Genomic DNA, 144,179 nt, shown 5'->3' with positions numbered 1-144,179 from the left:
TTCAAAAGTTATTGGCCAAAAGGTAAAGTGGGCTGTTATAGCGCCACCATGAGGCCGACTGGTGTGATTCTTTTTTAAATATTTTTGCAATAAACTATTAACCTCCCCTCCAAGTCTTGTAACTCTAGCCCTTACGGTTTCCGAGAAAAAAATACTTGAATGGGAGTTTTTGCAATTCCCATTATAAGTCAATGGGGAAATTTAATGCACTAATAAATCAATATAAATTAAACTATACAACCTATCAGTCAGCAAAATGATAGCCATCGATTCCCGATGAGGCCGGTCAATTTGACATATGGCACAGGTGTGGGAAAACTGTGGGAGGAGTAGCGCGGCAAAATAAAGTTTATCTAGAAACATGATATAAAGTAGGAAGAGTACTCTGGTTGCCCTGTTAGGGCAACCACACTAACTAGTAATCTCAGTGAATTTGTAATTTGTGTCCATAGTTAAAAAGTCAAAAGTGCGGTTATGCTACTACTTATGCTACTGCATGAAATGTTACTTTCATGCAGATACAATGTTACATTTAGTTGAAGAAAAGTAGTGGTTTGTCTTCTTAAGCTATTAAAATATCACTGATGACGTTCTGACCAATCAGGTGAATGAAAACAGAAATGTTCTCGTCTGGGGGTCCGTGACACAAAATATTTTCAGATGGGGTCCGCGGCCAAATACATGTGAATTTGGAAGTCCTTGACATGAGAATGTTTGAGAACCACTTAAACCTATAGTTAACCAGGTTACCTAGGACTCTATAATTGGTGGCCTCCTCTTTTCCCTCGACACCAAATCTCTTCAATGAAAATAGCCAATCAACAGGCTCACAATGTGGCACGTTGTGACGAGTTGTGAGCTTGTAGAGCTGCTATTTTCACAGAATGTTTGCACTAGAACAGGGACGCTAGGGGTCATGAGGTTAAAAAAGCAAACAAGAAATAGAGTTCAGATCCCACTTTTATCTAAACAACACTGACATTAAGGGTTAAAAACCTCTACTTGAATGTGGCTTTGAATGCTTTATATCTCAGAATGCCTTTCCCACTCTTACATAATAATATTTTCAACAATTTGATGATTCTCCTGTGTTGACAGACAAACCCAAGGTGGCCTTCTCTGTTGGTTTGGCTGATTCTGGAACAGTTGGACCATTTAATCCTGACACCACTCTGGTCTACAGCAAGGTCTTCACTAACATCGGCAACGCATACCATCCACTTACAGGTAGGTGGTGATTAAGTCATGGTAATGAACTTTAAAGTATGTCTATCAGGCTATCAAACAAATAAAATGTACATTTCAATAGCGATAGCAGATCTACAAGCTCACAAGCTTGTAGATCTACTATTTTTACTCTTTGGTTCTCTTTTGTGTCTCGAGCTGAAGGAGTTTGGGAACCCCTGGTGTAAAGAGATGTTGGCCCCATAATGTTGTTATTCATCCTTTTAATAAAAACATATTCAAAAGCACTAGTGTCTGCCTATTGTATGTGTAGCACTGGCCCTTTAAGGAAAGTGCATAAAGAGGGGTGGCCAGGTTTGTGGCCTCCTGTCTAGCCAGAAGCCTGGTTTGAGTGTTTGTGAGAGAGACCTGGAGGCATGAGGGGTACAGACTCATTCTCGGTAAGACAATCTGAAACAAATGACAAGGTTTTTATAACTCATTGTAACAATAGTATATGTATAAGAGTTTAGATAGGCTGACAATATTAGGCCTGTTGTTAATTATACTGATATATATCTGTACTTCCAGAAGCCTCCAGGTCCTTTGAGTAGCAGTACTCTGTGGCTGTGCAGGCCTGTATCAATTGGAGCCATGAGCATATATTGACTATTTGGGTATGTTTGTTATTTTTCTGTATTTTGTCACCTTGCTATAGGAGCCTAATGAATTGATGAATTGTTGGAGGGTTGGTGTAATGTTTTATTATTTGATTTTTTGTAGGAGCTGAACTAACATCACTGTTTTTCCCACCGTGCCATATATATATATACTATTTAGACTGAGTGCAATAGGGTTGACTGAGGACAGAGCTATACTGGGCCATTAAGGAGCATTGCATGATTTTGATTTTGGTTTTGCTTATTTGTAGTTTGTTTTGAGTTGCTTAATTGCTAATTTGCTTTTGGCTACTTATTTACTTTATTTTCTTTTGGTTTTGAATTATTTTGATTTGTTTAATTCCTGTATATTTAGTTTAGAGGCCTCGAAGCCCTTACCCTTATTGCCCCTTTGCCTCTTGAGTTTAGTCCCTTTTGCAGAACTCTAATACTAACCACTTTCTTCCCTTCTGTATTTTAACCTGACTATTTTTATACCAACTGTTGAATAAACTTGACACATTTGATACATCAGCCTCTGGTTCTGTTAATTCTGAACCCGTACCTTCCTGGGGAACCTTACCTTGTTCAGTCCTATATATCTATTAGTGATGCGTGGGTCGGGTTTTTTCATGACCCGCCCCGCCCCGTGACGGAACCCAACCCGCCTCAACCCGCCCCGCGAACCCATATATAAATCTATGGCTCAACCCGCCCCGCGACCCGCGATTTTTTTTTTATCTGTAAAATCATGGTTAGAAAATAATCCCCAAGTGTATTCAAACTGTTTTATTGTTATTATTCTTATTCATATTAGGAATAAAGACAAAACAAGAGCATGTGATTTCTTTTTTTTTTTTTGCATGTGAGAGCGGCTGACCCGCTCACCCGCAGCCCGCATAATTTCCTCTGAAATTCTGACTCGACCCACCCGCACCGCGGGTTGACCTGCGGGTCCCGCAGGTTACGGGTCAACGCGCGCATCACTAATATCTATACAGTATATGGTTAATGTGTTTAAAGGATCCCTCACTCCTATATGTGTGGGTGGCGTAGTCATTGCATAAATATCGCCCTGCTACATATGTTTTACTGATTATTTGTAGATACATTCTAGAAGGTCAATAACGTATTTTATTGTCCACAGACCTATAAATATGCAGTTTATGAGAACAGCTAACCATGTGTATCACAGAATATTCAATATGTGGATTATTGAAGAAGGATTTAGGTAATGGATAATTATATCTTCAATGAGGAGATTGTGGGCACATCTAGTGTTCCTGTATTTTGGCCAGGTGCCAGAAGGCAGGAATCAAGCAAAAACACCCGCAGACTGGGTTAAAGCTCAAGCAACTGTATCAATGGCACGACATTTTGACCATTTAGGTCTTCATCAGGCAAATGATTATAGATATTGATAATAGATATTATACAACAGGTAGTTCCGACCAAGCATTCTGATTGGCTGAAATAGCTATCTAGCCGTGCTTCAAACCAGCATCATAGCACGGGCCTAATCACATTAATAAATCACTCCGCACTGCAGTTCACACCTGATTAGACCATATATGGCACAGCTGTGCTGTGAAGTCACGCTGTCCCACGGTACACACAGAAAAATAACGGTTCGATCTGGAACCAAAAATGGTTCTTCAGAGTGATTCCATAGAAGAACCATTTTTGGTTCCAGAAAGAACCTTTTACACTAAGGTTCTTTAAAGAACCATTTATTCGAATGGTTCAATAAGGAACCATTAAAGGTGCATTAAAGAACCATCAAAAAATGGTTCTTTGAGGAACCGTTTCTGGTTCCTCAAAGAACCATGTAAAAAAAATGGTTCTCTGAAGAACCTTTTCTAAAGTGGTTCTTTGAGGATCCAATTGGTTCAATAAAGAACCGTTTTATAATGGTTCTTCAGAAAAAAAAGGTTCTTTGGATAATAAATGTTTCATTACACATTAAAATATATTAGATTTACTGGAAAAGATGGACACAAGATTTTATCATTTGAATTTATTAATAAATAAGCCCACATATCTCCATATTTGAACATTAAACATGAACTTAAGACATTTAGATTTAAATCTTTAGAAACTTTTTAGAAAAATAAATACAAATAAAAACACAATAAATTGATTTTAGTATTTAGTGAGGACATTTGGATGTAAAACTACAGTAGAAATAAATTAAATAAATATAATCACAAATACATAAATAAATAGATTCACAATAACAAGTGCAAATGAAAAGTTCAAGTAAACTTAATACTCTTTAGATACCATCAGTCCTCAAGGATATTTCTTCTTATTTTTTTGTCTGCTTTGATTCAAGCTGGGCCGGATACTCCAATTGTACATGTGATAAATGGCGACTACAGCTCCGAAGGCCAATGAAATGTCAACATTGCCGTTGTCTGTTATCATTACCAGGCCTTCCATTTTCACTGTGACCTCTGCTTTGTCGTTCAGTGGCTGGTCATCACTGCTGTTGATTGTGATGGTCGGTGTGGGGTTCTGAGGCTCCTGAAAGAACACAGTCAGATTTAGTGTGTAGTATACATTCATATTTAGTGTGTAGTGGCCTATTCTGTTACTAAAAAATGTTTCAAAAAATGTGTTTAGCAAAGGCCAACCTGCTGATGGCGCTATAGCAGGCCAATGTGAAAAGTGTGGCATTTCTTCCTTGGACTTAGTGGGAATGTGCAAAATGACACGGAGATCGCAAGCTGCGATCATGATTTGAGGCATTAAAAAAAGAAGAGACCACTCCTGTAAAATTGTCTTCATTAACCCCTAGGGAGTGCGCATACAACGTTTCGGTGGAAAATCGGTGGAGTTAAAGCTACAAACGCAAAAAGTTGCATTTCTAGAGAAAGATTGCACAGTTTGTTCATGATTTGGACCATTTTGTTGAAAACAGAGCAATCCTCCAAACTTCAAAGGCCAATCAAGATGGAATATGGAAAATCGTGATAATCAATCTCTTTTCACATAACTGTAGAGATACTGTCTAGTAGCTTTCCACACAATAATATAAGACAGAAAACACTCTAGTATGGAGCCCTGAAGGACCAACCATATGGGGTTCAAGTGGTTAAGCTAACTACTTTTTATGTTCCACTGCATTTGTTCACTTTGAGTATCCTAAAATAATAACAGGAAAAGAGTAAATTCTCCGTTACAAAACATGCATTACTGTATGTTTAGTGCTTTAGCATGTTACAATGTTACTGTATTTTGTCAGTTTAATGACATTTTTACTGACAGCACACTGTATGAAGAATCGTGAGAGAATCGTTGATCTCAATTCAGAGGGAGAAAAATCGAGATTCACATTTTAGCGATAATCGTGCAGCCCTACCTTGTCGTGTGTGACAGCGAGCGCGGGACGCGTCGTGTCTTGGCGTGCGGTGTGTTGCTGTTGGCGGGTCTGGTCCTTGGTCGACGCGCCGACGTGCGCGGTGGTGGTGTCGCGGTGGTCTTTGACGGTGGCTCTGGGGGCCGCGGCGGCTGGTGAAACGGTCACAGCGACCTCTACTACTTCTTCTTCTCCGAGAGGCGAGGAGGGGGAGTCGCCTGACGACGACACCTTGTGCTGCCCGGACGTCTCTCCTCCTTCCTCTCAGGCGGGCGGCGGTGGTCCCTCTCCGAGCCGTACGGCTGCACAAATATCGAAAAAAAGATCGCGATCGAGATTCAGACACCTATTCAATCTCATTTCTAGAAAGATCGTGATCTAGATTTTTTTCTTTTTAAATCATCCTTTTGTGGGGAAGGCTTTTGCTGAAAATCGCAGCTCGACAAGCTTAAAACGCGTTGCGACGCGCTGTAAGCTTGTCGAGCGGCTATAGGGATCTAACATATGGGGTTAAAGAAGTTAAGCTAACAACTTTTTTTTATGTTCCAATGCACTTGCTCACTTTAAGTATCCTATAAAATAATAAGAGGAAAAGAGTCAATTCTCTGTTACAAGGAACTTAGTGCATTACTGTATGTTTTAGTCAAGTGCTTTAGCATGTTACAATGTATTTTGTCAGTTTAATGACATTTTAATGACAGCACACTGTATGAAGAATCGTTGATCTCAAATCTTAGGGAGAAAAATCAAGATTCACATTGTAGTGAGAATCGTGCAGCCCTAATACAGAGATTCTCTGTGGGATACAGGTCAGGCCAATTAGCTGGCCCAGTAATGCCATGTTCAGTACACCTGTTACAAGCAGTTTTGGCTCTGTGGGAGGGGCCAAGTGCTTTTGGGAAAGGATATCATAATTTCCATTAAGCTTGTCAACGTATGGAAGCACAAAAATCTCCAGGTAGTTGGCTGAGTTGATTCTGAACTTGATAAAACAGAGTGTACCATCAACAGCAATACAATTCCATGGTAGTTTTCCATGTGTTTTATCAGAGTTGACAGAGTTTGTGTCTGTCTGTCTGTCTGTCTGTCTGTGAATGCGTGTGTGAGAGACATGACTGTTTCACTGCAGGTTAACTTACTTTGGCTTGACAGTGGCTTGACAGTGTCCTTCAAAGTCTGTTTCTGTAAGGTTTCTGTAAGGAAAAACAGAGCTCATTTGACTCAAAGTGTATCTAAAACAGTGTTCTCAAACTATTTTATGTTGTGGACACCCAAATTGACAGTTACAAGCCCACAGAACCCCATTTGAAAAGATATGCCAGAGACCCTCATAAAAGAGGACATTTTTTACAACTCTAGCACTGATTTTCAACCATTTTAATTTCAGGGACCCCCTCTCCTCCATGCATTATAGGCTACGGACCCCCCATAATGGCATTTTTGTCTCTGGGACCCAGTATCAATTTAACTCTGAGACATGTACAAATGGAACCAAATGGACCATTTGTACACTCTCAGTTACATACCCATATGGGCCCATTTGGTTCCTAACTATCATTTAGCTAGGGACCCCCTGGAACGCCCTCAAGGACCCCTAGCTAAAATGCTTTAGCTGCTCACAGACTAAACATGTAATGGTGTCTTTAGTTTATCATTGGCTGAGGCTGTTTGGCGCTATTTTTAAATACATTTCACAGCCATTGTAATTTCCATAACACATAAACATTACTAAAAATACTGTCAAAAACTTTACTGAGTTGATGCTTATTGACATAAAATCTTCAATTACACGCCTCCTAAACTTTCAGCTAACATTTGATATGTTAAATGAACAAACTAACAAAGCAATAATGGCGCAGGCCTTTCCTCTCTGCCTCCCAGCCCCTTCATGTCTCAACAAACATACGTAACATTAACAACTTGTTCTGAGTTGTGTGGAACGTTCTAACATCAACTAAAACGTGTTAAAAGTTGGAGGGGGGGTGAAACTTACCTCACTTTTAATGAATGACGAACATATTTTCGGTTAGCAAGAAGAAAACACGCCAAGAAGTGGTGACGCACTTCTGAAGATTCCGCTCGCGCTCTTTTGTTTGACTATGTGTGTGTGCGTGTAAGTGAGTGAGTGTGTGAGAGAGAGAGAGAGAGAGAGAGAGAGAGAGAGAGAGAGAGAGAGAGGGGAGATGCGCGCTTTTTCATGACTCTCTGTGTGTGTGTGTGTGTGTGTGTGTGTGTGTGTGTGTGTGTGTGTGTGTGTGTGTGTGTGTGTGTGTGTGTGTGTGTGTGTGTGTGTGTGTGTGTGTGTGTGCGCGCGCGCGAGCGAGCGAGAGAGAGAGAGAGGGGAGGGGGAGAGACAGTGATTTAAACTAAAAAAAGTTGTGGATAGTAGTGTGTGTGTGTGTGTGTGTGTGTGTGTGTGTGTGTGTGTGTGTGTGTGTGTGTGTGTGTGTGTGTGTGTGTGTGTGTGTGTGTGTGTGTGTGTGCATTATATAATAATATTAACAATAATAATAATCGTAATTATTATTATTATTTTTTTTTATTATTGATTTAATCATTATTATTATAATTTTTTTGTAGACATGGAACAACAACCTTATTCCATAAAACATTTAAATATTATTTTATAAATATATATATATATATATATATATATATATATATATATATATATATATATATATATATATATATATATATATATATAAATATAATAATTAAACCCCTACATTATGTATTTAATGAATACACATTTTGGGCATTTTTCAAAAATATTTTGTCATAATCAATACCAAGAGCCTGGAAGGCTTTGTTCCATCCTCCATGCTGCTATGCCACATATAATGAGGCTGAGAGGTTTGGGCATGTTCACACCTATGTTGCCATGCCAACTGACATGCCCATACAGAATATGGACATCTCTGTTTCTGTCAGTCCTAATCCATTTTATACCCTTGATCACTGGTCTCATCAGTAGGCCTATATCTCCATATATGTGCATGGCACCTTTTGTGCCCATGGAGCAGACATCTATTGGCGCCTGATGCGAACATATTGAGGTTAGACACTCCATATGTGGGTGTAGCTGCATGGTTAAGGCTGAATTTGACATCAGAGATAAGGCTTTTTTTTCCCTTATTATATAATATGATTAAACTGACAATAGACTCTCGGGTTACCTATCCTAAAACTAGATTACAATCTCCATGTAATGCATTTGATGTATTACCCTTGCTTTTTGTGAATAACTCTGAAATAAGAGCGTCTACTAAAATAATAATTTGTAATTGTTTTATACAGGTTATAATTTACAGTTGCAAAATCCCCTACCAATAAGAACCTTTCAAATCCCATAGAACCATATGAGGAATATGAAGAACCATATAACGTTTTAAAGAACCATTTAAGAATCTAAAGAACCATTTGCTATATAAAATGGTTCTTTAGCAGGTGATGGTTCTTCAAAGAACCATATAGGGTTTTAAAGAACCATTTAAGAACCTTTTTTTTTCTGTGTGTAGGAAAACAAACAGACAGTAGCCTGACCCACCGCCGCCACTGGAGAACAAACAGCTATGCAAAATGGACTATGTTGTTGGTGGACTTACGGTTGATCAATGGTTAGAAGGTTATAAATATCCTCCTGTGTAAAGTAAAATTACTCCCATTTCGTTAACAGTCCAGTGTATGTTATACTTTATCGAAAATAGCCGATCTACAAGTTCACAACGCGTCGCCATCGCGACGCGTTGTCAGCTTGTAGATCAGTTATTTTGGCCACGTGACACGGTCGTACGACGGAGCATATAGCCTACTGGAATTCATTCCACTGCGCAAGCATTGATAGCTCAGCTGTGTTGATGAGACGGTGCCTCAAACTCAAAGCGCTGCTACAGGGACTATTTAATGTCTCTCAGTCAAAAACTCTTCTCTTTACAGGGAAACGGACAATAGCGAAACATTTTTATTATTAATTGCCCCACAATATGAATACATTTGGATGTGTTTTGTTGGTAACTGTTGTATAATCGCAATATTACACTCGAGGGTGTGCTTTACCTTACATTATTGGCACTTCAGTGATGCGCGCGGAACTCGGCTTCGCCTCGTTCCTGACCGCATCACTGGCGTGCCAATGATGACGGTAAAGCACACCCTCTCGTGTAATATTGCTTAATTCATACCTAGCACAACAAGTCTGTTCCAGCAGAGGGCGCCACCATCACATTGTTGGTGTCTGTTTGAAACTTATTATTGCTTTTCCCAGCCAAGTGGCTGTTACAATGAGCAGTCGCTCCTCCTAAATAGATTGGCTAACATACATTAGCTGCTGTCGGCTCTCCCAAGTCCAATAAAGCAAAATGTATAAAATATCTCTTGCATTTCTACTCTTTGGCTGTATAAAAAATGAGCTGAACCATGACACCTCTGAACTGCATTGAACCATTGAATGTTATGAACCGTTATACCTATAGTAAGTAAAAGAAACTCAAAGAGGTGAAAATAGATGCTCTACAATCTCATAATGCGTCACATTTGCTTGTAGATCGGCTAAGGGACTCAGTTGTAAGTTAGCAGTAGGTAACTGATTACTATGAGTGAGGAATTACTTTCCTCCTGCTTCAGTCTGTTAATTCATCTATTCTTTTATTTAAGTTTTTATAAGTGATAATGTTGTTTTGATTTGTACTGTGTATTGTGTTAGACAGGGTGGAAACATAATCTCATGACATATTGAAATACAAAAAAATGCGCATAACACACAGTAAATGCTCACAAGATGTTAATGATCATGTTTGATTACAAGTAAACATAACATGTAATTGTACTGGAGTCACCACCATGCAGTGTTGTGGAAGCAGGTCTTTGAAGCTGACAGACACTTGTCACCCAGGCACAGGCACACTTAGCATTTCACTGTGATGTTCTGACCACTTTCAACTACAGTACAAATTCAAAATAATGCAACCCTAACCTTTATTTTATCTCGCTGCAAAATGTGCCCTGACATACCCACAGACACAGACACAGACAGAGAGAGTTGGTTGGTATCATTATAACAAAATATGCATACTGTTTGAAGACAGATGATGTCCTAAACATGTCCTGTCCTTATATCTACAGAGAGAGAGAGAGACAGAGAGAGAGAGAGAGGGGGGGGGGGGATATCATCATTATATGAAGACAAATAGCACACATTTACAGCATAAATTTACATCACATGAAAAGAAAACATCAAATAGATCTGCTATTAAAATAGCAGATCTACAAGCTCATAACACGTTGCATCGGGACGTGTTATGTATGTATGTATGTGAGCTTGTAGATGAATTATTTTCACTATTACATTTGGGCTAAGTGGTGGTGTGGCAACAATTAAAGGGACAAAGATAATAATTATGTGAAATGTAACCTAGCACAGTAAATGTATTCCAGTATACAGAATATGTATAAATGAGTATAAATGTCATTAGTAAATGTAACTAAATGATTATGTATGATGTTCCACAATATATTGGCACCAAGTTACGAAATAACAAATGGCTCCATCTCACGGAACATGTACCCAGATGTATATTGATAGATAAGCACACATCCAGGAATAAGGATAAGGATAAACAAGGTGGCATGCCAAACCAGGGTCCTGGGAGGGCATATAGCGTGACAACCAGGGAATTGCCTTTCAAAACATTATACGCCCTGAGGTCACAATGGCCTTGGTGCCCCGCCCACACACTACCCCAGCTGATTTCGCCATCATGCATCTCTGCCTCTTTCTTGTACAGTTTTGTGACACCAGTGTCTTTAATTATTGTTTCATTTATAGCCTTCTGCGCTCCTGTCATTTGGCCTTTATATCCTCAGAAAATGGACAACACCAAAGGCCAAGTGCCTCTTCCCCTAAAATGATGAAATTCCAGGCCTGGTAACTGCCAGTAAACATGCAACATACACAAAGTCCCTAAGGACCAAGATTAGGACTGATGGCCATGACATGGCAAAATCTAGTGTTAAGACATGATTAATGAATGACTGCATTGGAAAGATGAGGGAGAGGAGGACTAATAATTACAGTATTAAACCTAATGTCAAGGAGTTGAAGATCAGACCATCATCACGCTTGGTGCACTTATGTCTCTGTAGACTTAACCTCTGCCTCTGTACATTTAACCTCTGCATAGCATCAATAAAGCCACATTGAGCAATATCTACTGTCTCATGTCTCTTGATCATTTCTCTGGAAGCAAAGACCCAGCCACAGAAATCCACTATATAGTGGTTAATTCATAATGTATTTGTTGTCCCAGGGAAATAAAACAAGTGGGAATCACTGCCCTATAATGTCCAAAATAGATTTTAAAATTATTTTAATTACTTATAAAGCACTACATGGGCTGGCCCCACTTTATATTTCTGACCTACTGCCCCCTAAGGATAATGTCAGATCCATCAGGTCCTCTGACAAAGGCCTTCTTAAGATATCTCAAAACAAAGGGTGACCGGGCAGTGGTTGCAGTGGTTGCGGTGGTTGCTCCCACACTGTGGAACACCCTACTATTGGCCTTAAAAAATTCAGAGTCTTTCGAAGGTTTTAAGAGCATTTTAAAACACATTTGTTTCGTAAGCATTTTGCTCCAAGACGTTTTACCTGATTCTCATGGGCCAATGCTTTGTTTGAATCCTTGTTGTATTGTTCTATTACTCTATTTTTATACCATTATACACTGTTTGTAACTTGTTAATCAATGTTTTATATTAATTGTTTATATTGTGTTCCACTGTACAGCACTTTGTAACCTTGTTTGAAAAGGTGCTTTATAAATAAAATGTACTTACTTACTTACTTACTTACTTACTATACTGTAAGCAGGGGAGTAGGTCTAGTGCTAAAAGTGGAACTTCTTATATGTTAAAATGATAAACACATTTTCAAAGCACCATACAACATTAAGGAACAGTTAATGTGTCCTACAGACATGACATCACAAGAGATAGTAGATAAGAAAAATAACATCTGTAATTATTACAAATATCAGAGGTTCCAAGGTGCACTTATTGTAAGTCGCTTTGGATAAAAGCGTCTGCTAAATGACTGTAATGTAATGTAATGTAATGTAAGGTAATAGTCCTGTGCAGATAGGGCTTAAGCCTCACATTCTGGTCTACATGTAAGTAAAATACAAGTGGTCTCAGTGTCTTAACTGCTTCAGTATTTAAAATCCTGAAATCTGGAGAAACAGAGGAAGTATAAAGACAGGTTATGAAGCTTAATCACCAAGGACCACAGCTCACTGACTTCTCTGGTGTCTGCTTCTAGCCTGGGACCAGACGAATGATCTGCGAGTGCAAAAAAAAATTGCACTCTACGCAATGATATAGTCTGGCTACGCGAGGCTAGTCTGCTTCTCCTTTCATACAGTAGGTTACAGTCTGCCTTTCCACTGAGAGGGGGAGCCAGAGCTCTATCTCTGTTATTTACAAGAAGTGAGACCTGAGAACTGTCTCATATATATGTTATAACATAATGATCAAAAGTAAAACCCAGTGGTGGAAAGTATTTAACAATGCTGAAATAGGTGATTATTTCCCCCAATTCCCCATTGACAACCATTAGAAAAAATATATGTACAGTATGCATGTTTTCTTGTCTGATGTCCAGACAAAAGGTTCAGTACTGTCCACAATCAACCAGAAATTGAGTTGGATGCAGTACAGAGCCACTACCAACATTCTAAACATATAGGACATATAGGATATCGCTCCCAAATTGACAGCACAAGGATTACTATTCTGTAAAGTAAACGGTAAAATAGACACATATTTTCAGTTATAATTATGATGATCATAGAAACTAAATGTGTATTTTCCATCCAAAACTGGTAGTCTACTTTTCAACTACAGTATGTGAAGAGTTTCTACAATAAAATGCAGATATTTTCTAATTGGGCTCTGATGAATTGACAACCTTTGTTTCCATGCCCATAACTTTTCCTGACAACTCCACACAACATGCGTGTGATACAACAATTGCTCCATAATATTGTCATAATAGTTTGATTTCAGATGAGAGGAGAGAGACTTACCAGACCAAACTATGATGATGCTTTAGACAGAGTTTACAGTCTGAGACTTAAGCTATTAGCAGTGAACATTCGTTTCTATTTTATATGAATATGTTTTTTAAGTAAACTGATTACATATTTGAAACATCACTAAGTAACTGATTACTTGAATTGCAAAACCAAAACTTTGTAACTCGTAACACAAAAATGTAATTAGAGTACTCTAACAAAGCAACGCTTTACCCCCAACACTAGTAGAAACAAATACCAGTACAGTACTGTACATACATGCATGAGAATAAGGTTGACAAAGTCAATACAAATAATTGTATGCTTTTATTGTAGGTAGTGTAACATAGCAGGTGATTATCCAATGAATATATGGCATTATATGACAACATTAATACACGTAATAAAGAATTAAAACAAATTGTCATCTTTAGTATAGTAAAACGACATATTGCTATCATTTGGAGGGAAGCCGAGCACGAGCAGACATAGAGCATTTTATTATAATCTATCAGCTGACACACACTCTGTAGAAGTGCTATAATAGCAGTTTTGAGAGATTGCAGCCAATATCTTCAATGGATGTTGTGGCATCCTGATGAGGAATCCCCTTCTCTATTTCCCAGGGTTATTTGCCCTAAAATTCTAAGCTGTTCCAATCATTTCAATACATGTCAACTCTGGCTCCACCTTAACACCATTCTGAGTACATTTCCATCCTAATCTGGTTCCACTAATATCATTTTACAGATTACATTTTTAAAAGATTTTAAAACAACTCCCAGATTATTGATTTTCCCCTAACATTGAACTCATGACTGATTTCAGCAAAACATGATTGCCAAAACCAACATCGCCTCCCAAAAAGAACAATTAATCATTGCATCGCAATGCAAGGTGTGTGGTTACCTTGTAGATTAGTTTGTTTTGTCAAGAAAGCACCCTGACAGTTGCACATGAAGTACAGTATAAACTAGAATAAGTGCTCCTCGGAGCACAGGTCTCCGCCAGGTCAGGTATGTTATTCTGGCCTCCTGGTGGCGCTATAATAGGCCAATGTGAAAAGGGTGCCATTTATTCTTAGGTCTTTCACGGCAATCAGACACTGCATTCATGATTTGAGGCATTTTGTTCCAAAAATGTGTTTTGCTAAATTAGACCTGCTGGTGGCGCTATAACAGGCCAATGTGAAAAGGGTGCCATTTCTTCCTCGGCCTAGTGGGAATGTGCGTGTGAAATTTCACGGAAATCGCAAGCTGCGTGCATAGTTTGAGGCTTTTTGTTCAAAACGGACCAATCCTGCAAACTTTGGAAGCCACCCATAGGCAATGAGGATGGGAAATCGGACAGATCCGATGACTATAGAGATACTGTGTACCGATTTGCATGACGTTTGGATAAAATCTGTAGGAGTAATGTAAAAACAATAGGTTCTGCACAAATCGGCCTCCTGGTGGCGCTATAACAGGCCCATGTGAAAAAAATGGGCCAGAGGTTCTGAATTGGCATCCAGGGAGTGTGTGTGCACAGTTTCAGAGCGACCGGGCCAACGGTGCCGGAGATTAGCTGCTCACAGACAGAAAGACACACGGACGGACGGACGGACGGACGGACGGAGGGTAAAACATACTCTCTCGCCATGCCTTCGGCCTGGCGGAGACAATTAAGCTTAAGAATGTAATTTTGTGATTGGAATGAAAGGAAACATCTGTGAAATGAACATTTAAAGATTCATCTTAATAATGATCTTGCATACAAAAAGATAGAAGCCTCGGCATAGAGAGTGTTTTGCCGGGGGCTTATGTGACTTATTATTTTGCGCCGCTGTTTCAACTTCATCCTTAGGGGAAAACACTGAACGCTGTTTGTCCACGTGTCTCGACATGGACAAAGCTACGAGGGCCCGGTCATCCCCTGCTTGCAGCTTTAATAAATGAATACATTTTCTAATGTGATGGGGGGAAATAAGTTACCACTTTCATCCAGCAGATGTCATCCGTATGAGCCAAGTGAACAATCACAGAGAAAATGGCAGTAGGCTACTGTGGGCATACGACCAGCACCCCCAAATGTTTAATATGGAAACACTATAGGGTTTAACACATTACAAGGAAAAACTGAGCTAGATATGAGTAAAGCTGTGTGCAAGTTGTTTCCCATCGTTTGAATTGTTTATAATTATTTTTCAAATGATTAAATACGCAAAAAAAAAAAGGAAGCAGAATTTTTCACAATACTTAAGAATTGCAATATGTATCGTGACAGGATGGAATCGGGAGATAAATGAATCGTTCCACCCTTAGTGCTGAAGCTCCCAGGAGTAAACTTTAATGAGGACAAAGGACTTTAAGGCCTCCAAATGTTTCACATAACGCTCTTCCTGTGACCCAGCACAATTCAGTCAGTACATGCGAACAAGCACAACTCTCTCCTTAAGCTAGAAATCAAAGTGAGAACATACACACACCCTCCAAGTGTGTGTGTGTGTGTGTGTGTGTGTGTGTGTGTGTGTGTGTGTGTGTGTGTGTGTGTGCGTGTGCGTGTGCGTGTGCGTGCGCGTGCATGTGTGTGTGTGTGTGTGGATCAGAATAAGAATGTGTGTGTGTGCATGTGTGCGTGTGTGTGTGTGTGTGTGCGTGCGTGCGTGCGTGCGTGCGTGCGTGCGTGCGTGCGTGCGTGCGTGCACGTTTTACACCAAAACAAGGTTTTAACTAGAATATAAATTTCAATTAAGATCTCATAAACATTTTAATACTGACTGAATTGCCACATTATTGAAATACAAAAAATGATTTTAAGTGCATCTTGTTTATGAATATTGCTTTTGTTTTACTGGACTTTCTCATGTTGAATATTAAACCAATAACTCTTATTTAACTCCCCAACAATAGAGAGAGCTCAGTCACAATCCATATGACAATCCATATCCATATTTCCCTTACTCACACACCAACCATCATACAGTACATTAGCCATTCCATTAACAGCATGTTCTCCAACCTCTCCGCACAATAGAGTGATATCTTGTTAGAAAGACAGTCTACGTCAAAAATAGCCTGGTTAAAGGAATACGCCTGAACCTGGTCGAACAATGGTGTGGAACCACACAAATCTTGGTGAAATGGGTTTTTAGGTCATTTTATTTTTGAGATTTCAGTCTGAAACAGTAGCCTGTATGTTTCTGAACCAATCAGAAGGTCCCATCCCTTTGGGCTATGGGAAGGCATTAGCCAGAGAAGGTTATGTTTGTAGCCTGCAATCATAGACAGATAAAGGTAGACGCCTCCTCCGGCTCTGAGGCGTCTGTATCTCGGGCGCACACCAGCTTCCGCCCTCAGTCGCGTGCGTCACAGAAGGGGACGTTCGGTAGGCCAATCAGAGGCCTACTGAACGCCCCCTTCTGTGACGCACGCGACTGAGGGCGGAAGCAATACAAGGGTATTACGATACAGGTTGCTCCACTGAACTGCAGAGGCCAATGAGGTATCTAGGTTTCTATATCTATGCCTGCAATGCCCTGCATCTCACGCAGCCCAAGGGAGAAAGAGAGGAGCAGTGTTAAGCATGTTTATGTTACTGCATTGCTCATTTCTAACCTAAAATATTTTCAGATACATATTGTAGTGTACTGTTTAAGTTCAAAACGAGTATTGTTTCTGGGGGCGGATTGAGACCGGGTCCGATTGAATCGAACCTTTCCCGAGTACAATTGCCCTCTCCCCAATGGAGATGGCATTCACATGAGATGGCCATGATTCTTCCGTACCGGAGTACACTTCATTCAACTGTAACTGTAACTCTGGCTTTGGGAGATAGAGAATGACATGTGACAGAAGCAGAGTCACTTGTCAGAGTTTAGAGCGAATAGTGTTACTGACGTTGTCTTGAGTTGTAATAATAACAGAACAACAATACAACGTAACGTCGGCTTCAATTACCGCATGACAGTTACGTCACTGTCGCATCCTTGGTGGCATAACAGTGACATCACAGACTTATCCTTGGTATCTTTATCCTAGCAGCAGCGCTCGCTACACATGTTTTTTGTTTTATTTTGTTCACGCTTGCACTACTTAAACACTTGCGGGATTATTATTTCATGTCAACATTCAAGTAGAACTATCAGAAGGTATAACCCAGGTAAAATAATGTGTCACTAATGTGACATATAAATGGTATGATTAGCAGTCCACTTCCTTATGTTGGTACGGATGGCTTTCACATTCCAGCGTTCCATACCAGAGTACGCATCTATCGGACCACAGACTACCTCCCCTCTCCCAAGGCATTCCCGGGTACCGTTCTGCGTTCCGTTCCGTTCCGGGGAATGCATTCTTACAAATCACAACATCTGGTGGTAAGTGGTGCCGGGAATCGCCCCTGAGTCTCTCACAAGAGTAAATGGCATGAGCTGAACTTAGGCTCTGGAGGCACCGGGCCCAGGTGCCCTCCATGAGCCATCAAGGCTGATTTCAGGAATGCTGACCCCACCTTGCTCACCTAGGAAGAAGCAGAGTTAGGCAGCCCCACTAACACACCCTAGCCTAATAGCCTAGAGTGGGAAATCATAGAAAACAGAAACATAGAGGCTACTCATCCTTAATTTTAATGTGCAGTGCACATTACAATTAAGGATGTGTACATTGTGCACACATGTATGCATACACAATGCATAACAAGTGTTGTAAATTGGATTGACAACACATTAGGATTGTAAAAAAGAATAACTTGTCCTGTAGAGTAGTCAAGTCAACGCCTTGTTTTACATCCCGCATACATATCCACTATCTTCTGAGGTGATAGCTTTTGCAGTTATGTCATGTTGGAGCTTTACTTGAATTTGGACGTTTTAGAAATGGACGGGTGTCTCTAAACACACCACTTCTATCATCTGTGTACAGGGAAACCACATATGTTCCAAGTCACTGGGCCTACGTGCCTACTCTAATAAACAAAACATAATAAAATGTATTTCTTACAATCAGATTTAATAGTGTTTATATATATATATATATATATATATATATATATATATATATATATATATATATATATATATATATATATATATATATATATATATATATATATATATATATATATCGCAAGGTTCCCAGTTCGATTCCGGGCTGGGGCTCTCCCCCAGAGTTAGTGTCGAAGTGTCCTTGAGCAAGACGCTGAACGCCTAATTGCTCCCGTTGAGCAGGTTGGTGCCTTGCATGGTTTCCTCCGCCATCGGTGTATGAATGTGTGTGTGAATGGGTGAATGGCACAATCAATGTATTGCGCTTTGGATAAAAGCGCTATATAAATGCACCATTTACATGTGGGAAACCCATTTAATCCCATAATTATTAACTACGGTGACTACACTGTTGCCTACATCATGGGTTTTCAACTGGTGGTCCGTGGAGGTATTGCATGTGGTCCCTGACCATGCATTTAGTAATATAGGAAAGTGAAGATTTGTTATATTTTATATTATCGATGGTGGATACTGTTAATGTGCGTGACAACAGAAAGGAAATTCAACTCAAGGATGACAGTTTTACCCACACACTCAGCATAGTGTGTATTTAAGGGTGGTTTTAGTACATCAAGGTAAATACAGGCTTTTATTTGATGATCAATGTTGTCAGTTACTTGGAAGTCGGACATCCGACTTCCAAGTAACTGACAACATTGATGCGTCATCATACATCAAATAAAAGCCTGTATTTACCTTGATGTACTAAAACCTCCCTTAAATACACACTATAACTACTTCCACAGAAATGGGAGTTAGAATTTCAAGGGAAACTGTACCGGTTTACCTGGTTGAGTCATCATTAGTAGGAAATGTGCCCATATCAATCGCATGTGCTTGCTTGTACTTGTGCAATTTGAAAATGGCCCCTGTCTAAGTCTTAACAATTAGGCTATCAATTATGGCCTGATGATTCTGGTTTTACTTGTGGAGCTAGGCTGGCATCTATGCACAACTGTCCATATAGATCCAAATTAATCACATGCACAGAATTACTTCAAATGATTATGAATATCCAGTTATAAATTGGTCATTGTAACCTACCGGGTGTATGTAATTCTATGAGCAACAAAAACACTTAAAAGAGGATATCTCTGTGTTGGAAATTGGGATAATGCAACTCTCTAATATGCCTAACACCTGTTGAAGTGTTGCTTAATTGTTCAACCACCATCGTTAAGATGCTGAATAGATTTGACTGGGTCGTTCACACTTGCTGTGCGTTGATGGCTTGTTAACGACCGCCATTGATTCTAAATAGACCACAGTGTTACTGGATTTGAATCCTTCGTATCATTTGAAATAGAGAGGGGTCAAAGTAAAGCACTTTGAGCTGCATTTCATGTCATGAAAGGTGCTATACAAATAAAGTTTATTATTGACCACTGTTTTGCTGTACTAAAAATTCAGACCTATTCACTTCAGCCCTATTTCATACCTAGACTATTTGAAGATAGCAGATCTACAAGCCCCCAACGGGTCGCGATGCGACGCGTTCGTGCTAAATATATCGTTGTGATTCTCGCACGATTGATTGGTCGGCGGCCGGGGTTCACTGATTAAAAGATATTTCACCACCATGTGATCCCGACCCAATACATACATTTGTTTTTATTCCAAACGTCTCACGAAAACGTGAAAGGCTCCCGTGATGTATGCGCGCGACCAAGACAGGACGCTAATAATGATTGGCATGAATATTTCTCAATTTCTCTGTATTTCTCTCTGTATTTCTCTCTCTCTCTCTCTCTCTCTCTCTCTCTCTCTCTCTCTCTCTCTCTCTCTCTCTCTCTGAAACAAACGTTTCAAAAGTCAACCAGAGTCTAATTCAGATCAGAAGCTGTGTTGCCGTGTCCGCGAGTTGCTTGTAAAAAAATATTGGTGCTTGCTTTTCTTTTTAGCTCATTTCCAAAGTGTAGTTGCTTATTTGGCTTTGTTTCTTAATGTTGCTTTTTTTCTTTGAAAATACTTGCGACGCGTTGTGAGCTCGTACATCGGCTATTTTATTTGTATATAGGTTTAAAGTGCTCATGCAGCCTATAGTCGCTTTTGTTGGGCTTGTTTTCATAGACCTGGTTGCTTATTTCTCGCGCAAAACCTGCCAATACTGTTCAGAGATACGTGCGTCACACACACACACGCACACGCACACGCACACACACACACACACACACACACACACACAGCTCTCTCTTTGGCTGCAAGCCCTATTCCTCCCTAATAATAAACAGCCCCATCGTCGTGCAGGCTCGCTCACTCTATCAATTTGTTTATCATGTTTAACTAATACAGGACTGGACTGTCTGTACGGTAATATTACGGTTCTATGCGGGAGGACTAGCCACGGTGCGTCTCTGTTGTATTAGACTCAACAGTGAATCATGCTGATAATAAAATCGTTTTCCCACCAGCTACCTCGCTGGCTGGTACTGAGCTCTGATTGGCTGTAGCACGGCTCTCATCGGGTCTCGCCGAGCGCAATTTATCGGGGTGTTTCTTCTCGGAGTACCTTAAACACTGCGCGATCATCACCTCGCCGAGGAACGCCCGATCTGGACTGAGATCGGTGGTTTTGTCGGCGACCACCAAAAAATATCCCCGAGAGCCAAATCGGGTCAAATATCGTACAGTGTGTAGAGGTCTTTAATCATTTTAAAACCTCTAGGCCACACATGGGCAACATACGGCCCGGGGGCCGGACCCGGCCCTTTGACCATCTCAATCCGGCCCGCCAAATCGCGAAAGAAAAAATAAATGACCCCCCCAAAGAATCTACATTCTAAAAGGCTGCCATATCTTAATGGTTTTGGGACAAATGCATTTAACTCGACAATTAATAGTAATTAATATTTACCATTTGAGTACATATACCTACATTCTTCTATCCATATGTGTACTCAAATGTTTTATGTTTATAATGTAGCAGTGAAACATTCTGCCTTGAGTCCATAACATAATGCAATGTGTTTTATCAGTGATCGTTGGAGTGGTGCATATCAGTTAAGATAAGATAGTCTTTTATAGACTAATTTAAACGGTGATGAGGTATTGAGGTGGATTGTTTTGTGTAGGTCATCTTTTCATTGTAACCTCGCACAGAGTACACCAGAGTGATACAGTACAGTGCAGCTGTAAAATAATAATAATAATAATAATAATAATAATAATAATAATAATAATAATAATAATTTTGTAACTGAAAATTGTTGTTGTGAAAGCAAGGACATGCCAGACTTTACAAGTTTACAAGTTGTCATCCTTTATTTACCCAGGGAGGTACTATACCTGTGTAGGTAGAGTGTTTATTTTCAGCCACACCCAAGCCTGCACAGACACACAAAACAGCCGAGAGACCTAAGGTTTTATATATGATTATAATGTATAGATAGAAATGATTTGACTAACTACGTGTGTCATGAGGTTTCAGAACAGATTATAAATATTCTTAAACATGATGTAAGGGTAAATAATTACTTCTGTATTATGCTGCTTACTTCCCCAGTTCATCTATGTCATTGTGGCAACATCTAATGACAAGAGCATGCCTGCATCAGTAAGCAATGCCAATAATTCCCTTAAAATAATTCTGTGTTCATATTATATTGAATTACTGTATCTTCCATCAGAAACTCTCCACAGGCTGTGCATGTTCACCAAATCAGAGGATAAATGGGAATTGATGTGTCTGAAAGATGACTGACAAAAAAAAGTGTTAAGAAAACAGAAATGTTTTAAAAAGATAGCCAAAAGGTAAAGGCAAATAAAAGAGAACACATGTGTCCAGCTATAAAATCATCTCTTGTGATCAGCAGACAACAAAGGGTGATGAATTTATAGATAAGACTACACTGAACAATATAAATGTTAACTAGTTGTACAAGCTGTTGTTTTATTGGATCTTGTTTACTCGATACATTTATTTGTTTTAGCTCTTGCTCATTTGATTTTCCTATTTGTCTCTTCTGTTTAAGAAAGTAGGTAGCTGATATAATGCACTTTTATCTTAGCGCTAGGTATACTCTTAGTTACTTGTTTTAGAAGAGAATGCACTTAAGACTTCTGGTGATTAGTAGTTAGTAGCGTCTGCTAAATGACTGTAATGTAATGTATAAATAGGAAGGGAAAAACTTGAATTGGTGAATTGTGACATATATTTTATATTGTCATCAAAGGATGCTGAAACTGCTGCTGCTACTGCTACTGTTGTTGTTAGATAAAATAAGCTAAATATCTATTATTATTATTACCCTTAATGTTATTAATATTATTATTATTATTATTATCAGAGAGGGTTATCTTAATTAGAAATAATTGTAATTCATGTGTGAACCATTTGTAGATCGATCAATCAATCAATCAATCAATCAATCAATCAAACTTTATTAAGGACACATGGTCCATTGCAACATAAAATAACATACAAATACAAAAACAAACAAAGGCGGACACATACATTCATAGTAAGGCTTACACGCTTGTGTATGTATATATACTCTCATTGAGCTACAACAGGGGGCAGGGCCTTTTTCTGACTATAAGTAGGGCTAGTGGTAGTGGTAGTGCTGTACTCCAACTTCATATGTTGGAGTTCTCAGAGATCCATCAAAATCACAGGTAAGGGGGTCATTATTATGTTTCTTTCTGTCATCTTTTGCAAAGATTTGAAAATGACCTATTTTAGGCTATACAGTGGTGTAAAGTAACTAAGTACATTTACTCAAGTACTGTACTTAAGTACAATTTTGTGGTATTTGTACTTTACTTAAGTATTTCCAATTTCCAATACTTTTACTTCTACTCCACAACATGTCGGTTCCAAATGTTGTACTTTTACTCCACTACAGTTATTTGAAAACTTGAGTTACTAGTTACTTTGTAGATTTTGATTATTATTACAAAACATACATTAACCACTTCAGTCTTATATACAGTTTGGCCATTTGAAAATAGCCGATCTACAAGCTCACAACGCGACGCGTTGTGAGCTTGTAGATCTGCTATCTTCAAAGGTTTTTTAGACATTTGAAACTTGTGCAATGGGACATTCTGCATAATTAGTACTTTCACTTCTGGTACTTTAAGTACATTTTGATCACATTACTTTCGTATTTTGAATTCCGACTTTAACTTGTAACAGAGTATTTCTACATTGCAGTATTGATACTTTTACTTAAGTAAAGCATACTTTTTCCACCTCCACTTTATATGAAATAGACTGATATTTCTTCCCTCATCATACATTTCAGAGATGAATCCCTGTCTCTTCATCTGTTTGACACTGGGCATGTGCTTCATGCACAGCCAGTCTACTCCATCAGGTATAATGTTTTACAAAATGAAAAACTGCATCATTTCATTAAGTTATATTATATTCATTGTTTAGCTGATCAGCATGTTGGTCATTGCTTGCATGGATATCACAAACCCTGTCAATGTCCATGGTATGGATATGGAAGGACTAATTCACTTTCTGATGGTTTACAGGGGAACATTTGGGCAGCCCATACCTTCAAGATGCTTTTGAGAAGGCAAAGACGATCGTGGATGAAGCCTACAAGTACTCCAGAGAAGAGTGAGTTCATGAATTGACCTACTACATACAGTACAGTTCACTAAACAACTGAAGAATGCATACAGCCCATTTGTTCTGCTTCAACAGGAACAGTAATAATCAGTCAAAATAATTATTTTAAATGGTTTGTGTAACACCCAGGAAGGGAAACTAAAGCTAATGATCTTATCCACTAGCCTAAAAGGGAATCATCCTCGGCTGGGGGAAAATTAGGCTTTTGATCTTTAGGCAGAGGCTCTGAGCTAATCTACTACACTTGAATAACAAATGAAAACAAAAATGGAGGACAGGAGGATATTTTGATCTCTGTAGGACAGGGGTGGGCAACTTTGATGATGGAAAGGGCCACTGTATTTCCACACTCACTCCAGGGGGCCACATTGCATATTGTCGGGTAGACACCACACCTCTTATCTCCGTATTTTAACATTTGTCTTAAATTCATGCCGTACTATGTCACAAAAGTAGCAAAAATAGCCGATCTACAAGCTCAAAAAATAGCCGATCTACAAAACGCGTCGCAGTGCGACGCGTTTTGCTATTTTAGCTATTTTAGCTATTTTTTAATTGGAATTCAGAATTATTTTTTGTAATTATTCAATTGGAATCCTGAAAAGTAAAATGTTTTGTTTAATTTCAAATACATTTAGTTATACTTGTGTTAACTTTATGAACGCAAATACATTGGACATAAAAAAGACAATAGAATTGTAATACTAGTCATTAAGCTACTAATACAGACTGAAGTAATTAAAGCATGTTTGCATTCCAAACATGTTTGCATGTTTGGAATTGTAAAAGCTGAAATCAATAATCAGTATTCCGATATTAACCTGCGGGATGCATTAAGTGAAGGTGGGGGCCGCATGTGGCACCAGTTGCCCATGTGTGCTGTAGGACATGATTCTTTCATTTATCATTACTGCCTATTTTCTTTCAAGGAGCCTGCGCAGGGTGCGTAGGGATCACGTTAGCCCCTCTGACATCCTTCGGCTCATGAAGCAACCGCGTGGAGATACCCGCCAAGCGGTGCGATCTGCAGACTACATGGCCCAAACCATCAGACTGCTGCACGACAAGGTCCACCATGTGCACAAACGCTCGCTGAATGCAACAGGTCAGCCGAAATGTCAAAACAAATGCACATTCCACCCAATCTAATACCTGTGTCCCGAAAAGTGCAATCTAGCAGATCTGCAAGCTCACAATATGTAGCATTGTGAGGCGTTGTGAGCTTGTAGATCACCATTTTCGGTGCACAACTCCATGACAAAGTATAAATCAGGCTCATATAGACTACATCAGGGGTCTTCAACAGGGGGTCCGTGACCCCTAGGGGGTGCTCAGAGTAACTACAGGGGGCCGCCAAATTTTTGTGTGATATGGTCAAGTTTACAAAGTATTGACGGTTTAAGTGGTCAAATGTCTGAAAACACACATTTGACATAATATGTAGTGGGGGGGTCTCTGCTTCATCTCTCTCTCAGCTAGGGGGTCCTTGGCCTGAAAAACGTTGAAGACCCCTGGGCTGCATTATATAGAAACTCACAGACACAAACTTTTTATTGGTTCTTTTCAGATCTTCTTACTCCTGAGCAGCTGACGATCCTCGCTGAAATATCGGGATGTTCTGCTCGAGTGCGTGCCCCACTATGCAACAACATCCAAAACCTGGACAAATTTCGCACAGTCACAAGCGTCTGCAACAACTTGTGAGAGCTGCCATCTTGCATTTGTTACATTACACAGCTGAGCCTAATTAGGCTGTATGTAGCCATCAAGATGTACAACAGAATCACTTTATTTGTCACTTTCTATCATAACTTTGATAGGACTACTTTAATTATATGAAATATAATTTGATTTGATGATTGAGCACCTTGTGTTTTCAAGACATCAATTTAATTTTTGAAACTTATCGTTCAGAAAAGCAAATGTTCCAGAACAGTGTTTCTAATATTACAGCTAAATGTGTTAGAAATGTGTCTGGAATTGTCTGTGTTTCTCAATTGAATCTATGAAATGCATGACTTTCATATATGTATTTTTAGGAGGAGACCTCGTCTTGGGGCCTCCAACACCCCGTTCGCCCGCTTGCTTTCTGCTGAATACGATGATGGAATCTTCCTGACAAGAGGCTCCAGAAACAAGATCAACAATTTCATGCTCCCACTGGTATGATATAGCGTAGGCTACTTGATGTCAAATGTTTTACTTAAAGAAAAGATCCGGCCATTTTAGGTTGTGTGTTTGATGTATCGCTAATCACTCACCAACATACAAAGGAACGTTGAATTCTTCCAGATATGCCCCTGTTGTCCATTCTGCAGACCCCTTACAGCGGCATAATGGGAGACGTGTGTAAGAGTGAAAATTGTCTATTATAACCGATGCAAAGTTAGTTTTTTCACTACTACTGCTCATCGTGGAGTCTCATGATACTCAAACATGTGCTGTATGTCGCGCACAAGCTACCGTTCGTGCAGAACGAGATGACGCTGGTTGCTTGTTTCTCTCACAGACGCCAGGTTCTGTGAGAGAAACAAGCAACCAGCGTCATCTCGCATCTCGCGACGCATAGTGAGCTTGTAGATCGGCTATTTGGCCGAAATGTATATATTGCTGAAGTGGTTAATGTATATTTGTAATAATAATCAAAATCTACAAAGTAACTAGTAACTAAAGATTTCAAATAATTGTAGTGCAGTAAAAGCACAAAATCCCCATCTGAGATCTAGTGGAGTACAAGTAAAAGTATTTGAAACTGGAAATACTCAAGTAAAGTACAAATACCTCAAAATTGCACTTAAGTACAGTACTTGAGTAAATGTACTTACTTACTTTCCACCACTGTGCATGAAGCATGACATAATCAGAATAACATCTTCAATAAATGACTTTGCAAACGTAACCAATTTCTGCTCCTCTCTAAGGTGAGACAGGTCTCCAACAGCATTCTACGCACAATGGATGCCAACGTGGTCAACGACACAGTGAACACCCTCGTGACCACCTTTTTTGGCCAGTGGAACGATCACGATCTCACCTTCACGCCGTTCTCCCCCAGCATTCGTTCCTTCAGCAAAGGCGTTAACTGTGAAGAGAGCTGTGAAGAAACAGAGCCCTGCATCCCCGTTGTGGTTGGTGTCCTTCTTCCTGCCTTACTGCAATAATCTTTATGTTCATGTTATGTTATTATCCTGCAACAATTTCAACATTTCCCCAAACTGTTCCCAGTGTTGCTGTGTTTTCTTCCCATACACTTCAAGCACTTTGAATCTGGTGTCCCTATTTTCCCACTGAGCATATATCGGGCTATTAGACGTTTAAAATACGTCGAACGGCTCTGCTAAAACCGGGTTATAACTGGTCTAACAGTGAAAGTTTTTTCAACGTCTATTCTTAGCCTTGACGTTGATTAGCTGTTTTTTTAAGCATCTATATAGATGTCTATATTATAGCCGTTGAAATTACGTCTATAATATCGACGTCTATAATATATAGACGCTTAAAAAACAGCTAATCAACGTCTAGGCTAAGAGACGTCAAATAGACGTTTAAAAAACTTTCACTGTTAGACCAGTTATAACCCGGTTTTAGACGGACGTCTAATAGCCAACTATGGCTCACTGGGTTGGATATGCCATTAAACTAATAGGACAACTATTTTCACTATTTTGTCAAAGTACATACGGCTTAAGTGATTTAATCTATGCTTTCCAATGAACAGTTCCCCGAAGATGACCCTCGTCGCCCCCGCCCCCCTGAAGGTTGCCTGCCTTCCTTCAGATCGGCACCTGCTTGTGGAACAGGAACTTCTGCCTTCAATTTTGGTGGTGAACCCAACCAGAGAGAGCAGATCAACTCTCTGACATCCTTCCTTGACCTTAGCCAAGTATATGGGTCTGAGGAACAGCTAGCTATTCGCCTCCGTGACTTAACAAATGACGGGGGCCTGATGCTTGTCAATCCATCACGTCGAGACAATGGACGTGAACTGCTTCCCTTCGACCCTATGAATGCAAACATGTGTGCCACACGCAGAAGTATCACCGGTAACCTAACTGCAACAGAGGTGCCCTGTTTCCTTGCAGGTTAGTGTGAACTCAGTTTGACTCTGAGGCTGAGTATAAAATCTTTTTAAGGGATAGTTCACCCCCAAAATGACTTTTTTTCTATCGATTAGTCACCCCGTGGAAACTTGAATTCATGGATATTTTTTTTGTTTTTGGCACATTCCTAAGCCAATAATTTGATGGCCGGCAGCGGTTCCGGTAGGAGACACAAAGAGTGTCCTTTGTGTCTCCTACCGGAACCGCAGCCTACCGGTCCGCTGGTCATCAAATTATTGGCTTAGCAATGTGCCAACACAAAAAAAACATCCCTTTAATCTGATGATGAATGAAGAATGCTATTGATACACTCTTTTAAAGCCCACCCACTCAAATTAAGGCAAACATCCAATGATAGTATTTGACATGTTGACAAGAGGAAGTGATTGATATTTGGTCATTGTCTGTCTTGCTATTTTTTTTTTTCAGGTGACTCCCGTTCGAATGAGAACATATACTTGACATCTTTTCACACGCTATTCCTGCGTGAACACAACCGTCTAGCGCGTGCACTGAAGAGAATTAACCCCCATTGGGACGGTGAGAGGCTCTACCAAGAGGCTCGCAAGATCAATGGTGCCTACACACAGGTAACATGACCTTTGCAACGTATCAACTTGTGCTCATATTTCTCATATTAAAGGGATAGTTCACCCCCAAAATGACTTTTCTCCTATCGATTAGTCACCCCATGGAGACTTGAATTCATGGATATTGTTTTGTTCTGTATGACCGGCAGTGGTTCCGGTAGGAGACACAAAGAGTCTCCTTTGTGTCTCCTGCCGGAACCGCTGCCTACCGGTTGGCTGGCCATCAAAGTATTGGCTTAGGAATGCGACAAAAACGAAAAACCATGCATGAATTCAAGTCTCCATGGGGTGACTAATCGATAGATTTTTGTTTTTGTTTGGTGAACTAACCCTTTAAAACAGAGGTCTTCAACAGGGGGTCCGGGACCCCTAGGGGGTCCTCAGAGTTACGACAGGGGGTCTGCCAAATCTTTGTGTGATAGGATTTTTTTTTTTTTTTTACATTAACCACTTGAACCCTAGCATCCCTTTTCTGAGGAGAACTTTGGCCAAAAATAGCCGATCTACAAGCTCACAACGCCTCGCGCTGCGAGGCGTTGTGAGCTTGTAGATCGGCTATTTTTGGCAAAGAGTTATAGGTGTAGACAGGGAAAAAAGAGCAGCAGAAGTTTATCTGAAACACAATTTTATTCAATATAGAGGGGGTCCCTGCTTCATCTCTCTCTCAGCTAGGGGGTCCCTGGCCTGAAAACGTTGAAGACCCCTGCTTTAAAAACATGATAATAATAATAAATCTGTGTAAGACAAGATAAGTTAGGCCATAGGGAAATGCAGGTGTAGGTTGAAACACAGGAGAGGTACAGGTACATAGTAAGCAGACTAAGCACCAAAGCAAAATACATAAACATAAGCTTAGATTAGAATTAGAATACACAGTATGTACAGTCAATAGACAGCCATAATCATCTCCAGACAAAATGGAGAAACAAGTGAACGACTAAAACAGAACTGCCAGGACTACAGAAGAGACAGACTGTACATATACTCACTGTATATGTATTCATCCATTCCAGAAACTCAGGGACGTGCACAGATAGACTCTAGGTGGTGCTAGAGCAACTGCCCTTTGCCCTCTTGACCAGAAGTGCCCTTTTTTCCAGTTTACAGCAGGGGTCTTCAACAGGGGGTCCGGGACCCCTAAGGGGTCCTCAGAGTTACTACAGGGGGTCCGCCAAATCTTTATGTGATATGATTATTTTTTTTACCATAACCACTCGAAACCTAGCATCCCTTTTCCGAGGAGAACTTTATCCAAAAATAGCCGATCTACAAGCCCACAACGACTCGCGCTGCGAGGCGTTGTGGGCTTGTAGATCGGCTATTTTTGGCAAAGAGGTATAGGTGTAGAGGGAAAAAAGAGCAGACCAAGTAGACACAAATAATATAATCTTAAACACAATTTTATACAATATAGAGGGGGTCCCTGCTTCATTTCTCTCTCAGCTAGGGGGTCCTTGGCCTGAAAACGTTGAAGACCCCTGGTTTACAGTATGTAGCCCATGGTGACATCGATCAATTCTGGATTAAAAGCTTCTAATATATTAACAATTCCCCAAGATGTGCGTTGCAATTTTCTTCTATAAATCTCACACTACTAAGGCAGCCGGCGGTTCCGCGCGCTGCGCGAGGTGCCCTTTTTTTTTTTGTTACTTGAGAACCTGCCCCTCAAAATGTCTGTGCACGCCACTGCTAGACACTCACTGTTCCTGCACATGACTGACTTACACACCACAACATTCCATATCTTCTAGGTGTTCAATTTCCGAGACTACCTGCATCATATTCTTGGTCCTGCCGAAATCCGAGAGCTTGGGCCTTACCCTGGCTACGACCCTAACGTAGACCCCAGCGTCTCCAACGTGTTTGCTACGGCAGCGTACCGCTTTGCACACAACACCCTCCCGGCTGTCTTGCCCCGGCTGGATGAAAACTACAAGTCAGACCCCAGTAGACATTGCCCACACCAGACTGGTGTCGGCAATGTCCCCTTGTTCCAGGCCTTCTTTACTCCCTGGAGAATTGTTTTTGAAGGTACGGTACGTCATTCAGTGAAGACCAGTGTACTATACATGCAGTGGTGGAAAATAACTAATTACATTTACTCAAGTACTGTACTTAAGTACAATGTTGTGGTATTTGTTTTACTTTACTGGAGTATTTCCAATTTTCAGTGCTTTTACTTCTACTCCACTACATCTCAGAGGCAAATATTGTACTTTTATTCCACATTTATTTGAAAACTTTAAGTTACTAGTTACTTTGCAGATATAAAATATTATGTTATAAAACATACATTAACCACTTTAGCCCTATATTTTATACCTAGGCTATTTGAAAATAGCTGATCTACAAGAGATCTGCTATTTTCTAAAGATTTTTATACATTTTATACATTTGAAAACTTGCAAAATGGAACATTCTGCGTAATGAGTACTTTCTACTTTTGGTACTTTAAGTACATTTCGATACCAATACTTTTATAATTTTACTCAAGTAAATTCTGAATTCTGGACTTTCACTTGTAATGGAGTATTCCTACATTGCAGTATTGATACTTTTACTTAAGTAAAATACGTGAGTATTTTTTCCACCACTGTATACATGAAGGCAACACCGAGTAATGTGCAGAAAACATATCTTTCATGATTCACATTATAGGCTACTCATCACAAAAATGTGAAAATGTATTTCCTAAGTCCATAAATGATTGTGTTTTTTGAATACTATTTCTTCAATGGGTATTGTAACAATACCATTTTTACATTGGTTTTCTCAGGTGGCCTTGACCCCATATTCCGTGGCATGGTTAAAACGCCAACTAAACTGAACACTCAGGATAGCATGATGGTGGATGCTGTGAGGGACCTGCTTTTCAAATTCATGTTTGAAGTAGCTTTGGACCTTGGCGCCCTCAACATGGCTAGAGGACGTGACCATGGCCTTCGTGGTACAGTACATGTGTTAACCACCTTCAACCTGGTGTCCATATTTCATTATAGGAGAAATAAGAAAGTCCACACACTGAAAGAAGCTTTATTGAAGCCTTGACTGGGAGCTTCTTTTAACATTTTCAGTGTGCGGACTTTATTATTTCTCTTATATATATATCCACTGTTGGTCCTGCACCTGCCGTCCAGTGGATGTGCCAGTTTTATTGTTTCCATATTTCATTATAGGCCTATGCGAAGATTTCAAAATGTTCAAAATATATAAAACATTAAAAAAAAATAGCATATCTACAAGCTGGGAACGCATCTGTGTAATCACTTACATTATTATAATATTATTATTAGTGTGGTTGCCCAACAGGGCAACCAGACTATAGTACTCTATACACTTTATTTCTTTATTTCTTAATTTCTTTATAGATAAACAATACTTTACAGCGCATCTCCTCCCACAGTTTTGATCCCCTAATGTTGCCATATATCAAAATGACCGTCTAAATCGGGAATCGTGCGCGTGTATAGGGCTAAGAGATTGGTTAAATAGTTTAATTGATATTGATTTATTAGTGCATTAAATTTCCCCATCCACTTTAATGTAAAAGTGAAAAAAATCACATTCAAGTATTTTTTTCTCAGAAACCGTAAGAGCTAGAGCTACCAAATTCGGAGGGAAGGTTCATAATATTATCCGAAATTATTGAAAAAATAATTAAACCATTCGGCCTCATGGTGGCGCTATAACAGCCCACTTTACCTTTTGGCCTATAACTCTTGAACCGTAGGTCCTAAAATCAAAATTTCTTTTCACCTGGATTCCTTGGGTCACGACGCATCTTCCCATATAGGTCACGTCCATTTGCGTCAGGATAGATTTTTTGATATTGATTTATTAGTGCATTAAATTTCCCCATCCACTTTAATGGGAATTGCAAAAACTCCCATTCAAGTATTTTTTTCTCAGAAACCGTAAGAGCTAGAGTTACCACATTTGGAAGGGAGGTTCATAATTTAGTCCAAAATTATTAGAAAAATAATTACACCAATCGGCCACATGGTGGCGCTATAACAGCCCACTTTACCTTTTGGCCTATAACTCTTGAACCGTAGCTCGTAAAATCAAAATTTCTTTTCACCTGGATTCCTTGGGTCCCGACGCATCTCCCCATATAGGCCACGCCCATTTGCGTCAGGATAGATTTTCCGCCATTTTGAATTTCCTTCAAAACACACTTTTTGCTCCTTTTCCTTCAAATTTTGTCCTAATCTCACACAAATCGGTACACATGATCTATGGACCCATGCGGTAAAGATATCCAAACGGCATTTTGATTGTCCTTACCGTTCGTCCATAATTGGCTTCCAAAATTAGTGGGAGGGGCCCGTTTCACCAAAAATGCCAGAAATCACGAACGAAACGTCCGGTCAATCCCAAATTTAAATCACATGTCGAGGGTGCTTTACTCAACAAATTCCCAAAAGCATTTCCACTTTGACCCATAGGGGGACCGGCGTCGGCGCAACCACACTTTGCAATTTCCCCGGAATTGCGACGCGTCTAGTTATCATTATTTTATACTTAAACTTTTTTTTTTAAATGGCAGATATACAAGCTCATAGTGCGGCACCGAGTGCCGCGCTATGAGCTTGTAGATCTGCTATTTTAAAAGAATCGTGAAAATTTGATATATATTTTTAAAGCAAAAATGTTTCACTCAAATCTTTGCTTCTGGGGGTCCCTGGAACAAAACATTTTGCGATGGGGATCCGTGGCCAAATACATATATCATTTTGGAGGTTCTTGATGTGAAAAAAGTTTGAGAACCACTAATATAACAACATACGTTTTTCCGAAAACTGTTATAGGATCTAGAAGACATTTGTAGAATCGGAACCTTACGCCTTAGTGGGTTCATCACAATCCATAACAAATGTCTTTGTTTACCAACAAGGTTACAACGCCTGGCGCAAGCATTGCGGGCTCTCTCAACCTCAAAATGAGCATCAGCTTCATCAAGTTCTGCAGAACCGTGACCTGGCTCGCGAGCTGCTTCAGCTCTATGGCACACCTGATAACATCGATGTCTGGCTCGGTGGTGTAGCCGAGCCTTTTAGCCATGGTGCCCGCGTTGGCCCTCTGTTTGCCTGTCTCATTAGGAAACAGTTCCAGGATATCCGTCAAGGGGACAGGTGAGTGATATAGAAATACATACAGTACTCAGTATGTATTTCTGAGTACTGTGTGTGTGTGTGTGTGTGTGTGTGTGTGTGTGTGTGTGTGTGTGTGTGTGTGTGTGTGTGTGCGTGTGCGTGTGCGTGTGTGTGCGTGATACACGTGTGTGTGTGTGTGTGTGTGTGTGTGTGTGTGTGTGTGTGTGTGTGTGTGTGTGTGTGTGTATCTCACACCTTCTTTTCTAATCCCAGGTTGTGGTATGAGGCTCCAGGCGTCTTCACCCGTGAACAGAGAGCTGAACTGCACCGCGTAACCCTGGCCACGATCATCTGTGACAACACTGGAATCCTCACTGTTCCTCAGGACGTCTTCACTGTGAAATCAGGGCTCGTCAACTGCGACACCATCCCAAGGCTGAATCTGGAGAGATGGAGAGAGCCGGTCACCACACATTAAAAGGGGACAAGAGGTTGCAGTTGAAAACGCCTTCGTTAACTGCACCACCCACTTCTCTACAATTGCTCATTCCTTTCCATTCTTCTTATTGTTATTTTCAAGCTGCGTTCGCTTCCCGCGTTCGCGCGTCTTACTTGTAATATGAAGAGTATCCATAGAGGCCTAGAAGGCCTTAAATACTGTAGCAACATCTTCTACCTGTCTTGATTGCTCATACACTGTGTGCTTAATTACTTAATATATTTTTCAACAATTCATCAACCATGATATGGGTTCCATAATTGTTTTACGCTTTCTTGTAATCATTTGAACATGTATGCCAGTCAGATACAGTAGCATTTGAGCAAAATGCTGAAAATATTGAATACTGTTACTGTTGATTGGATTGTATTGATTGTTTTTGCAAAATACAGATGAATTATGATGGGAGATTATGTGTCTTCATTGTTAACAAGAGAGGGTGTTGGAGGTGACGACTAAATTGATGTTAATATTGAATACACTTATTCCACATAGTATCTGTGACAAGGTGGTGATGAGGATAATATTTACACATTGAAACTGGAAAATGGTAGGCCTCTTTCTATGGGCGTACAGTGAAACAGAGAGGTGGGAGTGTGAGAAGAGCTAGCACGGGTGGGGGATTTTTGCTCCCCCGCGTATTCAAAGTGCAGGTCGCTCTCTCATTCTCTCTCTCTCTCTCTCTTAAAGGGATATTTCACTTTCAAAAAAACTTTTGGTGATTGTATCGTCTACTCAGGCTTTTGTGAGCCCCGCAGACAGTTTTTAAGTTGCTTGATTCAATATTTAGATATTAGATATTCATTTTATCAGACACGCCCCCTTCCTATACAAACCCATTGTAACTTCAAACTCCATTTTTAACATGCTAGATTCATCAAAAACACCCGTCCTTGGTTCACCCATCTCCTACCGCCCCCCTAATACGCGAGGGGGCCGTGTTTTTTCGATAACATTTTTCATTTATTTTTAAAAAAAAATTTGGAAAATGAAAAAAGTAAAATACAATAAAAAAATAAAATAAAATAAATGAAAAACAATCTCGGAAAAACACGGCCCCCTCACGCATTAGGAGGGCAGGGTGAGTCACCAGAATCAAGGACGGGTGTTTTTGATGAATCTAACATGGTTAAAATGGAGTTTGAAGTTACAATGGGTTTGTATAGGAAGGGGGCGTGTCTGATAAAATGCAAAACAAACATCTAAATACTGAATCGAGCAACTTAAAAACTGTCTGGGGGGCTCACAAAGGCTTGAGTAGATGATAAAATCACCAAAAGTTTTTCTGAAAGTGAAATATCCCTTTAAAGCTTAAACCTAAATTATCAATCTTTTTAGGTTGTCAACCAGCTAGCTTGCAGAACTATAGCTTAGAGGGAAGCAGGCCTAGAAAAAAGGGATAGAAATATTGTTGTTATCATTATGGGTTTTAAACACTTGGGTTCACATATACATATATAACAAATATTTAATCACCTTTATATGGGATTATATTATTGTTTACCAAATTATGTATTGACTTAGTCGAGAAGTATGATTATTTAGCTGTAATCAGTGAAAAAACAATCGCCAAAATCGTCCCCCCAAAAACCTGTTAGGAGTACGTTTCAGGCAATTTAGAGTTGATTGGTAATTTTCGTTTCGGTAAAATTTATTTTACCTAAACGAAAGTTAAATCCGAAAAAATCACTAAGTGTGGAGGCCAAAATCGTCCCCCCAAAAACCTGTTAGGAGTACGTTTCAGGCAATTTAGAGTTGATTGGTAGTACTTTGTAGTGACTTTTTTTTTTTCACCATTGTGTCACTACCGAAACAAAAGTTTGTCACTACCGAAACGAAAGTTAAATCCGTAAAAATCACTAATTGTGTAGGCCAAAATTGTCCCCCCAAAAACCTGTTAGGAGTACGTTTCAGGCAATTTAGAGTTGATTGGTAAATTTATTTTACCGAAACGAAAGTTAAATCCGAAAAAATCACTAAGTGTGGAGGCCAAAATCGTCCCCCCAAAAACCTATTGGGAGTACGTTTCAGGCAATTTAGAGTTGATTGGTAATTTTCGTTTCGGTAAAATTTATTTTACCGAAACGAAAGTTAGATCCGAAAAAAATCACTAAGTGTGGAGGCCAAAATCGTCCCCCCAAAAACCTGTTAGGAGTACGTTTCAGGCAATTTAGAGTTGATTGGTAACTTTCGTTTCGGTAAAATTTATTTTACCGAAACGAAAGTTAAATCCGAAAAAATCACTAAGTGTGCAGGCCAAAATCGTCCCCCCAAAAACCTGTTAGGAGTACGTTTTAGGCAATTTAGAGTTGATTGGTAGTACTTTGTAGTGACTTTTTTTGGTCCCTAACAGTCATCGAGCTCTGGACTTACTAAATTTATTTTTTCACCATTGTGTCACTACCGAAACGAAAGTTTGTCACTACCGAAACGAAAGTTAAATCCGAAAAAAATCACTAAGTGTGGAGGCCAAAATCGTCCCCCCAAAAACCTGTTAGGAGTACGTTTCAAGCAATTTAGAGTTGATTGGTAATTTTCGTTTCGGTAAAATTTATTTTACCCAAACGAAAGTTAAATCCGAAAAAAATCACTAAGTGTGGAGGCCAAAATCGTCCCCCCAAAAAACTGTTAGGAGTACGTTTCAGGCAATTTAGAGTTCATTGGTAATTTTCGTTTCGGTAAAATTTATTTTACCGAAACGAAAGTTAAATCCGAAAAAATCACTAGTTGTGGAGGCCAAAATCGTCCCCCCAAAAACCTGTTAGGAGTACGTTTCAGGCAATTTAGAGTTGATTGGTAGTACTTTGTAGTGACTTTTTTTGGTCCCTAACATTCATCGAGCTCTGGACTTAGTAAATTTATTTTTTCACCATTGTGTCACTACCGAAACGAAAGTTTGTCACTACCGAAACGAAAGTTAAATCCGAAAAAATCACTAATTGTGGAGGCCAAAATCGTCCCCCCAAAAACCTGTTAGGAGTACGTTTCAGGAAATTTAGAGTTGATTGGTAATTTTCGTTTCGGTAAAATTTATTTTACCGAAACGAAAGTTAACTGCGAAAAAATCACTGAGTGTGGAGGCCAAAATTGTCTCCCCAAAAACCTGTTAGGAGTACGTTTCAGGCAATTTAGAGTTGATTGGTAATTTTCGTTTCGGTAAAATTTATTTTACCGAAACGAAAGTTAAATGCGAAAAAATCACTAAGTGTGGAGGCCAAAATAGTCCCCCCAAAAAACCTGTTAGGAGTACGTTTCAGGCAATTTAGAGTTGATTGGTAATTTTCGTTTCGGTAAAATTTATTTTACCGAAACGAAAGTTAAATCCGAAAAAATCACTAAGTGTGGAGGCCAAAGTCGTCCCCCCAAAAACCTGTTAGGAGTACGTTTCAGGCAATTTAGAGTTGATTGGTAGTACTTTGTAGTGACTTTTTTTGGTCCCTAACATTCATCGAGCTCTGGACTTAGTAAATTTATTTTTTCACCATTGTGTCACTACCGAAACGAAAGTTTGTCACTACCAAAATGAAAGTTAAATCCGAAAAAATCACTAATTGTGTAGGCCAAAATCGTCCCCCCAAAAACCTGTTAGGAGTACGTTTCAGGCAATTTAGAGTTGATTGGTAATTTTCGTTTCGGTAAAATTTATTTTACCGAAACGAAAGTTAAATCCGAAAAAATCACTAAGTGTGCAGGCCAAAATCGTCCCCCCAAAAACCTGTTAGGAGTACGTTTTAGGCAATTTAGAGTTGATTGGTAGTACTTTGTAGTGACTTTTTTTGGTCTCTAACAGTCATCGAGCTCTGGACTTAGTAAATTTATTTTTTCACCATTGTGTCACTACCGAAACGAAAGTTTGTCACTACCGAAACGAAAGTTAAATCCAAAAAAATCACTAAGTGTGGAGGCCAAAATCGTCCCCCCAAAAACCTGTTAGGAGTATGTTTCAGGCAACCGAAACGAAAATTACCAATCAACTCTAAATTGTCTGAAACGTACTCCTAACAGGTTTTTGGGGGGACGATTTTGGCCTCCACACTTAGTGATTTTTTCGGATTTAACTTTCGTTTCGGTAGTGACAAACTTTCGTTTCGGTAGTGACACAATGGTGAAAAAATAAATGTATTTGTCTTGTTTGTTGTTCAAGTCAAATCACCAGGAAGGCTGTATTTCTTGGCCAACAGTTAGCTCAATGGGTTGAGACGCAGTATTCATGATCCAGAGGCCATGAGTTCAAATCCCACTGGTGTCTTTACTGTGATGCTTCCTTTTGCAGACTAACTTCTAGAAAAACAAGTTAAAAGCACCAGGAAACCTGTAACTCTCAGCCAACAACTTAGCTCAACTGGTAGAGCGTCTGTCCAATAACATGACTTGACTTGGGTGGGTTCGATTCCCACTCGAGTCAAGTGTCCCCGGTAACTTGGGGCAACGGATAAATTGACTGATATCCTTAGTGATGCTTCCCTTTGCAGACTAACTTCTAGAAAAAAAAGTTAAAATCACCAGGAAACCTGTAACTCTCAGCCAACAGCTTAGCTCAACTGGTGGAGCGTCTGTCCAATAACATGACTTGACTTGACTTGAGTGGGTTCGGTTCCCACTCGAGTCAAGTGTCCCTGGTAACTTGGGGCAACGGATAAATTGACTGATATCCTTAGTGATGCCTCCCTTTGCAGACTAACTTCTAGAAAAACAAGTTAAAACCACCAGGAAACCTGTAACTCTCAGCCAACAGCTTAGCTCAACTCGTAGAGCGTCTGTCCAATAACATGACTTGACTTGACTTGAGTGGCTTCGATTCCCACTCGAGTCAAGTGTCCCCGGTACTTTGGGGCAACGGATAAATTGACTGATATCCTTAGTGATGCTTCCCTTTGCAGACTAACTTCTTGAAAAACAAGTTAAAACCACCAGGAAACCTGTAACTCTCAGCCAACAGCATAGCTCAACTGGTAGAGCGTCTGTCCATTAACATGACTTGACTTGACTTGAGTGGGTTCAATTCCCACTCGAGTCAAGTGTCCCCGGTAACTTGGGGCAACGGATAAATTGACTGATATCCTTAGTGATGCTTCCCTTTGCAGACTAACTTCTAGAAAAACAAGTTAGAACCACCAGGAAACCTGTAACTCTCAGCCAACAGCATAGCTCAATTGGTAGAGCGTCTGTCCATTAACATGACTTGACTTGACTTGAGTGGGTTCGATTCCCACTCGAGTCAAGTGTCCCCGGTAACTTGGGGCAACGGATAAATTGACTGATATCCTTAGTGATGCCTCCCTTTGCAGGCTAACTTCTAGAAAAACAAGTTAAAACCACCAGGAAACCTGTAACTCTCAGCCAACAGCTTAGCTCAACTCGTAGAGCGTCTGTCCATTAACATGACTTGACTTGACTTGAGTGGGTTCGATTCCCACTTGAGTCAAGTGTCCCCGGTAACTTGGGGCAACGGATAAATTGACCGATATCCTTAGTGATGCATTCCTTTGCAGACTAACTTCTAGAAAAACAAGTTAAAACCACCAGGAAACCTGTAACTCTCAGCCAACAGACATAGCTCAACTGGTAGAGCGTCTGTCCAATAACATGACTTGACTTGACTTGACTTGAGTGGGTTCGATTCCCACTCGAGTCAAGTGTCCCCGGTAACTTGGGGCAACGGATAAATTGACTGATATCCGTAGAATAACTTGTAGGAGGGTCCTGGGTTGCAGTTCAACCCAGGACCGAGCGATCCTGGGTTCGATTCCCACTAACGTCAAGTCCCCGGTAAATTGGGGCAGCGGATAAATTGACTGATATCCGTAGAATAACTTGTAGGAGTGTCCTGGTTCAAATCCAGTCACCACCTTAGTAACTGAGACCGAATCTGGCCAATTGGGTCTCAGTTACTGAGATAGATAGAGGGTGTGTAGAGTAGGTGGAGTAGAGTAGTGAGTAGAGTAGGGGTAGAGTAAAGAGGGAATATAGTCGGGGAGTAGTGGGAGGAGTAGGGGGAGGATTAGGGGGAGGAGGAGTAGGAATAGGGCCCAGAGTAGGGGGAGGAGTAGGGCCCAGAGTAGGGGTAGGAGTAGGAATAGGGCCCAGAGTAGGGGTAGGAATAGGGCCCAGAGTAGGGGAAGGAGTAGGGCCCGGGGTAGGAGTAGGAATAGGGCGCAGAGTAGGGGGAGATGTAGGGGGAGGAGTAGGTATTGTTATTGAGTTGTGTGGTTTAAAAAGGCAAATTAAATGCTCTATTGCACTGGCCCATCTGTTGCTCCCTTAAAAGACTGTTTCAACTAGAAAGTTATAAAAACACATATACACATACACACATATATATACATATATATACATACATATACATACATAAATATAAAGGGCATTGTGTGCACGTGTGTATGTGTGTAATGATTTATTTTGTCCACCAGAGGGGGGTGTTCCCAAATGGTGACCATCTATAGAATAAAATAACCAGTGAACTATATGAGATATGTTCACTGGGGGCTGTGCATGGCAGGGGCGTCCAACTCCCTGAGTCCCACCTTAGTTGGACCGCATACCCACCGGTATAGGGCCATCAACTCTAAATTGCCTGAAACGTACTCCTAACAGGTTTTTGGGGGGACGATTTTGGCCTCCACACTTAGTGATTTTTTCGGATTTAACTTTCGTTTCGGTAGTGACAAACTTTCGTTTCGGTAGTGACACAATGGTTAAAAAATAAATGTACTAAGTCCAGAGCTCGATGAATGTTAGGGACCAAAAAAAGTCACTACAAAGTACTTCCAATCAACTCTAAATTGCCTGAAACGTACTCCTAACAGGTTTTTGGGAGGACGATTTTGGCCTCCACACTTAGTGATTTTTTCGCATATAACTTTCGTTTCGGTAAAATAAATTTTACCGAAACGAAAATTACCAATCAACTCTAAATTGCCTGAAACGTACTCCTAACAGGTTTTTGGGGGGACGATTTTGGCCTCCACACTTAGTGATTTTTTTCGGATTTAACTTTCGTTTCGGTAAAATAAATTTTACCGAAACGAAAATCACCAATCAACTCTAAATTGCCTGAAACGTACTCCTAATAGGTTTTTGGGGGGACGATTTTGGCCTCCACACTTAGTGATTTTTTCGGATTTAACTTTCGTTTTGGTAAAATAAATTTACCAATCAACTCTAAATTGCCTGAAACGTACTCCTAACAGGTTTTTGGGGGGACGATTTTGGCCTCCACACTTAGTGATTTTTTCGGATTTAACTTTCGTTTCGGTAAAATAAATTTTACCGAAACGAAAATTACCAATCAACTCTAAATTGCCTGAAACGTACTCCTATAAGGTTTTTGGGGGGACGATTTTGGCCTCCACACTTAGTGATTTTTTCGGATTTGTTTCGGGAAAATAAATTTTACCGAAACGAAACATTTTCCTGATTTTTTTTGGGTAGGCTAGAAAATTGGAAAATGGCAAAGACATTCTTTGATTTTTATTCTGGGATGAAAGATTTGGAAAAAAAAACTATTTTGAGCTTTTCTCAGTGTCAGTCCCAAATCAAAAGAAGCCAAAATACTAAGCAGAATATCAGAAAAATGGAGCATTTTCCTGATTTTTTGGTGGGATAGAAAATTGAAAAAATGAAGCAATACGATACGATACGATACGATACAACTTTATTTTCAGCTTTCACCGAAATTTGCTTTGTGTCCATGACGTCACCGTTCAAGATACAGGCAGGACATACACAATACATTACACAAAGTACATTACAGGACATACATCACAGAAGCAGACAGAAACAAGCAATGTTTTATTTAGGTTCTGAAACGAAAATCAGTAAGATAGACTTGAGAAGTGAATTCGAATTGAATCTCAGATTATACTAAGATACCTTCACAGGGGCCCGGGGGATCTTAGTATAATCTGAGCTTCAAATTGGAAGTGAATATTTTTAAAATTGAGCAATATCTAATTTGGGGTCTGAAAGGAAAATCAGTAAAATAATTGTTTAAAAAGTGAATTGGAATAGAATGTGAGATTATTCTAAGATCCCCTGACCGTTGATAGTGTGTTGAGTTGACGTAGTGTAGTAAATTAAGAGAAGTAAGAGACAAGACTCACATTTGTGTATTCATTACATTACATTACATTACAGCCATTTAGCAGACGCTTTTATCCAAAGCGACACAATAAGTGCATTCAACATAGGTAGGGAACGAAACTACTAATCACCAGAAGTCTTAAGTTCATTTCCTGCAAAAACAAGCAACCAAGAGCATACCTAGCGCTAAGGTAAAAGTGCAATATATCAGCTACCTACTTTCTCAAACAGATGAGACAAAATAGCAAAATCAAATGAGCACGAGCTAAAACAAATAATTGTATCGACTAAACAAGATCCAATAAAACAATACAACAATAAAACAAGAGTTCGTACAACTAGTTAACAACAAGTAGGCCAGGCAAAGAGGAAGGGTAGTGTTTCCTGAAGAGGTGGGTTTTCAGCCTGTGGCGAAAGATGGGCAGTGGGAAGTTAATTCCACCACTGTGGGGCCAGAACAGAAAAAAGTTGTGTATTCTGTGCAAGAAACCAAATAACTACATAAAGACACACAATATGTAATTTCTTCAGTCACCACTGCAGTGACTGTGATTTGTCATGAGCTGCAGACAAACGAGCGAACGGCCTAATCTGTGAACACTTGAATTACTTTTGAAATGGAACAGCTTACCACTTCCAAGTATAAGTTCTCAGACTATTGGGGGTTTTAAATCTCTCCTCAAGACTCATTTATTTTCTCTAGCTTCTAGCTTTTAATGTTGTTTGAATCTGTGGGCCTTATCTTGTACGCCGCCTTACCCCTTATCCCTAAACTTATTAGCCATAGTTTACTATTTTTCAAAACATTTAAAAATAGTTCAACTAGCCGATCAACATCAACACGTTGTGAGCTTAAGCTATATGAACTATTTTTTTAATATAAATAGTAAAATATAGCTAATAAGTTTAGGAATAAGGGGTAATGCAAGATAGGGCCATGAAGTATTTTATCTTGTCTCATATGTTTTTATTTTTGCATGTCCTGTGACTATGCTGTTGCACATGCCTGTTCTGTCGATCTACGTACAGATCTTTGGTCAATTAGACTGCAGGTTAGACTGCATGCAACACAGGTTAAAATGCAGGTTAGACTGCAACACAGGTTAAAATGCAGGTTAAACTGCATGCAACACAGGTTAAAATGCAGGCTAGTCTGCAGCTACACAGGTTAAAATGCAGGCTAGTCTGCAGGCTACACAGGTTAAAATGCAGGCTGCAGGCTACACATGGTTAAAATGCAGGCTGCAGGCTACACAGGTTAAAATGCAGGCTAGACTGCAGGCTACACAGGTTAAAATGCAGGCTGCAGGCTACACATGGTTAAAATGCAGGCTGAATATTACACAGGTTAAAATGCAGGCTAGACTGCAGGCTACACAGGTTAAAATGCAGGCTAGTCTGCAGCCTACACATGGTTAAAATGCAGGCTAGTCTGCAGGCTACACATGGTTAAAATGCAGGCTAGTCTGCAGGCTACACTAACCTCGCGTCAGCGTCACCAGTCTTTCCACCTCGGAGGAAAGCCTGGTATGCGTTACTAAAGACCTGTGTGATCCGGTCTAGGCCACGCCTACTGAAAAAAAAAAAAAAAATCTCTTTCCGGATTGTCGCGATCCGGTTTTGCGGTGCCGCTTTGTTTTGGTTCCCCAATCCCTATTTAAATGGAATAGAATTTCCTTGTGGGATAATACAGACGCTAAATAGTCTCCGGAAAGTACACTCACATTTATATTTTAAAAATAAGCTAAACTACGCCGCATCAAGGATTTTATTAGGACGGACCTATTTTGGGGTGAAGTCTTTCCGGATTGTCGCGATCCGGTCACCTGATGACGCGAATGACGCGTCTGGTGACGTAGGGCTATACTTCCGCTCCCGACCGGATCATAGACCCGAAAAGCTTTGCTTCAGCGTTAAGTTCCCTCAGCCCAATGTTCCTTCAGCATATCCCTTTGATTGATTGATTGATATCTTTATTGATCATGAAATAAAACATATGTCACATGTAACATACATCTGACCCACCATAATCAAAAGGATGATGCAAAAAAATCTTACAGCTTGCTTCCATTGCAGTCCCTTCCATAATGTGTTGGTACGTGAGGTCACCTGTTGAGGTCCTCTGAAGGGGGGTGCAATGGTACGCCTCGCCAGTCCGGATATTACGTTTGTGACGTCGACCCACCATTCACCGTATGCATTTGGCAATTTTAATATAGGATAGGTCACGTCCGATTTTATTTAATTTCGTTAGCTATCCCTTGGCCTTATGACAAGGGATAGCCTAAAAATGTTTACATGTTTGTCAACTAAAATTTGCGTTAGATCCTGCGAACCTTTATTGGCAAGGCGCCAGACGGATGGCTTGTGTAAAACAAACCTGCATGTGATTCCAAATGCAAAAAAAATAAGATAACTGATAGTAGGGGGAATTATGTGAAAAATCATTACGCGGTGGATACAGGCATAACATTTGGCACACATGTAAACTGTAAACATAGCAACATCATTTGGTGCAAATGTGTGTGCATGTCTATGTGTAGGGGACACAGAGAAACTGTCAGAATCTTCCCTAAAACATCCGGGACAAAGCTCCATACGTCCCAGACTTCCAAACTGTGGAACAAACTTCCCTTTGCAGTTAGAACTACAGACTCACTCCCAATTTTCCGCCATAATCTGAAGACACCTCAGACTCCACTTTAGCTTGTAGCACTTGACCTAGCCTTGACGACCATGCAGTCTTATGCAAAGGTTAAAATGTAATTTCCTATAGTTTGTCTAGTTTCAATGTACAGATCATTTAATTTTTGATATTGCACTGTTTAGACTGATGCTAGGTTCTTGGTTGACCTATGATCCTATTACTGAGGCACTACACTGTCTCTATGCATTTGATATACGTGTTTACCTTGTTTATGGTAAATCACTCTGGATTTAGAGCATCTGCTAAATGCCTAAATTGTAGGTCTGTTTTGCACACCATACAGTAGGGTACTGCACAGGCTTATGAAACAGCTTTTTTCACTTTATGGGAGAAAACTGAAGACTAAAGATAGAAAAAGAGAAGTATGACTAAGTTACAGAAGTGGTCAGTTTTATCACCACCCATGTCATGGTTGTACTGGAAACAAAAGTCAGCCTGGGAATATTAATTACAGCGGCCCTCATATTTTTAATTAAAGAAATAATAATAATAATAATGAGTAGTGAAAACTCAAACGTCAATCAAATAAATACAATAAAATAAATACAACTTAAAGGGCCCCAGCAGCATGATAATCTATAGGTCTTTTTTACAAACCAGTATTGTACCGCACATGGCTTATGAAACTCATATTTTGAAACTACTTGCCTTTTTTTTACGTTATGGGAGGAAACTGATTATAAAAAGATAAAATAAGAGAGAAGTGAGCAGTTACAGAAGTGGTCAATTTCATCATCAACTTTATGTTGAAATTTGTGGACCCAGAGATCATATCTCACACTATATAGATATACTGTAAATGGTGCTAAATATATTGGTGTACAAATATTGCTGAGGGCTGTAATCGTACCTGGGACCTCCAGGACCTCTGGAGTCCTAGGCGGGCTCACTAACCACTCAGTTGTTTATGTAGTTTCTCTGTTTTCACCTGCACATTTATAGTGATAATTAACCAACTATATTTTTTTCCTGGATAAATACTAATAATTAAGTGACTCTCTAAAAACAACAACCAAACATTAAAAAAAACAACTAACAAAGCGTTTCTAGTCATGAGGAAGGAACACACCAGAAAAAGAGGAAGAGAGGCAAAGACATAAAAGAGAGACGATACTTCACTTTTCTTCAGTGTGTGTAAAGAAGTGGATCGTATCACTTTAGAATCTAAGTCGTAAAGGTAAAGAAGTGGATCGTATCACTTTAGAATCAAAGTCGTAAAGGTAAAGAAGTGGATCGTATCACTTTAGAATCTAAGTCTTAAAGGTAAAGCAGTGGATCATATCACTTTAGAATCTAAGTCATAAACGTAAAAATGGCCGCGGCTTTCCACTCTGAAAACATTGAGATGGAAGAGGAAGGTGAAGCGATCTATTGTAATGTGGACAACACTCCATCTCAGGGGAAACAGCCACACAAGATACAGCAGTCTGGTAAGATAAGTTATTAAAACCATCCATATATAGCATTAAATGTGACATTATATCATCAACGATAGGATTGATTCATTGATTGATTGCTTGCTTGCTCACTCGCTTGCTTACATTGTCCTACAACGGTCAAAAGGATAGACATGAAAGTTTGAAAGCTTGTTTCCATTGTGGTTTGTTTGAGGAAAGACTACCAGCTTGCCTGGCTATTGTTTATGATGCACCTATGGGCAGTTTTATATGTGTCTGTGCAACACACAACTGTTAGGCTGGTATTCATTTACATGTAGGTATAGAACAGAGCAGGGGACTACAACGTTTTTCAGGCCATGTATGTATGCAGGGGGTCCCTGTATTCTATAACACAAAAATTTGATGCCCCCTGTAGTAATTCTGAGGACCCCCTACGGGTCCCGGACCCCCTGTTGAAGACCAATGGAATAGAGAACAATCCTGTTACTGCAGAGCAGTTGGCAAAAAACTCCACCTTAAAACTGGAACAAAAAATATTTGTTTTTTCTTGCTCTTAACTGGGAACCAAAGTGGGCGTGTCACTATTCTACAGGTTGGAAGATGCAGATGATATAAGCAATGGCAAAAAAATCCTCATTCATAAAAAATAAAATAAAAGGGAAACTGTAACTGCCATTGATGATTTCCCCCGTTAAATGGACATTTTCAACGGTATTTGACACATTGCTGGCCTGGCATGGAATCGAACCTGGTGCAACTGGGGACTCCTGCCCCTCATTACCAATAAGGTGCTTTTAACTGGTGTAAACACAAGCCGGTTTGTGAAAGAACCAAGGTCCCAAGACTCTAGAACAGAACCAGTTCTAGAACCAAAGTTATTTTGGTGGAAAAGGGGCCTTTAATATGGACAGTTCAGAAACCTGCCTACTAGTGACATCATCTATGTCATTATCCAAGCTAATAGAAACTACAGTCTTTCTCTTCATTGAAAGTTATCATGCTGAAATAGAAAACATTGTTCCCTCCTGCATCAATACAAAATAAAAAGGATATACATATATATATATATATATATATATATATGTATGTACTGTATATATGAGCCTGCAGTACCACCACGGCCCAAGACACCATCACGCCGGAGTGAAATCTTTGGAGCGGGGGAGTCTGGTGCAACGCTCAGGTCCTGGACCTGTTGAGACGATCCACAGAGCCTATAGTTCCTCCACGTGCCAGAGCCTCCCCCTTTTTTGTAAAGATATTATTTCTAGAGCCCGACCGATGCCAGATTTTTGGGTCCGATGCCGATGCCGATTTTGAGAATCCTGGACCACCGATTGCCGATGTTTTTGACCGATATTTTGTAATTAAATAAAATAATAAAAAATAATTTTCTAAAACGTATAAACTTAGTTTTTTCATTAAAGTTAAGAATACAAGATTGAGAACATTTAAATAAAATGCAATCACATTATTACAAATAAACATGAATACAATTATTTGAAAACTTTAGTTACTAGGCACTTTGTAGATTTGAATTATTAATATTGTACTAAACATACATTAACCACAAGTCTTCAGCCCTTTTTAAACTTTGGCTATTTGCAGTGGTGGAAAGTAACTATAGTACATTTACTAAATTACTGTACTTAATACAATTTTGTACTAGGTATTTGTACTTCACTTGAGTATTTCCAATACTTTTACTTCTACTCCACTACATCTCAGAGGCAAATATTATACTTTTACTCCACTACAATTATTTGAAAACATTAGTTACTAGTTACTTTGAATATTTTGATTATTATTACAAAACATACATTAATCACTTCAGCCCTGTATAGGGCCATTTGAAAATCGCTGATCTACAAGCTTGTAGATCTGCTATTTTCAAAATATTTTCATACATTTGAGAACTTGAAATTGATTAAAATTTGATGCCAATAATTTTGTACTTTTACTCAAGTACATTTTGAATTCCAGACTTTTACTCTTAACAGAGTATTTCGATTTTTTGCAGTATTGATACTTTTACTTAAGTAAAACATTTTAGTACTTTTTCCACCACTGGCTATTTGAAAATAGCAGATCTACAAGCTCACAACATGTTGCTATGCAGTGCGTTGTGAGCTTGTAGATCTGCTATGTTCAAAACATTTTCATACATAATGATAAGGGCTGTAGTGCACTTCTAAATTTAGGTTTTGGTCAATCAATTGATTTAGTTTGTTTTCATATTACATTGACACGACGCTGTCACCGCATCCTGCAACAGACGTGCTCATGCAGAGCCCGTCCATCGATTGGTTGTGAAATCGCCCTGACAACCAAGAACAACCAATAAAACCCACAACTGTCCCTTCGGACTATAGGATCTATTCTAAACTATGGGATTCTAAAACTTGAGCGTCGAGTCCCTCAGACTTGAGGCTTTGAGCACAACAAAACTGTGTCCTTGTATTTTAGTTATGAACAAAGTCTTGCTGAGAGCAAAATGAACGGCCCAAGGTAAGGGTAATGCTTTACAAAGTTGTAAGAGGAATCCCTTCATCTGACTGACTATCTTGTCCGCGTCTGATGAAAAGTGAAAGTTAATGAAACTCGCCCCAAATCACGCTCACCCCCATTCTTTTTCGCGGACCCACGGTTATTGCATTTGTTTGATGATAAGGTTGGAACATAGTTTTAATGGGGTTACGTTTAGAAATAAGGTTAGGTAGGTTTAGGCATAGTTTACTGAAGTTACGTTTGTGAATACCGCCGGATTTGCTCCGGGGCAACTGTGTTTTAGGGCGACTGTGTTTTGGGGCGAGAGTTTTGGTATTCTCCGTGCGAGTCGGGTGCGACTGCCAAGCAGCACTCCTCCGCTCAGAAACAGCCTGGAGATGTTAAATTAACGTCTCAGACAGACGTTAATATATATTTATTTAGCGATATACAAGTAGCTTAGAAGATTGTAGTAGCCTATGCCCAATTGCCCATAAAAATATATAGGCTACCTAACCGTTGCATCATGATCCATACATTAACAATGAGGCTCGCATGGAGTCATTCATATCATTTATTAATTCATTGAGCTTATACTGTAGGTCTCTCTGGAAGGCATTGTAGTGGTAGATAACTTTAATCTCACTCAGTATTATTGACACATTGTTGAGAAAAACAAGCAATCTTTGTGGATTTCTCATAAATAAATATAAACACCTTTACCGCAGCTGCGCAGCAATTTCACAATCAGTGAAAATATTAATGACAAAAACATCGGAACATCGGGGGAAATAATGACCGATGTCCGATATTGACTTTGGGGTCAAAAATGACCGATACATCGGGCTCACCGATGTATCGGTCGGGCTCTAATTATTTCTGCCTTTATTTGATAGAATACAGTATAGACTGACAGGAAATGGGGAGAGAGAGATGGGGAGTGACACACAGCAAAGGTTGTTGGGATCGGGATTCAAACCCGCAACACGCTATCAGGCTGCATTAGCAGCATAGGTGCCCGTCCGGGCCAAAAATATTAAGTTTAAAATCTTGTTCGAAATGATGCCTGCTGATGATGTCACTGGTAGACAGGCGCGTGTGCATGCGCGTGCGCGCACACACACACACACACACACACACACACACACACACACACACACACACACACACACACACACACACACACACACACACACACACACACACACACACACTCTTACTGCTACACTGTGCTTGGTGTCCACAGTCACTTCAGTATCATCAGAGAGGAAGTGCAGCTCCAGGCTTCCTGTGGTCGCTGTGGGTCTGCAAGGTCTCCTCCTATTGGCTGGAATCACAGTTGGAGTTTACTGTAAGTATTCACCAATCACCATCTATGTCCTCTGTCTCTCAAACCTGGCAACATAACATGTATATTAGCCTTGGATCACATCTGTGACGTCATGACCGTCTTGGATTATTGCACTTTCTCCCTTTTTAGTCCGTACATATACATAAGCGTTCAGATTTAAAATATAAAGTGCTGACCTCACGGCCACGGATGTTACAATTATGTTTTTTAATGTATCAGAGTGCAATACACCTCCCAACCAATAGGGCCGCGTAGTTGAAAGTATTTGGAGAAAATACAGAGAAAATGGCCACCGATCGGATTAAAATGCTTTTTATTGAACAATACAGAACATACAGGTACTTCTGAGGGCCTGTAGTGTACATACTTGTAACATCTGTGGCCATGATGTCTCTCAAACCTGGCATCATAACATGTCATATTAGTAGGGGGAATTAAGCTCAACAAATGGTCAAATCTATACACGGTGGATACAAGTACCACATTTGGTAAACACATTGTTTAGGGTGTATCTCATCATTTCAGAAGGAAGGGTTGCCCAAAAAATCGGACCCATTAAAGGCTTTTACATTTTCCAAAATGGCTGCCAGAATAAAATATAATTCTGACATTTTGGTTCATTGTGCTAATTATAGCCTTTACATTTATAGTAAATACTAAATGTCTTAAATACGTTTTAAACAACTTAAAACACCTAACATATTTAAAACACTCAGAATTAGCTTACCTTCCAAATTTCTCAGTGGTATTGTCAATGGCATATATACATATTGTTTTTAAAAACTTTTACAAGACCTATGGATGATTATCTATAGACAATGTATTGTTAAAATCTTCATATGAGTATGTATGAGTAGTATTATGCACTGTGCACAGACAGTAGGCCTATATCACAGATGTGTCTTTGTACCTGGTACCTGAAACAGTTGCAACACACACACACGCATAAGATGCATAGAGTCAAATAAATACGAATATGCAAAGATTTAGATAAAATAGAAGAAGCAGAGAGTGAAATAAATAAGAAGTTGCAGAGTGCCGATGTAAACAATATGCAGAGTGCAAATTAGTAAGGATTTGCACACTGCAATTTTGAAAACAGCCAACAACAGGAAGTACTGACATTTGGTGGAAGTACCGCCCAAGGCAATCATATCGAGGCTTTACAGCTTTACATTCCTGTGCATGAAACCGGTGTTGAAAAAGACAACTTCTGGGGGAATAGGCTCTATGCACAGCAGCCATATTGGGAATGAATTGGGCCCCTTCCTCACTTCCTTTACAGGTGTTACCAATAATACTAATTAAGGCTCTGTTCCATTTAGTGTGGCATAGCGGTTGTCTTATTTTCAAGGACCCCCATAACTCTGAGAGTGTACAAATGGAACCAAATGGACCCGTAAGGGTCCATTTGGTTCCATTTGTACACTCTCAGAGTTACACATCCACCATAAGGGGGGCCATTTGGGAACCGAAATGGAGTGTTTCTAGTGAGCCAACATGTACGATATCAGCACCCTGACCAGAATGGAACAGAGCCTTCATTAGTATCATTGGTAACACCTGTGAAGGAAGTAAGAAGAGGCCCAATTTCTTTCTAATATGGCTGCTGTGCATAGAGCCTATTGCATACATCCTGCCTTACAGACATTCTCTGCATTAGGTCGTTATACCAGGCTTTTCTCCAGGGGGATGAGAAAAGGCTGGCCTGGGAATGAGGCTATGCTTTTATGAGATTCTTTTGAAACAACTGCTTTAAGACTTTTTGGGCTCCCACCTTAATTGGATGTGTTAAAAGGATCCCTGGCTAATAAGCCTTATATGCCTTAATACATTATAACTGCCCTCTATATCTAAAATTAAAAATTAAAAACACCTTAAATATTTACATCTTTTACTCAAGGGGGACAACGCCTGTCACAAGTTGATGATGTCATTTGTCCATGTCCAGCCCTATGGCTTGTAAGGAATGCATGTGCAAATAAAACACATTTAAAATATTGATTTGATGCTCCTATTAACCTTTAGGAAGTATTAATTGGTCTTTATTAGCACAATGATGCATTTTCCCCCTCCCTCTTCTTTTCTCTTTCTGAAAACAACAAAACGATGGAGAAAAAAACGTTTCACCCATTTCTTTACACCTGAGAACCTGTAATGTGACAATAAAGATGACTCTGAACTCTCAGTTATTTTAAACCAACCACTGCCTTTTGCTCATATGTTTTACTGGTTATTCTGCAGTCATTTTGGCCCCTTAATGCTAATTGGTCTGAACCAAAGTAGTGGCTTTACTATTTACCTCTTGAAATAGAAGTAGATGACTGGACTATTATATACTATTATGTCAGTTGAGACTGAGAGAAAACCAATTAAAATGCATATGCTAGATTTTGGTAGCCTGATACTGAATTTGCATAATGGGCGTGGATAGCGATTCAGGGGCTGGAGCCAGGCTAACATTTTGGAGTTCAACTTGTACAACTAAAGGCTGAGATGTTTGTTTTAAAATGTCATGTTTCTCTACAGTGTCTGCCAAGGTGAGCGCCAGTCAGACCAAGATGGAGGAAGGTAATTTAAATATATATTATATTCAAAATAGATAATGTTTTGAAAATGCAATTTATATTTGATCCACATAAGTGACAAGGGAAAGATTAAAGATTTGTTCAAATAAATTAACCACTCGAATGTATGTTATTTTTAAATGTAGACTGCACAAGTATGATTGATTTAATGCTAATGCTGGGATGATTTCAGCCCACCTTGCTCAGCTGTCCACCCTAGAAATGAGGCTCAACGCCACTGAGAGACACAATGCAGGTATTATAACTTCTTGTTTAGTAATTAAATGTTCTAACTGTTAATTCCCTATGTAGATTTGTACTGAGGTGTCCATACAGAACACATCATCGTTCTGTGTATAGTTGGCTGCAGCCTTAAGTCAAGAAGGCAACTTCACTGATATCTATTCATTTTTAAATGTGTTCACTTTAACTGTCCTTCTTGTTTTCTGAACTGCCTTCTTGTCCTAGACCTTCAGACCAGACTTAAAACTAGTGAGAACCATGTCCAAGACCTTCAGACCAACACGGAGGCCTTGAAGACAGAAATCAAAGGTAATTAGAACAGAAGGATGTTCAGTCGATGCAGTTAGGAGAGGACAGAGTTGAAAAATTACATATTTTACTTTAGTGTTAACTTATGTTAATGACCTCATTTGAGCTCAGAGAATAGTTTTGATGCTGTAATGTACTGTATGTTTGATCCATATAAATAGGGAAAACTCTTAGGATTTAGGACAGTGGTTTAGAACAGTGGTTCTCAAACCACTTGTATAGCGGATAATACAAGCTCCCAGGGCGTCACTTCGTGCCACGCTGGGAGCTTATACATCTGCTATTTATGAACTTCTTTTTTTTTTATCTTTAAAGTGTTTGAAAATGTTTGAATAATTTTGAACTTTTTTACACAAATTGATTGATAAATCCTTTATGAACAGTTTGCAAAAGCAAGGCACGGTGGCACAGATTTATACTAAAGAATGCTAAAAGGATTAAACTCAGATAAGCCCTAGGGCATGTTTCAATTGAGGTCCTGTAAAGCAAATCTTCTCTTCTGGGGGTCCCTAGCACAAAAGCTTTTCGGATGGAGGGTCTGTGGCCAAATACATATAATTTTGGGGAGTCCTTGACATGAAAAGGTTTGAACTACTGATTTAGAAGGCATTAGTAGAATGGGCCTCAGGTTTAACTTAATGGGTTAAAATATCACTAATGAGAGTCTGATTAATGAGGTGAATGAAACCACCTGACCTTTTATTGAAAGTTAAATTCATGTTTTTACAAGTAGTACGTATTACAATGATCTTTATACTGGTTCTCCAATCATGACAGTTCAGAGATAACAACTACTTCTAAATGCTGCAGCTAGACCTTTAGAAAGAATGAAGATCAGATCCATCTTTTAGCTTCCTGTTTTATTTAAAAAGAAAAACATTCAGAGACAGCATTGAATGTTCTAGTCTCCTCCTGTATCTCAGAATGTCTGTCCCACTCTTCTGAACTTAGTTAACTAAGATCCTACTGTAGACTTACTGAATATTCACAACCTCACAAGAACACCACTAGATACTAGAATGGGGAGGCATGCGTTAATCCGACAGACCTTTTCTCCGACTATGTGGCATCCGCGTGCGGTTAGGGTTAGGGTGCGGGTTTGGTTCGGGTTTACTGTTTAATGTCGGAGCACTGCGCTGTCGGAGTACTGTAGCCTCTGTTTAGTTTTACTACTTAGTCTTGTTGAAGCTGATAGTTGGATGTAAGCTGCTGTACTGCAAGACAATACATTTTATACATAATAATACAGTGGCTTAATATAATAATATATTTTTGTATTATGTTATAAACAATGTGATAATGTTCCTGTGTTGACAGACAAACCAAAGGTGGCCTTTTCTGTTGGTTTGGGTTCTGGAGGTGGACCATTTAGTTCTGAAACCACTCTGGTCTACACGAAAGTCTTCACTAACATCGGCAACGCATACAATCAAACCACAGGTAGGTTATGATTAATGCATGTTAATTAACTTTATAGAAACAATTAGTTCTTCAACTTACACCTATCAGTCTAACAGACATTAAATAAATATTACAGTAATGTACAATTTTCAAGGTGTGATTCCTATTTAAACCAAGCAATTGATCTGAATTTGCACACAGCCATTGACCATTACCATGTGCACGGAACAGCAAAGCCCGTTTTTCGATTTCACAAAATCTTAGCTAACGCTTAGCTAATAAACAGATTAGCATTTTTGTGTAAAAGCATGTCGCCATGGTTACGGATGCCCAGCTGTGGGATGTCAGGGTTGCCAGATCATGTGCGCATATCCCCCCCACGGGTATGGACTATAGTGATAATGATTTATATAATTAATTGACAATTATATAAGTCAGTGGTTCTCAAACATTTTCATGTTAAGGTCCTCCAAATTGACTGTGGACCCCATCTGAAGATGATTCCAAATTTGTCAATGTTTTGAAAATAGCAGATCTACAAGCTCACAACTTGTCTCATCACAATGTGTTGTGAGCTTGTAGATCTATTTCTAATATCCTAATTATAAAATAAGGTTCAAGTGGTTAAACTGATTTTGATGCTATATTAACACATTTTGCTGGGGACCCTGGAACCCCCCCTCAAGGACCCTTGGGAACCACTTTGGACCCTTGGGAAACAACTGTTTTAAAAGTGAAAACTACCATCTTGTTTTCTACAATATGGTGGGATGGTTTATTCGCACAGTTGTATTCAATGTGCGAATAAACTGCGATTAAATGTGTGTCTGTGTGTGTGTGTGTGTGTGTGTGTGTGTGTGTGTGTGTGTGTGTGTGTGTGTGTGTGTGTGTGTGTGTGTGTGTGTGTGTGTGTGTGTGTGTGTGTGCGTGCATGTGTCTTCTCTCACAGGTGTCTTTATAGCAGCAGTGAAAGGAGTTTATCAGTTCAGATTTACTGCAGCTCACAGTTCGTCATCAAAGAATTTGCAGATCAAGATGTTTAAAAATAAACAGTTACTTTTTCATACTTATGGATACAATGGATACACTGGCCAATCTCAATATGAATATGTATCTAATGGAATGATCATAGAGTTGGAGAAGGGAGACAGAGTTTACATGAGTTTACCTGGTGGGGAGAAGCTCTCTGATACTTCAAACAACCACAACATGTTCAGTGGTTTCCTGCTCTATCCTATGTAACACTGCTACTGGTACCATTACATTCTGCTCAATCATTATCTAACACGGCTACTGGTACCATTACATTCTGCTCTATCCTATTACCATTACATTAAAGAGATTAGTGTTTGTTAGGCCTCCGTAATGCTCCTATGTATTCTGTCAATAAACACATATTCAAAAGCATATAGAAGACCAGTGATGACATGTCTTTTGTCCATATATGACACATGCAGTATGAGAAAATAACAACACTCATAATGAATATTCAGTATTGAAAGAAGACATAATATTCAGTATTGAAAGAAGACAGAATATTCAGTATTGTAAGAAGACAGAACATTCAGTATTGTAAGAAGACTATCTGGATTATTGAAGAAACAGACACTCATAATGGAAGATGTAAGAACTTTTTTTTAGATCAGTGGAGAGAACAAATGCTGGATTTGACACAAACACCTTTAAACAATTTAACATGAACAGAAAATGTGTAGTTTATGTCTATTGGACAAATATTAATCTATTATAAGTGATAATTTCCTTTATCTGAACATGTTAATGCACATTATAACTCCATGTGTATTACAGAAAATTCAATATCTGTATTATTGAAGAAACATTTATGTAACGTTGTCTCATCCTGTTGATGCACTTCATCACGTGAGCATTATCCTTTGCAATATTCTAAACAACTACAAAGACTTCAAATCCAGTCCTATGATGTGCTGATCAGAACAAAGGTCAGTACGTTATGGCCATTTGAAATAATAGGTTTGACAGGGGCCAGTTTGGCATTGCAGCCTCCTGAAGGTTTTGAAAGTGAGTAGGGTTTTTACACTCCTTCACTCCTTTTGGTAGGGCATTCCACATTTTTGTTGCATAGCATGAGAACGAGTTCATTCCCTTTGTTATGCCAAATCTGGGTTGAACATGATCCATGGAGCTGCCTCTGGTGTTGTGATTGTGGACTTTGTGTGGATTGTGGACGTTTTTGAAATAGTTTGACAGGTACAGGGGTATCCCAATGTTGTGCCGTATCTTGTAGACCAGGCCCATTAAGTTGCTGTACTCTGTCCTCAACCCTGAGCCATCCAATCCTAGCAAAATGAGCAGGGGTTAGATGGGTTGTATGTTTGAGGCTAAGAAGTAGCCTTACTAGTTTGTTTTGGGATGTTTGGAGCCTTATTTTTAAGGCCTTGGTGGTGTTGTAATACCATGAGGAGCAAGCATTTTCAGGTCAAGGACGCCCAAAATGATATGTTTTTGGCCGCGGACCCCCATCTGAAAATGATCTGTGCCAGGTACCCCCCAGGAGAGAAGATTTGAGTTAATAAAACTCAAGGATTTTTATTGAGCTCGGCCCTGGCCTCCCTAGGCTGTGGGGGGAGTGTAGCTCCCAGGATCACTTAGAAACTGGCACGGGGTGAAAAAACGGTTACAAAAATCGTGGGATAAAAAAATATTCAATTCAAACACTCAAAATGATTCAACATTTTCCAAAAATAGCAGATCTGCAAGCTCTGTAGATCTGCTATTTTTGAATAGCCACCATATAAATGGATAAAGTGGTTAACATGATTGTGATGCACATTTAGCTGGGGACCCCCTGGAACCCCCTCAAGGACCACTGGGGATCCTCGGACCCCACTTTGAGAACCACTGCTCTAGGCAATTTTAATGATAATGATTTTAATGGTGGATCATTGGTAATTATACATTTATATCAACACTATTCCCAGCAGGGGGCACCACCATCACATAATGTAGGTCACTACAATAAAACACCGGTCAATAAATTATGGATTTCAGCTCAATAGTCAATGAACAAAGCATTGTTTAAATGGCTTGACTCTGGGATTAATTGAATACATAGGACCGCAATGGAAACAAGTCCCCAGGAATTTTTTTGTTATCCTTTTAACCTTAAAGTCTGACTGTAGTCACTGTACCTTGTGATGTTTACATTTCTGTCTAATAATTAAATCAATCACTGTCCATTTTTTATTCAGTATTAGTCGAGACCCACCTAATAAAATATTGTATAGAATTCATGCATATTTGTAATATACATTTACAAATGATCATCTGGATACATTTATTGGCTGCAGCTTGTTTTAAACATGGCCTTAAATGTAAAAAATGTTGTATTATTACAATACATCTTTGCTGGGATTTATGATTAGGCTCTATTCACAGCAGCCATATTGTGAAGAAATGCAAAGGTGTTACCAATGATACTAATGAAGGCTCTGTTCCATTCTGGTCAAACAGAGTCAGGGTGCTGATATTGTGCATGTTGGCTCACTGGAAACGGCCAAAATGGCCCCTTAGGGGTGTGTAACTCTGAGAGTGTACAAATGGAACCAAATGGACCCGTAAGAAATAAGATGAGCTCTAAAGCATATTATGCTACTTGTGGTGGAAAGTAACTAAGTAAATGTACTCAAGTACTGTACTTAAGCACGATCTGCTATTTAAAAAAAAAAATTATACATTTGAAAACTATCTGCATAATGAGTACTGTCTACTTTTGGTACTTTATAAGTACACGTTTACACTAATACTTTTGTACTTTTACTCAAAATTTTAATTCCGAACTTTTACTTGTAATTGAGTATTTCTACATTGCAGTATTGATACTTTAACTTTTTTTTTTGGTAAAAAAATGTGAGTACTTTTTCCACCACTGGCTACTAGTACTTGATGTGACCAGTGACCACCAGTCACCACACGGTGTCGCCAGACTATAAAACAAAACCCTACAAAGTGTGAATTCCTATGCTGCTTTCAACATTATAGACAGTGGCGTTATTGCTCTTCAAACTTCCTCAGAGTGGATACATAATACATAAAAGTATAAGACAGGCAAAATAATGGTTATGGGAAAAAGGAACAAACCAAAATAGTCTATAAAATATGCACATACATAGCTTTGCTTTGTATATAAATAGCCCTGTCGGTGACAGGATAGGTGGGCACCTCTGTGTTAAATTGGCTATTTTTTCCAAAATGTTATTAATAAAATATTTACAAAATGTTTTGGTGTATACATGATTAGAACGTGCATTCGACAATTAAAAGCTAATGTCTACAATTGCTACAAAACCTGTATATCCACATTAACCAGTCTTTTTGGGGCATAAACAAGAAGTTGAAGGATAAAAGAAAGTCTGATAATGATGTACAGTCACTTAAGTGGCAGCAGTTGTGGCGGTAAAGTTAACTGGTGTCTGTAAATAGGACTACAGTGAGACATTAATTAACATTCTAAAATGCTATACAATACTGAAAATAGCAGTACATACCGAAGATGGTGCCTTCTATGCGTCGGTTATTGTGCTCATCATTTAGTTAGTACTAAAACCCATCGGTCATTAGAGCACATAGGTAGGTTACCTAATATATTCCATAAAGAAGACTCACATCATTATTAAATAACATAACTCATTTATTTATTACTCATAAAATATACAGCAATCTCATGTACTGAACGAATTCAGGGGAGCAATGAATTCACAGTCAATTTCTTATGTACATGCTAGTTTCGTCCCTCTTAAAAGAAAAGGAGAAAAACTAAAGTCTCCCCCTCCATTCTAGCAAACGTATTGTAACGTTACATATATTTTCCAGTTAAAACGTGTGTCAAAAGAGACAAACCAGGGGAGTTCTGAAGAGGCAATGTTCAGACATATAGGATCAAGTGGTTTTCATGTCCATTCATGTAAAAGTTAAAGCAAGCAAAACCTGTCATCATATATTGATTAATATGAGCAAAATAAAGGAAAGAGAACATGTTTCAAACATAAGGAAATCAAATGCTGCCCTACTGGTCTTACAGTGTTTCTCCTCATGAAGCATGAAGCCTCACTTCCATATCAGTGCTTACCATAAAACCTTGCAGTTCGTACTTGCCAAGTGTGCATTGTGTTTTTGTTTTTTTTACCGTTATGTTAACCCATTGATACCTGGAACGCATCTGTGTCACTTTAGATGTCTTTGGCTATTCAAAAATAGCAGATATACAAGCTCATAGCGCGGCACCGAGTGCCGCGCTACGAGCTTGTAGATCTGCTATTTTTGAAAAATCGTGAAAATTATTTTTAAATATTTTTTTCCGATTTTTTTTTTTTAGGATTTTGAATTTTTTTAGACGCTGCCTCAGGTCTTAATGGGTTAAGTGCCCTCCTGTATGCCCTCGTCTCTCCTCAGTAACAAATGAAGGCACCAAACGATGACAGAAATAGAACCGAAAAGAAGTACAATTTATTTATGAAAGCCTAAACCTCAAAAGGATAGTTTCAAGTTGATCAGCTAAAAAAGGAAATATGCAGATAGTTTTTTTTTCTTAAATCATTCAGGTCAGCAATTACTGTGATTTGATTTTTTTCCCCCCACTAAAAGGACGAGGCGTTTAAGACATTATGAGCATACTAAAAGTTCCGGTTCATAAAAAATAATTGATTTCCCCTCCCTGCCTCCCATATGGATTACAGACTTGGGAGGATAATGTCTAATTTATGCCCCATCATGCGGTGGTGTGGCACGGCGGAAATAGCTGATCTGCAGGCGCACGGCGCGTTGTAGCCGCAGCGCTTGTAAATCGGCCATTTCTGGTACACGACACCGCCGTAAACCGAAGCATAAATCGTGCGTAAGTGCGTTTCTGACCGTTGTGTGTGTAGTGTGCGATTATCAGCCTATCGGACTCCACTTGAGGTGCGTTCGGAATGTATAGGCTCCGAGAGCACCAGAGTGCACCCTGGGTGCTCTCGGTTTGTTCGGAAATTCAGAGCGGCCGGAGCGTTGCCGTTTCGCAGTGGTGTAAAGTAAGTACATTTACTCAAGTACTGTACTTAAGTGCAATTTTGAGGAACTTTTAATTTACTGGAGTATTTCACATTTTCAGTACTTTTACTTCTACTCCACAACATCTCAGAGGCAAATATTGTACTTTAGTTACTAGTTACTTTGTAGATTTGATTATTATTACAAAACATATTAACCCCTTCAGCCCTAAATACATTTGGGCCATTTGAAAGTAGCCGATCTACAAGCTCATTGTGAGCTTGTAGATCTGCTATTTTCAAAGGATTTTCATACAATTGAAAACTTGTGAAATGGGACATTCTGGAAAATGAGAACTTCCTACTTTTGTTCTTTGATACCAATACTTTTGCACTTTTACTCAAGTACATTTTGATTACCAGACTTTTACTTGTAACAGAGTATTGTATTATGTATATATACTACATTGCAGTATTGATACTTTTACTTGAGTAAAAAATGTGAGTACTTTTTCCACCACTGCCGTTTAGAAAATTCAAAGTGTTGCTCTTTGGGAGCAGTCAGAGCGCACACTGACCACTCTGTGGGAAAAGCCGGGTTTGTCCCAAGTGCCTGAACATTGGAGGAGGAAGTAATTGCAAAATGCAATGTTTGCAGCTTGTTTGGTGCTCTAGATTTCTGATACTTCTCAAACCGTTTTAATGTCAAGGACCCCATAACTCTGAGTTCCGGGTCCATTTGGTTCCATTTGCACACTCTCAGAGTTACTGACCCAAGGGTCCATTTGGAACCTCAGGGCCCTTGAACCACACTTGGAGAACCACTGCTCTAGACAGTATTCAACACGCGGTCGTGTACCAAAACAGGTAATAAACACGTTCATAAAAATGGGTTTTAAAAGATGAAACTGGCAACGTTAGTTAATGAGTATCTATTCTGACCGTTTGTAAATTGACCGATATCGGCACGCTCTATGACGTCGACACCAGAGCCCTCTGAAATCAGAGCAGATCCTCGGAGCGTATTTCCGAACGCACCCATTATGACACAATTGCTCCACTCCACAAATCAATTAACAATCAATTACACCTCCGTTAAAAAAAGAAAGAAAAGAAAGAGCTAAATTCAATCCACTTCTACAGTTTTAAAACAGGCTGAAAATGTCTCGGCCTCCTTCGTTTTGGTCCCTGTCTGCGTTGCTCTGAGTGAAGTGCTACTCCCTCGCCGATCGTGTTTTATTGCCGTAAAAGAAAGGAACGGAATCCCCGACTGCCCGGTACAGTTTCTACCGCAGCCAGAGGACCGCTGGGCTCGGTAGCAGTGTTGATTTTGACAGCAAATTCTTATTTAGTTTTAGTCACAGTCTTTTGGATAAAATTCCATTTATTTGAGTCATCTGAAATGTTTTAGTTTTTGTCTAGTTTTAGTCGACTGAATATCATAAGATTTTAGTCGGCTAAATCTACAGTTGATTTAGTCTACTAAAATGTATTTTGGCGGTGCCTTGGTGGCGTCGTAATGGCTGATTTTACACTTGGTTGCACGCTGAAAATAGCTAATCTACAAGCTCACAACGCGTTGTAGATCGGCTATTTTCAGAGCGCAACACCCGAGCGCAACCAAACATAAAATGAATTGTCTTTTAGTTCTACTGGATCTCATCTCCACTCGTCCCTCCATAACATTTTTGTCTAGTTTTTATTTGTTGACGAAATTGTCAATATATTTAGTCTTAGTCATCATAGCTTAGTTTTTATTTAGTTTTCGACGAAATCAACACTGCTCGGTAGGGATGACGTACCGGTACGGTTTCTACCGTAGCCAGAGGACCTCTGGGTTTGGTAGGGGTGATGCAGCAGCAGCGGCGGCGGGCGGGTGGCGGCCCAGTGGGGGTCCAGTAGCTGCTGGAAGAAGGACAACATGGTGATGATGAGGTTCTCCTCGACTCTCCTACGTCTCACGTTGTTTGAGGGGGGGGGGGGGGGGGGGATTCTTTAAGGCTCCTTTTGTGGGCTCGTCTCCTATCCTGCCCCCTTCCCAAGCTGGCGGCGGTGATTTTTAAGACACTGTGCGTGTGTGTACTGTGTGTGCGTGTGTGTACTGTGTGTGTGTGTGTGTGTGTGTGTGTGTGTGTGTGTGTGTGTACTTGTATTTCTATACTTCTGAGGGCCAAATGTCTCCACTAATGTAGTGTGATAAATGTTCCCGGTCCTCACAAGGAAAAAAACAACAACATTTTTACAGTTAGGTTTACAATTAGGAAAAGATTCCGATTGGGTTAGGACTAGACATTTAGGGGTTAGGCATAGTTATGCCTGATTTATACTTTGTGTAAAGGGTGGTTCACTTCAAGCACTATAACCATAATGAAAATAACCTCTGTTCACCACTGTTTTTGTTATAGTTGTAGTATGGACTCTGCCATTCACACTACCGGTAGTTAGAATGTTTTTTTAAACTAGGTCTTTATAGTTAAGAGTGCTTGTTGTGAACGGCCCTCAACCACTTGAACTCCAGCATGCCTATTCTGGGGGGAACATTCAAAACAAAAAAAAATGCAGATCTACAAGCTCAAAACGTGTTGCGCTGAGACGCGTTTTGAGCTTGTAGATCTGCTGTTTTTGGCAAAGAGATTTGGCGTAGACAGACAAAAAAGTGGTCCGAGGACAGTTAATGGGCTCTATGCACAGCAGCCATATTGCTAAGAAATTGGGCCTCTTCCTTACATCCTTCACAGGTTTTACCAATGATACTAATGAAGGCTCCGTTCCATTTCATGCACAGTGGTTCTCAAACCCTTTCATTTCAAGGACCCCCATAACTCTGAGAGTGTACAAATGTGTACATTTGTACACTCTCAGAGTTAAACACCTTTAAAGGTGCCATTTGGAACCCCCTCAAGGAACCATGAGGGTCCCACTGGTGTAGCAGAGTGTTTCCAGTGAGGAAAAAATGCACAACATCAGCACCCTGACTCTGTTTGACCAGAATGGAACAGAGCCTTCATTAGTGTCATTGGTAACACCTGTGAAGGAGGTAAGAAGAGGCTCAATTTCTTTCCAAAATGGCTGCTGTGCATAGAGCCTATTCAGGCTTTGAGGTTAGGGTTACAAATGTGCATGTCCCCACAAGTGTAGTAATACAAACACGTGCGTGTGTGTGTGTGTGTGTGTCGGTGTGTGTGTGTGTGTGGAGGGCCCCCCGGGGGTCCCTCCTCAGTAGGTCTCTGAGTCGGAGTCGTTGAGCTCCTCGTCCTTGTAGTAGGTGTGGTGGTGGTGGCTGATGTTGTTGAAGCTGCAGTAGGAGGTGTGGTGGCTGCGCAGGGCGGGCAGGCCCTTGGAGGGGCTGCTGCCGCTGCTGGTGGTGCTGGTGGTGGTATTGGTGGTGTAGTGGTTGATGGCACTGAAGGAGGAGGGGGGACAGGGGGACACGGGCATCATGGTGGCCAGGATGAGGGCCAGGCAGTCGGCCACGTCCTTGTTGGGCGCGCACGCCAATGCCGGTGTGTAGCCTGAAAGGGGACATTGGTGGCCGTAATGCAAGGTTAGTATTCGTTTTGACTTTTTTAATAGTTTCCCCCTTTTTTCTTTAATTTGGAGGTTTTAGTCAGGTGAGAGACTAAAAAGGTCAGAAATACCGTACAAAATATTATAATTTAAAGGGATAGTTCACCCCCAAAATGACTTTTTTTCTATCGATTTGTTACCCCATGGAGACTTGAATTCATGGATATTTTTTTGTTTTTGTCACATTCCAAAGCCAATGATTTGATGACCGGCAGCGCTTCCGGTAGGAGACACAAATAGTCTCCTTTGTGTCTCCTACCAGAACCACTGCCTATCGGTCCGCTGGTCATTCAATAATTGGCTTAGGAATGTGACAAAAACAAAAAAATATACATTAATTTAGGTCTCCATGTGGTGACAAAACCGTTTTTTTTATTTTTTATTATCCCTTTAAGTTTAATTCTACTTCTTGTTATTTTTACTAGTTTTAGTTAAAGGAAGACTTCACCCATTTTCAGTCTATCTTCATATAATTGGGCCTCACTAATGCTGATGATAATATGTTTTAAAAAAAAAAATCTACTCGGTCTGTGTCTCAGAGGAGGGCTGTGCACAGTTCAGAAACCCGCCTACCAATGACATCATTGTTGGGTAGGTTTTTCTTATAAATGTTTTTATTAACACAAGAACAATGGCTTCCATTATAGCACGCTAACATTCCAGGAATAGAAAGCCTGCAGTTTCTATTAGCTTGGATTCCCCATCGATGATGTCACTGGTAGGCGGGTTTCTTAACTGTCCACAGCCCTCCTCTGAGGGAGTTACACTTAGTTGGCGCTAGTTGTGCTCTACAAGCTCACAACACGTCGCATTGCAACATGCTGTGGGCTTGTAGATCGGCTAATTGTGAAACAATTTAACAGAAACGTGTGGTTATGTGGTTAACCTCACCGTTCTCATCAACAGCTAATACGCTGGCTCCCTTTGCCAGCAGTTCTTGTACAACCACAGTGAGGCCATTTCTGGCAGCAACATGGAGAGGCCTGGAGGGAAGAAAACAACAACACCATTATGTCTCACAAGAGACGTCCTACATTTCCTCTGTGCCTGTTACTTACTAGCAGGCCCTAGAGGTTGTACTGCTTTTTATATACAAGCTCACAACCTGTCGCAGTGCAACGTGTTGTGTGAACTTGTAGATCGACTAGTGTCACCATTTGAAGTACTGCCAAGAACGACTTCTGATGCGACGTCGTCCAAACGCCCACGCTGCCAAGGTCGACTTATGACGACTTTTAGATTTTTTTGGTGTGGGGGGGGGGGGGGGGGGGGGCGCTGTGAATGATCTAAGCACCACCGATGAAGAGTACAACCAGATATCACGTGATCGCAACAACAAAACATCTAGGCATCTTCCATGTTAAAGGATTTATAAAAGATGTATAAAATATCTGATTTCTGTTTCTGTTTTCTAAGGTGTTTTTCAAAAAACAAGCCAAATTCAAACGGCCATGGCTCTGCAATGGAGGATCGCGGCCAGCTATTCCACCACCCCCCCCCCCCCCCCCCCCCCATTCTACTGGACGGGTCACGGGTCCATTCACAAGAAGTGACTCCGGGTCCGGGTCGGAGCCGGTATGCACGGTTCCACTAATACCCGAGTGGACCCGGCGAGCGGTGGGTCTCGGGGCTCAGACTGTGAGATGGACGGTTCCATTAATACCCGAGTGGAGGGGGGGAGGTCGCTCAGAAGAAGACAGACTGGCAGTGACGCAGTCAATGACTGGCTGCTATTTATATTATCATATCACTACATAATGTTATATCATTGACCTAAATGGCGATATATTAACAAGGATAGGATGATTAAAACATATGTCTGTATTAGCCTTGATGATCGTCTTTCTTGACCGAAGGCTCTGTCTGTAAATAACTTTGGACAGGTGGAAAACTTTAGTTAAACTTGCAGAGTGGCGCATTACTTTACCTGAGTTACATCTTCTGATAGTTGTACTTGAATGTTGACATGAAATAATAATCCTGTTTAGTGTTTCACAACCACGAGCAAAGACTACAGCGCAATATTAACGGCGCTGATCATCAACACTAGGGTTGTCCGATATTGGCTTTTTTACCAATAACCGATATACCGATATTGTCCAACTCTTAATTACCGATACCGATATCAACCGATACCGATATATGCGGGGATTATTGTGATTAGGGTAAGCTCAAATTTCATATCACACACACCATATACAGTAAGAACTCCTGTAACTTATTTATAAAGCAAAAAAAAAAAAACGATACCGATATTTTCCCGATATCAATTTTTATGCTAATATCGGCCGATAATATCGGGAGGCCGATAATATCGGACATCCCTAATCAACACACACGTTGAAAGTCTAGGACAAAGATACCAAGGATTCGACAGTGACGTCACTATGCAACAAGGAAGTAGCGACGGACGATATGCCATGTTGTTTTAAAAATAGCAAGGATTCTTCGGCGATCTGATATGACATCACCGACCAATCCTTGGACATATTTTACCCACTCATTTATATACACCAGTTATATCAAATATTGTCGATTAACGTAACGCTTTGGTTAATGGTTAAAATGGTAAAATAGTCGAGTTAATATCATAGCATGTTGTTACCGGTATACTCTGCAAAGCACAATGGAAACTCCAAAGCCAATTATAATGTTAAACAACATTAAATGTGGTTTAACATTAGACATTTACGTGGATTATAGTTGGCAATGAAGAAGGATTACAAACATCTAGAACGTGGATTTATTTTTGTATAGCTGTCCAATGAGCATTGACTGGGATTATACATCACAACCACGGAGGCTACGTTAACATTTAGGTAAGAAAGTATGAAACAAATCTTATTTAATGCTGGACAACTTGTACTAATGACGTTGGCAAACAATTTTGCGTTCGGGTTTTTCGGAGGCTCGGGTTATGTACGGGTTCGGTTCTTGTATATCACGGTTCTATACGGGTCGGTTTCCGACAGCTCTCGGTGCTGTTCGGGTCCGGTTCTCAATTTCCAATAATGGCCCGGGTCCATTCGGTCAAGGGTATTTTTTTCGCGGGTCCATTCGGGTATCGGTCCTTCATATTTGGACCATAGGCCGGGTCCATTCGGTTCCGGGTAAAAATTTCACGGGTCCATTTGGGTTCGGGTATTTATATTTGACCCGTGAAGACCTCTAGTCTGTAACTCTAAAGTGTTCAAACGGAACCAAATGGACCCTTACAGGACTAACTCTGAGAGTGTACAAATGGGAGGGTCCATTTGGTTCCATTTGTACACTCTCAGAGTCATGGGGGTCCTTGAAATAAAAACACTGATGAAACAGGAAACCCAGCGTTGACGTGGTTCATACGCACGTTTGTAAGGCTGCGTTAGTAGCGTTGATGAGGTTCCTGTCTGTGATCTTCTCTAAGATCAACAAGGCACTGGTTTCATGTCCCTGTGAAAAACATTAACAACAAAAACAAAAACAAAAAAAAACAGTCAGCACATACTGTAGACTGTAGACCTACCAAACAGGTTAATGCATTACATCATAAATCAGACAGCAGAAACCCCCCCCCCCCCCAAAGAATAAAGCTAAATCAAATGCAGCATTATGTTACTGGATTAAGAGGTCAATTCATTCCAATTAATGGTAATTACTGTAATATTTGCCATGGATTGTAACCTGTAAACTGCAAATGAGTCAACGTATTGTTTACCTTTAATTTTTATCCCACGATTTTGTAACCCATATTTTTTCACCCAGTGCCAATTGCCAAATGTAATCCTGGGCGCTACTCTCCCTCTGCCAGCCTAGGGAGAGCCCAAGCTGAAGCTCATGCCTCCTTCAATGCATGAGGAGCAAGCAGGCCGCTTCTTATCACCCGACAGGGGGGAGGTTCCCTGGTTAGACGTAGCGCGTGGAAGGAACACGTTATTCCAACCAGTTCCTTTCTCCTCCATCAGGCGCCCTGGCTGACCAGGGGGAGGCAGTATAGTGACCAGGATTACTGCATGTTTTTGTGAGGGTATTAAATACCCTAGGAGACACGGGGAGAACATGCAAACTCCACACAGAAAGGCCCTTTCACCAACCCCACCTAGAGTCAACGTATTGTAACAGAAAACCTCTGTGTTGTTACGCAAGGACCCAGGCCTTCTGGCCCGGCAAACAGCCTACTGTAAAGCATTCCTCCATGTCTACCGAATTCATGTTCATAGTTTTTAAGTTTCAATTAAAAAATCCTGCTCAACCCTGTCCTGAATCATACTGTAGACAACACCCGATGGATACAGGTGGAAATATCAGATGCTGTAGAGCAGTGGTTCCCCCAAAAAATAGCAGATCTACAAGCTCACAACGTGTCGCAGCGTGTTGTGAGCTTGTATATCTGCCATTTTCTCTGGAAAAATGTTCCAGGGAAATTTCTATTTAATTTCTGAACATGTTAGATGTTTCTTATTTTTGAAAAATATTTTAATATATTATTATTATTATTTGTTTTAAATGTTTTGAAATAATAATTAATTATTTTTTGTCATAAAAGATAATAAAAAAGGATATTTACTCGTGACCCATAAATGGGTCCCAAACCCACTGTTTGGGCGACAGTGCTGTAGAGCGTGTAGACAGAGCAAACAAGCGCCACCATAATGTCTATCCATACCTTACTGCAGGCCAGGTGAAGGGCAGTGTTCTTGGCTGCATCCTGCAGTGTGAGATCTGCTTTTGCACTGCTGACCAACAGCTCTGAGACACAGACACACACACACACACACAGACAGACAGAGATGGTGATTCATTTACCAACGTACCAAACATGCAGAGCCACAGGCTATACGAGAGAATAAACCTGGTTGATGCCGAAGAGTAGGCTCTATGCACAGCAGCCATATTGGGAATGAATTGGGCCCCTTCCTTACTTCCTTCACAGGTGTTACCAATGATACTAATTAAGGCTCTGTTCCATTTAGTGTGGCACAGTGGTTGTCTTATTTTCAAGGACCCCCATAACTCTGAGAGTGTACAAATGGAACCAAATGAACCCGTAAGGGTCCATTTGGTTCCATTTGTACACTCTCAGAGTTACACACCATTTGGGAGTCAAAATGGAGTGTTTCTAGTGAGCCAACATGCACAATATCAGCACCCTGACCAGAATGGAACAGAGCCTTCATTAGTATCATTGGTAACACCTGTGAAGGAAGTAAGACGAGGCCCAATTTCTTTCCAATATGGCTGCTGTGCATAGAGCCTATTGAGGACTTTATTGAGAACTGTATGCAAATGTTAAACCAGATCAGCAATATGGAAGGCCATGAGGGCCAAAAATGCATACATTGAAAAACGTAAATAATTGAAATAATAAAAAATGTAAGACCGGGAACGCATCTGTGTAACCACTTTAACCGTTATGTTATACTTTGGCTATTCAAAAATAGCAGATATACAAGCTCATAGCACGGCACCGAGTGCCGCACTATGAGCTTGTAGATATGCCATTTTTGAAAAAAAAAATTGGAAAATTTGTGCAAATATTTGAATATATATAATGTTTTAAAGCGAACATTTTTAACCCATTTTGGGCAGGAACCCCTATTTGTAACTATACCTTTCAAGACAGGAACCCCTTTTGGGTTGCTATGTACAGTACAGTATATAGCAACATACATTTTTTTAAATGTTTGAATACATATTTGAAGTTTTTCAGAAAACCTAGATCAGGATTTAGAAGGTGTTTTTAGAATCGGCCTCAGGTCTAAATGGGTTAACTCAAATCTTTGCTTCTGGGGGGTCCCTGGAACAACATTTTGAGATGGGGGTCCGCGGCCCAAAAAATAACCTGTTAGGATTTAGAAGACATTTGCAGAATCCCCCAGAAGCAAAGATTTGAGTTACAAATGTTTGCTTTAAAAAATATATATATTCAAAGATTTGCACAAATGTTCATGATTTTTCAAAAATATAGCAGATCTACAAGCTCATAGCGCGACACTCGGTGCAGCGCTATGAACTTGTATATCTGCTATTTTTGAATAGCCAAAGACATCTAAAAACACAGATGCGTTCCCGGATTGAATGGGTTAAGTTGATATGCCCTTATCCTCAATGCCATCAATATAATTTTCAAGAGTCAAAACATGTCATAGAAAATAGTTTCTTGGTACTCACCAACGGCGTTGGTCTGTCCGTTCTCGGCTGCCATCATCAGAGGGGTTTTCCCCGTGGCGTCCACGCTGTTGACCTGGGCGTTGTGACTGAGCAGCAGCTGCAGACATTCCACGTGGTCGGTGAAGGCGGCCGCGTGCAGCGGCGTCCTGCAAGGGACACAATCAGACAAACACTCATTTTATGGCACTGTAGGGCAGTAGATTTCAAAACGTTTTCGTGCCGAGGACCGTCAAGTTGATATGCATTTGGCTGCGGATTTTTTGTTTAAAAAAGCAAAATTATTAAAAAAATCATAAATAGCAGATGGCATGGCACGAAGCTTGCAGATCTGCAATTCTTGAATAGCAAAAGTATAAAATATGGAGGGGTCCCCAAGGACCCCAGCTGTAGGGGCCACGCCGTCTAGAAGAGGGGTCTGTCTGTCTGTGTGTGTGTGTCCGCAGCTAATCTCACAAACCAATGCCTTCATTTTTATAGTGACAGTGAAGAGAGACAGGACATGTGGAAAGAGCGAGTAGGGGAGTGAAATGCAGCAAATGGTCCGGCCAGCCACGAATCAAGCCGAGGACTTTTACAGGCAGTCAATGGAGCGGCAAATAACTTTGGAAATCAACATGACATCAGAGAGATATGATGTCACAGTGTCAATATGACGTAGATCTACAGTACATGAAAGCCATGTCTTTATTAGACCACCTCTTGTTAATAATCACAGAGCCACCGGAAACGCTGCTTTCAATATACGTTGCGTTTACGGAAGTTTACATTTGCAATTTCCTTTACTTTCAAAGTTAGATGCATACCATTGCTTTACATACTGTGTAGATCACAGACATGAGCCATCGTGTGAGCAACATGTCTGGTGTCATGCATGCTGCAGTGCTTGGTTTTGGAATGAGTAACGTTACTAACCTGTTTTTACTATCTGTGGTGTTGACGATGGCCGGTCCCAGCGTGTCGATCAGCATCTCTGCAGCACCTTCATTGTCATGGATTCTACAGCGCACAGAACATTACATTTACAGTCCACACATTTTGAGGCTCATAACAGCCATCCACACTAAGCAATATAGTAAAATATAATAATTATAACTTTAAATATAATTATAAATATACTTTTCACCACGGTCATGGTGACAGATGTGGACTGCCATTGGCAGCGATTTCTATCAATCTGTCTTATTGCAAAAAAATGTTATTGCTCTGTCTTATTGCAAAAAGGTACGAGCGACACCCTGCTAGATACGCGAGTTGTGGTCCAGCGAGAGCTCCGCCGGTCCGACCGGTTCGAACCTCCCTGTGTATAGGGAGGAGGGGTACGGACACTCAATGCTCGTCTCGAGCAGCTTGCTTGTAAACAGCCTATTCATTTTTGGTATGAAATAGGCCACGTAGTTGCTCAATCTTGATACATTTCATAACTGCTGAATGTTGTTATCAATATTCAGTACTTCCATGCAGTAGTCAAGTTTCTGTCCATCTCAAGTCGTGTCAAGTGTATACGTCTAAGTCCACGCCTACTGCAGAGCACAGCACGCTTCTGGTTAGCTAGCTGGCGCTCTGTCTCGCCACAGCAGCAGCGGCAAAGTTGAACTCTGACGCTCTGCTTTTTTATGGCAATGAAACACAGCTGGCTGGTGTAGGGTGACCACCTTCAAACAGACCCATTGAGGGACAGACGTACCCGTTCCGCAGGACATCACGCGCGCGCGTGCATGAGGACCTCCCGAATTTTTTTTGCGCGGTTCTGGCCGGATTGGGTTCGTTTTTGGTTTCTTTATTTCGGTTTTAGGGTTAAGATTAGGGTTAGGTTAGGGTTATGTTATTTAATTCTTATTTTTGCGTGATTTTACCGATTTATTATCAAAAACAAAATTGTTTTTTTTGTTTTTTTTTCATATCTTTCATTTTCGGGACATTGCTCTGCTTGTGCGGGACGCGGGACAGATGGTCCAATTTCGGGACTGTCCCGCGAATTTCGGGACGGGTGGTCACCCTAGGCAGGTGTGAATTCAGCATCAAGATGTGATTATTGCGGTATAACAGTGTGGCTCTTACACAGCACAGTGCAGCGGGCTGAACGCGTTCCCCTCGCTCTTGTGAAAGACTTCCTGTTCCAGCAGGACCTCCACACACGTATCATGACCTGGAAGACAGAGAGCAGTACATCATAGTGAGCCATGTTTTTTCACGGAGGCACAGTGAAACCGTCCGTGATTAGCAACCATCGGGGGATCGATCATACTGCAGAGAAATATTCTGTGGTTCTTGAAAGATTAGTCAGAATGCATGGATTAAAGCTAGTTTAAATCTCACGACTGAAAATGTCCTAATGTGCGATTCGTGAAACCGTGTGAAAGGATCCACCACACACACACACACACACTAGCGCCGATTCCTAAACAATGAATGTACAATTAGGATGCTTTAGTAATATTGTTCCTGCTGTTCTACATACTGCCAACCATGTGAAGAAATCACAGATTCAGGCTTTAACCTTTGATTTTATATGATCTACAAGCTTACAAGCTTGTAGATCAGCTATTTTGGATTTTTTTTACATGTATTAAATATGTCAATAATTTCTTTGTATGATTCAGTTATTTGTTATATCTTCCCTGTGCGATTTTTTATTACGAAGCCTAAAAGACTTCATAATGTTCCAATATGTTTATGAATAACACAATGAAATCGTTAATCGCAATTATTTGAGTGACAATTAATCATCAACTTAAATTTGTAATCGTGACAGCCCTAATGGTGTCAAGACAATGACGGCACCACTGCTGTGACATTCAAACTGGTCAGCGGCAATCTATGAATGCAAGCAGGACACAGAAGTTTGTTTTTGTTTAATACTTTTGGAAATATTTAACTTACATCTTTATAATGCCAGTCAAAGGGGCTGTGATCGGGCTGGAACCTTGTTGTGGATTGGTAAAAAAAGAGAATTGGATGTGGATTCTGAGATCTAGATCATTTCTTAAGTCATTCAGTGCCACTGGACGTCTAAGACGTCCGTTGATATAAGCCCTGAGTGCCACTGGACGTCTAAGACGTCCAAAAAAAAACAACCTGTTCAGAACCCAAGATATGATGATTTGAAGATTTGCTGCTCCATCCACTCTTTGTTTAACTTCTTACTGAAAAAGGCTGTATCTCGGGTCCTAAGCACTTTTTTTTTTACAATGAATTTTGGCTGTGGCACTCAGTGCCAAAATTCCATAAATAAGCTGGGCACTGAATGAGTTAATTTGTTTAGATTTTTTTTTTTTTCACAATGGGGTGTGAGAACTACTGATTTAGAAGGCATTTGTGGAATCGGCCACAGATCTTCTATTTATTTATCGTTATTATTTAGGGTTGTCCGATATTGGCTTTTTTACCGATAACCGATATACCGATATTGTCCAACTCTTAATTACCGATACCGATATCAACCGATATCGATATATGCGGGGATTATTGTGATTAGGGTAAGCTCAAATGTCATATCACACACACCATATACAGTAAGAACTCCTGTAACTTATTTATAAAGCAAAAAAAAAAAAAAAAAAAATTTTTTTTTTTTCAAAAACCGATACCGATATTTTCCCGATATCAATTTTTATGCTAATATCGGCCGATAATATCGGGAGGCCGATAAAATCGGACATCCCTATTATTATTGTTTTTTTAACTCATTCAATGCCAATGACGTCTTTTGACGGCCGTTTTCAGTTGGCCATTAGTGCCAATGACGTCTTTTGACGTCTCCTAAATTTTTTTTTTTTTTTTCAAAAAGCATATATATATTTTTTTGAAATCTCAAAGGAACTAGGAGAAAACAATTTTCAAAAAGTTAATGCTCCATCCACTTCAATGTTAAAAAAGAAACGGAGAAAAAAATTACATTTTTCTATATATAGTCAATCATGGCACAGGGATCAACAAGCTTGAAATAAGCCTGGCACTGAATGAGTTAAGCAAAACCCTCCGTGATTAGCAACCATCAGGGGATCGATCATACTGGAGATAATTATTCTGTGACTACTTGAAAAAAAGTAGCTTTTTGGGCTATTTAGTGGATGGCAGTGAATGAGTTAATATTAATGTCATTATAATTAAAATCTTAGTGTTTTGCCAATTATTTGGGGGCCCACTTGCAATAATATCCTCATGGCTGCTCTGAGCTGTGTACAGTATGTCAATGCGTTGCTGTGTGTGACTGTGTTACCGTTGTAGCAGGCCCAGTGCAGGGGGGTGTAGCCGTGGTTGTCCGTGAGCACGGGCAGCGTGTCCACAGACTGGGCGGCGTGCAGCAGGCCCCCCAGCACCCCGATGTGACCGCACGCCGCCGCCAGGTGGACCGGAGTCCTGCCTTTACAGTCCCGCACCAGGAAGCTGGCGCTGTGTTGGAGCAGGGCGTCCACGCACTCCTCGTGGCCCGTCACCGACTGGCACACACACACACACACACACACACACTTTAACATTTTAGGATTGTAAATTCTTGCAATTTTTGTTTGGTAATAACAATACAATTTTTTTTTGTGTTTTGACTCTCAGCCTAGAGCCGAAAAATTGCAGATCTACAAGCCGGCACGCAACTATGTATATAAATCATGTTTTACTCTAAATCCCAACCGCAACCTTTAATCTTTTTCTAATTGTAGATCTAAAAATCTATTTTCCAACCATAAAACAACATTTTTCCCTCACAATGTCTAGTGCTCATATTCTACTACACTTGTGGGGACATTTGGTCCTCGTATTAACACATTCACTGCCAGGCACTATGTACTCGTTTTTTTTTTAGAAGCTGCCAGGGTTTTCGATTTTTCTAACCTTTTTAACCTTTTTTCCCCCTCATTACACACCCAGGAGTCTAATAGGAATTGGGGGGGGGGGGGGGGGGGGGAAATCCGATTGCGGTAATCCGTTCCATTTTCTAAAGCGAACACTTGTAAAACATTTTGTTCCAGGGACTCCTCAGAAGCAAAGCTTTGCACAAATTTTCACGTTTAAAAAAAAATTAGCAGATCTACAAGCTCATAGCGCGGCACAAGCTTGTATATCTGCTATTTTTGAATAGCCAAGAGAAATCTAAAATGACAGAGACGCGTTCCCGGATTCAATGGATTTAAGAGAGAACGGTGAAGAGGTGCTCCTTACTCCTCTGTGCAGAGCGGTCCTTCCCCATCGGTCTTTGGCTTCGACGTTGGCTCCCTTGTTGAGCAGAGAATACACACAGTCTGTGTGTCCACTCAGCACCGACAGCATGAGAGGGGTTCTGAACACAAACACACAGCATTAGAAGGGTTCTGAACACAAACACACAGCATTAGAAGGGTTCTGAACACATACACACAGCATTAGAGGGGTTCTGAACACATACACACAGCATTAGAGGGGTTCTGAACACATACACACAGCATTAGAAGGGTTCTGAACACAAACACACAGCATTAGAAGGGTTCTGAACACATACACACAGCATTAGAGGGGTTCTGAACACATACACACAGCATTAGAGGGTTCTGAACACAAATACACAGCATTAGAGGGTTCTGAACACAAACACACAGCATTAGAGGGGTTCTGAACACATACACACAGCATTAGAAGGGTTCTGAACACAAACACACGGCATTAGAAGGGTTCTGAACACAAACACACGGCATTAGAAGGGTTCTGAACACAAACACACGGCATTAGAAGGGTTCTGAACACAAACACACAGCATTAGAGGGGTTCTGAACACAAACACACAGCATTAGAAGGGTTCTGAACACAAACACACAGCATTAGAAGGGTTCTGAACACAAACACACAGCATTAGAAGGGTTCTGAACACATACACACAGCATTAGAGGGTTCTGAACACAAATACACAGCATTAGAGGGTTCTGAACACAAACACACAGCATTAGAGGGGTTCTGAACACATACACACAGCATTAGAAGGGTTCTGAACACAAACACACAGCATTAGAAGGGTTCTGAACACATACACACAGTATTAGAAGGGTTCTGAACACATACACACAGCATTAGAACCACAAGCGCGCGCGCACACACACACACACACACACACACACACACACACACACACACACAACACACAAAATGTCCAGCTAGGGCCCTATTTATGCAGGTGCCTTACCCATTATCCCTGAACTTCTTTGCCATTTTGTACTATTTTTAAATAGTAACATTTTCAAATAGTTCAACTAGCCGATCTACAAGCTCACAACGTGTCGATGTAGATCGGCTAGTTGAACTATTTGAAAATGTTTTTTAAAAATAGTACAAAAAGGCAAAGAAGTTGGGGGATAATGGGTAAGGCACCGGCATGAATAGGGCCCTTAGTATTTTACTGTATCCTTACTGTCCATTCCCGTCTTGAATGTCCACGGCACACTGAAGGTCGGCGTTTCCGATCAGCAGTCGTAAACATTCTGAATGGCCGTTTGTGGCTGTTTGGGGGGGGGGAACAAATTAAAAATTCTCAAACAGCACTTTCTTAGTCATTAAACACATTAATTCATAACAATTAATGAAGATGTTTGGTCTCCCACGAGGAGGACGCAGGTTTGAACCCCGGGTAAGACATGAAACTTTACAGATTTAAATGAGCTTTAAATGAGCGAGGTAATACAAGAGCAACGTCACAATACGCGTTATGTTTTGCTTGAGTGTTTTGCGTGAGTGTTTTGAAAAATGTTTTGAAAATAGCAGATCTACAAGCGGGCGGGGGGCATCACCGACACATCACTGGCTGCTATTTATACATTATTATATCACTACATAATGTTATATCATTGACCTAAATGGCTATGGTTGGTTACATCAACAAGGATAGGGTGATTAAAAAAAGGTTATGTCTGTATCAGATATGATTTTTGGACAGGTGGAAAACGTTCGTTAAACATGCAGAGTGACACATTACTGTTATGAAACAGGAAGTAGCATGGATGAATCCTTGGCATCTTCATGTGACCGACTCAACTTTTTTGTCCGCTCTTTGGAAAATCCTGGTGACGCAAGGTTATACTGTAGATTCACGGCCGGGAAAACTTGGAATTCCCGGCCGCCTTCGCGGACCGGTGGTTGCGAACCCCTGCTCTAACCGCAAGGCCACTGAGCTGGTAAAAATGGACCCCAACTCTGAGAATGTACAAACGGAACCAAATGGACCCGTGTGAGGGCCCATTTGTACACTCTCAGATTTAAATGGACACTCAGGATTTTACTGTGTCCAATAGTGATGTGCGGGTCGGGTTTTTTCATGACCCGCCCCGCCACGGAACCCAACCCGTCTCAACCCGCCCCGCGAACCCATGTATGGCTCAACCCGCCCCGCGACCCGCGGTGAAAAAAAAAATCATAATAGCTCAGATTTATAAAGCGCTCTTTTAAGTACCCAAAGTCGCTTTAAATGTCTACAGTAGCACAACATTGTCATGGGCTAAATAAACAAGCATGTTGTTCAAAATAGGGGTTTTTGTTTTTATTTGCGTGTGAGAGCGGTTGACCCGCTCACCCACAGCCCGCATAATTGCCTCTGAAATCCTGACTCGACCACCCGCGCCGCGGGTTGACCCATAACCCGCGGGACCCGCGGGTTATGGGTCGGCCCGCTCATCACTAGTGTCCAACTGTGGATTGGATTGAGAGGTTACCTGCAGCGTGGATCGGCGTGCGTTTCAGGGTGTAGTCTTTGACCAGGATGGACGCTCCCTGGTTGATGAGGACGTCCACACACTCCACGTGGCCCTTGAAGGCCGCCAGGTCCAGAGGCGTTCGCCCCTGGCTGTTCCTCACGTCCAGGTCCAGCAGAGACTGGACCAGCACCTCCATGGCGTGGTGGTGTCCGTGGTACGCCTGGACGACGACATCGACATCAAACACGGTCACGTTAGTAAAACGCAGACACCAAGTCAAATACAATCTATTTATGAAGCACATTTTACCCATTAAGACCTGACGGCAGTGTAGGAGGGGGCCAACCCCTTTCAGAGCTTTATAATCAAATAGGAGAATCTACCAGTGGTGGATCGCATAACTAAGTGCATTTACCAAGTACTGTACTTTGAACACTTAAGGCTTTTATACTTCGGCGTACCAACGGTGTTGCACAAAATAGGGACACCTGGTAAGTGGTTAAGTAAAACGTACAGGTATTTCCTTTTAATGTTATTTTATACATCTTCATTTCAGAGCGAAATATTGTACTTTTTACTCCCCAGGGCCCTACATTTATTTTTGACACTCTCCGGTGGCAAGCTAGAAGACTTCTCTAGCTCCTGTTGTAAAATTGCGGACAGGTGCTCTTTTATATACTAGATATAACTCTAAATATAAACTCCCCTCACTTGGTACACAAGTAGCGTGTACAGGAAGTGGTGTTATTCACAGCTAAGTGCAGAGAGGAAGTGGTGTTACAATGATGGTTCATTTGGAGATGCAGATGGACTCTTCAGATATCTTCCCAAATCTCGCAAGAGTGTGTTGCTGGGATAGAGAAAGGTCGATAACGAAGTTGATTTTCTCCGGATTTGTTTATCTAAAACAAGCCATTTTAGTATGAAAATCTTGCAAATATTGTGTGTCTTGTGACGATCAGGTCCAATATTTACTTCAGTGACCATGGAGCTACAGAATGATTCAGAAGCTGTGTTCACGTTCACTCTTGTATTGGAATCAATAGACTTCAACCTGTTTCCTGTCTCCTAAAAAAGGCGTCCACCTACGTCACGCAGATACGGGAAGTGAACCGGAGATGGTGAGACTCGCTATTTCCGTCTTGGCCCACAGCCAAGTGCAGGGGGTAGATACAGGAAGTGGTGTTACTCACAGCTAAGTGCAGGGGGCTGATACAGGAAGTGGTGTTACTCACAGCCAAGTGCAGGGGGCTGATACAGGAAGTGGTGTTACTCACAGCTAAGTGCAGGGGGCTGATGGGAGCTCTGACATCAGAGTCGTTCAGGAGGTCCGTTCCTGAGGTCTCCATTAGCTGAAGGAAGCAGCATTGTACCACCGTTACTATGACAACCCTGACAGCAAGCACTCAGCATCTCACGTGTGCATAGAAGTGTGAATTTTACATGTCGTCGCCGTCAGGCAGAAACCTTGTATCGCCATGTTTTGTCGTAAATTAAGGCTCTAACTTCATCATACAAGAGTGTCGCACTAAAATAGGGAAAATAGCAGATCTACAAGCTCACAACGCGTCGCGAAGCGGCGCGTTGTGAGCTTGTAGATCTGCTATTTTCCCTATTTTAAAATGCCTTTAAAATAATAATACAAAAAGGAACAGTTTTGGACATACAAGGTTTCCACCCAACAGCAAACATAATAAGTACTAATACAAATGACAAAAATGACACTCACCACATCTAGAGGCGTTTCACTGGCAATCTGTAAAAGCAAAACACAGTCAAGCACTGTATCACACAATATGGTAGAGAGACTATCGATTACTTTTTCAATTAATCAAATAATCAAGAAGCTTTTTTAAAACATTGTTTTATTATTATTATATATATAAACCAATTGATTAACCACTTATTATTAGTTATTTTATACTTTTCCAGCACGGTGTCATGTAAAGCTTGTATTGTTGAAAAAGTTAAAATTTTCATATGCATTTAGTACTTTTGGCTTATAATGATATGCCCAAAATAGGGACTGATTATTAATTGATTATTTTATTAAATTATCAATTATTTTTTATAATTGATTAAATTGATTTGTTTGATTGAACGGTTGCATCCCTAACATGGCATTGTCTATCTGTAGCAGCACATGAGCTTGTGTCGTGCGGAACATTTTAAAAGCCATCGAAATAGACACGTGAAAATGTCTTGTGTTGTATAGCTTGTTTCCTGGGTAGCATCCATTTAATTTCATCACCATGCTAATTCAATGACAGCACTCTGGGACCCTTTGAAGCTCAAAGGTGGGGGTCTCATTCAATGACACAGCTGTGATAGGAGGAGGCTGCTTCTCTGGTTTGAAAATGGTACTCGGGGTCGATTGTGACAGCACATTTTTATATAGTTTTAGTCGTAGTGAATGAAATTCAATGTTGTTTTAGTATATTTTTTTGTCATTTGAAATGTTTTAGTCAAGTTTTAGTTGACTAAATATCATAAGATCTTAGTCGACTAAACCTATAGTTGATTTAGTCGACTAACATACATTTTGGCGGGTCATTATGTTGTTGCGATGCCCGATTTAAACTTAACTGCATGCCGAAAATAGCCGAACTACAAGCTCACAACGCGCTTGTAGATCGGCTAACACCCGTGCACAACCAAGCATAAAATGACTCGTCTTAGTTTTACTGGATATCTTGTCCACTAGTCCCTCACTAACATTTTCATCTAGTTTTTATTTGTTGACGAAAGTAACAATATATTTAGTCACAATTTCAGTCATAATAACCTAGTTTGTATTTACTTTTTGTCAAAAAGGTAGACATTTTTCGTCATAGTTTTAGTCAATGAAACTAACACTGGAACTCATCCTAAATAACATCAGGGGCATTCACATCAGGCTCTCTGTATTGGTGAAGCGCCCCGTGTGTTTTCTATTTTATACTTGTATACTAACCCTAACCCTAGTACGATGGTGTCACGCGGCACCAAAATAGCCGATCCACAAGCTCACGACACGTCACACCAGACACGCTGTGAGCTTGTAGGTCTGCTATTTTTGTTGGCCTATAATAATGACATGGCCCAAAATAGGGAAACCAGGTTGAAAGTGGTTAAACCGGTACTTGACCTAAATAACAGGGACAGTCACATCATTCTGTGTGTTATCGGTGAATGTACTGTGTGTGTGTGTGTGTGTGTTTTATACGTACAGTTGGTGTCGTGCAATTGAAAATAGCAGATCTACAAGATCTGCTATTTCTACAAGCTTGTAGATCTGCTATTTTTAGGCTTACGGTAAAGAACGCTCACATTTTCTTTTTAAATGCCATTCATAAAAACGCATCCTAAAATGCTGATGTCCTCACAAGTATAGTAATACAAATCCTGTGTGTGTGTGTGTGTGTGTGTGTGTGTGTGTGTGTGGTTCTGACCAGCTCTAGGCAGAGGCGATGTCCGTAGGCAGAGGCGTAGTGCACAGCGTTGTAACCCTGATTGTCCCGAATGCCTGGTTTAGCATCGTTCCGCAGTAAGTATTCCAGGCACCTGCTTACAACACAATTTAGGCATTTAGCTTTATCCAATACAGTAAAGCAAGGTGAGTATGTGTGTATCTATCTAGCATCATATTGTAAAAGCAGTGTTAAAGTTACAAGTCAAGAGACCCCATAGGTCAGTGGTTCTCAACCTTTTCAGGCCGTGACCCCCCCCCCCCCCCCCCCCCCCCCAATTGGCAATTGACAATTTGGCCAGTGTTTGTCCAGTTTTTATTGTATAGTTGATTGATTACTTTTGATGCTGAAACGGTATTTTTTTTTTGGTATTTAAAAGGTCTTAAAAGTCCTTAAATTGTCACTTCACTGTCATCTGGACCCCCCCCCCAAAAAAAATAACAACTAAAAAACAAAAAGAATCATGTGGAGAGCCCCCTGGGGGTCCCGACCGACATGTTGAGAACTACGGCCATAGGTGAATGTTTAGGGTGAAACACCCAATGCTCTGATCAGTGAGTCCCCGGTTTGCTGACTGTTATCTCCCTACTTTCTCCCTACAGTCACTGTCAAAAAAAGACTACAAATGGCGCCCAAGAAATATATTAAAAAAAAGGTTACAAGCCAAAGAGCCAAGAGAAAGACAAGCAGGCCTCTATGTAATCCAAATAACTGAAATCAGTCGTAGCGACTGAGAACTTTAACCCATGTTTTCTTTGTTGTCCCATTTTATTTATTTTTTGACTTTTTTTTCTCCTTTCTTCTAGTCGTTATGCCAATAGGCTCTATGCACAGCAGCCATATTATCACTTCCTTCACAGGTGTTACCAATGATACTAATGAAGGCTCTGTCTGTTCCATTTAGTCTAGCACAGTGGTTCTCAAAGTTTTCAATTTCCACAACCTCCATAACTCTGAGAGTGTACAAATGGAACCCGTAAGGGTCCATTTGGAAACCCCATGAGGGTGCCTAGACCCAAATTTTAGACCCACGGGTGTAGCAGAGTGTTTTCAGTGAGCCAACATGCACAATATCAGAACCCTGACTCTGCTTGACCAGAATGGAACAGAGCCTTCATTAATATCATTGGTAACACCTGTGAATGTATTCACAATATGGCTGCTGTGCATAGAGCCTATTCCTGATTTGCAATGTATTCTAGTCCCTTGTCACTGCCAACTCTTACAGTTGGTCCTAGGGAGAGTACAGACAAAGTCTCCCCCCGATACATGCGACATCAAGTCTGTTTCTTTTCGCCGGACAGTGATGAGTTTCAACACCGAGCGGGCACCCTGACCAACCTGCAGGATTCTCTAGTCTAGTGCAGCAACAAAGATCGCCCTTCCCTGCCCGGCTTCCCGCCCTCGAACGCGGCCAATTGTGTTCGTTTGAGCGTCCAGCCAAGGCGGAGGCACCCTGGAGGGATTCAAAGGCTTACTCTCCCCTTGTGGTGGGCAGGAACTTTAACCCTGTGCCTCCCAAGCACGCTTATAAATTATCTTTAAAAAGCAACATCTAAGCGCAGTGGCAGGTGTGGCAGTGGTGGAAAAAGTACTCAATTTTTTTTACTTAAGTAAAAGTATCAATACTGCAATGTTGAAGTACTCTGTTACAAGTAAGAGTCCGGAATTCAAAATGTACTCGAGTAAAAGTACAAAAGTATTGGTATCAAAATGTACTTAAAGTACCAAAAGTAGAAATTACTCATTATGCAGAATGTCTCTCTATGAGTAAAATGTCAAAAAATCGTTTGAAAATAGCAGATCTACAAGCTCGGCTATTTTCAAATGGCCGAAATGTATATAGGACTGAAGTGGTTAATGTATGTTTTGTAATAATAATCAAAACCTACAAAGTAACTAAAGTTTTAAAATAATGGTAGTGGAGTAACAGTACAATATTTGCCTCCGAGATGAAATGGAGTATAAGTAAAAAGTACTGAAAACTGGAAATACTCCAGTAAAGTAAAAAATACCTAAAAAGTGTACTTAAGTAGAGTACCTGAGTAACTGTACTTAGTTACTTTCCACCACTGTGCAGTGGTAAAGTAGCTGCCCCACCACCACAGAGTCTGGGGGTTTGCGGGTGATATTTGTCACTACATGTAATCCTAGACCTACGGGCTGGGGGGCGGGACCTGTTAGCAGGGAGTGTTGGGCGGGAGGAGTAAGACGGAGGCTCTATAGGTCCTCTCGGTGGGGGCTCCTCACTGGCAGGTGAGCCAGTATGATACTACAGCGGTGGCAACACACAGAAATGTGTGTGGGGAGGAATGAACAGGCTCTATGCACTAAGCAGCCATATTGGAAAGAAATTGGGCCTCTTCTTACTTCCTTCACATGTGTTACCAATGATACTAATGAAGGCTCTGTTCCATTCTGGGTCAGAAAAAAAAGCAAACAGAAAAAAAGAAAGGAACAACTATGAAACAGTTTGTGTAGAGGTGTGACTGACTTTCCGTCTGTGTCGGAGGCGGCGGCGTAGTGGAGCGGCGAGCAGCCCCTCTCGTCCAGGTCGTTGACACTGGCCCCGGAGCCCACCAGGGCAAACAGACATTGGTAATTACAGTTGGCTGCGGCGTAGTGCAGGGGGGTCCTGAAGGGGAAACAAACACACTTCAACCTTGACCGTTCTCATAGAAACCCACCGTTCACACTCGAAGCCTCTGAAGTCCATTCGTTTTGAAATGGCACCACAGTGTTGTCAGTGGTTTACTCAAAAGTTGTCATATCAAGGACTTCCATATTACCCCCCCCCAAATGAAAAAAGTGATCTAACAAACATGGCCCCCTCACGTATTAGGAGGGCAGGATGAGTCACCAGAACCAAGGACGGGTATTTTTGATGAATCTAACATGTTAAAATAGAGTTTGAAGTTACAATGGGTTTGTATAGGAAGGGGGCGTATCTGATAAAATGAACATCAAATATCGAAATACTGAATCAAGCAACTTAACTCATTGAGTGCCAGAATTTTTTTTTTTTTTTTAAACGTTTGGCAATTCTGACACTCAATTTTACTACCTATGAGTATGTAAAAGAACAAAAACGAATAAACAAAAATTATTTCTATATTATTATGTTGTCCCAGTGCCAGAGTTTTTTTTCACAGAAAACAAAAAGGTCTTAGGAAGCGAGATACAGCCTTTTTCATTTCTAAGTTAAACAAGGAGTGGATGGAGCTGCAAATCTTCAGATGATGATATCTTGGGTTCTGGACATTTTTTTTTACTAATTTTTCAAAAACACGTCAAACACGCCATTGGCACGTTGAGCCATAGCGGTAAAAACAAGTGAAACACGTTAATGGCACTCAATGAGTTAAAAACTGTCTCAAACTGTCTCACAAAGGCCTGAGTAGACGATAAAACGACCCAAAATTTTTTGAAAGTGAAATATCCCTTTAAACGGATTTGGACACCATATGAGCTAATTTTGCTGGGGACCCCCTGGAACCTCCTCAAGTACCACTGGGGGTCCTCGGAGAACGACTGCTGTATGACGACATAAATCTATGACAGGATAGGTTAATGGACCACCACGCGGATTAGGTCCCAATGCTTACAGACCTGCCAAAGCTGTCCTTTCTGTTGAAGTCTGCCCCCGTGTTTAGGAGAAGATTCAGACACTCCAGGTTCCTGGGAGATTGAGACAAGATCAAATAAAACGTGAAAAATGTTAAGTGTAGAACATGCCACTTCACTTGAATAATTGTTGTACACAGTGTGGGAAAATTATGAAAGACTACAGTAGCCAAATAATCAATCGGTTTGGTCTTATTTGACTTTGTTAGTTGATTACCATGCATATCTCTAGATATAACGAAATGTATATAGGAGTTTTCAAATAATTGTAGTGGAGTAAAAGTACAATATTTGCCTCAGAGATGTCGTGGAGTAGAAGTAAAAGTACTGAAAACTGGATATACTGTACTCCAGTAAAGTAAAAATACCTCAAAATTGGACATAAGTACAGTACTTGAGTAAATGTACTTAGTTACTTTCCACCACTTAGTTACTTTAGCAATTATTACATAATCGTCTAATCGTAATTATTTGAGATAATCGCAATTATTTTTGCATAATAGTCATAATTTCCATATTGAAAAATGTTCAAACATTTTCAAATCAAAAAAAGCAGAAAAAGCAGATCTACAAGCTTACAACGCGTCACAAAGTGACGCGTTGTAAGCTTGTAGATCTGCTTTTTTTGCTATTTTCAAATGGACACAATTTTTAAATATGTAAATAATTTATTTGTATATTTAAGTTATTTGTCATATTTGCCCTGTGCATTTTTTTATTACAAAGACTAAAAGGCAATCAGAAATGTATTTTGTATTCATATCTTCCAATGTTCAACGGCAAACACACAATTAAATCATTAATCGCAATTATTTGAGTGACAATTAATCATCAACTTAAATGTGTAATCCTGACAGCCCCAAGTGTGATTAGTGGGCGTACGAAATGGAAACATTTGGTTTAAGTAGCACGCTGGCCTTTTGAGCCATGAAAGACGATCCCCACACACGTGTAGAGAGAGAGAGTAGAGTCGCTCACTCACCCTCCAGCTGCGGCCGCGTGTAAACACGTCCTCCCAAAGTCATCTGGGGTGTCGATGTCAAAGCCTGCATCGAGAGGAGAGCGACATTGAGTGGCGTGTGACCCCCCAACCTCGCTTACAGATCACACTATAGGTTGTAAAGCACTCGATGTTTTGCTGTGCATGGAACGTGCATTATACGACTTCGCTCGCTGAAAATAGCCAGCCATTCCACAAGCTCACAGCTTGTTTTATGAATAAAATGTAATTCTGTCCAATCTGTATGGTAGAGTATGTTAACCCATTAATACCTGGAACGCATCTGTGTCACTTTAGATTTCTTTGCCTATTCAAAAATAGTAGATCTACAAGCTCATAGCGCGGCACCGAGTGCCGCGCTATGAGCTTGTAGATCTGCTATTTTTGAAAAATCTTGAAAAAAATGTTTTTAGAATTGAAAAAACTGTTAGGATTTAGAAAACATTTTTAAGAATGGCCTCAGGTCTTAATGGGTTAATACAATATAACTTATACAATTGGAGTGGTTGTATTTTGTCTCCCTGCTCTTCAAATGAGACATTTAGATCGCGTCAAAGGTCATGTCTCAGCTACAGACACAGGATCTGACACGAGTTTTGATCTGATGGTCAAGATTCGATTTATCCCCTGAGCAAGCAGGCCGGCTCTATTAGCTCAAATGCAAAAAAAAACAGTCACAGCTTTAAGTATAAAACAAGAGTTCTGAGTTCTGCTAACAGGCCGTTGCTAGTTGTACCCAAAACCAGACGTGTAGGGGTGTGTAGGGGTGGCCGCGCTTTTGCTGCCGCTGCCCCCAGGCTCTGGAATAATAGTCTGTCCCTTCCAATTAGACCAGTGCAGTCCATTGAGACTTTTACATCCATTCTCAAAACCCATTTCTTTACCCCTTGCTTTTAATCATATGTGAGCATGTTTGCTAATGTTTCTTTTTTTGCCTCTGGGGGTCCCTGGCACGAAATATTTTTGAGATGGGGGATCCCGTAGCCAAATGCATATGATTCTGGGGGTCCTTGACATGAAAAAGTTTGAGAACCACGGATAGTACATCCGTGGTATGTATGTCTGTATTGTTTTATTCTTTTTATGTTCTGATCTTTTGTTCTTTCTGTGCAGCAATCTCTGGTTGTATGTAAATGTGCTCTATACATAACGTTTGATTTGAAACATGACGTGGTGGAATAAAATGTCAGGCCTTCTAGAGGGCCGGGCGTGTTTTTTGGTCTCAACTAACACAAACAACTGCCCTAGGTTAGCTTAGGTAATGCATTGCCTCAAGTTGAGACATCTATTCAAATGCTGGACTTGTATAGGTTTTTATTCTGTTTTGTGGGAATGCTGGAGGGAAACCACAGTTGAGTGTTTGCATACAAGTGCAACGCTCAATATGAGATATTTTCAGCTCCGCTAGACGGCTTTGAGGCCCTTCACCTGAAGACAGGAGCTTCCTGCAGCAGTCAGAGAACCCGCTGAGAGCCGCCAGATGCAGTGGGAACATGCCGTGGACCCCTCGCCTGAAAGCACATTGGAAATCACACACATTGATTAATATAGTTCATGTTGACGGTGAAGAATCTAGATGAAGTTGTGATCGAGATATTTAATGCTCTCCTGAAAATGTGGGCTGAGACAAAGCTTTGTACCACTTTTAAAGCCAAATGCTGACACGTTCCTTCTCTTTAGAGTAGTGGTTCTCAAAGTGGGGTCCGGGGTACCCCCAGGGGGCCCGGGGGGCTTCCAGGGGGCCCCTAGCTAAATTATTGATAGTTAGAAACCAAATTGACCTTTACAGGTCTGTAACTCAAGAGAGTGTACACAAATGGAATCAAATGGACCCTTACTCCATTTGGTTCTATTTTTACACTCTCATGGGGGTCCGTGGTCCTAATGCATACTAAACTGGGGGTCCTTGAAATTAAAAAGGTTTGAGAACTACTGCTTTAGACATTATTATGGTTAGAGTCTGCCCTGTCCCGTCCTTACGACACCATTGGAAAACGCTACAAGCGTCCTGGACCCCATTTTCCACCGCAGTCTGAAAACTGTCCTCTTCAGACTCTTCCTTACCCCCTCGCACTCCTGTCTCCTTGTATCTCTACTTGTACCTAACACTCCTGTCTCCTTGTATCTCTACTTGTACCTAACACTCCTGTCTCCTTGTATCTCTACTTGTACCTAACACTCCTGTCTCCTTGTATCTCTACTTGTACCTCACCCCCTAGCACTCCTCGTATCACTTCTTGACAATCTTTTGATACTACGCAAAGTCGCAAACATAATGTTGGTCGCGTGTTCACATAATGTTATTTTATAATAGACATGTAATGTTTGCTTGACCACAAACATAGATTAGATAGATCTAGATAAGCATGCGGTTTAGACCATACATGGGCAACTGGCGGCCCGGGGGCCACATGCGGCCCCCACCCTCACTTAATGCGGTTAATGCAGGTTAATATCGGAATACTGATATATTATTGATTTCAGCTGTTCCAATTTCAAACATGCACACATGACTGGCTTTAATGTGGCCCTCTGGAGTGAGTGTGGAAATATAGTGGCCCTCTCCATCATTAAAGTTGCCCACCGCTAGGTTTAGACAGATGCTAGGTTTGATGATTACCTGGCATCCTAGTGACTTCGTAGCACGAATTGTTTTACTTTCGTAGTGTACTTGCATTTACCATGCTGTAAACGTGCATTGACTAGGGTTTATGCCATTTCCTCTGATCTTGCCGTTTCTAAGTTGCTCTGGATATGCTCTGCCAAATGCCTAAATTGTAATTGTATATTGTTGATTAGAATCCTTAACCACATCTAATAAACATTTAAAGTTAATTTCCAAGCATGGTGTCATGCGCACAGCCTCCTGCGGCGCAGTGTGAGAGGTCACTGGGGTTCACTCACTTGGCAGTGTCAGCTCCGTTGGTGATGAGCGTGTTGATGAGCAGCTCGTGTCCGTATCGAGCGGCGATGTGCAGCGGCGTGTTTCCATTCTTGTCTTCACAGTCGATCTCAGCGCCTACGCAAGCACATGCCCCGTCAGCCGTCTATTCGCTAACAAGCACTCGTCCTGTTTTACGCACACTCGGTCATTAACCAGCAATTACATGGAGCCCGCTGAGCACACCGGCTTGCTATTGTGTTATTTACAAGCTCTCATACGATATTTACCATATGAATTGGAGCAACATGATGTACCCTACATACTTGGTTGTATATCAAATAGCCAATCTACAAGCTCACGTTATGAGCTTGTAGATCTGCCATTTTATTTTCACAGAATGTTTGTCAAATATTTGCCTGTTTTTTCCGAATGCTTACTGCTTGCTGACATGATGATCTGAATAGGGACGCTAGGGTTCACGTGGCTGATAAAAGCTAGAATAAATGAACCGACTAAAATAATTCACACCTCTAACAATTTTGACACAACATTTGAGAGTTAGAGGTGGATGGCATTCAGTAAAAAAACAACAAGATCACTTAACTCATTCAGTGCCAGGCTTTTTCAAGCTTGTTGATCCCTGTGCCAAGGAATAGGCTATTATTTTACCTTTTCAATTGGTCACAGAATGTTTGTCTTCAGTGTGACTGATCCCCTGATGGTTGCTAATCACTGAGTCACTTCAGGTGTGGTTTCACAAATTTCAACGAGGTCATTGTGAGCTCGTTGACATTTGTTTTTGATGTTTGAAAGTGCCATGCCTCACTCAGAAATACAGCATTTACAATGGGAGGAAAAAAATGTTTTTTTTCTCCTTTTAACATTGAAGTGGATGGAGCAAAAACTTTTCGAAAATGGTTTTCTCCTAGTTCCTTTGAGATAAAAAAAAATAAAAAATACCCCCCAAAAAAAAAAGAAAAATTAAAACATTTTTTTTGGGAAAAAATGTTTTTTTTGGGGAGACGTCAAAAGGCGCCATTGGCACTAATGGCACACTGAAAATGGCCGTCAAAAGACGTCATTGGCACTCAATGAGTTAAAAGCCCTTTCTAGGTTGTTGTATTGTGTTCAGCACAGGCAGCAGCAATTCAGCGTAATCTATTACGCTTTCTCAATCTATTACGCCGAGGAAGTCTCCATCCGAAACACGTCCTTGTGTGCTGCTGCCTGTGCCAAAACACAATGAAAGACCCTAAGTGAGTGCTGGTGATCTTTGTGATTTGATTGCGTCCCTTTTCCGGGTGGATGACATTCAGTCCATTATCTTAAGTCTGTCAGAGGGACTCACCGTTCTCTATGACAGCTTGAGACCTGGCAAACCTTCCGTGGATGGCAGTCATGTGGAGGGGAGTCTTGCCATCTTTACTCTGCAAGGACAGGAGAGAGGGCACACGGTCATCCACAAATATTGGCATCAAACCTTAAGACACCCATATCAGTGGAACCCCCAGTCGTCTATATCAGATGAACGCCATTCTATACAGGTTTGTCCCGATTTTCTGTACATCTTTGTAAAGTTAGTGTTAGTAAAAGTTAGTAAAAAGCAGGTAAAAGAGTAATGTGAGCAGTCAGTGACAGCAGCTGACTGACACCCGCGCAGCAGCGGCTGACCGAGTCTGACACCGCAGCAATGGCTGCGCCACCTACAGGGCAGCGCTCCGTGGATTCGTGTATAATCAGACCAACCATATCGGTGAATATTGTGGTCAATATTGGACCATCATATCAGTGGAACCCCTGTCCCAAGAGGTCAAAACTTTTAATCCGTGTCTGAGTGGATCAGATTCAGATTTTGGATAGTTACAAAACCAAAACAACTGGACTGTGCTCACTTTGATACCCGAACTGTGGTCATAGAATTATTTCAGAAAACATAAAATCAATGAGAAATCAAACTTACTTGCCCGCATGAAGACAAGCTCGGTTGAAACATGTTGGCTTTTAACCTTTGCAATAGACATTAAAGTACGTTGATTTTACACCCAGGTTTGTAACTCTGAGCGTGTACAAATGGAACCAAATGGACCCTTACGGGTCCATTTGGTTCTATGCACTGTCCAGGAGTGGTCTATGCACTGTCGATGAATTGAATACATAGGACCACAATGGATGTTTTACTGTACCTCCGTGCTGTTTACATTTGGTGACTAATAAAGTATTCAATCAATCAAATAACGTGAACGCATCTGTGTTGATTTTAAGATTTCTTTGGCTATTCAAAAATAGCAGATCTACAAGGTCGTAGTGCCGCACTCAGTGCCGCGCTATGAGCTTGTAGATTGTTTTGTTTTTTTTAAATCGTCATTTGTGCAAATCTTTGAATATATATATTTATTTATTTTTGTAAGCGAACATTTTTAACTCAAATCTTTGCTTCTGGGGGGTCCCTGGAACAACATATTTTGAGATGGGGTTCCACAGCCAAATACATATCATTTTGGGTGGTCTTCGACATGAAAAAAGTACGTTTTTTTTTTTAACTGTTAGGATTTAGAAGACATTTGTAGAATCTCCCAGAAGCAAAGATTTGAGTTACAAACGTTTGCTTTAAAAATATATACATACATTTGCACACATTTCCACCATCTAAATAAAAAGAAATAGCAGATCTACAAGCTCATAGCACGGCACTCGGTGCCACGCTATGAGCTTGTAGATCTGCTTTTTCTTTTAGATCTGTTATTTATTTTTCTATTTTATTTATTATTTTTGAGCCAAAGTATAAAACAATGGTTATAATAGCTTTTAAAAAAAAATCTAAAATGACACAGATTGCATTTCCCGGGATTGAACAGGGGAACAGGCTTTGGGGCGGGGGGGGGCTCACCTTGATGTTGACGTCGGCCCCGTTGCAGACCAGCAGCTCCAGACAGAGCGCGCCCTGGCGCGAGGCGGCCGTGAAGTGGAGCGGCGCGAAGCCCTTCTCGTTCACCTGGTTGACGTGCGCGCCGCACTCGATCAGCTCGTTGACCACCACGTCCTGGCCGTTGTAGCACGCCACGTGGAGCGGCGTGTTCCCGTACGCGTTGGGCTCGTTGATCTAGACGAACAACAACAAAAAAAACAAGGGTTGAGAGGAGGTATGGCATGTGTCACAACCTCCATGTAGTTTATTGTTGCTGCCGGACAGAAACCATTAATCTCCATATTTACATTTTTTGTGTTTTTGTGGGTAAATTAACTCACCCAGTGCCAAGCGATTTTCGAGCGATTTTCGTGTTTTTAGTAGTTTTAAAGTTGTCATAAAAGTTTATATCCATATTTATCGATCGATTCACTGTGTGTTTCCGGAGCAGGAGTGTCTGACTATTGCTCCGGAAGCAAAACATTGCATCCGGAGCTAGTGTCGCCTTCGCTACAGGCCGTTGGAAACGCGCGTCTCCTCGGAAAAATGGACAAAAAAAAAAAGAACAGAGATGCAGGCGAAAGAAAAAAAAACTACAAACATGGAGTCGACGGGAACGGCATGACGTTACATTCATTATTTCCGTATCCGTTTGTGCTACAGTTTTACTGCTCCCTTCGGATTCAAGATTAGACCGTGATCTTCTCTAAAATAACAATAATTACAAACGTGCGTCTAACACGTCGACGGCAGTGGACAAACTAGCAATTGACTCGATAACGCGTTGACGGCAGTCAAAGAGTTAACTCATTGAGTGCTATTCACGTGTTTTACCACTATGGTGCAACATGCCAATCGCGCGTTTCACGTGTTTTTGAAAAAATAGTAAAAAACTCCAAAGATATCACTATCTGAAGATTTGCAGCTCCATCCACTCCTTGTTTAACCCATTGAGACCTGAAGCCAATTCTACATGTCTCCTAAATCTCAACAGTTTTCTGAAAAAACGTATGTTTCTATATCAATGGTGCTCAATCTTTTTCATGTCAAGGACCCCCAACATGATATGTATTTGGCCGCGGACCCCATCAAAATATTTTGTTCCAGGGACCCCCAGAAGCAAAGATTTGAGTTAAAAATGTTCGCTTTAAAAATTATATATATTCAAAGATTTGCACACATTTTCACGAATTTTCAAAAATAGCAGATCTACAAGCTCGTAGCGCGGCACTCGGTGCCGTGCTAAGAGCTTGTATATCTGCTATTTTTTAATAGCCCAAAGTGTAAAATAATGCTTTTTAGCTCAAATCTAAAAATGACACCGTTCCAGGTCTTAATGGGTTAACTTAGAACTGAAAAAGGCTGTATCTCGCTTCCTAAGCACATTTTTTAGCGGTGCCAACCGCTCTACACTTGACTTTGTCCGTATGTCCGTCCGTCCGTCCGTCTGTCCGTCTGTCCGTCCGTCCGTCCGGATGAGCACGGGATGAGCACCGCAAAGAAGCAACACATACAAACACACGCACACACACACACACACACACACACACACACACGGACTTGGAGATTGCCTATGCCATCTCTCCTCTCATTGGCCACACGTGCCACTGGTTGTCCGTCCGTCCGTCCGTCCGTCCGTCCGGATGAGCACAGGATTTTAAACAGCTATAACTCCAGTTTGCAGCATGCCACCAAGTCCACATTCGGTATGTGGACTTACACCACCAATAGGCACGAGCATGAATTGCTGAAGTTATCAAAGAGGGGTCCAGGGACCCCCAGCGCCCGTATGAGCACGGGATGAGCACGGGATTTTAAACAGCTATAACTCCAGTTTGCAGCATGCCACCAAGTCCACATTTGGTATGTGGACTTAGACCACCAATAGGGACCAGCATGAATTTCTGAAGCCCCGCCCCCTCTGTCTTCCCATTGGCTGGCCTTCAAACAGCCATAACTCAAGTTCGCAGCATGCTACGGAGTACACATTTTGTACATGGACTAAAGCCAGCAATAGGGACTAACTGTCATTACTTAAGCCCCGCCCCCTCTGTCTGCCCATTGGCTGGGCTTTAAACAGCCATCATTCCAGTTTGCAGCATGCTACCAAGTACAAATTTGGTAAGTGGACTCTGACCACCAATAGGGACGAACTGAAATGAGTTAAGGCCCGCCCCAAAGGCACCGCTTCCTTCACACAGGGTGTGATTTTTTTACTTAAAAATCTCTGCACTGGGACATCATAGATCACACCGCGTCACACAAAAGTATCAAAAGTAGCAGATCTACAAGCTCGAAACGCGGCCCGAAGTGAGCTTTGAGCTTGTACATGTGCTATTTTTGCTATTTTTGAATTTAAGTCCTGAAAAGTAACAGTTTTGGACAGATGAGGTTTCCACCCAACAGAGACGATATCTACTATCCATCTAAATATATATTGTATACAAAATGTAATGTAATTTAATTTAAGAAAGGAACTTGAAACGGGTACATAATTTCGGAAGAATATAAGAGAACAAAACAACAGTAGAACGGGGTGGCTGCATGTTTCTTCAAACTTACATTTAATAGATTGTATTTTCCCTTTATAACTTTAATCATATTTACGGGTTTTTCAAGACTGGAAATGTACACAATTTAACCCATTAAGACCTGGGACGCATCTGTGTCACTTTTTAATTTGAGCTAAAAAGGCATTATTTTACAGTTTGGCTATTCAAAAATAGCAGATATACAAGCTCATAGCGCGGCACGAGCTTGTAGATCTGCTGTTTTTGAAAAATCGAGAAAATGTGTGCAAATTAATATATTTATATTCTTTTAAAGCGAATATTTTAAGGCCGGGCCGTTAACGCCGTTACCGGGCTAAGTTAACGGCGGACTCTTATCGCGCGATAAAAAAATTACCGCCGTTAATCTATTCTCAAAGTTGGGTCTGGGAGCCAAGTACATTAGCTTTACTCTGTGTGTGTGTGTGTGTGTGTGTGTGTGTGTGTGTCTGTGTCTGTGTGTGTGTGTGTGTGTGTGTGTGTGTGTGTGTCCGCGCCCGAGCGGGCGGGGGGGACTCTGCATGTAGCGTTGATTTCAACTTGTTGAAAGTGTGTGTGGGTGTGTGTGGGGGTGTGTGTGTGTGTGTGTGTGTGTGTGTGTGTGTGTGTGTGTGTGTGTGTGTGTGTGTGTGTGTGTGTGTGTGTGTGTGTGTGTGTGTGTGTGTGTGTGTGTGTGTGTGTGTGTGTGTGTGTGTGTGTGTGTGTGTGTGCGCGCGAGCGATGTGTTTGTGTGACGAGCATACATGCGTGTGTCAGACTGCTCCTCCTACCTGCTGCTTAGAGTTAGAGGAGCTGCACTCGCTCGCCTCTCATTGAAAATGAATGTCCTTAATGTAACAAGCTGCCTAAAGCCTTCTGTATGAAAAGCTTGACTGTTTATGTCCATTCGTCGGATTGACGTTCGTTTTATTGAACTCAGTGATTTTCCGCGACTTGTCTTTCACTTAGAATCAAATGTCCATCAAGTCAAACGAGAGTAACACTTGATTCCGGACGGTTGGCCTTCAAAATAAGAGCGTATGTCCCGTTTTACTTTAGGTCAGAGAAATTCAAAATAAGAGTGCACTGACTTGCTTTTTTTTTTAAAGAAGAAGAATGCTCAGTTTTCATTGTTGCTACACTTAGAATATCAAATAAAAAGAGTGAACCAAAGAAATAGGATACTTAAAGTTAGGAGTGATACTGACTTGTTATAGAAGTTTTTTGAAGAATGCTTAGTTTTCAATGTTGCTACACTTAGAATATCAAATAACAAGTGTGGGAACCTAATAGCACTTAAATAGTGATATTGACAGTTTTTTTTAAATAATTTGACGTTGCAACACTTAAAATATAGAATATGACATTTTAACAGTAATATCGTATATCGTATCGATATCGCAATATTTGATGGACTCATGGTGTAATGGGCAACCTGGCCTGAGAAACGTAAGCAGGAAAGAAAAAGCAAGGCCTTACTTCTGGTCATTATTTGGGTAGAACACACATATTTTGAATGCCTTCGGCAGACTTCAAATGAGCCATTTTAATCTAGATTAACTCCAGGATTGCAGATAGATTAATCTAGATTAAAAAAAATAATCTATGCCCACCTCTAGAATATTTTTAACCCAAATCTTGGCTTCTGCGGGTCCCTGGAACAACATATTTTGAGATGGGGGTCGGCGGCCAAATACATTTCATTTTGGGGGTCCTTGACATGAAAAGGTTTGAGAACCACTGATATAGAAACATACATTTTTCAGAAAACTGCTGGGATTTAGAAGACATTAATAAGAATCGGCCTCAGGTCTTAATGGGTTAAAATGACAGTTTGTAACTTTTGAAGGTGTGGCTCTGCAGAAGAGTGAGTGAGTGAGTCTGTCTGTCTGTCTCAAAAGTATTGTGCACAATGCCAGTAGGCCACAGAAATACTATTTTCCACATATCTTTGGAAACATACAAAATTTAAATTTCATAATGGCAGTCAATAGGGCTCAGATCGGGCTGAAATGTAGCCAAATTTGGAGTCATGCATCATAGCTGGTCACATGAAGTCCCAGATCCACATTGGAGCCACATTGTTCCCGTGTGGATCCTGAGACTGGATTTTTTTTTTTAATTACAGACAATCTGTGAACGGGTCAGTGTTGATGGAAGGAGCTTCCGTGAGAGAGATCAAGCACCGCACACACAAGGAGGCTTTGTGTTGACGCCTGTGGGGACCATTACTGCTCTGCATGGACCCAGCAGCAGTGCTGATTTTGCACATTTTGATTTAGTTTCTGTCATATTTTAGTCTTCTGAAATGTTTTAGTTTTTGTCTAGTTTTAGTCGAATAAATATCATAAGATTACAGTCGACTAAATCTACAGTTGATTTAGTCGACTAAAATGTATCTTGGCGGTGCCTTGATGGCGTCGTAATGGCTGATTTTAAACTCGGTTGCATGCTGAAAATAGCCGATCTACAAGCTCACAACAATCGGCTATTTTCAGAGCATAACACCCGAGCGCAACCGGACATAAAATGGCTCGTCTTTTAGTTCTACTGTATCTCTTCTCCACCAGTCTCTAACTAACATTTTAGTCTAGTTTTACATTTAGTCTTAGTTGTAGTCATCGTAGCTTAGTTTTTATTTCGTTTTGACCGGTATTTAGTTTTCGTCTGTGAAAAAAGGGAATCGACGAACATTTCTCGTCATAGTTTTAGTCGAGTTGCTGAATGGACCAGAGAGCCGTCACCGACAGACGGCTACCATGGTGCTAAAAACTAGCCTATGGCTTGATGTCTTTTTCAACAACAAGCCCGCTGCAATATCCGACGGTGGAAGCTCTCGACGTTTCCCTACAACTTGCGACCCGACGCGACAGTGCACCCACCGCCCATTCAACAGCTGACAGTTTCCAACACTTGTGAGTGAGTGAGTGAGTGAGTGAGTGAGTGAGTGAGTGAGTGAGTGAGTGTATGTGTGTGTGTGTGTGTGTGTGTGTGTGTGTCTGACTTACATCCACCCCCAGGTCCAGGAGGTATTTGACCACGCTGATCATCCCACTAGAGGCAGCAGCGTGCAGAGGAGTGTAGGACTTCTTGTCCTTGCAGGCCACCTCCGCTCCGTGTGACGCTAGGAGCTTCACCACTTCAATGTGTCCTAACACACAAAATACACACAACCACATAAACGCCACTTCAATGTGTCCTAACACACAAAACACACACAACCACATAAACACCACTTCAATGTGTCCTAGCACACAAAATACACACAACCACATAAACACCACTTCAATGTGTCCTACACACAGACACACGATAATTGAGCTTTAAAAAGCTGCAAGGATCCCAAAGTCCTACCCTGGGATTCTCCTACATGGGAGACCAAACATCTACCTAGGTCATATATGGGCAAACTGGCGGCCCCCACCTTCACTTGATGCGGCCCGCAGGTTAATATCAGAATACTGATACATTATTGATTTCAGCTGTTATAATTCCAAACATGCAAACATGACCCGCTTTTTTTTGATAGACTCTGATGAAGACCTTCTAGGTCGAAACGCGTTGGTCATACTCATTTGCCTTGCTCTAAATAAATGGATACATTTTTTCACGTGAGACGGAGTGCCTTGGAATTCTTTTCTTTTTAACTCATTGAGTGCCATTAACGTGTTTCACGTGTTTTTACCGCTATGGCTCAACGTGCCAATGACGCGTTTGACGTGTTTTTGAAAAAATTGTTAAAAAAAAAAAAAATTCAAACCATGTTCAGAACCCAAGATATCATCATCTGAAGATGTGCAGCTCCATCCACTCCTTGTTTAACTTAGAAATGAAAAGGGCTGTATCTCGCTTCCTAAGCACTTTTTTTTTTCTTTACTACTCTGGGACAACATCATTCTGAAATAATTCTGGCAATTCTGGCACTCAATGAGTAAAGTCTGCATTGCACACCTTTTTGGCAAGCAGTACTTCTTTGGAAATCCTTTTTGCTTATATGATCCTACCTGTGTCACCAAAGAGCACCTCTCTCAGAGCCACTGAATGATCCCTGCAGTGCTTCTCTCTCTCTCTCTCTCTCTTTGAAATGACCCGCTTTAATTGCTTCAGTCTATATTAGTAGCTTAATGACTGGTACTAAAATCATATTGTCTTTTTTATGTCCAATGTATTTGTATTTAAGTTCATAAAGTTAACATAAGTATAACTAAATGCATTTGAAATGAAATAAAAATGTTACTTTTCAGGATTCCAATAGAAAAATAACAAAAAAAAAAATCACCATACCAATTCAAAAGTAGCAAAAATAGCAGATCTACAAGCTCAAAACGCGTCGCACTGCGACGCGTTTTGAGCTTGTAGATCGGCTACTTTTGCTACTTTTGTGAGAAATGGCGAAGTGCGGCATTAATTTACGAGAAAAAAAGTGTGGAAATATAGTGGCCCTCTCCATCATCAAAGTTGCATCACCCCTGCCCTAGATCATCAGTATTATCTCCGTAGAGTGTGCACAAATGGAACCAAATGGACCCGTAAATGTGTGCACTCTACGGAGACAAAGCTGCAATCCCCAAGTGTCAAATGTCCTAACCGAGGATTTGAACACATTCCGACCGATCCTTCCAAGAGGCAGTTACTAGATACTGGGCTCATGGGCTTCAGGCAGTACTATTTGTCAACCAGCAGGTGTCCTACCAGACACCGGGATGTACATGTCTCAATGGAAGAGTAGGGAGACCACCTCCAACCACTGCACATGTACTACTTAACATTGTATCAACCCATTAAGACCGGGAAGGCATCTGTGTAATTTGTTTGATTTCTTTGGCTATTCAAAAATAGCAGATCTACAAGCTCATAGCGCGGCACCGAGTGCCGCGCTATGAGCTTGTAGATCTGCTATTTTTAGAAAAATCTCAAAAATGTGTGCAAATCTTTCAATCTTTTTTTTCCCCAAAGGTGAACATTTTTAACTCAAATCTTTGCTTCTGGGGGTCCCTGGCACAACACATTTTCAGGTGGGGGTCCGCGGTCAAATACATATCATTTTGGGGGTCCTTGACATGAAGAAGTTTGAGAACCACTGATTATAGCAACATAAGTTTTGGATCTAGCTTGTAGATCTGCTATTCAATAGCACTGATTTATGGGGAAAAATGCAAAAGCGGAAAAATTGAATTAGCTGCTTCCTGCCCGACAGCAACGATATAAGAAATCAGTGTTGGAACAACACTATATGTTCCGAAGGTCTGTGTTCAACCGAGGTCAACACCACACATAAAACACAAAACAATATTATTAAGCTAATTTAATTTGTACAAATAGATGGGACTCACTGCAGTTTTTGCATATTTTGACGTAGTTAATCTTCACTCACTGAAACAAGCTTTCCTCTGTTGCTAAATCAATTGGGCTTCAATTAGATGTCATGGCCTCGCACAAAAACAGGGATTCGGGGTGACGTTATTCGAAGCATGTGGAGTGAACTTACCCATGTGAGAGATTCAAACAGTGGTGGAAAAAGTATTCAAATGTTTTACTAAGTAAAAGTATCAATACTGCAATGTAGGAAGTACTGTGTTACACTAGTGTTACAAGCAAAAGTACTGAAATGTTTGAAAATAGCAGATCTACAAGCTCACAACGCGTCGCGATGCGACACGTTGTGAGCTTGTATTTTCAAATAGCCTCGGTATAAAATAGGCCTAAAGTGGTTAATGTATGTTTTATAATGTAATCATTGTATATCAGCAAAGTAACTCAAGTTTTCAATTAATTGTAGTGGAGTAAAAGTACAATATTTGCCTCTGAGATGAAGTGGAGTAGTAAGTAAAAGTATTGGAAATTGGAAATACCCAAGTAAAGTACAAATACCTCAAAATTGTACTTAAGCACAGTACTTCGTTACTTTCCACCACTGGATTCAAAGCCTGCGGAGTGAACGTACCCATGTAAGCTGCCCAGTGGATGGCTCGGCGGTCCTTCTTGTCGAAGGCGTTGATGTTGGCTCCCCTGGAGAGCAGCAGCCTCACCATCTGATGGACCAGGAGCAGACAGGGAGTGAGAAACACCAAGAGTGTACACCAAATGGACCCGCAAAAAGGTCCATAAGTTTCATGTCCTACCTATGACTTAACGTGGCTCTCCAAATCTATACCGCTCTTTACAAAAAAAGGTATATTTCACTTTCAAACATGTTTGAAAGTGAAATAATGCGCTCGGGTGGCGCAGTTAGAAAAGTCCGTGCCCATCACCACGGAGGTTGTGGGTTCGAATCCACCGTGGCGCATCCGGCTTTGTCGGGCGTCTATGCGAACACTATTGGGCCCGTGTTTAGGGGGAGTGATAATTGGTCATTGCACGCACTCCTACAGGCTGGGGGCGGCATCTGTCAGCAGGGAGTGTTGAGTTTTATTAATTAATGAATTAATTTATTTTTTAAAACTCTTTATTTTCAGAAGTTTATCAGACAATACATAAAACCAAATAGTACAAAAAAACAACAGAAAAAACATCAGTAAAAATAAAACAAACAGAACAGGAACAAATAAATAAATAAATAATAGAGGTCATGGGACATTTGGTACTAGTAATAATAATAAGACTGAAACATGTTGACAGTATTTAAGATCAAATACAAAGTACAATATACCACAGGGAGGATACAACCATCATCAAGGATCTGGCTCGCTATCTAAATAGTCCAGCCACTTCCCCCATTTTTTTTTAACCCAGCTCCTTTTGGAGCCTCAAAGAGTAGGTCATCTGCTCTAAGAGATGCAATTGTCTCACAGTACTGATAAATAGTCCCATAGTAGGGCAGTTTTTCTGCAACCAGTTCTTTGTAATAGCTTTTTTGCTTGCTGCAAGTAGAATCTTAAACAAGTAAGAGTCATTCTGATTCAGTCCATCCGGGGTTTGTCCAAGATACAAAGATTCAAATGTAGTATCAACACTGAAACCTAGAATCTCTGAGATAAGTGTCGCTACCTCCTCCCAGAAAGGTTGAATTGCAGGACAAGACCAAAATCCATGTGCATGGTCAACCATAGTATCTCCACATTCCCTCCAGCAGTCTAGCTGGTTTCCAGTTTGTTTAGATTTCTGTTTGGGGAATTTATTTATTTTTTGAGATATTTGTGGGGCTTTTCTTCCTTTATTGATAGTACACAGTAGAGAGAGACAGGAAACAGGAGAGAGAGAGAGAGAGACGGGGAGTAGCTGTATTGCATGTGAATGTGGCAGGTAGAATCTTGAACCACGGTACCTTGAAGACCATCCTGGTTCTTGGGGTACATATTCCTAAAATGTCCCAGTTGTGTGTGTGTGTGTGTGTGTGTGTGTGTGTGTGTGTGTGTGTGTGTGTGTGTGTGTGTGTGGGGCGCTAACCTCCAGGTGACCGCTGAACGCGGCGTGGTGCAGGGCGGTGCGCCCGGCGCGGTCCGACACGTTCACGTTGCTGAGCAGGGGGACCAGGGCCTCGGCGCAGCGGACCGCCTTGTTGGCGGCGGCGATGTGGAGCGGCGTCTGCCAGTTCTTGTCGCGGGCGTTCACGTCCGCAGAGTGCTTCAACAGCACCTGGACGGCTTCCTGCGAGGAGGAGGAGGGGGACAGACGGGGGGGGACGGGGACGGTTCAGCACACTCACGCCAAAGCCCCGTTTGATCCTTTGTTAACCCCATTAACTCTTTTACTGCCATGGACGCGTTTTCAAGAATCTACAAGCTTGTAGATCTGCTATTTGTTTGAAACATGGTTAACATTTGTGCACATGTTTGAATATACTTTTTTTTTTAAAGCGTTTTTTTTTACTCAAATCTTTACTTCTGGGGGTCCCTGGAACAACATAATTTGAGATGGAGGTCCACGCTCAAATACTTTTGGGGGCCCAAAAGTTTGAGAACAACTGATTATAGCAACATACGTTTTTTCCCCAGAAGCTCTAAAAATATATATACATATATTCAAAGTTTTGCAAACATTTTCACGATTTAAAAAACAAGAAGAAATCAAAACATTTGACGGATGCGTTCCCGGTCTAAAAAGGGTTAAATGATGGTGTAACATTATTTTTGAAACTTTTCGACTGCCCAAAATCACAATGCCAGATTGAAAGTGGTTAGAACTGGGTGGTCAAAGACGTTGAGACGCACACTGTAGTTGCTGCCTTTGTCAATTAAATAATACATATTTTTTTGCGTGATGTTTCGAGCCCATGCTCTTCACCACAAAATAAACACCGGCTTCGAATGCTATCAACTCATTGAATGGGACATTATCACGTTTTATCAGACCACTGAATGGGCGAATAGGCGACATACTGACCTACCCGCGATTTATCAGACCATTCATTGGGCGTAATCAGGAGCTACTGACCTATCGGGAGGCCGAGCTGTCCCCACAACATGATTTACCATTCTGTGCCTATCTGTAAATAACTCGGACGGCGCTGAGTCGGCTCAAGCGAACGGCACAGCAACTCGCTCGCTTGGTGGTGCATCGCGTGGCTCCAGTTCGCTTGAGACTGCGCGCCTCTGTCATGGTCCAAAACCGAAACCTAACTTATACAAGTCATCTCCGTCGGTAGGTCAGTATGTCCTGATAACACCCAATGAATGGTCTGATAAATCGTGGGTAGGTCAGTATGTCCGGATAACACCCAATGAATGGTCTGATAAATCGTGGGTAGGTCAGTATGTCGCCTACTTGGCCCATTCAATGGTCTGATAAAACGTGATAATGTTCCCATTCGATGCATTGATAGCATCCGAATGGGGTGAAATTAAATAAAATACAATTACTGACAACGAGTGCAACTACAGTCAGTGTGCAGCTCAACTTCTTTGATCTCAGTTCACTTCGGGGCCAGCACCGGTGGTCAAAGAAATGGGATTTGCGCTGCCCTTTGATCCTAGAAGTGTGTGTGGTCACAGGCTATTGATCCCATAGCCTGCAGGGACCACGACTATAGATCTATCTACAGACGTGGCGAAAATGCTAGTAAAACTGTGGAAATTTGGGAAAAAGTTAACAATCTACTTTCTCCCTCGCCGCATATGCAAATGGGTCAACACACATGTGCAAGTTCAGAGCGACTGACCAACCCTATGAGGAAAAAGATGGACAAGGATGGACTGACAGACTTTTGTTAACCCTTTAAGACCTGAGGCGATCCTTAAAAATGTTTTCTAAATCCTAACAGTTTAAAAAAAAAAAAAAAAAAAATGTTTCAAGATTTTTCAAAAATACCAGATCTACAAGCTCATAGTGCCGCGCTATGCGTTGTTAGCTTGAAGATCAGCTCTTGCCAGAAAGGCGACAACCCTGTGCTCCGGAGTACAAACTGGCAACAGATGGACAATACATATCAATTTGAGGGTGCTTGACATGAAAAAGTTTGAGAACCGCACTGGTTCTCAAACTTTATTTGTCATTTTTTTTACCACAAACATGTGGGGGACACAGACAGCGAGGCAGAACCAATCACAGAGACAGGAGACAGGAACGTGACAGAAGGAGAGAGAACATGCTGTATCCCACATGTACCTCACTGCAGGACGCCACAGCTCTGTGGAGGGGAGTCAGCCACTTGCTATCTTTGGCGTTTACCCTGGCTCCTGGAGGAAGAGAGAAACACACACACACACACACAGAGTTGAAATTCTGTCAGTTCCCTTGAGACACGATAATACTTTCTAGAAGTGGAGTAGTCCTCGCGTAGCTAGATGATCAGAGATCGCCTAATCACCAAATAGGAATTTGGTGTTGATTTTCTAATATTGTCCTACTCTTAATTTCCGATTCCGATAAATAGATACATGCAGGCTTTTTTTCACCAAAACTAATGTCAGGTAACAACATCACAAATCTCCTCACATACCTCCTCATTGTGGAATTAACACATTATGCCTACTTTTATTGTGATGTCCCACTGGATGCATTCATACATGTGTTTCCTGCTGCGTTCATGCAGGCTCAGAAATGCTGAAGCCTACAGCAGTTGAACTAATAAACAAAAAACGTTATTATCGGACATCTCTAACACCAAATCTTTGCTCCAATAATAGCAGATCTGCAAGCTCACAGTGACCTTGGAGATCTGCTATTTTCCCCCAAATGTTCCCCCCAGAATATGGACACTGGGGTTCAAGTGGTTAACCCATTAAGACCGGGAACTTATCTGTGTCATTTTAAGAGTTCTTTGGGCAATTCAAAAATAGCAGATATACAAGCTCATAGCGCAGCACCGAGTGCCACGCTATGAGCTTGTAGTTTTAAAAACGTTAAAATGTGTGTAAATGATTGAATATAATACGTTTTTAAAGCAAACATTTGTAACTTCTGGGGGATTCTACAAATGTCTTTGAAAACAGTTTTTTGAAAAAACGTATGTTGCTGTAATAGCAGTGCATGGTTCTGTCAAGGATCCCCAAAATGATATATTTGGCCACGGACCCTCATCTCAAAATATGTTATTCCAGGGACCCCCAGAAGCACAGATCGGAGAAATCTTTTTTCGCTTTAACAAAAAGAAAATATATATATATATTCAAAGATTTGCAAAAGTTTTCACTATTTTTCAAAAGCAGCAGATATACAAGTTCATAGCGCTATGAGCTTGTAAATCTGCTATTTTTGAATGGCCAAAGAAATTTAAAAATGACACACAGATGCGTTCCCGGTCTTAATGAGCTAAGGGGCGGTCCTTCATATTGAGACAATATGAAGATTAGTTTTCAAAGCAGTAGGTATCGGCTTGTTAGCAGTTAGCACTGGTCTTCTCCGCCGTTCTCCAACCCATTACATTTATATCTCCCCCAGACATTATCAGCAGGCGGGGATCTCTGATCGCCTGGCTATGCGACACTACCAGTGGAGTGACTGAAGGCTTTTTGTCGAGGGGGCTGCTTTGGGGATGACTGTGGAACAATGAGAGCGCTGTTCTCCTGCGTCCTGTGTAGTACATTAGGACTTTGTATATGAGGAAAAGAACACAGTGGAAATGGGTGCAGGCACGGCTAGCTGACTACGCTAGGCGCTGCGCAAATAGCCCTACTCTACATGAACAGTGACTCACACAGCTTCAAAGACTAAATCGAAAGTGTTGACGCGTTTGTCTGTTGAACATTCGTAATGGTTGTCATATATAACACGGTCATTCCATTTTTATTCATGTGGTTAACGCCTAGTTCGCACCAAAAGTGATGTGGTTTTCCTCTAAGCATTTTTCCCGCTAAATGATTGTGTCCAAAACATCTGGAACCTTCCCCATCACCTTCGTGTGTACCGGTGTTGATTTTTGACGGCAAATTGTGATTTAGTTTTAGTCAGTGTTTGGAATAAAATTCTGTTTAGTTTTAGTCATATTTTAGTCACCTGAAATGTTTTACTTTTATTCAACTAAATCTACAGTTGATTTAGTCGACTAAAATGTTTTTGTTGGTGTGCCGTGATGACTTTCACTTAGCTGCATGCCGGAAATAGCCGATCTACAAGCTCACAACGCGTCGCGCTGCGATGCGTTGTGAGCTTGTAGATCAACTGTTTTTGGTCCGTGACACCCACATGCACCCATGATGACTTGTCTTAGTTCTACTGGAGCTCTTCTCTACTAGTCCCTCACCAACGTCTAGTTTTTATTTCTTGACAAAATTGTCAGTATATTTAGTCATAGTTTTAGTCATCATATTTCGTTTTCATCAGTGAAAAAAAGTAGTCAACAGACATTTTTCGTAATAGGTTTTAGTCGACGAAATCAACACTGGTGTGTACGCCTAGTTCATGCCTAGTTCAGACCACAGCAAGCTTCTGATTGGTGGGTGCTTTGCCTCGCTAATGAATGTCACACCTCGCTCTTTGCTAGCTACGCCTCCTGTGGTATATAGCGAGGAGCTCTTCTGCATAGACAACGCATGGAACCACTCCTCTTAGTCAAAAAGCAGAAGCGTACAGTAATTCGGGTGGTGGTGGTGTGAACTAGGCATAAGGTACGTCCTTCCTGTAATGCCTACTCAGTCAAATGCAGAAATAAATAACTATTAGGGATGTGCAAAGCTGCATGTTTTCTGGATGTAGAATTACTGGACAAGTTGGTCTCAGGAAGGCTCATATAAATAGAATGCACAATAAGGCTGTATATAATCGTGCTTAGAATCAATGTATCTATTCCAGGGGTCTTCAACGTCTTTCAGGACAAGGACCCCTTAGCTGAGAGCGAGATGAAGCAGGGAGCCCCACTACATATTGGATTCATCTTAAATGTGAATTTTCAGACATTTATCTCGTCTATTTTCGGTTTATGTTCCCTCAGAATAGGGATGCAAGGGTTCAAGTGGTTAATGTAAAAATAAAAATAAAATAAAAAAGAAGAAAAAAATCACACCCAGTGTGAATTGGGCGGTGTGTGGTCATCACAACATGACTCACTTTAAAAAAAGGATAAATTACTTTTTTTAAAGTCCATACTGCTATTCATAGGGCTGCACATGTGTCATGTGTTTCGCTAGCCAATCACAGTCCTGAATTTGCAAAATCAGCCAATCACATTACAGTTAGTGGTGATGACACTAGCTGTAATGTGATTGGCTGATATGAAAAAAGTATCGATTTGCATTAACAATGGAAGGGTTAGGGGGTACACAAATGTTTTGGTCGGTGTCCAAAACTCACTTATAGGGGGCGGCTGCCTGACATTACAGTAATTACATCATAGTTGCCCCTGACGTGACAACCTGGTCTCACGCAAATCTAGCCTGGACAGTGCTGACATCACAATAAGGACATCATAGTACTGACGCTATTATACGCCATAGACAGGCCTCCAAGTTCAGGTAGCGAGTGTCGACAGTGGGTACAAACACACTTGTCCGTTTGCTGGCGGAAAACGGGTCGCTACGAAACGGAAGCTCTTGTTCCGGATCCGGCCATTTCTGTCTGTTACTCAATGAAAAGCAGAACACGGATGTGCTTTTTCCGGACCGGATCGCGTCCGTTTTATCCGTTTTTTGTTAACATGGGAGTGGATGGGACTTCCGGCCGTTCGTTCCGTCGCGAACGGACATGTCTGTTTGTACCCTATCACATGAGACAACGTGTCAGGAAATAGGCTCTACTCACAGCAGCCATATTATGAAGACATTCACAGGTGTTACCAATGATACTAATGAAGGCTCTGTTCCATTTAGTGTAGCACAGTGGTTTCCACGACCCGATAACTCTGAGTGTACAAATGGAACCAAATGGACCCGTAAGGGTCCATTTGGTTCCATTTGTACACTCTCAGAGTTACACACCTGTAAGGGGCCATTTGGAAGCCCATGAGGGTCCCTGAACCCCAACTGTAAACCCACTGGTGTAACAGAGTGTTTCCAGTGAGCCAACATGCACAATATCAGCACCCTGACTCTGTTTGACCAGAATGGAACAGAGCCTTCATTAGTATCATTGGTAACACCTGTGAATGTCTTCATAATATGGCTGCTGTGAATAGTGCCTATAACCTGGCTACGTGGGGGAAACAGCCACGCCAATCCAGCACAGGTGGCGAGTCAGTTCAAAGAAGGGAGCAATGCAGGCAAACACCACCCTTACAGAGGATGGTAAGCATGACAGCGATGCATGCATGGGAACATGATTATCTCAACTAGGTCTGATGCGAAATGGGAAGTGCTGGAGCGGCTGTCCAGAGGACAAAAATAACAAAACAAAAGGATCCTGAGCATCTGCTCAAAACGTTGCACATGTACATAAAAATATTTTTCTGATATACAGTATACAGTAAGATATTGTTTTGTCTTTAACTCATTAAGACCGGGGACACGACTGTGTCATTTTAGATGTCTTTGGCTATTCAAAAATAGCAGATATACAAGCTCATAGCTACTAACTTGTAGATCTACTATTTGTTAAAAATCGTGAAAATGTGTGCGAATCTTTGAATATATATATATATATTTTAAAGCATTTTTTTTAACTCAAATCTTTGCTTCTGGGGGATTCTACAAATGTCTTCTAAATCCTTCTTATTTTTTTAAACGTATGTTGCTATATATATATATCAGCGATTCTCAAACTTTTTCATGTAAAGGACCCCCAAATGTATATGTATTAGGCCGCAGAGCCCCATCTGACGAAATATTTTGTTCCACAGACCCCCAGAAGCAAAGATCTGAATTAAAATCACACCCTGTGTGAAGGAAGCGGTGCCTTTGGGGCGGGGCTTAACTCATTTCAGTTCGTCCCTATTGGTGGTCTGAGTCCACTTACCAAATTTTTACTTGGTAGCATGCTGCAAACTGGAATGGTGGCTGTTTAAAGCCCAGCCAATGGGCACACAGAGGGGGCGGGGCTTAAGTAATTACAGTTCGTCCCTATTGGTGGTTTTAGTCCATGTGCAAAATTTGTACTCCGTAGCATGATGCGAACTTAAGTTATGGCTGTTTAAAGGCCAGCCAATGGGAAGACAGAGGGGGCAGGGCTTCAGCAATTCATGCTCGTCCCTATTGGTGGTCTAAGTCCACATACCAAATTTGGACTTTGTGGCATGCTGGAAACTGGAGTTATAGCTGTTTAAAATCCCGTGCTCATACGGGCGGACGGACATAACATACGCAGGGGGTCCCTGGACAGAGGGGGCGGGGCTTCAGCAATTCATGCTGGTCCCTATTGGTGGTCTAAGTCCACATACTGAATTTGGACTTGGTGGCATGCTGGAAACTGGAGTTATAGCTGTTTAAAATCCCGTGCTCATCCCGTGCTCATACGCTGGGGGTCCCTGGACCGCTCTTTGATAACCAGTGGCACGTGTGGCCAATGAGAGGAGAGATGGCATAGGCAATCTCCAAGTCCGTGTGTGTGTGTGTGTGTGTGTGTGTGTGTGTGTGTGTGTGTGTTTGTATGTGTTGCTGCTTTGCCGTGCTCATCCCGTGCTCATCCGGACAGACGGACGGACGGACGGACGGACGGACGGACATACGGACAAAGTCAAGCTTAGAGCGGTTGGCACCGCTAAAAATGACACAAACACGTTTAAGAGGTTTATCATACTTCCGTTCTACCCGTCTTTACCAGTATTAAATCTCATCCAGTATTATTACCTTGATTTTGGGTCTTATTCTTATTACTATCATCTTGTTGTAGTATGTTACCACAGTTCTGCGGATCATGTGACAAATAAAACCCTTCCTGATTCGTGTATCCATTGACACCAACACAATGCAGTGTAAACTTTGCACAGACATGTAACACTTTGGAAAGGCTGCTTCATATTTACAAAGACTGAAGGGAACTGTACTGAACACAATGTATGTGAGTAATGTGACTGGTACTTCCTCTTTCTACACCTTACCGGAACTTTATCAGAGCATGGCTTTGAACCTTGTACCGATGGTCACGGATAGAGAGAACGGAACTAGTGAACAGAAAACGTATTCTAAAGCTAATTTTAAGTCAGCCAAATGCCTACTGTAAAATTCAGTTCATCTACAAGGAATCTAGTTTGGCTGTGTTCAGACTGGCAGCCCAAATCTGACTTCCTGGCCGACCCAGAACTGTTTTTTTTTTTTACTAATCAGATGTGAACCACATTCCCAGGTGGTTTGAAGTGTGATTCAAATGTGATTTCTAAACATGCGTCTCAGTCTTAACACTGTAGGATGGTGTCGGCCCCCGAAAATAGCCGATCTACAAGCTCACAACGCGCCGCACTTGAGCTTGTAGATCTGCTATTTTCGCCGATGTCTGAATACACAAATCCAATCTGATCACTTGCAAATATTGGTGTGGACTAGGCCTGTCCCCGACTATGGATTTCTATAGTCGAATCTGATTGGCCAAATGTTGCCTACTAGTCTAATAGTCGACTAATGAAACACCAAAAAAACAAAAAACAGAAATGTTTTTTGGCATGATTCGACTGAGATTGGCAGTCGAATCAGTCAGATTCGACTCCGAAGATGTTATGCAATAGAAGAACATTCCATTTGGGCAGTAGGGGTGCTTAATGTCTGATTTAACTTATACTTCCTTGGTATCTCCCAATAAATCATGATGTATATCCTATTTTTGGCAAACTACTAGTTAATTAATTTAACAAATTAGGCCAATCTCTCAGTTGAATAATCGACTCAAGACTCCCCTCGGCTGATTAGTCGACTATTCGAATAATCGAGGTCAGGCCTAGTGTGGGCACAAACAAATCAGATTTGCCTGCAGTCTGAACTGTCTCTCTGGATAAACGTGTCAGCCCAAACACCCAGTAGAAACTCATTCACCAAAATGACGTCTTTAGGTCTTGTTTAGAGCTCTGATTTATGGCTTATCCAGATTGCAGTTGCATTGATTTTATTGTGCAGTCTGAACAGCCATAAAAAACGCATGGAAACTGATGTTTGCCCATCCGATTCGTACCACATTCCTTCGCCTTGTTCAGACTGCATGAAGCCAAGCCAGCTCCAATCTGGATAGGAAATCAGGGCTGGATTTGGGCTAAATCATGGATTTGAAGCAAACATTTAATCTCACGACTGAAAATGTGCCGTTAGGTGAAGTCCTAATGTGCAATTTGTGAAACGGTGTGAAAGGAGCCCCCACCAATTCTGTGTTTCACACACCAATAGCACCACACAATATATCTGTACCCATACCCAGCATTGGCCAGGTTATTTCCTGACACGTTGTCAGATGTTTTGGTAGCCATACAGCCAACCAGTTGAAGAATCCAGTTTTTAACGTTTGCTTTAATGAAACATCAGAGATCATTAGGGGTTTCTGGAAGATTATACATGTGTTCCATTGCTACTTTGACCACTTAAAATACTCTATAATCTTAAAATAACTAATAACCCAAAATAGGCTATCTATTAGCTATCAATTGGCTATCTAATGGCTATCTATTAGCTTACATAGCTATTAGCTTACACGTTGTAAGCTTGTCGATACTAGCCTATTTTTGGGCGGCTGAGAACTTTAAAGGAGTAGTTCACCCCCAAAAAATAGTTATTTTCTATCAATTAAACACCCCAGAAAGCATTGAATTCATGGAGTTTTTTTCGTTTTTATCACATTCCTAGGCCAATAATTGGATGACCGGCGGAAAGATGCTAACGTATCCGGTAGGAGACTCAAACCGGAGAGACCACCGGTCATCAAATCATTGGCTTAGGAATGCGGGGAAAAAAAACAAAAAAATCTCCATGAAGTCAATGCTTCATGGGGTGTTTAATTGATAGAAAATAAGTCATTTTTTTCGGCGAACTACTCCTTTAATCCATGGGGCTTCCAAGTCTGAACACGAACCATTACCTGACAGAATGAGCAGCTCGATGATCTCGGCGTCTCCCAGGTAGGCGGCGGCGTGCAGCGGCGTTCGCTTCTCATTGTCCTGCGGCGGGAAGGGAAACATCACTTCTGTTAAAAGATGACTGAACCAGAACAATAAAAAGATCCCAAACGGCACTTCCTCTTCCTGCCTCCCCTCTACCTTCATCTGAATGTGATTTAGTGTCTCTTAACCCATTGAGACCTGAAGCCGATTCTACACGTCTCCTAAATCTCAACTTTTCTGAAAAACGTATGTTTCTATATCGGTGGTGCTCAATCTTTTTCATGTCAAGGACCCCCAAAATTATTTGTATTTGGCCGCGGACCCCCATCAAAATATATTGTTCCAGGGACCCCCAGAAGCAAAGATTTGAGTTAAAAATGTTCTTTACAATATATATATATATTCAAAGATTTGCACACATCTTCAAGATTTTTCAAAAATAGCAGATCTACAAGCTCATAGCGCGGCACTCGGTGCCGCGCTATGAGCTTGTAGATCTGCTATTTTTGAATAGCCCAAAGTGTAAAATAATGCTTTTTAGCTCAAATCTAAAAATGACACAGTTCCAGGTCTTAATGGGTTAACTCCGTGTCCCCCCCCCCAACCTTTTTTCTGGATCAGGGCCCACTTGGAAAATCATGAAAGTGTTTTGGCGGCCCTCCCATCTGATGGGTGGGCCACATACTTGTTTATTTGAATGAACAATCAATCGATTGTGCTCCACCTTGGATCAATGGAACTAACGTAGTGTACTTTCAAGACGTTCTTGTTTATTGGCATCACGTTTTATTATTTAAAAAGGTAGGGTAAGTGATATTCTTTGGTTAAAACCAAAACGTGTTTTGTTAAAAGGTTAAAGGTCTATATTGTGATAGTAATCATTGATATAGTGTTTGTTCAGTAAAAGGAGTCTCCATGTCTCTCCAGCTCTTTAATAAACAGAACATACATTTTCAGGTAGGTGACAACATTTCAGCCAATCAGAAGAGAGTACCCATTCATCAGCTTAATTTGTATAGTGTTCCAGTTCCAATTGTGTCTGCTCATTTATTTGTGTCACCACTTCCAATTTCACTTGTTTAATCTGTACAGTTCTCTATCCTGATTGGATAGAATTGGTATCCCGACCTGAAAATGCATTTTCTGTTTTATAAAGAGCTGGAGAGACACGGAGACTCCCGTTACTGAACAAACACTCTATAGCAATGAGTACTATCAGAATATAGAGCTATTTAACACTTATTTAAAGTAAGAAAATCACTTACCCTACCTTTAATGTTATATTAACATTAAAATGTTATGTTTTGCCAATTATTTGTGGCCCAACTTGCAATATCCTCTCTCCCCGGCCGACTGTCTTAACTGGTGTCACACTGTAGGCCTTATGCAGTCAAATCCTCAGTGTTCATTTAACCCATAAACACATGAACCGTAGCGTCCCTATTCTGAACACTTCATAATAGACGAACATTTGGGGGTCCCCAGCTAAATTTGTTAATATAGCATCACAATCATTTTAACCACTATATCTAATGTATTCATACGTTGGCTATTCAACAATGGCAGATTGTTGAATAGTAAATATAGCAGATCTACATCTGCTATATTTGAGCATTTTTGAGGGAAAAAAGTGTTATTTTAATATTTTAATTATCAACACAAATCTTCTGGCACAAAGCATTTTCAGATGGGGGTCCGCGGCCAAATGAGTCCTTGACATGAAAAGGTTTGAGAAGCACTGACCTATGAGTATTGATTAACACAATGTTCCTTTTTAGGACACGCAGTACAGTACAGTACATGTCATGACCCCATCGGAGGAACCATGTCCTGACCCTAAAACGTTTAGGTCCTGAATCACTGGGTCAACTGTGGCTTTTCACAAGTTCACGACCATTCTGACATTCCTTTCCTCTTCCACTTTCTATCTGGATCTGGAACTCACTCCGACTCTTAAGTGAAATAGTCAGTCGACAGAAAAGGCCAACAAGGGAACTTCAAGCAAGTTTAAACCAGCCTTATTGTGACACAAACAACGCCCACCCTCCACTCTAATAACACGGAGGAATGCCATAAAATAAGCAGAAACAGATCATGCAGCTATGTAGGGGAACTCTCACATCAAATCGATCAGCTATTCACTGTTTAAGAACGTTTCTGTACAGAAGGGAATTCTGTGATTCTGTGAATGCATACTCTGTTATTTTACTCTCGTGTATATGCTTTATTTTGGTATTGCCTTAGTTTTAACGGAGATGGATAAAATGGATCGGTGTTATTGCTAATAACTACTAGAATTGACTATCATCAGGGATGGAGCTCGTTAATTTTTATTGATAATGAGCACCTTATCGAGCCTGCTTATCGAACCGAGCTTTTATCGAGCCCACTATCGATCTTTTTCTATTATTAAGAAAAAAGACGTGAGACGAAAAATTCTGAACAGAACCGGTATCTTTTTTTATTGGCCAGTTGTCAACAGTGAGTTTGTGGCTGACAACTATCTAAAATTAAAATGACAAAAGTTAAAAATATTTTTGCCTATCATTAAAACAACCATTCATATAATGTGCAATAAGTGTTAAATGGCTTTATATTATGAATAGTACTGTAATAATTACTATAAAATCTCCATGTCTCTTCAACTCTTTATAACAAAAAATGCATATTTATTTTTTCTATTTTTTCTTTGTTTTAACCAAAATATATCACTCGCACTACATTTTACTAGGGCCTTCAAATACAGTACTTTACAGAGTAACAGACAGAAGGCAAGTGACCTTTTTACTTTTGGAAAATAATATTGAAGAAACGGTTAATTTGTGTACTGTCACTTTAAAAGCGCAATGTATACTTCATCGTACGACGGTGTCACGCACCAAACATAGCCGATCTCCAAGCTCACACTGCGTCTGTTCGCACCACGTTGTGAGCTTGTAGATCTGCCATTTTCGGCAACGATAGACTGAGGGACGGACACGCTCAGCAACACTAGTTATTCATTCACAGGGAGATCCCAAACGGATCATTATCAATTGGATTATTAAAATTGTCAACGGAGACTTGCTACATTGGGTAGAAGAGGACGAGCGTTTCACTCGTTAACGCCATTGTTTCACCGCTGCACCGCACATGTAAACACAACAACGACGCAACCACCCGAGTGTACAAATGGAACTAAATGGACGCTTACAGCCCCCTTAAAATAGTGATGTAGTGAGCTAATAAAATTCCTCTTCCTTGTTAACCAGGGCAGCGCTGTTTGGCACAACTTGCAGCTATCAATACACTTTTAGACCAACATGTTTGTGCCAGCGTGAGTGATCAGATTTATTTCTTGATCGCCTCTTGTTTTGATAGTTTAGACATGACGTCAGGGGCCGCTGCACTCGATAACAGGCTCGACAAGCCTAAAGCTTATCGATACCCGGGTCTCGATAAATTCATGCCCGGGTATATAATGTACCCGGTTTTCGAGCTCCATCCCTAACTATCATTCTTTAGATATTTTGAATTGCCGTTGAGTTTTTTGTTTTTTTAAAGCTAGACAGTGAAAGGAAGTCTGAGGAAAATCATTCATTAGCGATATTTAGAATTACAATTATAATGTGATAGAATTATGTGAGGAATAAGTCACGACTATTACATAAACGCTTGATTGCAATTATTTGAGGTGATCGCAATCATTTTTGCGTAATTGACCATTTTTCAAACGAATCTGACATACATTTCCAAACATTTTTGCAAGTATAAAATGATTACATATGCCATATTTAACATATTTGTCCTATCTGCCCTGTGCAGTTTTTGATTAACAAACCCTTCTATTTATATGTTCCAACGTTCAATGACAAAAACACAATTCAATTGCATGATCGTCAAGTAAACGTGTCATGATCGCTGACAGGCCACGTGAGGAAACGGATGCAGAGATGACTGAGGTCCTGTAGGGCAGTGGGTTCTCTTTCTTTCTCATGTCAAGGACCCCCAAAATGATTTGGCCCGCGGACCCCCCCATCTCAAATATTTTGTTCCAGGGACCCCGCCAGAAGCAAAGATTTAAGTTACAAATGTTTGCTTAAAAAAAGATATACATTCAAAGATTTGCACACATTTTCACGATTTTTCAAAAATAGCAGAGCTACAAGCTCATAGCGCGGCACTCGGTGCCGCGCTATGAGCTTGTAGCTCTGCTATTTTTGAATATGCCAAAGAATGAAAGATTAAAATGATTGTGATGCCATATTAACACATTTTGCTGGAGACCCCCTGGAAACCCCCTGGAAACACGGACCCACTTTGAGAACCAATGCCGTTGTAGGGATTCATTACCTGCGTGTTCACATCCTCCTTCTTGAATATGAGGGAGCGCACTTCATCCGGGTCCACGTTGAATATAGCTTTCAGCAGAGGCGGCTGCGGAGAGAGAGAGGGAGAGACGGACATTTGGGTCAAACATAATCACCTGACTTCATTTAGTTACGTCATAGTGCGGCACTCGGAGCTTGTAGATCTGCTATTTTTGGAGAAAAAAACGTGAAAATCTTTCAGACAGGTCCAAGAGGTGGTTACTGTTCAAGTAAGCATGCTTAATTTATACAACGTTGTACGTATAAACGTATAAATCAAACTTTACAATGGGCAGGACGTGTGATCTAAGCCACCATTCTCCATGAACTATGACAAGAGGCCAGTTAACACTTGTTATCCAAACAGTTTTTTGAAAAAATGTAAATAAAAAAATATATAAAAAATATATATATTTATACAAATATGTTGTTCCAGGGACCCCCAGAAGCAAAGATTTGAGTTGCAAATGTTCGCTTGTTCAGCTCCAAACCTGTGAAACCAAACACCAACGAAGAAGAGTAAACCCAGAGATCACGTGACCAGAAGAAAAAAAACATTGTATGCTTCCATGATAAAAGGATTTACAAAAGCAAATGTTTCCCGAATTTCTGTTGTTTTCTAAGTGTTTTTCAAAAAACAAGCCACATTCGAGGATCGCGGCGGGCCAATTATTTTTTCCCCCGACGCTACGGGACCCCCGTGCATGCAACGACCTCCTGTCCGCGAGGATCTCGGTCATAGAGAATATTCCATGATTTTTCAAAGGTACAGCAAAATCGCCGTTTTCACTGGCAAGGGGACAGTAGACGGATGAATGAATGAACGAATCCCTGGCAGTGAATTCCTGTCAGTGAATGAGTTTATTGGTTAAGGATAACGTTATGTTATATTCACTCATTCATCAATTGGTGATAGACTGTACACATATGCTAATTATATTCACTGTAGATAGACTGATTATATTATCCATATACCGCCTGTTGTAGGCCAACTGACACTGTACATATATCGGTCTCATATTCACTGTACATTCTGATTTGCATATATTCTCTGGTGATAAAGTGTTCATGTTTAATTATATCTAACTCAGTCATCTCTCCGCTCTTTCTTTACCTGTAGCTATTCTGTTTCACGCTTTACTGCTTTGCTGCTAGGATGCCTGGATTTTCGCACAGGAATCAACAAAAGGTTTATCTTATCTCAAGTGACACCTTGATTGATTCATTGTTTTATTTCCAACGCAAATGAAACCTCATCTCTCCGTCTCCATGTCTCCCATTACTGAGATATGACTATCATATTTTACTGTGGCCGACTTTCAAACCGAGCACTAGTTCAGTCAGCAGTGGATGCAGTGAATAGGGTCTATGCGCAGCAGCCATATTGGAAAGAAATTGGGCCGCTTCCTTACTTCCTTCACAGGTCTTACCAATTATACTAATCAAGGCTCTGTTCCATTTAGTGTAGCACAGTGGTTCTCAAACGTTTTCACTTTAACCCATTGAGACCTGAAGCCGATTCTACATGTCTCCTAAATCTCAACAGTATTCTGAAAAACGTATGTTTCTATATCAGTGGTGCTCTATCTTTTTCATGTCAAGGACCCCCAAAATTATATGTATTTTGCCGCGGACCCCCATCAAAATATTTTGTTCCAGGGACCCCCCAGAAGCAAATATTTGAGTTAAAAATGTTCGCTTTAAAAATAATATATATTCAAAGATTTGCACACATTTTCACGATTTTTCAAAAATAGCAGATCTACAAGCTCGTAGCGCGGAGTGCCGCGCTACGAGCTTGTAGATCTGCTATTTTTGAATAGCCCAAAGTGTAAAATAATGCTTTTTAGCTCAAATCTAAAAATGACACAGTTCCAGGTCTTAATGGGTTAAGGACCCCATAACTTTGAGAGTGAACAAATGGAACCAAATAGACCCTAATGGAACCAAATGGACAGGCAGCACCTGTGATCTTCGGCAGTGTGTGACATGCTGTCCATAAGTTTTAAGTCAATACTTTGGGTGCTAAAAGTTTAGTAACCCTCTGTATTTTTGTTCTAAAGGAGTAAGCTTAACCACAACCCTGTTGTGGAGAGTGTTTGACCACCAGTGCCAGCTTTTTGTGAACCAGTCACCTTTTTTGCTTTAGAATAGGGAATTAATGTAATTTTGATTTGTTAGAGGTTAGGTTAAGTAGGGATTTAAAAGCATAGGTTAGTTTGTTATATTTATTTATTGATTTTGCACAGGGGTCATTTTTCCATGTTTATATAATTTAAGTTAGTAATTCACAAATAATGTAAAACCGTACCAGTCTTGTGTCACTTCTGAACAATAAACCAAAAAAAGATCAAAACAATAAAGCTACATTTCACTTGCCAACCTTATGTCACGGTCCTTCATTCCCTAGACCAAAGGATCGCAACAGAGTTACACACCCATATAGGCCCATAACCATGAGGGTCCTTGGACCACAATGGAACAGAGCCTTCATTAGAATCATTAACAGCTACGAAGTAAGGAAGAGGCCCAATTTCTTTCCTATAGACCATATTCACATGGCGGCCATATTGGAATTTAACATTTAAAGTGCCGCCACCCGGGGTGGCTACTTTCATTGACTTCATAGAAACATGGCCGCCGTGTGAATATGGTCTATGTGGCTGCTGTGCATAGAGCCTACTGGGAGTTTGGGAACGGGTTACAGTAAGTTACTGATTCACTGAACATGGGAACAATCACATTGATGAGTCAATCACATGACTGTATGTGGAGGCAACGACACACAGGTGCTTTCAATGAGGTCTGATAGTGTGACTCATCATCATAGACAACATACCAGCTGTGTGGCTCACAGAGCTACACACGCTGTTAACCCGTTAAGAGCGGGAACGCATCAGTGTGTAACCACTTAAACCATTATTTTATAGTTTCTGCTATTCAAAAATAGCAGATATACAAGCTCATAGCACGGAGTGCTGCACTATGAGCTTGTAGATCTGCAAATTTGTGCAAATTTATGAAAATGTATATTTTTAAAGGGAACATTTTTGACTCAAATCTTTGCTTCTGGACTGGGCGTCCCTGGAACAAAATATCTTCAGATGGGGGTCGGCGACCAAACAGGGGTGAAGGGGTCCTTCACATGAAAAAGTTTGAGCACCACTGATATTATAGCAACATACTTTTTTCAGAAAACCGTTTAGAACACATTTGTAGGATGCAAAGATTTGAGTTACAAATGTTTGCCTAAATATATATATATATATATATATATATATATATATATATATATATATATATATATATATATATATATATATATATATATATATATATATATATATATATATATAAGATTTGCACACATTTTCCACCATTTTCCCCAAAAATTGCAGATCTACAAGCTGACGCGCTATGAGCTTGTATATCTGCTATTTTTGAATAGCCAAAGAATAAAATAAAGGTAAAGTTTGCGTTCCCGGTCTTAAAAGGTTAAATAAGGTTAAAAAAAAAAGAAAAATCCTTTTATACGGCATACGTTACGGTTTGTGAGAGTGTGGAGAAAAAGAAAGAAAAAAAAAGCTCAAGTAAGTTTGTGGTGCTGGCCTGGCCGGCCTTTATTTGCACATTTCTTTTACGATATGATGACTTGGCAATTCTGAACGCGACGAGGAGGAGGCAGACACAATCGGAGCTGATCCATAGTCAACAGCCAAAGTTGCCATCAACGCCGTCTGTTCTCGGTTTACGGTCTGGTAGCGGGCCAGGAAAAACATGTGCATACTCCAGCACGTATTGACATGATAGGTTATCACAATGTGAAAATGAAGCCAGTCCGGCCATGTGTTCAGAGGCACGCTACAGAGGGGAGGGTTAGCCAAATTAAGGCCGGGGAAAAGCATCTGTCATGTTTAGATTTGAACCACTTCAACCATTATCTTATACTTTGGCTATTCAAAAAAAAAGCAGATGTACAAGCTCATAGCGCAGCACCGAGTGCCACGCTATGAGCTTTGTACATCTGCTATTTTTTGAAAAATCATGAACATTTCTGCAAATCTTTATATATATATTTTTTTTTTCAAAGCGAATATTTGTAACTCAAATCTTTGCTTTGCATTCTTTTTTACAAAATGATATGTATTTGGGCCACGGACCCCCATTTCAATTGTGTTCCAGGGACCCCCAGAAGCAAAAAATAAAAATGAATTAAAACATAAATTCAAAGATTCACGATTTCACGATTTCACGATTTTTCAAAAATAGCAGATCTACAAGCTCATAGCGCGGCACTCGGTGCCACGCTATGAGCTTGTAGATCTGCTATTTTTGAATAGCCCAAAGTATAAAAGAATGGTTAAAAGTGGTTACACGGATGCGTTCCCTGTCTTAATGGCTTAAGCCCGACACGGGGCGTCTCAGACTTTCACACCGGTGAATCCTCCAGACACATCCAAGACTTCAGTATGGCTGTCCTTCTTTTTGCTAAGGTTTTTCAACAACAAAATCAAAACCCATTCACCATGATGGAAAAATGCTGGCAAAGATTAGGTTCCAAAAAATGTTTTAATAAATAAGGGCTCCCGAAGCCGACATGTGCAGGATATGCTTAAATTGACTCAACGAGGCATGCCATTCCTGCCCGGGCATCTTGCACCAACGTAGTAGACGTGGTCCAACCCTCTCTCTCTCTCCTTGAACCCTCCCCCAGAGGAACAGTCGAGGAAGCAGAGTGGTTGAAAATATTTCTCTTTTTTTTTTTTATGAAACTCTCAGTATAATTACATACACGCATCTGTTTCTGTCCTGTCATTCCCTTCACACAGGAACTAACGCTTGGCCTCAGAACAGGGGAGGAAGAGCATTTCAAATGGCGGAAAATAATAAAAAACAATCATTCATTCATGTATACAAGGTGCTGTTGAAAAGCTGTCACTTCCTGTAAACATCCATGACAGAGGGACCGGCCTGATAGCATTTCATTATGCAATTCGTCTGCAACTGCTGATCTGAGCTGGATGCCAAACCTTTTTTTCGTTTGTTTGAGGGTTTGTTACATTTGGACTGCTAGTAGGTATTTAGCCGTTTAGCAGAGCCACAGTAAAGGAAAGTTTCATTTCGTTTCCCTAAACCTTTGGTTCTCAAAGTGGGGTCCGGGGACCCCCAGGGGTCCTTTTGGGGGGTTCCAGGGGGTTCCCCAGCAAAATGTGTTAATATGGCATCACAATCATTTGAACCAGTTTAACCTTTTATACAAAAAAAAAAGCTTGTAGATCTGTTTTTTTTTTTTATCAAGAACATTTGTGCAAACCAAGGGAACATTTGTAACTCAAATCTTTGCTTCTGGGGGGGGTCCCTTGAACAACATATTTTGAGATGGGGGTCCGCGGCCAAATACATATCATTTTGGGGGTCCTTGACAAGAAAAGGTTTGAGAACCACTGCCCTAGACCATGGGTCTACAACAGGGGGTCCTCAAGAGTTACTACAGGGGGGGGGCCACCAAATCACTGTGTGATAGGAACTTTTATTATTCTACATTAACTCCTTGAAGCCTAGCATAATTATGTATTCTGGGGGCGGGGACATTCACTGAAAATAGACGATCTACAAGCTCACAATGGGTCGCAACAGGCTATTTTCGCCAAAGAGGTTTGGTGTAGAGGGGGGGGGAAGAGCAGAGCCGGTATAAAGCCAAACAAAGGTGACGTTTAGAAAGTAAATTACATATTAACATGAATCCAACATTAAGTGTGTAAACAAACAAACAAAAATGATGATAGTGCTAACTGCTAATAGGTCAGTATCATGGTCATCACGTCAGTACTATCATGTCACTATGAAGCCATCGATGAAATCTATGATAAAGTAGACAATTTTATACAGTATGCGGTGGGGGTCCCTGCTTCATCCGTCTCTCAGCTAAGGGGTCCTTGGCCTGAAAAAAAGACCCCCGACCTAGAGTAGACCATTTTGTTTTCCTGGACCGCTAGTGCTGCTGGTTCTCTCCCCGGACCCCCACCAGAACATGAATTCTATTGAACGAGCACAGAGTAGAAATGAACGGAGAGAGTTCACTGCCTCTGTGAGCGTGTTTAACGTGGTGCAATAGGAGCATGTGTGTGATGGAATATAAATGTGTGCAGTAATCAGCAAAGTGGTCGTCAAAGGCATCGTCAAAGCAGGGCTGCAATTATCGATAATTCTCTTAGTGATTATTCAATCACTTTTTTTATTAATCTAAAAGCAGGTATATACACACACACTACGCCCCCTTTATTCATCCAATTAAAACCGGGAAAGGCATCGGTGTCATTTTAGATTTTTGCGTTGGCCATTCAAAAATAGCAGATCTACAAGCTCGCAGCGCGGCACGAAAGCTTGTACATCTGCTATTTTTGAACATTTTTGATTTTTCTTTTTTTTAAGTGTGAGAACTACTAATTTAGAAGGGATTTGTAGAATCGGCCTCAGGTCTTAATAGGTTAGGTACTGTAAGTATGCCTGTTCCAACTGCAGATTTCTAATCAGCAAATTACATGGCAACAACTCAATACATTAACCCTGTAGACACGGTCGAGAAGACATGTCTGCTGCGGTTCAAACAGAGCATCAGAGTGGGGAAGAAAGGTGATTGAAGTGACTTTGAACGCGGCCTGCCCTGAACCGTTGATACAGGGCAGGATGGATGCATCCATTCCTTCAATGTCGTAGATGCCAAATTCTGACCCCATCATTTCAAAATGTCACAGCGGAAATCGAGACTCTCAGACCATGAACACAATGTTCAATATTGGACCAATGGGAATTCACTGGAGCCTCAGTTTCCTGTTCTGAGCTGAGCAGGAGTGTCACCTGGTGTGGTCCTCTGCTGCTGCAGCCCGTCTGCCTCGAGATTCCACTCGTTGTGCCTTCAGAGCAGTGTTGATTTTAACAGCATTTTTTGATTTGTTTTTAGTCATAGTCTTTTGAATAAAATTCCATTTTGTTTTATTCACCTGAAATGTTTTAGTTTGACTTTTTGTCTAGTTTTAGTCGACTAAACATCATAGCATTATAGTCGACTAAATCTACAGTTGATTTAGTCGACTAAAATGTGTTTAGGCGGTGCCTTGATGGCGTCGTAATGGCTGATTTTACACTTGGTTGCATGCTGAAAATAGCCGATCTACAAGCTCAGCGCGACGCGTTGTGAACTCGTAGATCGGCTATTTTCAGAGCGCAACGACACAAACATAAAATGACTTGTCTTTTAGTTCTACAGGATCTCTTCTCCACTCGTCCCTCACGAACAATTCAGTCTACTTTTTATTTGACGACAAAATTGTCAACATATTTAGTCTTAGTTTTTATTTAGTCTTTATTTGGTTTTTGTCAATATATTTAGTCTTAGTTTTTATTTAGTCTTCATTTAGTTTTTGTCAATATATTTAGTCTTAGTTTTTATTTAGTCTTCATTTAGTTTTCGTCAGTGAAAAAAGGTAGTTGACCATGATCATTTTATCATTATAGTTTTAGTCGACGAAATCAACACTGTTTCAGAGATGCTCTTCTGCATACCTCGGTTGTAAGTGGATAGGGTTAGGTTAGGGTTAGAGTCAGGGTTAGTGGATATTTCAGTTCCTGTTGCCTCTCTGTCAGCTCAAACCAGTCCGGCGGCCATTCTCCTCCGACCTCTGGAATCAACAAGGCATTTCAGCCTACAGAACTACCGCTCCCTTGATTTGTGTTCTTCTTCTTTTTAGCATCATTCTCTTGTAAACCCGGCCGAGATGGTTGTGGGTGGCAATCCAGATCAGCAGTTTCTGAAATAGTCAGACCAGCCCGCTTTGCACCAACAACCATGCCACGCGACACGTCCAAAGTCACCTTAGTTCCTTCCCAATAATGCTCGGTTTGATCTGCAGCAGATCATCTTCACTGTCGCAGCAACAGCACTATAAATCCATTACCGTATTTAACCCTTTGAGAACGGGAATGCACCCGTGTCATTTTAAGATTTTGTTGGGCTATTCAAAAAATTGCAGATCTACAAGCTCATAGCGCGGCACTCGGTGCCGCGCTATGAGCTTGTAGATCTGATTTTTTTTGAAAAATCATGGAAAATGTGTGAAAGTTTGAATATATATATTTTTTAAAGCGAAGTTTTCTTTTACTCAAATCTTTGCTTCAGGGGGGGTCCCTGGAACAACATATTTTGAGATGGGGGTCCGCGGCCAAATACATATCATGTTGGGGGTCCTTGACATGAAGAAAATTGAGAACCACTGATTATAGCAACATATGATATATTTTTTAAACTGTTAGGATTTAGAAGACATATGTAGAATCCCCAGAAGCAAGAGATTTGAGTTAAAAATGATCGCCAAAATATATATATATATATATATATATATTGGGGCTTTCACGACTAGAGATTTTTACAGGTCGACTAATTTGACCCAGTGGTAGTCGACTAGTCGACTAGTCGAAATTTAAATTTAAAAAAAAAATGAAAAAGAAAAAAAAAAAAAAACTTTTTTTTTTGTTTTGGGGTGGCAATGTTTTAATACCATCCTACTACTATATTACTATTATTATTATCCTCCTGCCCTTATTTTTATGGCGTTTTAAGGGAAGCGATTCTGGCACAGCAGCACAGCACCACAGCAGCGTCTCCAAGGATCCCCATTGCCCAATAATAGGCTTTTATTGGGCATGCTTTTGACCCCCTTTTGATAAAAAATAAAGTCAGGAGGATATAATAATAATAGTAAGATGGGCCATTACTATAGCATTAAAAATTAAATTAATTTTTTTTTTTTTTTTTTTCCCCAACTATTCGACTAGTACCAACAAGGTCGACTAGTGGTTATACTAGTCGACTAGTCGACTAGTTGGTGAAAGCCCTAATATATATATATATATATATATTCAAAGATTCGCACACAACCTCGACGTTTTTTTCAAAAATAGCAGATCTACAAGCTCATAGCGCGGCACTCGGTGCCGCGCTATGAGCTTGTAGATCTGCTATTTTTGAATAGCCCAAAGAAATCAAAAAATAACACAAGATGCGTTCCCGGTCTTAATGGGTTAAGGACCTGTACATACAACATTTACACATAGGCAGAGATGCTCGTAGGCCTGCGTCCTGCGTCGCTGACGCACCATATTGCGAAAGGACGCATTCATGACAACTCTAGTGCGTCCATGGGACGCAGCTCCGATTAGCTCCGATAATATATAATATTTGTCAGCTGTGATCTACATGGACTCTCTCGGTTAGGCACCGTTGGTGGAGAAGTATAACTCTCCGGTTAGACACCGTTGTACTGGAGAAGTATAACTCGGTTAAACGGCGTTGTGTGGCAGAAGCAGCAGCACAGCCCCTCGCTGTTAGTCTACGCTACTCACACACAGAGAGAGAGAGAGACGGCATGAGGACCTGCTCTTAAACGTGTTAAAACGTCTTGGATAGACCACTGTCTGGAATAATAACTGATCATCATACATACAGGTCTACTACTAATCTCTGTTGCTGTTGTCATCTTAAATTGACCAGCCAAAGTAAAATCCCCGATTTTAGAGTGTTCTCCCACTTGCTTGGAGATCAGAGTGATGTATGTGGTGGATTAATGCATGTTGCCAATCAGCTGTGTAACATTAGCAGGTTAACGATGGCTCGTTGATCCTATGCATTTGACCCTGATTTGACCACAAAGGCAAACAAAAGCACTAATTAATGGCAGCTGTAAGTAACCGGTTGTCTATCGTCTGTGTCTTGTGTATGTTTAATAGGCAACTGGATGTTTTCTGTAGCTTAGAGATATCATAACAATTAATTCCCTGAAGAGGGTAGACCCTCTCCCTCATGCTAAACTTAAAGTGACTTATAAGGTTCCACTTCTCCTCAAAAAGACAACTTTATTTTCCTTTCTCAATGACAAGCCTAATAGTATTATTGCATGTTGACTATGTGCAATAACTGCAAGCCAATGTTCATAGGCATTGTCAGTATTTGTCTTCAATATTTCTTGAATTCCTATTTCTTTATTTGCCAATACTTCCACTGTAAGCCAGTGTTTTCAGTCTACACAATAAATAGTAAAAATAAATTCTACATTCATAAATAATACAAAATAAAATAATAATAATGATTAAAAGGTTCTATGATTAAATGTATTCTATTGGTCAAAGGTATGTTAAATCCACCTGTTGCACACTACTAGTATTTCTTACCATAAGGTGTGCTAATACTACAGAATCATATACATTTGAAAAAATATATTTATGATTTTTTAATATATGTATATATATCGGTATCGGTCTTGAAAAGCAGGAACGGGTCGCACTGATCTAGATCTGCTATTTTCACAATATGTATCTGTGGAACTGAATCAAACTAAATTAAGTGCCTCAACTCCTAATTCCTCAGGGTGGGGGGTCCCCAGTTAAAATATGATTATTTTGGGGGGTCGCTGCCTGAAAAGGTTGAGATCCACTGCATCAGGATATAATGTACACAGTCACACACGCATAGAAGATATGGAGATTGGAGATCAAAGAAAACGATAGGGGGGGGGACGTGTAATTGGGGACCCATAAAATGTCCCTGGGACCCATCTAAAAGACCACCCTTGCATCCCAGGACCCATTACATTGAAAACCTAGCAACATCACTGCATAGGACGTCTTTTATGTCCTGACTATTGAGTGTATTACATATTCCATTGAACATTATCTGTATATCACAAGTATTCAAGCTTAGGAATAATGAAGAGGTCGGACAACAAAAATCCCCCATGTTTGATAATGGGCTGTCCCTCCCTCTTGCACGTGAAGCTGAAGCGACGAGTAACTGGAAAATGTCGTCTCTCCAGAAGAAGCCAATGATGTCAACCAAACAACGATTGTGTTTATTTGATAAGCTTACACCCCATCACACACCATACCTCTGTTGTCGGGCAGAAACCAGATAAGTCCAAAATATTAACTTTTCAGGAAATGGAATAAAGTAACGATTATGTTCTCCTTTACCTTTCACCAACAAAAAAGCTAAATATTAAATAAAATATTGCATTCAGAAATATTCAATACAAATATCAAATGAGTAAATATTTTATTTAAACCAATAGTTCTTCATACAAGTGAACAACCTTCTAAGTGGAACTAACCTAGACTGGGAACCCGGCTCTCCATCCGAACTGGGGCACGGAATCATTTCCATTAACCGTTTCAGTCCTCGCATCAATGTTCCCGCTTTTTGTTATAAACTTGAATAAACTTGATGTAAAAATATATGAAAAAACAAACAAAAAATAATGCATTCTTGATGCTTTTAAGTTTTAACCAGTACCAAGACCCTCTCTGTCAGAGAGAACCACATTACACACAACTAAGACGGCAGTGCTTTTACACAGGTCTGCCAGATCTCCATTTGTATTTGGGGGCTTTCTGTGTACAATAACTAGTCCCCGATTACACAGCTATAATCACAACTGACACCAAGTGAAGTGAATGCAATTAACTTCCCTGCAGGACGGAAAGCCAGCAGTACCACAGGTCCCCACGGAACAAAAACGAGGGTCTGGAGTCTAGACCTTCATCAGCACAAACCACAAACAACAACCACCAGCACGGAGCACCTAGTGTCAGTTCCAAGTGTGTTCATATCTTGCTTCATCCTGCGATGCAAAACAAAAAGGCACGCAAACGCAAATGACGGCACATGCTGCGTATGACCGTGGCATGCTGCACAACGCAAAAAAAACACATACGGCTTATTGCATAAAGAAAAATGTGGGGGGAAAATATATATAAAAATAAAAAGGTAACATTTTGGACTATGATGTGTTCAAAATGATGTGTTTTTTTTTTGGTATGAAACAATGGTATGAAATGTGTCTCCGTCTCTGCAAATGAGTGCTATATTGATATATTTATTGATCATGAAATAAACATATGACCCACCCCGCTGAAGAGAAACGTACAGCTCGTTTCCATTGCGGAATTTGCGGTCCTTCGTATGAGGTGTGTATGAACTCATGTGTCCAAAACTGTTACTTTTCAGCATTCAAATTCAAAAACAGCAAAAGTAGCCCGACGACGAGCTTGAAACGCGTCACTTGTGGATCTGCTACTTGTGACGCTGTAGTATGATCAAGTACGGCATTAATTTACGAAAAAACACAAAAAGGTTAGAAAATGGAGACAATGAGAGGTTTCTGCCGTACAGCAACAATATAAAAATGTGTGGTTGTGTCACTAAATCCCAAGGCCACACCTGGACTTGTCTCGAGGCACACCAGTGAGTGTGTGCCTTTGACACGCCGTTTGAGAAGCACTGGGCTGGGAGCAGTGGTGTAAAGTAAACTTTAAAGTACATTTACTCAAGTACTGTACTTAAGTACAATTTTGAGGTACTTTTACTTTACTGGAGTATTTCCAATCTTAGTGGCAAATATTGTACTTTTACTCCACTACAATTATTTGAAAACTGTAGTTGCTAGTTACTTTGCAGATATAAATTATTATATTATAAAACTACATTAACCACTTTAACCCTATGTTATACCTACAGTAGGCTATTTGAAAATAGCCGATCTAACAAGCTGCGACGCGTTGTGAGCTTGTAGATCTGCTATTTTCAAACATTTTAGTACTTTTGGTACTTTAAGTACATTTTGATACCAATACTTGTGTACTTTTAAGTCAATTTTGAATTCCAAACTTTTACTTGTAACAGAGGACTTCTACATTGCAGTATTGGTACTTTTACTTAAAGGTAGGGTAAGTGATTTGCATTGGTTAAAATAAGTGTTAAATAGCTCTATATTCAGAATTTCTGATAGTACTCATTGCTATAGAGTGTTTGTTCAGTAAAAGGAGTCTCCTTGTCTCTCCAGCTCTTTATTAAACAGAAAATGCATTTTCGTTTCAGTTTCAGTTCCAATTTTATCCAACCAGGACAGAGAACTCAATCAGGATACAGATTAAACAAGTGAAATTGGAAGTGATGACACTAAGAAATGAGCAGACAAAATTGGAATTGGAACACTATACGAATTAAGCTTAAAAATGGGTACTTTCTCCTTATTGGCTGAGATTTTGACACCTACCGAAACATTTATTTTCTGTTTATTAAAGAGCTGGAGAGACGGGGAGACATCTGTTACTGAAAAAAACACTCTATAGCAATGATTACTATCAGAATATAGTATTTTAGCCGTTTAACAAAATACTTTTTGTTTTAACCAAAAAATATCACTTACCCTACCTTTAAGTAAAATATTTGAGTACTTTTACCACCACTGGCTGGGAGCCCCATGTGGGCACTACCCCCTGTGTGAGGTTACGGTTATCATGAATTGAAGGCAGCAGGGAAGGACCGTTTTTTTTACATGAAGCAGTTTTCCATAGCCTGCGGGAGGAGGCCGACATGGGACACAGAGAGAGAGAGAGAGCTCTGGAGCGAGGGGATCCCTTCCAGGGGATCTGACTGCTTAACTGTGACACAGCGAGAGGGAACATTGCTGCCATGGACACACACACACACACAGAGCCTTTTAACTCTTCCATGACTTCACAACATTTTACTTTTACAAATGCAGATGATCATAGGGCTGGGTGGATATGACGATGAATGAATTATTGAAAATGCCATGTCTACAAGCTAACAATGCGTCGCATCGGCTATTTTCACTATTTCTGTGCGCTACTATTGTAAAACGAAGTATAATACAGAGTACTTCAGTACAGTGGTGGAAAAAGTACTCAAATATTTTACTTAAGTAAGAGTATCAATACTGCAAATGTAGAAGTACTCTGTTACGAGCAAAGGTCTGGAATAAAAAAAATGTCATTCACAAAAGTATTGGTATCAAAATGTACTGAAAGTACCAAAAATAAAAGTACTAAAATGTTTCAAAATAGCAGATCCACAGGCTCACAACACGTCGTGATGCGACGCGTTGTGAGCTTGTAGATCGGCTATTTTCAAATAGCCGATTTACATAAAATAGGTATAAAATAGGGCAAAAGGGGTTAAGGCATGTTTTATAATGTAATAATTTATATCTGCAAAGTAACTAAAGTTTTCAAATAATTGTAGTGGAGTAAAAGTACAATATTTGCCTCTGAAATGTAGTGGAGTAGAAATAAAAGTATAGACAATTGGAAATACTCCAGTAAAGTACCTCAAAATTGTACTTAAGTACAGTACTTGAGTAAATGTACTTAGTTACTTTACACCACTGCTTAAGTGGTTAATCAGCCTAATCGGGTTAGTTGATTATGAAAAATATGTTTGAACCTTTTCGTGTCGATTTGTTGATATGTAAGAAGAAAAGACTATAGCTGAGTGAGCTACCTACCTATTCCCTTACACATACATTTTAGTAGATCCATACACATATGGGAATATACGTGTCAATGTCATTATATTGTTACAGATTACTAGGCCAGGGAGCGTGCCGGCAGATGACAGGATAGTGTGCCGTGCCGTCCGCATAATCATATCATCCCCGGTTCCGTCACAAAGTTGGTGACCTGTGTTTTGCGCGTCCTTCCTCCTCTCTGCCCCAGTTTCCTGTCTCCCCATTATCCTCGTTAAAACCCATTAAGACCTGAGGCGATTCTTTTAAAAAAAGACAGTTTTTGGAAAAAAATCTAAATCTTTTTTTTTTTTTTTTTTTTAAATAGCAATCTACAAGCTCATAGTGTGGCACTCGGTGCCGCGCTATGAGCTTGTATATCTGCTATTTTTGAATAGCCAGAGAAGTGACACAGATGCGTTCCAGGTCTTAGTGGGTTAAAAATAAAAGCTAAAATTGCCAAATAGAAAAGAAAAGGAGGGGGGAGAGACTAAACTAAACTAGACTGTCTGTGATGTCGTTGAATATTGAAAATGCATTATCAATGATATCAAAAGGTTTAGATCATGAGGACACGTCATCTTATTTTAGCTGCCTTTTTCATTGCATACGTTGGGAAAGGTGGCGGATTTGCTAAAGCTTCAATTGCAGCTAACTCCAAAATGTTAATTTTTCAGGAAATGACAAAAGCAAAACAAAGAGCGGAGTTAGGAACAGCTGAATGGACCTCCAAGCTCACAATGAGGTTGGAGGTCAAAAGGGGGTGGAGCCTGGAGTCAGCTAAACCAGCAAACTCCACCCCACTTTGCTGGAGTTAGCTGGTTTGGCTGACAGTTTGAGGATCCAATGGGGTCAGCTGGTTTTGTCAGAAGCGCTTTTTAATACTTTTCATTGGTTCAATATTTTCTTTTACCAACACACAGAAGTAAAGGGTGTTCAATAGCACTGATTTATGGAGAACAAATGTTTAGTTAGCTGGTTTCTGCCCAACAGCAACGATATATTAAAAATAAAAACTATTTTTGCAAAGCTGTAGACAATCCCTTCATTCTCTCATCAAAAAATATCGGAATATCTACAGGGTACAGCGGAGGTCAGAGACGGTCTGGAGACAAATTCAGAGTAACAAGCGGGCACTTGTACTTTTTACATTGCTTCATTTAACCCATTCAGACCGGGAACGCATCTGTGTCATTTTAGGATTTCTTTGGCTATTCAAAAATAGCAGATCTACAAGCTCATAGCTCATTTAACTCAAATCTTTGCTCCTGGGGATTCTAGAAATGTCTTCTAAATCCTAACAGTTGTTTTTTTGTTGAAAAAACGTATGTTGCTATATATATCAGTGGTTCTCAAACTTTTTCATGGCAAGGACCCCCAAAATGATATGTATTTGGCCACGGACCCCCCATCTGAAAATATGTTGTTCCAGGGTCCCCCAGAAGCAAAGATTTCAGTTAAAAATGTATACATATTCAAAGATTTGCACACATTTTCACGATTATTCAAAAACATTGCAGAGTGCCACGCCACAAGCTTGTATATGTGCTGTTTTTTAACAGCCAAAGAAATCTTAAAAATGACAAATGCGTTCCCGGTCTTAATGGGTTAAACAAGTCCCTGCATCCCCTCAGCAGAGAAAGGCAAGGGGACAAAGCTACATGTTGTTATTGGAGGTCTTTTTCAGTGTAGGAGATATTCTATGCCTCTCTCAAACGGCACGACCGTGCACCTCCTCGTGCAGTCCAGCCTAGTTAATGCCATCACCATGGAGACAGGACTGGAGTCTAGGGGCACACACCATCATTCATGCACACACACACGCATGCATGCATGTACAAGCTATAAGAATAGCAGCCGTGGACAAAACACATACACACGTGCAAGTGTTAGGTTGACGTTGTGGAGACAGGAGGTCGACGATAAGCAAAAAGCTATTCCTGCTTTGATAAGTAGGTGTAAAGTGTGAAAACTGTCGTTGCCAACCGTGTAACACATCGTCATCTACAATGACCTTTAATGTGACGTTCAAAAACATGTATGAATATGATGTCAATAACCCCTTTAGACCTGTTGTAACCTAAACGTTGTTATACCTTTCAATCCGGGAGCCACCTCTGAGTCTCATTAGTTGTTGCTATACATATAGCAACATCATTTTTTATGTATTTTTTTAGTAAGAATTTGAACGTTTTCAGAAAACTTTGCTTAGGTTTTAGAAGGTGTTTTTTAGAATCGGCCTCAGGTCTAAATGGGACAAAACGAAATTTTCAATGCAAGAAAAAATAAAATAAATGTTGTTAGGCTATTAACTATGACGTGCAACTACAGGTACATGAAGTCAGTTTGACTGTGATACAGCTATTTACTTTTCTAAAAAATAAAAGCTCAATCATATCAGGTTCCACATGGGAATAGTGTGGTTCCAACATGGATCTCAGACTTCATGTGGCCAGCTTGTGACATCATCTATGACACTGGTTCAAGGCCCCCCACCCCCCAGATTGATATGTATTTGGCCGCGGGCGCCCATTTCAAAACGGTTTTCTAAAGCCTTTTGAAATGATAACATAAGACTAAAACCTTAGAGCGTTTATTCCACACGTTTAATAAGTAACAGGAATGAGGATGCAATCAGGCCAGCAGAGAAGCAATGAAGACTACCATCTCCATCAATGTATAATATACTCCATGTTACAAGTTGGGTGGCATAGAGTTATTAGCCTATAACAGGCTAGCATCGTTTAACATTACAGTTGGCAAACGGCGTCACAGTACAGACAGAGTTGCTATAGAGAGAGTGTTTGTTCAGTAACTGCCCGTATCACCTACTCTTTAGTAAACAGTAAATACATGTTCAGGTAGGGATACCAATTTCACTACAGTATCTACAGAAGATAGTCACCTACTATACAGATATAATAGAAAGATATAGTGATTGAGATCATATATATATATATATATATATATATATATATATATATATATATATATATATATATATATATATATATATACACACATACATACAGTGATAAAACAACATATCCATACACAGATCTATTGGATGCAACACTGATCTCGCACTGTAAAAAGGTTCCACCTGGGACTTCAATATAATGTGGACCTGTGTGTTAATGCTGGCTCTTGCAACCACACACACAGGGGGTTCCAGGGGGTCCCCAGCTAAAGTTGTTAACAAAGCATCACAATCATTTTAACCTTTTATACTTTGGCCATTCAAAAAATAGCAGATATACAAGCTCATCGGTGCCACGCTATGAACTTGTAGATCTGATGGGGGGGTCCGCGGCCAAATATCTATAAATTTGGGGGTCCTTGACATGAAAAAGTGTGAGAACCGCTGCAATAACATACTATAATACATCATTCTGTGAATGAGTCTAGGTGCAGTGTATGTGTTCTAACCCTAACACCCCCCTCCACATCCATCCATCCATCCATCCACCCAGACAGACAGTCCAAGATCATGAGAGAGAAGCTTCCGCTCCAGCTTATAGACCAGTGGTTCTCAACCTGAACCTGTGGGCCGGGACCCCCAGGAGGGTCCCCAGATGACAGTGAAGTGACAATTTAAGGAGCTTTTCAATGCCTCAACAAAAAAAAAAAATTACTGCATCAAAAGGTAATAAACAAACGATACTGTAAAAACTGGTCAAACATTGGCCAAATTGTCAAATAATATAAGAAGAAAAAAGTTAAAAATGGCTGATCTACAAGCTCAGCTGAGCTTGTAGATCAGCCAGTTTCACAATATTCATCTGCGGAACCGAGTCAAACTAAACGCAATGCCTCAACTCCTACAAAATCAGGGTCTGGGTGGGGGGGTCCCCAGTTAAAATATGAGTTAAAATATGATTATTTTGAGGGGGGTCCCCAGTTAAAATATGATTTTTTAAGGGGGGTCCCCAGTTAAAATATGTTGGGGGGGTCCCCAGTTAAAATATGTTTTTTTTTTAAGGGGGGTCCCCAGTTTAAAAAAAAATATTTTAGAGGGGGTCCCCAGTTTTAAAAAAAAAGATTTTAGGGGGGGTCCCCAGTTAAAAAAATATATTATTTTTTGAGGGGGGGGGGTCGCGCCCTGAAAAGGGTAGAGAAGAGATCCACTGTTATAGGCTCTATGCACAGCAGCCATATTATCACTTCCTTCACAGGTGTTACCAATGACACTAATGAAGGCTCTGTTCCATTTAGTGTAGCGCAGTGGTTTCCACGACCCCCATAACTCTGAGAGTGTACAAATGGAACCAAATGGACCCTTACGGTTCCATTTGTACACTCTCAAGAGTTACACACTCATAAGGGGCCATTTGGAAGCCCATGAGGGTCCCTGGACCCCAACTGTAGACCCACTGGTGTAACAGAGTGTTTCCAGTGAGACAACATGCACAATATCAGCACCCTGACTCTGTTTGACCAGAATGGAACAGAGCCTTCATTAGTATCATTGGTAGCACCTGTGAATGTCTTCATAATATGGCTGCTGTGCATAGAGCCTATTACAGAGCCTCCAACGTCGTTGTGTTGTTGTTCAATACGGAGCTATAGCAGCTAGCCGTTAGCCACCTAGCAGCCCCGCTTCCTTCCACACACACAACAACGAGCATGAAGCGGCTCCTCCGCTCACTCACTCACCTGGTCTCGGATCTTGAGGACCACCATGTTATGGAGGAGCAGCAGCGGGCTGGAGGGCCGGGATCATGCGGACCAATGTGATCAGACACAAGCGGGAGGCTGGAAGAACCGACGACCGGAGGGGACTGGGCTGGGGGGGGAGAGGCTCTAGTCTGGAGCGTTACGTTAGCTTAGCCGCCGTTGGCTAAGTGTGTGGCAAGAACCGAGCGAGACCAGTGTTGCCACGTTGTGGGAGAGAGAAACAAGCAACGCGGGTCTGGGAAAACGGCCACTGTTTCCCCAAGCAGTGGGTCGGGACCCGTGTTTGGGTCGCCGACCGATTTTAATGGGTCGCGAGTAAATAGCCCTTTATTTTATATCTCTCTACCTTTTTGGTTTTCATTATTATTATTATTATTTTTTTCATTAATGAGAGGGAAAACGTACTTTTAAGAAGTAGTAAAAATAGAAGATCTACAATCTCACGTGTTGTGAGCTTGTAGATTGGGGGTCTGGGGGTCCAGGGGGTCCTCTGCCAGAAACTTTTTAACATACAGTAGTAGATGTCATTTCTTGTGTTCTGGTGAATTTGGGGAATTTGGTACCAAATCCAGGAGAAAACCAGAAGACATTTTTAAACATTCTTACTAACAACACAAATGCTCCCTGTGCACAAAACATTTATATGAAAATATTTGAGAACCAATAATAATAAAACAAATTGGAAGCACGCCTAAATAAGCAAGCACACTTTAGAAACGAGCCCCCCAAAAAAACGCAACCAATTTTTACAAGCAACTTCACAGAAAAAGAAGCCCAAAGTCGCTTATAATAAGCCGACATGGCAACCCTGAAAGCGAGACACGGCGGAAGGAAACCTCCATAACAGTGATTGGTGCGTCGTCCGTACGGCCGGTGTCGCGCGCAGAAAAACAGCAGAGCTACAAGCTCACAGCGCGTCGCGTCAGCGGCGCGCTGTGAGCTTGTAGGTCTGCTGTTTTGTCGGAGAGTAGTTTTAACCCCGCCACCGCGCTCCTCCCACCTCAGAGGAAGACGCGATTCGATTGGCCCAACCGGACTCCGGGCTCGTGTAAAACGGCTCGCGATTGGCTGGTTTTCACTGACAGCCTGCTGTCTCTGACGCACCGCTATTTGCGCTAAACGTCCCTTTTCTGGGAAATGTTTTATGTTATTTACGGTAAATGTTTTATTCACTATTGCCTAATAATCAATGCCATCCATATATCTATGTTTTCCCCTTTTAATGATTTGTATTATTACACTTTATTTAAACGCGCTGAACCAAAGAAAGTCTTGTTAAAATGACTTCTGTATGTTTGTTCCACTTTATTTTCCCATCCTTTTTTTTAATTAAAAGTTTAAAAAAAAACGTTATTGTCTACAACATGTCTAGATAAACAAATACTAATAATAATAATAATAATAATAATAAATTATTCTTATTCTTGCGCTGTTGTTATTATATTATTATTATTATTATCATCATTATTATTATTATTCTATTATACTCACACACATGTCTGTCCTTGGAGGAAATAGGAATGGAAGTGTATAAATTACAGACATTGGGTGACATTTAGAAAATAATAAGGACATTTTTCACTAATTGGATTGGAAATATAACTGGAAGGCTGGTGTATATGCAAGTTTCTAACATTGAGAAGGTTTGTTGAACACTTGCATACTTGCAGTTACTTTGATTCACTTTTACAGTTTCATCTCCTCCAACATGTTGTCATGATTTGACAACAAACTGGATACTTGGCATCTTCAGACTCCTTCTTTCAGCTAATTCCCATCAGGGTTAGCCACAGCGGCTCATCGCTTTCATCTGCTTTCTGTTTTCTGCATCTTCCTTGGTCACTCAATCCAGCCACCTGCATGTCCTCTCTCTCTTCACACTGTCTTCCTCCACAAAAGTGATTGTCAGAGTTTTGAAATATGAAGAAAAAAAAGGTCAATCAAAATGTAGCTGGTGGGGTTGTTAGCTTTTCTTATTTGTGCATGGCCAAGCAGTCGAGTCGTAGGTGTACAGGGAGCAGAAAGGTTTTTTTTATTGGTTTTGATCTACACTCCCGTATCTCTCATTTGTCTTCCCCCACAGAATCAGAATCATCATCTTGTCACATCACAGGTTTACATGTGTAAAACAGTGGGTGAAATTTGTGCGAGAAGAACAGGTCACAGTGTCATCACAGTATAGGCCTATCGCCCAAAAGGCATAATCAAATACTTACGCAAAGCGGCAAACGCACAATATACCCCAAAAGCCTGCCCTTCAGACAAACCAACACACATTCTGAGTCCATAGAGTGTCAGCGCCCCAAGCTTTTTTATGCAAAAAAAATTTGAGCAAAGAACACGCAATCACAGTTACATTATGTCATCACAGAACATCCTGATATCTACAGTGAAATCAGTATATAACCACACCCTACAATGCTAGGACCACCGTGCTAGAATGTCAGAGTCAGTGGCCGTGCGAAATTGCACAGGTATTACTCAGAATTATTTGACAGTCGACTGGGCAGGCAGAGTGACCACCGTGTGCCTCTTCATAAACCCTCCTAGCTACCGGCCCAAAGGACATGCCCATACAAATCCACCCAGAGTAGATTAATCTATCATTTCCCCTCCTTCTCACACAATCTCCCTGTGGAGGGGGTATGAGTGGTTTACCGTGATAGTATCCAGCTTGCTCGCTGTACGCACTTCCGCCACCACCTCCAGCCCGTCCAGAGCAGCCCCAACGACGGAGCCAGCCTGTCCACCTGCATCACCGCAAGCTTCTCCGCTAGCAGTTGTGATTGGATGGTGTTGAAGGCACTGGAGAAGTCAAAAACATGATTCTGACGGTGTTGCCTGGTTCAGCAGGTAGATGATGGTGTCCTCAACCCCCATGTCCGCCTGGTACGCGAACTGGAGGGGGTCAAGCCAAGGTCACTCACCACGAGTGACCAGAGGTTTCAGGTTCTGTTTTTCCAGTCACCCAAAGGTCTTCATGAACGGTGATGTTAGAGCGACTGGCCTGATAGTCATTAATATAAATCTACCACGCCGGCAATGGACCCTGCTAAACCGCCTGCGTACTGGGGTCGGCCGCTTCAAATCGTCTATGACAGGGGTGGGCAACTTTGATGACTCACTCCAGAGGGCCACATTGCATATATACTGTCGGGTTGACACCTCTTATCTCCGTATTTTAACTTTTTTCGTTAATTAATACCATACTTCGCCATTCTATGGCACACAAAAATAGCAAAAATAGCCGATCTACAAGCTCAAAAGGCGTTGCAGTGCGACGTGTTTTGAGCTTGTAGATCTGATTTTTGTTATTTTTTAATTGGAATCCTGTATTATTTTTTGCAATTTTTGAATTGGAATCCTGAAAAGTAAAAATTTGATTTAATTTCAAATGCATTTAGTTATACTTATGTTAACTTCATGAACTTAAATACAAATACATTGGATATAAAAAAGAGAATACATTTTTAATACTAGTCATGAAGCTACTAATATAGACTGAAGTAATTAAAACGCGCCATGTTTGCATGTTTGGAATTGTAACAGCTGAAATCAATAATACGTCAGTATTCCGATATTAATCTGCGAGCCGCATTAAGTGAAGGTGGGGGCCGCATGTGGCCCCCGGGGCGCCAGTTGCCCATGTATGGTCTATGAAGAAGTGGGGCCTGGCAGATAAAGCAGTATGTGACTGCTGACCACATAATCAACACCTGTCCCCTGTATATGGACCACCTTCAGAGGAGGGCCTCTTCCTAGTGGGACCAGAGTCGAGCAGCCATATTGGACAGAAATTGGGCCTCTTCCTTGCTTCCTTCACAGATGTTACCAATGATACTAATGAAGGCTCTGTTCCATTTAGTGTAGCACAGTGGTTCTCAAACTTTTTAATTTCAAGGACCCCCATAACTCTGAGAGTTACACCCCCTCACGCCATGAGGGTCCCTGGACCACACTTTGAGACCCACTAGTGTTTCTAGTGAGCCAACATGCACAGTATCATCAGCACCCTGACTCTGTTTGACCAGAATGGAACAGAGCCTTCATTAGTATCATTGGTAACAGCTGTGAAGGAAGTAAGGAAGAGGCCCAATTTCTTTCCAATATGGCTGCTGTGCATGGAGCCTATTGGTCAGCCAAATGGTTTATTAGCATATAAGTGATATTACACTAAATTGTATCTGTTCTTGAGGTAATTGCATATCCCCCAAAATCCCGAAGGCTATAATTTGACCTTTGGGATACACAAATAATAAGTCAGTGTGTCCAAAAAACGTAGTTACTGCACTTTGGCTTTGTAGGGCAGTATAAATATAGTGGAGTCAAAAGTACAATATTTGTCTTTGAAATTGCAGTCGAGTGAAAGTCATTCAAAACACAAATACTCAAGTAATTTAGTACAGATACAAAAAAAGAAGAAACTTAAGTACAGTCCTGTACTAATTAAGTACTGTAAATGTACTTCATTACTGGTACGAGCATCTGTCTGCAACACCAGGCATGTCTTTCAACCTCAGTGCAAAATGAACGTTTGATTCATAATAGTTTAATGGCTAGAGCAGTGATTCATAACCTTTTTAACCACTTGAACCTCAGCATCCATATGTTGGGGGGAACCAGTGACATCATCGTTAGACAGTTTTTTTTTTCTTTTTCAATTTTAAATGAATGCGAGAACAATGGCTTCCATTATAGCATGCTAACTTTCCAGGAATAGAAAGCCTGCAGTATCTATTATGGGTTAGGATGTCATGTCACTATAGGCGGAGGCAGAGTAGACAAAAATGGTACCATATTACAATTAGTGAGCATTAGTGAGGAACAATTATATGAAGATAGGTTGAAAATGGGTGAAGTTGTCCTTTAAGTCGTTAATGTCAAGGGCCCAAATCCACATTGGGGTCAGGTACCTCCATCTACACTGTAAAATCCTCAGTGTTCATTTAGCTCTCATAGTTTCAGACTAGTCCTTCGGGCTCCATTTGGTTCCTACTAACTATCAATCATTTGCCTGAACCCCTAGAACACACCCATAAGGAACCCCAGGGTGTCCCCACACCCCATGTTGAGAACCAATGGGCTATAGAGTGAATAAGTCGGTCGGGAGGTGGCTTATTGTCGGTATCTGCCGAGTAACCCGTGGGAGTCTGTCCCCTTTACAATGCGCTAGACCCCTGGGAGATGGATTGCTGATGTGGAGCGCCACACCTATCCTCAGGTCCCAGTACTTACCGCACAACTTACCGCAACCAAGCCATACTGCCCTGCCAAGCCAAAGTGCAGTAGCTACGGCGGGAAAAATCACTGAAAATGGGTTTAAAAGTGATTCAGCTGGTCAGCCAAATGAGATATCGGCATATAAGTGATATTACAATAAATGTACAAGTTGGCGGTGCCCTGCCCGGGATCACATTAAAAAAGATCACATTATAACGTTTCTCTTTTATTACAATTAACAAAACTAACAAAATAATGAACTAGCATTGAAAAAAACATTAATAATGAAAACTAGAATTGAAAAAGCCTTAATTATAATAAAAGAAAACAAGGTTTTACAAACACAAATGTGTTTAAAAAATAACTAAAACAAACTAAAATCATAGAGAAAGTGTCCTTTGTTTTTGTCAACATTTGTGAGTGGATATGAAATCTATTACAATGTCTAATACATTTTGGATAATCGTTCTTATTTTCAAAATTCAATGGTCGCTAGATGGCGCTGAAAGCAAAGCAGTCGGTCCACTTCTGTTTCTGTGGGATTGTAAGTTAGTGCTGCAGATACAAAACAATGTTTACAATCATGATAACGATTTCAGCTGTGATACACTGGCATGTTCATGTAAAGCATAGGCCTACTGTCTCTCTGCATGGAAGAATGTTCTCCCACAAACTGTTGGCTGTAAAGTCTTAGGTTTACACAATGGTGTAAAGTAACTAAGTACATTTACTCAAGTATTGTACTTGACAATATATGTACAATTTTGAGGTACTTTTGCTTTACTGGAGTATTTCCAATTGTCTATACTTTTACTTCTACTCCACTATCTCAGAGGCAAACATTGTACTTTTACTCCATTACAATTATTTGAAAAATGTATAGTTACTTTGCAGATATAAATTATTACAATATAAAACAAACATTAACCGTTTAGCCCTATTTTATAATAGGCTATTTGAAAATAGCAGATCTACAAGCTCACAACGTGTCACATCGCAACGCGTTGTGAGCTTGTAGGTCTACTATTTTCAAACATTTTAGCACTTTTACTTTTGGGACTTTAAGTACATTTTGATAACAATACTTTTGCATTTTACTCAAGTACATTTTTTATTCCGGACTTGTACTTGTAACAGAGTACTTCTACATTGCAGTATTGATACTTTTACTTAAGTAAAACATTTCAGTACTTTTTCCACCACTGGGTTTACAGTAGCCTGATTATATCAATAGAGACGAGAAAGGCAGGGGGCATTAAAGCTCACCTCAAAGGATGATTTTCTCCATGTCAGTCTATTACCATAATCTGACAGACAGATCCATTTTGTCTTTGTTTGTTTGTGTTTGTTCAATAACAGGGCTCTCTCCAATCAGGAGAGAGATCTCCCATCCAATCAGGAGAGAGAACTCATACAGGATACAGGACAAACAAGTACAATTGGAAGTGATGAAACAAATAAATGAGCAGAACTGCAACACAAGCAGTGGTGGAAAAAGTACTCAAGTAAAAGTACCAATACTGCAATATAGAAATACTCTGTTTACAAGTAAAAGTCCAGAATTCTAATTAAAAGTACAAAAGTATTGGCATCAAAATGTACTTAAAGTACCAAAAGTAAAAGAACAAAAATGTTTGAATCTACAAGCTCACAACGCGTCGCGTTGAAGGATTCTCTTTGGTGCTGTTGCTGCAGTACACTGAACAACATGGTAGAAACAGGACTTTAACGTGTGGAAACGCAGTATACGATATAGAACACGCACTATAGATTACAGTGATTGATTGATTGATTGAATACTTTATTAGAAGTTTGCAGAAAAAAAACACATGAAAGTACAGTTCAATACAAGGTCAGCTAAGAGGATTTAAAACCCAAGAAAGCCATGGCTTGTCTCCATTGGGGTCGTTTGTACTCAATTCATAGTGACATTAAATGACAGACTACTACTATGCAGAACATCAAATAGGCAGTTTTTTTTTAAAGATAAAGAAAATATGTCCAGTAAACAGTTTGAGGGGGGAGGGGAGGTTAGAACTTTTACAGGGCCAGTTTGGAATGGCAGACACCTGAAGGTACTCTTTTAAGGCAGTTTTGAAGGAGGAGAGTAGGGTTTTTAACTCCTATACGACTTTTGGTAGGGCATTCCACCTTTTGGTGGCAGAGCAGGAGAACGAATTCAACCCATTGTTTGTGCCACCTCTGGTGTTGTGAGTGTGGACGTTCATTTACGTTTTTGAAGTACTTTGACAGGTACATGGGTATCTTAACGCTGTGGTGTATCTTGTGGACCAGGCCCATATTGCACGTTGCTGTCCTCTACCCTGAGCCACCACCCGACCCTAGCAACGTGAGCAGAGGTTAGATGAGTTGTGGGTGTAAGGCCAAGAAGTAGCTATGGAGGCTATCTACAGCATATTCTGTAGATAAATAAATACATGTTTTTTTAAAATAATATTTAAAATCATCTTCTATTTTTTATAACACAAAACACAAACTGACCAGCACCAACATACTTAAACGATAACAAGGCAATCCCCAGTAAACAAAGAAATATACACATAAATAAGTAAATACATGAAAAAGAACAAGAAAGAAAATGAACTATACTCACAGCAGACGTCAACAAAACCCTGAGACAATCAGACAATGCACATCCACTGGCTGGCGTACATTCCAACCCGCATATACCCGCATATACTTACACATATTTTCGTATGTTGTGCTGTCTTGGGAGCACTGAGGGGCACGGATCTGACTGTGGGCCTGTTTAACCACTTAAACCATATTATGGTTAAGCGGAGAGCCTCAGGGCTCTATGTCTGTGTCTTTTCTGTTTTCTCTCTGCATAAAATGTCTTCGCTGAAAATAGCAGATCGGCAAGCTCACAACGCGCCGCGGCGCGTTGTGAGCTTGTCGATCTGCTATTTTCTGCGAAAGCTTTTCCCTCAGATTATGGATCCTGCGGTTTAAGTGGTTCATGTTTCAGTGGAACGCTCCTGTTAAAGTGTCATGAGAAGGAAATTGTCCTGAGCCCTATACTGTACATGCCACAGCTAATACCTTCCCTTCCACAAGGGCCTATATAGGTCTATACAGTTTATATAGCAGGACCACAATGGAAACAAGCCCCCAGAACTTTTAGCCTAAATGTTTGACTGTACCTCGTGCTGTTTACATTTCTGACTAATAAAGTATTCCATCAATCAATCAATACCTTCCCTTGTGCAAGGGAAAGAAAACTGCTCCTGTGGCAGAAGTGGTGGTCTTGATATAATAGACCGGTATAATCTTTCCTGCTCGCTTCTCGGCCCTGAAGCGGGGCGAATCCTGGAGGGGTGCGAATCGTGGAACAGTGAAAATCAATGCAGGTCCTGCAGAGATGGCAGGTTGCAGCAGATGACCCTCTTGGCTGAGTGGATGACCAGCTGCAGTCTGCACCTTTCCTAGTCAGAGACGGTGAACCAGCTGGTGGTTATGGATACTGTGTGGATCGACTCGACGATGACCATGTCGAACTGAGCCAGTTAGGGTTAGGGTGCGGGTTTGGTTCGGGTTTAGTATTAGAAACGTCGGAGCGCTGCGCTGTCGGAGGAATGCGCTGTCGGACTAACGTACTGCACCCGTTTTCTGTAGCAGGTTGAAGTTCTTCAGCTGAACAGAGGAAGAACATCCTCTGCTGCATCATGGGCCCTCTTGGTTCTCCACACGCTTGAGGTCTCTCTCTAGGTCGTCCTCACACAAGCTCTCCATCGTCGCTTCCAGTCATCCCGGTGCTCCATACATCTGGCCAGTTC

The 144,179-nt window shown here is 40.7% G+C and overlaps 3 protein-coding genes across 3 annotated transcripts; 2 read left to right on the top strand and 1 right to left on the bottom strand.

Annotated features, from left to right (window-relative positions):
* The first annotated feature begins 22,862 nt into the window (after positions 1-22,862).
* LOC311042443 (eosinophil peroxidase-like) lies at positions 22,863-34,557 on the top strand. Its single transcript, XM_084053181.1, has 13 exons — positions 22,863-22,896; positions 23,529-23,600; positions 23,767-23,854; positions 24,796-24,971; positions 25,434-25,566; positions 25,906-26,029; positions 26,788-26,994; positions 27,585-27,948; positions 28,396-28,556; positions 30,308-30,587; positions 31,333-31,503; positions 33,454-33,691; positions 33,926-34,557. Exons 2-13 carry the CDS (start codon positions 23,531-23,533, stop codon positions 34,128-34,130), a joined length of 2,217 nt encoding a protein of 738 aa, XP_083909307.1. The 5' UTR covers positions 22,863-22,896; positions 23,529-23,530; the 3' UTR covers positions 34,131-34,557.
* Positions 34,558-46,168: 11,611 nt separating this feature from the next.
* Positions 46,169-55,940, top strand: LOC311041914 (uncharacterized protein; the record flags this gene model as incomplete). Its single annotated transcript, XM_084052397.1, has 7 exons — positions 46,169-46,370; positions 50,074-50,178; positions 52,708-52,749; positions 52,939-53,001; positions 53,214-53,297; positions 54,615-54,737; positions 55,648-55,940. Exons 1-7 carry the CDS (start codon positions 46,253-46,255, stop codon positions 55,938-55,940), a joined length of 828 nt encoding a protein of 275 aa, XP_083908523.1. The 5' UTR covers positions 46,169-46,252.
* Positions 55,941-63,612: 7,672 nt separating this feature from the next.
* ankrd28b (ankyrin repeat domain 28b) lies at positions 63,613-135,317 on the bottom strand. Its single transcript, XM_084053171.1, has 28 exons — positions 135,142-135,317; positions 116,112-116,195; positions 111,758-111,836; positions 104,003-104,073; positions 101,846-102,046; positions 100,404-100,491; positions 97,468-97,610; positions 91,914-92,126; positions 90,375-90,453; positions 89,047-89,161; positions 87,571-87,653; positions 86,125-86,188; positions 85,128-85,196; positions 84,013-84,153; positions 81,501-81,612; positions 79,799-79,825; positions 79,347-79,421; positions 78,088-78,289; positions 76,794-76,881; positions 75,578-75,695; positions 74,640-74,859; positions 72,479-72,566; positions 71,333-71,416; positions 70,421-70,566; positions 68,916-68,998; positions 67,620-67,702; positions 65,162-65,253; positions 63,613-64,215 (listed from the first exon to the last, which is right to left on the bottom strand). Exons 1-28 carry the CDS (start codon positions 135,166-135,168, stop codon positions 63,920-63,922), a joined length of 3,171 nt encoding a protein of 1,056 aa, XP_083909297.1. The 5' UTR covers positions 135,169-135,317; the 3' UTR covers positions 63,613-63,919.
* Between the last annotated feature and the right edge of the window lie 8,862 nt (positions 135,318-144,179).

The sequence above is a fragment of the Gymnoscopelus microlampas genome, assembly GCF_963454915.1.
Source record: "Gymnoscopelus microlampas genome assembly, chromosome: 3".
NCBI classification, from domain to species: Eukaryota; Metazoa; Chordata; class Actinopteri; order Myctophiformes; family Myctophidae; genus Gymnoscopelus; species Gymnoscopelus microlampas.
The sequence above is the reverse complement of the archived record's forward strand: the minus strand, read 5'-3'. Positions and strand labels throughout refer to the sequence as shown.

Coding starts and splice junctions, on each gene's coding strand:
- LOC311042443 (XM_084053181.1), top strand. CDS start 23,531: ATGAATCCCTGTCTCTTCATCTGTTTGACACTGGGCATGTGCTTCATG. Junction 24,972..25,433: donor ACGCTCGCTGAATGCAACAG/GTCAGCCGAAAT, acceptor GGTTCTTTTCAG/ATCTTCTTACTCCTGAGCAG. Junction 27,949..28,395: donor GGTGCCCTGTTTCCTTGCAG/GTTAGTGTGAAC, acceptor TTTTTTTTTCAG/GTGACTCCCGTTCGAATGAG.
- ankrd28b (XM_084053171.1), bottom strand. CDS start 135,168: ATGGTGGTCCTCAAGATCCGAGACCAG. Junction 70,567..71,332: donor ACCACAGATAGTAAAAACAG/GTTAGTAACGTT, acceptor TGTCCCTTGCAG/GACGCCGCTGCACGCGGCCG. Junction 64,216..65,161: donor ATTAGCTGTTGATGAGAACG/GTGAGGTTAACC, acceptor GTCCCCTTTCAG/GCTACACACCGGCATTGGCG.